A 106,680-nucleotide genomic window follows, 5' to 3' on the forward strand; every position below is an offset into this window, starting at 1 on the left:
GCTCTCGGAGAAGGGAGTTATCCTCAGATTCTCAATCTGGACAATTCATCTAAAACATAATTCTAGAAATTTTAAAATATAGATAAAGTTACGTAATGACATTGGCAGTAATATTTCATTTCTGGGTTCCTTCATGTTGGAGAAGAAGGTAATGAAGTAGTAGATACGCATATAAAGATTTCAGTGAAATGTAACAATTTAGAGAACTTCAAATTAGCAGAGAAAAATTAAAAACAGTTACTAGGAAAGCAGTAATATTGCAAAACAAGTGAGACAAGGAGGGGAGGAAGCAGCAGCAGATCACGTGATCTTGGCATCACTCTGAGTGAGTGAGTTAGCGGTGTGCTCGACTGGACTCACTCACATCTGCTTCGGGAAGTGTGAAAAGTTGTTTGGGCTTCGCTCTATAGAGCGTTTAATGCATATTTTGCGTTTATCGGTTAATGCTTCTCGATATTTTGAAGCTGAAGGTTCAGTTCGTGGCTTCTAGGAGTTTTAAAGACTGATATTATAAAGGATGGGTCCAAAACAGAGCAGTCCGTCAGTGGGTGTCCGGGTCAGGTCTTACTCTGGGTCCGATGTGAACAGCGGGAGCGCGCGAGCGGCAGTGTTGCGATATTACGCGGGCGGTTCGACGGGTCAGATCGGTGAACGGGTCCAGTATTCATCACACAGACCCGGGTCATTCATCCAGAGCGCGATTATACCCACCAGCGGCCGGAGAGACGAGACTGACGGACAGAGAACACTGATGATCGGCTCTTTACCTGTACACCTGACGCCTCACATGCTGGGCGGTAAGAGCCGCGATTATATCACATTTAAATGCAATAACATGGGATTTAAAAAAAAAAATTATGATGAATATCAATTATGCATTATGTATGCAAAAATATGCCAAATAGGCTATATATATATATATATATATATAAATAATGTATTGATATTCATTATAATATTTTAAATTATTTTTAATATAGGACTATATAACGTTGCGAATACTCATAAGCATTATAATATTAATATGTTTGACCTTATATGATTAAATGCTTGAGCTTATCATAATTACAAGCTCATATAGGGGTAAATTCAGATTGATTGGGACACTTTTCCCAGTAATTTCAATTGCCCAAAATTGTCCCAGTTAACCTGAATTCACCCTATGACATAGCATAATGTAGCTTATTGACCATTGATTATGATTTGGTAATGCCATCAATTGTCTCTTATTGGTCTAATATGGTTATTCTACTTGTTTATATGACCATATAATCTAAGTCATGTGCATTAATATAATGAATCTTTGTTGAAATTTCATGATGAATTAATTATATGAATTAATTAATTAATGTATGTATTGTTATGTATTACAATGTAGCTTATCAACCTTATCATTTGGTCATAGTTGATATGTGATTATGATATGGTCATTTAATGATGCCAGTAAGTTCATGTATGCATAACATTTAAAAAATATACTATATTATATTATAAAGTACCTTATTGGTATTATGTGATTGCTTATTGTATCGTATGCCAGTGTTATAATCACAAATAATATAACTTATCTTATTGACCCAATTATAGGAGCTTATTATAGGTCATTAAATATATATTTTATAATGTGGGATAGAGAGAGATTTCTAATACATGGTTTTAAAGTTTTACAAAACCACCTTTGCATGTTTCATGGCATATTTGATGGTTTTCGTTGGTGTGTGTGTGTGTGTTTCTGTAGATCATGTTTTGAACAGTCTGTGATCTAGAGCAGAACTGAATGCTGACCGTTGTTTTGTTGTGGATATGTTACGGTAACTATAAACAGAGAGACTTCCTCATTCAATAATAAGAGAACATGGAAAAGGATGAAGCATATTTCTTTATTATTGCTGATGTGTTTATGTTCGCTGAAAAACATACTATATTATAAAAATAAATGAGTGTGTGCTAAAAGGTTTGCATATTCAGATTAAGGTCAGGTCAAAAAGGTCAGACATATAATATTAAATAAAATGTTAGATTTTTGTGACCTTTGAGTGGCAATAAATATCAAACCTTTATTGTGTTAAGTAGAAGGTTACAATGGTTATTTAATATAATCTGATAATCTATATTAAATAAATCATTAATGAATTTTCCGGTCAATTTCTTGATAGTAGGTCAGATTGATAAGAATCAGAGGGAACTTTTGCTGATTGGAAACCAACACACATGAACGTAAGAGAATCTGCTTCAGTCATGTACAGTAATCCATTGTTTTTCATTATTTGACAGTTATTGTATTTGTTAACAAGACATTTACGAGCCATAGTTCCTGTTGAAATCTTCTTTATGAGTCGTGTTGGGAATAACTGTGATCAAGTGTTTGTTTGCCAGCTTTTTGATTTGTGAGGCACAGTCTGACCTATAAACTTTATAAAGTACCTATTTTTCTATAAAGTAATTTTAAAAAGTTTTTTTTTTGCTAATGTAATTGCAGCATCAAACAGAAATGAAAAAACGTCTGGTTGAAATGTCTGGTTTCCCGAAAACTGACACTTTCAGCACACTAACCTGACAAAGACAATTTTACTTTTCAGAAAATCAACCTAGAAATGGTGTATTTACTGCAAAGATTGAAGGGACATTCTTCTGCACTTTATGTGTCAAATTAGAGTGTGAAGGCCAAAGTGCAAGAGGCGTGTGTGTGTCATGTGTTCTCTGCCAATAATATGTGTTGCTGTGTGGTAAATAATATTCTCGTCAGTTCAGATCATGAGCTTAAAGTGATTTCAAAAAGAAATGAGATAATTCAGACAATAGCAAAATTACAGAACCCAAACAGAATGTGCCTAAACAAACATTTTTTAAAAAGCTTGTAGTTATTTCAGACAAAATATTATTGTTGCCGACCAGTTAACATAATAGCATTGCCTTCAAAATCTACTAGCAGGCTATAGCCTAACCAGCCTAATTTATTTGTATGCATTTTGAGTAAATACTGTGCAAAATATCTGATCTGGTGCCAGATTCACGAATATCTTGAGCAGGGAGTCTCTTAGGGTAAATTATTTGAAGTTCGTAAGAATGTTCCTTAGTGCAATTCTTGAAAAATTCTCATATTTTTAAGGTTAAGTATGTAAGATTTTTTTTACGTTAAAATGCATTCTCTTAACCCAGTTTACTGTTCATTAGTCTCAGATGTCACACTCACGGATCGTTGTCTGAATGTCTGATGCATATGGCACAGAAAATTGGAAAAAAACTTCTGAAGTTTCGAAGTTGTGATCGTATTGGTTAATTTCAACAGGATTTCCGGGAGACGTGTGTGTCACGTTCTTTAACGGTCCGCCTGAAAACAAAGATGCCGTGATGCCAAACCCCCTTATGGAAGAAGAAAACCATCGTGTTTACAACTGTTACAATGAAGCTTATCAGGATCAACTAAACACTGAATTTTCAAAAGGATGTGACGAATACAGAAAGTTTGCAGCATAGACTCTTTAAAATACGTCCAAGAGTTTAACACACCGGTCTGTTATAGGGACATCATTACATTTTACACGTTACATTTTCACGGCCTAAACATGACGCGGAACAAAACAAACTGTGATTGGTTACTTTACATGTCAGTCAGACGGCCTATATTAAATCTGCTATGGAGTCCAGACCTTCTGCCGTCAGTCTAATAGTTCATTGACTACTATAGTATACCATTCATGGTTAGTCTATTCACTTGTTTCCTCATTACACTTATCAACACAGCTAAAAGTATTACTAATATGTTGGACCTTTTATTAAAGCTTACTTTTACTTGGCATGCCTTAACAAGCACCTGCAAGAGCTGTGTTTGTGATGTTTGAGTTGTGGAAGGCTTTATTACTGTAATATGCTTTATTTTTGTTATAGGTGCCACTAGTGTTGCAGAAACTACATACTTCACCTTAAAGAGTTTTTTTTCCTTAAGAAGAACATGACAGGTTTTGATGTTATCTGATTGTATGGTGGTTCTTGCAGAAGACCAACCTAAAAAAAATGAAATCCTGTCTCTATTTGTGCTGCATGCAGATTACCCATAAAAATCATAATAACGCAAACTATTGTCGTGACTGACTTGATGGGAGTTCAGCACTTGCCATTGTTTTTTTAAGTAATTATTAACTTGATAAAAAATATATATGTTTATTTATTTTGAGTTTCTGTTTGAGATGATTTTGTAGAGTGGTTAGTTACTGAATTGAATTTAGAATTAATATTATAGTTATAATATTAATATTAAACTCACAGGATTCCCTGTATAATTACAGCATGTGTTGAGAGTTTTTTTCCTGTACTGTACCTGGTATATATCCAAATGAATCGATAATTAAATCAAATTAAATTGAGATCGGAACTGAATAAAATCGCAATCTTGTGAATCGAAATTGAATTGAATCGTGAAATCCGTGTCAATACCCAGCCCTACACTAGACAGTGTTGTTTGGACAGCAGTGATCCTTAAGCAACCTTTGCCAGCATAACTCAGGCATGTGTTTCAATTTGACCTTTAACCCCAAACATCAGCATAAAGTTCCACTATAGACCTTGATTCAACTTGGCTATCAGCTAGTATCTTATAGATTGTCTTCCTGTTGAGTGTGTTTGTGTCTGTAATCAGTCTTTAGATGCTGCCGTGTGTCTGAAGGCGCCTTCCCATGAATAAACAGGTGTGTGTGTGTGTGTGTGTGTGTGTGTGTGTGTGTGTGTGTGTGTGTGTGTGTGCTTGTACAGTTACATTTATAAGGACCATTTTGAGTTTTAGATCATTGGAATGAGGAACTTTTGGCCATTCCTCACATTCGGTCACCCCTAAAGAGCTATTTGAGGGTTAAGACTTAGTTTTAGGGTAAAGGTCAGAATTAGGTTAAGGGTCAGGCACTAGTTGCGATTAAGGTTAGGGTAAGGGGCTAGGAATTGCATTTTACCATTGAATGTCCTCGAAAAGATGTGCGTGCGTGTTGTAACCCAGCTCTCACAAGAGTTTAGACTCTCTCTCAGTAATAACATTTCCCTGCTTATCTAGTTAGTGATTTACAGGTCAATGCATAAATGATTTCTCACTTAAGCCGGAGTCTTCCAAAGAAACTGCAAACATGTTCAACACATGAGTTAAACTATCAAAACTGCTGCATATCTCTACAAAATATACTTTTGTGTAGTGCTCTCTGATTTTACTGTGCATGCGCATCAGAAATGCATTATAATTAATAATATGCTATTAGCTTAATTATCTGTATTGTGTTCTGTTGCAGAATTTATAAGCATATCTGTACATTGATGTGTAAATTGGGTCTTTCATGCACAGAATTATGCACAATAGTTTATACACATAACTAATAGAATGTTGAAAATTAGGTATAATAATGCAATAGGGGAATATATGTGTGTCCTGATAATGCCAAATGTCTTATTTTACCTGTAAAAGGGTCCTACATTATTTTAAATAAGTGCAAGCATTATGTGTCTAACATAATTCTGTATTTTCAGCTTGAGAATTAATAACACCAGCTTTATTCTGGTGTTATATTGCCCTGTACATTGAGGATCAGGAGTCCACCCCTGATGTAGCCGAATACCAAATTTAGCATTTTAATCAACAGTATGTTTTTGTTAACTTTTTACCATAGGTCTTGGAACTAATAATAACAAAAAAACAGAACTTTATTTTGCCTTAAATGTTTTGTGATAGTATTGTATCGTGACATGAGTGTATCGTTACACCCCTATATCAGACCTTTGTCTGCAGAGGTTCAGTGTAATTATGATGAACTTTACAACTTTTTAATAAACTTCATTTGAAATCCTGCTTTACAGTCATTCAGCCATGTGCAGCTCAAGCACGTGTTGTGGATTTTATGTATCAGATATTGTTTATATTGTGTTGGTAACCCAATAAAGCACATTACAGTAAATTGACTCACAGACGAGGTTACAACATTTCCAAACTGGCTTTTTATAGCCACGTAATCTTATAATTGCTGTACACTGAGAGGAAGTAAATAAATAGGTTTTGTTATATTTCAGCTGACCTATATAATGTAGAGGAAATCAGTCATACAAACATGACAATGTTTAAGAATGATTTTTGTCTGTTCTGTTTGTTTCAGTTGGATTTGACTGTCCCGTCTGCTCAAAGTTTGTCTGCTCTGATGAAATGGATGTTCATTTGCCCATGTGTTTTTCCAAACACAGACTCAATTATAATGGTGAGAAAAACCTTCACTATCTCACTATATATCATTGGCCTGTTTCTGCAATCCTGAGATCTCATTGATAAAAACATATTTCATGCTGGACTGGCTTGTTTCTGTCCTCCACAGTCCATTTTAAAGCTCATTTGTTTAGTTGTGTAACAGCGCCCTCATGTGACATCACGTCACATCATGTGACTCCTGCTGCTCTGAAGCTGATGGTGATGTTGTGATGTGTATCTTTCTGTAGATGATGTTTTATCCCAGGACTTTGGAGAGTGTGCGATATGTCTGGATGACATGGTTCAGGGCGACACCATCGCTCGACTGCCCTGTCTCTGTGTCTACCACAAAGGGTATGAGAAACATTCACTAACACACAGTGTGTGAGTTGTACATTGACTTTCAGATTTTTTTCAGTTTACCTAGTTTATGTAATGCATGCGTGAAACAAGTTCATCTAATTTAATTCAATTAGATCTAATTTATTCAACAAAAATATGCAGTGAATCACCAAGGAAAAACATTATGCACTGTACATAATAGCTCTTAAAACTGCAGAACAGTTTCACCTATACTTCGTCTAAACATTGTACATAGGAAACTATGCATTGGCCAAAACAGCAGGCAGTTTACCGTAGTAAAACACTGCCTTATGTCTGTTGCTTTTCTTACTCATGACATCAACAGTGTTAAATGAAAAATGAGTGCAAAATGGTCTCTTAAATATGAAAATGGCTATGCGTTTGTTTTAAATTTATTACTAACATAAACTGTACATGGATAAATCAGATCATGGACCTGTATTTGTGAGTAGTGACCATTTGCATCTTACACAGTAATATTGGTATGAAAAACTTTTACAAAATCATCTCATCTTCTGCTCCTCCAGGTGTATTGATGAATGGTTCGAGGTCAACAGATCATGTCCAGAACATCCCACAGATTAACATTAAAACAGGTCAGATGTTATACACTTTACAGAGTGATTTCAGATTACATACAAATCCAATGTTTTTGTTGTCATAACTATCAGATATAGGTATGCTATTTTCTAATTAACAAAAAATTGCATTGTTTCATGCCCAGTACTATGTTCATACATATTCCACAAAACAATTTGTTTTTACTCCTGCAGATATCTCCAACACAGAAGAGCAGCAGAAAAGAGCTCAGATGAAATTTTTTTCAGGATTCACCATCTGAGACCTTTAATATGGACCTAAAACCTGCTGTGCCAAATCTGAAATAAGTAATGCATAATGTAGCCTACTTTGCACAGTTCTATTATCGGACCTGAGGGCTGTTTAACAGTAATCGAGCTGCCATCTTTACCCATGAAGCTCTTCAGAGATCAGATGGTGGACTACAGTATTACTGCTTCATGTCCAGAAGGATCAATAACCATATAATAGGACTCTTTTTTTTTACGACAGATCTCTCTGGGAAACTGTTGTTACCCAAAGGAAGAGTTTTGTTTTTATAGAAAAGACACAACTATAGAGGAAGATGAATGAAAGAATGTCAGGAAAACCAACAACATGAAAGAATAATTAATTTGTTGTACACTTTTAATTTTTTTAATTACTTTTACAAGAAATTGACCTTTTAATGGTTATTTGTGTGTTTAATGATATGTTTTGTGATAAGTGCTGTTTTTTTTTTCAATGTGTTGTACATAACATACTTGTGATGAACAAAATAATCTATAAAAACCTAATCTATAATATTCCCATGAGTTATCTCTTCAAACATAATTCATCATTATAAATTAAAAGGGCCCTGGGATGTACAGACGTCTGTCCTGTTCTGCTTTGTGTTTGAGTGAATATTATTTCATCCATTTCTGTATCGCCCTTTCACATAATTTCACAGGTCTCAACAAAATTATGCAGGGTGGTCGGAATTAGCAGTAGCCTACAATATAAAAAAATTCCAACATCAAATAAGAAGACCATCTCGCTTCCCTACTGTTTATATTAGGCTACTGTTATAGGCTACTTTTCCCACACAGGAATGTAATGTTTTGAATTTCGCGCTCAATTTCCAACCCAAAAACTCTCCCAAACCCACCAACTCCAAAGAAAACCCCAACCAAAACATTAACTGTTAAAAGAATGTGATGTTATAAAAAAAGTTATGAAATGTGAAAAATCGTATTAGTGTTGTTGATCGATGCTTTTAACCACTACCCGGCAAAATCTCGGTACCAACAGTGTCAGCATTCTGAAAGGTAGCCTATTGCCATACAGGTGAAACTCGAAAAATTTGAATATCATGCAAAAGTTATAATTTTGATGATTATGGCTTACAGCTTATGAAAACCCCAAATTCAAAATCTCAAAAAATTAGAATATTACATGAAATCAGTAAAAAAAAAAAAAAAAAAACGATTTTAAATACAGAAATGTTGGCCCTCTGAAAATTATAATCATGCATAGGTATATAGTTATATATACTAAATATATTAGTTTCACCTTTTGACCTGAATTACTGAAATACATGAAGTTTTGCGTGATAATCTAATTTTTCTAGTTTCACCTGTATTAATTATGCCCAGTAGGCCTACATGTGAGATTGAGAACTTGAATTATTGCTCCCTCAAATCACTGGGCAGCGAGAACTTAGTTTTGGAAAGATTACAAATATGATACTGTGATAAAACATGACTTTATGAGTTTCTGATTAATTTTATCTATGATCTTAAAAAGCTCGTAACATTTGTCACACTAGTAATCCCCTAAACTTGTCTTTATTATCCCCATTCTTTGCCAACATATGTTGAATATAATTATTGATTGCTTATCAAAACCGGTCTAGTCTCTCATAACCGCTTTTTGTGTGATCTGGATTGAGCTGGAATGTCAAAACGCGAAAGTGAAAGTAGTAGATTCATTGTAGCCTATTTGGACTGCACCCACTGGAGCTTTATATTCTTTAAATCGGGAAAACTAAGGGGGAAAGGGGCTAACAGTATTTAGTTGTTTATGCAGGAATTTACGTGCAGCTGGACGGAAACCTTGAGCATGTTGTCTGGTACCTAATATTTCGATGAAGGTGAGTCTTGGTGTTGTAAGATAACTTCGAAGTCAAGTTAAACATGAAGTTGGCTACTTAACGAAACTTGAACATCTTGATATTATTTTCCTATCTTCATTTTCTTTTTGTTAGACAGATATACCTTATAGGCTACTTAAAATATACGTTTTTGGTTTAATTTTCGGATTTTCGGTAGTTTGTTGATACTAAACCCTCAACGTAGACCCGGAAAGAAAATAAGTAGGTTATAGTTAAGTTTAGATAGACCTGTTTGGAGAACCAAAAATCGACAAGTAGCCTATGTGTTCACTTCTGTAAAGTTGTGTAAAAGTCTGTAAGGTCTCACGCTTTGATGTAATTGATGTAATTAAGCTGATGTTACAATCTAGGCTATGCAAAACATGCATCGTTTTTAAAGCATTTTTTACAGGGTTGCAGAAATTTACGTTTTATCGAATGCCCTTGTGAGAAGTTTTAAAACTTATTAACATTAATATCACGTCATACCTACATGCCCTAACCATATTTCTGTCTCAATCACTTTAAAGTAATGTGTTCACCAGTAACATACTTAGAGGAACAAAAGAGGGATAGCAAGACAATTTGAGACTTTATTTTTATATTTCTTCATAATACATTTTTTTCCATCTACAAAATTAAGAAATAAAAAATAACTTGTCTTGAAGTTGAAGTTTGGTATGATGTTTTTTGTAATCCAAAACTGTTTGTCACGTTTTGTTTAGATAAATGTTTGGTATGGTTTCTATAATGTTCAAGTTCACTGTTCCGTAAAATATTTTAAATTGTTTTTGTATGTCAGTGTGACTTATCAGATTTACCTGCAACTCCATGAAAGTTTAACGAATCATGGAGGAAAAAGAATCATTCAGCAATGGAGATTCTTCTTCAGGATGCAGGTAGGCTACATTAAAGTCTTCATATATGATCATTATGTTATAGAAAATGTTGCATTGTATGTTACATAACGGAGTAGTTCTGGGTGTTTGCAATGGTTAAGGTGTTCTGAGTGGCCTTCTCATATTCTTATGCTGAGATATAATTAGGAACCAGAGTGTCTCTGTACACTGGGTAACATCATCCTTGTGCAATCTTCAACCTTTCTCCGTGTGAGGTTTATGTGCATGTAATCAACTACATGAATTCTTGTCTCTATTCTATTATCTTAAAAATACCCCTAGAGTATGCGAGAGCAGGGGCGGAAGATGACTCAATGTTGGACAACATGGTTAACGACTTAGGAATGGAAACGGATATGAGTATGGAGAGTAAGACTAGTCCAAGATCTGCAGTTAGTAAAGTCATTGAACTCCAAGTTTGTGTCTGTGGCTGGAGCAAGGTGACAACGGTCAGGGGTTTGAAGGTTCATCAAGGGAAAATGAAATGCTTGAGGGAGAAAGGACAAGGGCCTCGCATTGATCAGTACCTCTTACGAAGTCAGTCAAGTCAGTCGAATGAAATCCAGCGACAGGAAGCAAACCACAGCTCGCAGGATATCAGCACCCCTTTCATAGGGGAGAGGAGGGCTTGCACAGTTAGTGATGAACATATTAATACTTGTGAACCCGGTCAGACTAAACAGCATAAGAGAGAGAAGAACCTCAACGGGCATAGGCCTCGAGTTAGATGGCCAAGAGCTAGTGAGAAAACTGCATGGGACACGGTAAACACAGATCTATGCTTTGCATTGGAAAGATTAACTGGTACAGTTGAAAAGAAGCTGGATAAATTTGGGGACATCATTTACGCATATTGAAGTGAGAGGTTTGGTGTGGAAAAAATGAAGGAAAAAGTACAGACTACTCCTGGAATGTCTAGACGGCAGCAGAAAATTGAAGGGTTAGTTAGAGAAAGGAGACAGCTGAGGAAGCAATGGAAAAGAGCAGAACAAAGTCAGAAGGAGGGACTCAATCTCTTACAAAGGGCCATAAAAGATAAGCTGGCAACATTACGCAGAGCTGAGCGTCTACGGAAACGCTACAAAAAGAAGGAACGTGCAAGGGCTTATTTCTATAAAGACCCATTCAAATTCGTAAAGAAGTTATTCACCAGGGAGAAGAATGGCACTTTAAAAGCATCTAGGGTTGAGCTAGAGAGATATTTGGAGGAAACGCATACAGATGCAAAAAGGCATGAGCCTATGTCAATTCCATCAGACATCCCACCTGTCAATCCACCAGAATACCAAATGGAGGTCTGTGCACCTAAGTGGAAAGAGGTAGAACAGGCTGTGAGAAAGGCAAGGGCTTCATCATCTCCAGGGCCTAACGGAGTTCCGTACAGAGTGTTCAAGAGTGCTTCAGGAGTTCTGCGAATTCTGTGGAAATTGATAAAAGTGGCATGGGAAAAACAGGTTGTACCTAGAGCATGGCGCAGAGCAGGTGGAGTCTTTATACCTAAAGAAAAAGATGCTAAAAGCATCAGTCAGTTTCGTCCTATTTCACTATTAAATGTTGAAGGTAAGATTTTCTTCAGCATTATTGCCCAGAGATTGTCCACCTACCTATTAAAGAATGAATTCATTGACACTTCAGTTCAAAAAGCGGGCATTCTAGGGTTCTCAGGATGCTTAGAACACAACAATGTTATCTGGCAACGAATTCAGTCAGCAAAAAAGGAGAGGAAGGAGCTCCACGTGACATTCCTGGATTTGGCTAATGCATATGGTTCAGTGCCACATGAGTGAAAGGTTTCTTTGACAACAGTGGATAAGCTGGAAGCGTTAATAAGTTCATGCATCAGGAAATGGTTGGGAGATTTACGCTGCCTCAGCAGAGTGGGACTTTATAGTAAAGGAGTATTGCAGCTGCCAGTCTCTGCTTTAACCGAGGAGTTTAAGTGTGCCAAGGTCAGACTGGAAATGACTTTAGCAGAGTCACGCGACAAATGTGCAGCCCCTGTGGTAAAAACTGGTAGAAAGTGGTCAGCAAAGAAATCTGTAGTAGAGGCAAAGGCTGACCTTCAAATTGGGGATATCGTGGGACAGGTACAGCATGGAAGAGGGGGTTTTGGGCTCAGTTTAGCTCCTCCTAAATGGCAGAAGGAAGGCCCAGCTCAAAGGAGGAAGCTGGTAGTCAACGAGGTGCGAAAGCAGGAGGAGAGGATGAGATGTATAAAGGCCATTTCCCAGGCCAAGCAGGGAGAGTGGATGAGATGGGAGAGTGTGGAACAACGCAAAATGGGCTGGCAAGACCTTTGGTCAATGGAAGAGAGTAGGATCAGTTTCCTTATTAGGTCAACATATGATGTTCTCCCATCATCGCAGAACCTAAACCTCTGGGTAGGAGAGGATCCCTCTTGTCCTTTGTGTTCATCACCTGCCACATTAAGGCACATTTTGACAGGATGTAAGGTGGCTCTTAGCCAAGGTCGGTTTACTTGGCGCCATGACCAAGTATTGCGATCTTTGGCTTAAGCATTGGAAGGCAAGCGTAGTATGACCAATAAGTTGCCGCCTGTTCTAGCAAAACATTACACGCAGAAGACAATATTCCTCCGCCCATGCGAGCAACCACCAAGAAAAGGTGCTAACACCAATTCTCGCCCAGGACAACTGGATGCTGCTAGGGACTGGAAGATGCTGGCTGATCTTGATCAACGGCTTATTTTTCCACCTGAGATTGCCACCACTAACCCACGACCAGATATTGTTTTGTGGTCTGGATCAGCACGCATTGTTCAACTGATAAGAGTTAACAGTGCCATGGGAGGATGCGGTAGATGAGGCATATGAGAGGAAGAAACTGGGGTTTGCTCATCTAGCCACTGAAGCAGAACAGCGAGGATGGAGAGTCGGGGTTTATCCAGTGGAAGTGGGTTGTCGAGGTTTTGTGGCACACTCTACAACCCGGTTCCTCAGAGACGTCGGATTCAGTGGCCAAGAGTTGCGTTGCACAGTAAAGAACTTATCTGAAGCAGCAGAAAGGAGCAGCAACTGGCTGTGGTTGAGACGGAAAGATTCTAGCTGGCTGTGTACAGGCCGCCATGCTACGGTTTCGTAGAATTCTTGAAAACTTGAAGAGTCTGTTGGTTTATTTGTATAGGTTGTATAGTATTTACAGTCATTACGTTCCTGTGTATATTGCATGAATGACGGGTGGTTGGGCAGATATTGGGTTTTGCGGTAGGTGGTATGCCATACGGAACCGTTGCGACTGAAACTGCATATTAACGCACCAGTGGGGCTCGACAGCCTTAGTCAAACGGGTTGGCGCGTATGGTTGGGTTGCGGAGAGATTGTGAGATTGTGGTTAGGTCTCAGCAGCAGGAAGGATGTAGAGGTCAGTAAGCTGGGCTGAGTTGAGTGGGGGACGGAGGGGGGTGACTCTGGGACGCCAGAGTCACTGTCGAGCCCTCTTGAGGTGTCGTGGGCTAGTCGACGAAACACTGAGGATGGAAGGTGCCCAGTTGAAGACCCTAGAGATGTGCCCTACTTGGCTCAATCCAGACGGTTGTCGCGCTGGTCCACTAGGGAGACCACACTGTAGTTGCAGCCGTCGTGTGTGCTGACGCGCCAAGTACACTGTAGTCGTTAACGCAGGACAGAAGGGGAGTCACACCACCATATGGAAAGAAGCGTAAATGGGTGAAGCATAGTTTACTGTAAAGCTACGTCTTATTGTTGCTTATCTTGGCGAAAGCCGAGTACAAATCAGCATGAAGTTTTAACATCTACTCTCGTGTAATGGAAATCTTAGTTCTATTAAATTTCATTTCACAGTGAGAGATCAAACTCACCAGAGTCCAGTTGTGTTTCCCTGAAGAGTGACCAGCCTATTGGCAAGCCAGCAACATTTAAGGAAAAACACACATCAACTGATCTGAGGTACAACATTTATTTCTAGATAGATATTTCTAGATTTCTTGTCTCTGTTCTATTAATGTCATTTCTATAGGCAAAGATCAAAACCACCAGAGCCCAGCTGTGTGTCCATGAAGAGTGACCAGTCTATCGACAACATAATAACATTTAAAGAAAGACGCACATCAACTGATCTAAGGTACAACATTTATAGATAGATAGATTCTCTATGTAAGGATGACCTACATGTAAAATCAACAATTCAAATTGTCGTTTCTGTTCTATTAATGTCGTTTCCATAGGCAAAGATCAAACTCACCAATGTCCAGATCTGCTTCCATGAAGATTGGCTCGTCTATGGGCAGCATAATACAATTAAATGGAAGACACACATCAACTGATCTCAGGTACAACATTTCTATATAGATATAAAGAAACTATCTAGATACTCCGCTTTGCATCGTGGCCGTATTACCACCGCAGATGTGCATTATTTTTCTAATAATTCAACGGCCCGTCGTCAATTATTAGTTACTCAAAACATGGAAAGATGTCAGCTTACAATGTAATGTTACATTGACATCAAGAAAGATATCCAATGATCATAGTTTATTAGTAAGCTAGAGAAAAGAACACTAGTGAGGATCATTTTGCTAAAATATTTGCACTATATAGTTGTATTTTAACCTGACCTAATATGTTATCTGTCCTGTGGTCACTTTTTCAGGAAGTTTAATTTATATGTGTGGGTTCCTGCTTTATGTGCAATTTAAATATTTGCATACAATTAAAAAATATTGATTATTATTATGTTGGAATCTGTAAAGGTGGATTTCTTACAGGGGTTCAGGGTGCAGGACTGCCTAATGACTAAATAAACATTATCTGCAAGATGGTCGAAAACTGTACATTTCTTGTACTGTACATTACCACCCACTCAGGGCCGTGCACAGACATGTTGAGGGGAAGTGGCCCAAACCAAACTCACCAGAGCCCAGCTGTGTCTCCATGAAGAGTGACCAGTCTATGGACAACATAATAACATTTAAGGGAAGACACACATCAACTGATTTGAGGTACAACATTTATAGATAGATACATAGATAGATAGATAGATAGATAGATAGATAGATAGATAGATAGATAGATAGATAGATAGATAGATAGATAGATTCTCTATGTAAGGATGATCTACATGTAAAATCAACCATTTAAATAGTCGTTTCTGTTCTATTAATGTCGTTTCCATAGGCAAAGATCAAACTCACCAATGTCCAGATCTGTTTCCATGAAGATTGGCTCGTCTATGGGCAGCATAATACAATTAAAGGGAAGACAAACATCAACTGATCTCAGGTACAACATTTCTATATAGATATAAAGAAACTATCTAGATACTCAGCTTTGCGTCGTGGCCGTATTACCACCGCAGGTGTGCATTATTTTTCTAATAATTCAACGGCCCGTCGTCAATTATTAGTTACTCAAAACATGGAAAGATGTCAGCTTACAATGTAATGTTACATTGACATCAAGAAAGATATCCAATGATCATAGTTTATTAGTAAGCTACAGAAAAGAACACTAGAGAGGGTAATTTTGCTAAAATATTTGCACTATATTATATATAGTTGTATTTTAACCTGACCTAATATGTTATCTGTCCTGTGGTCACTTTTTCAGGAAGTTTAATTTGTGTGTGGGTTCATTAATGTGTGGGTTCATTAAACCTGCTTTATGTGCAATTCAAATGTTTGTATACAATTAAAAAATATTGATTATTATGATGTTGGAATCTGTGTAACGAATTAACTATGAAATACAGGTGAAACTCGAAAAATTTGAATATCGTGCCAATATTATAATTTTGATGATTATGGCTTACAGCTTATGAAAAACCCAAATTCAAAATCTCAGAAAATTAGAACATTACATGAAATCAATAAATAAATAAAAATTAAATACAGAAATGTCGGCCCTCTGAAAAGTATGAATATGCATATGTATATAGTTATATATACTAAATGTATTAGTTTCACCTTATAATTTGAATTACTGAAATACATGAACTTTTGCACGATATTCTAATTTTTCGAGTTTCACCTGTATTAATAATCAATAATAACTGGTTATAATTGATTATGAATATTTCAGTTAATATAATTAACTCAATGTAATAAAATTAATATTACAATCAACCCACCTGTTCGTCCTGTGAACACTCAGCGTTAATTGTTTATTAATTCTAAGAAATATTCATTTCCGGGGAAGGGAAATGTCTTTCTTACTGTACAGTACTAAGAGCCTGTATTCAAAATCTAAATCGTAAAGTAAACTTTGTTTCAAGCAGAGAATCAGAACCAAATACGTATTGTGCACAAGCTTTATTAACTAAATCACAAACATAACTACTCTAAACACATACATACATACACGGGTAAAAGGGCGAGTGACAGAATGGAACCGGAAGCAGGAAATGGAACTATGGAAAAGATCCATCTAACTATGAAAAGAACCATCAGCTTATCATTTTCAGAGCACCTCATTAAATTGATACTTGTATGGTCTGTGCAGTCGACACAATTCTTGAAGTTGTTGAAAATTAAAGTTGGATGAAGAAGATATAATGAACTTGCATGGTTAGTTTGACTCTGTTCTGGTTGAAGGTTTTCTCTCTCTCTATGAGCACATGGCTGGGCACATGCAGATTGTGACCTGCCGGCCCTGGGCCGGAGAGGCCATGCAGGCAACCAAGGAGTGAGGAAGTTGGAAGAGTTGATGGTTGTCCATTCAGCAATGGTAAAGTTGCAGTTTTCCTCTGAGTTGGATTGAAGAAAAGTCTGACTCTTTTGGGAGAGTGAAAGCATAGCAGGCTGGGGTCCCCACAGTCATCAACCAGTAGTGAAGAAGCATAAGCAAGAGAGGGAGTCACTGTGAATTGGTCTCTAATAAAGCCTGAGAAAGGCCCCACCTCTCCGGGTTTGCTTGACCAATGAGGAGGGTGAAGTTTCCAAGCGGGAAAATTCCTTTGTGGTTGATTTATGAATCTTTGTTTTAAGCATGCTCATTTGCATGTGCAGCTGGATTTGTTTTTGATGAAGAAACTAAGAAAGATTCTTGTAATACTAATATGTTGCACAGCTATTGACATATCATGTACACAATCATTTCGATCTGCAAAGTACCAATTTATAGAGACCAAGCATGGTATAGGTGACCATTGATTCTATTGTAAAATACACAGCATCAACAAAATAATAATATTAAAAGACTTACAAAATACAGTAAATCATTCACAAAATGTGTATGTTCATTTATAGATCAGTTCGTCTATAATTAATGCAGCAAAGTCTGTATTAAATGCTGTTTCTGTCTTCCCCATCGTCTCTGTCTTGAACATGTTACCACATTTTTAACAGCAATAAAACCAACTTATCTGATCATGGTCATGGTAACTAAGACCTTGCCCTTTTGAGGGGATGGGACCACAGATCCCAGAGTGAGTTTAAAATATTATTTGTTAACTATAACAAATACTTGTGTCTGATTTGTCTCAGTCGTTACATCTGTAAGGGTGGATTTCCTACAGGGGTTCAGGCTGCAGGACTGCCGTGCATAGACATTTTGAGGGGGAGTGGCCAAAACCAAAAAAGGGGGCTTTTTGGAACTTTGTATCAATGAATGCCATGTTAACCTCTCTTTGCTCTTTCTCACTCTGTCTTCTTTTTTTTTGAAGGCATTGTTTTTTGTCTACAAAGTGTGCCAACAACAGACAATGTTATTAATGTATTAGTGTTTTATTTATTTATTAGTGTTATTTATATTAGATTAGATCAGGTACAATAATTTGATTGAACAACAATTCTAATTATCTTCCAAGAACATGGATATTTTGCACAAGTTTTTAGCACTATTTGAAGACCAGGAGCAAAACATTACTGACAGAAATACAACAACGAATTACTAAATTACTAATTTCGTGAATCAACCACTGTCTGTAATTTTGATTGTAATTTGTAATCTACCTGTCAATGGGACGACATTCTGTTCTGAAACTGCCGTCTCCACGTGGGCACAGACTTGTCTGTGAGGGATGCTGCGGAGCGAGCAGGAAAACACGGTGCGGATTAGCGGAATCAGTGGATCTTTAGCGGAGCAATGACAGAACACCTTTATGGGAATCCTCTGGAGGGGGGCGAGAGGGACACCTCAGCTGATGAGGGCAGAAGGGCAGTGGCTCTAGCCACCGGGCCACCCCCCTGTGCATGGCCCTGCACCCACTGATACTTATACCAGCCATGGAAATAAGAACAGTTACAATAGCTAAATATGTGGGAGAGAGTTGCTATAGTGTGCCGATATTGCATTGCAATGGGTATCACTTCAAAATCAATATCAAATCAAAACTAGTTACAACATTATTTGTAATTGAAAGTAGAACACTTTAAACAGTTACAAAATAGATGTATGAGCTGATAAAAACTTAATTTACCATTACGTAATTGTACCCAGCATATATGTAAAACGTGGGAGAGGGAGAGAGAGTGCAGATAGTAAGAGACAATGAAAAGAGGAGTCAAAGAAAAGAGTGCCCCAAGAAAGAGAGCCAGTGAAAAAAAAGAGACAGAGCAACAGTTACAATCTTCTTTTATCCCTTTCTTGACCTTGTGACTGAAACACAAATTTGAGACGTTCAAACTGACCAATCAGATAATTACAACTTCCACCACCATACTTGAGGTGTGACGTTAGTGACCCCTGATCTACACACATCTTGGCCTACAGGCCTTGATCACTATCAGCCCCTCTATGCCTTTAGGAATTGAAAATGGTCCTTGGGGTAAGAAAGAGGGAGGTTGAAACTGGTAAAGCAAATGTCTTTGAAAATAATCAAAAGATAATTGAAAATGAACAATCTTACAGAAAATAAATATAATTTAAATTTAAAACTTTTGTTAATACCTTTTAAATTCTGGTAATTTACTGTAGGAGCACTGTAATGTGAAAGTCATGTGACCAATGCTAGAAGCGGAGTGTCATTAATTTAGTGGGGTTAAGACACCTGGTGTGTGTGTGTGTGTGTGTGTGTGTGTGTGTGCGTGTTAGTATGGAAGAATGGGGGTGAGTGCTCACAGAAGTTATTCCTGCACTCAGTTCCTTAGCAGTTTTGGATTGTTTTTGTTGTGCCGCTATACATGTACCAAAAGATAGTTTCCTTTTTTTTCAACATTTGTTCTTAAAAATAAATGAGTCAATGCTGAAATTAACTAAAATAAACGTTGTAGAAGTATTTTTTATAGCTTGTTCATTATTAATAGTTAACTAATGTTAACAAATGAAACAAGTGTTACTATGTACCTAAAATATTTCCAAAATGAATTCATAGTCAAATTGAAAACAGATTTGATTCATGAAATCGATATCAATGCTCATGGATGCAGCTCTAATGGCTTGTGCAAATGACCAAATTACAGCCATGCTGATATTACGAATACACCACTGTTGCTTGTGTAATATTGTGTGATTATTTGATTGACCAGTGTTCATTTATTTTACAACCACATTTTCTTTATTTTGTTGTAATTTTTCTCTATTATTTTATTCTTTCAGTCATGGCTCTCAAGTGGTCCAAAGCAGATTCAAATCAAGTCTGATGAAGAAGTTTCAGTGTCTGTATGAAGGAACAGCAAAACAGGGAAACCCAACACTCCTGAATGAGATCTACACAGAGCTCTATATCACAGATAGTGGAAGTGGAGAGATCAATAAAGAGCATGAGGTGAGACAGATTGAGACTCAATCCAGGAGAGCAGCAACAGAGGACACACCAATCAAATGCAGTGACATCTTTAGACCTTTACCTGGACAAGACAACCCCATCAGCACTGTGCTGACAAAGGGAGTCGCTGGCATTGGAAAAACGGTCTCTGTGCAGAAGTTCATCCTGGACTGGGCTGAAGGGAAAGAGAATCAGGACATCCAGCTCATATTTCCACTTCCTTTCAGAGACCTCAACTTGCTGAAGGACAAAACACTCAGTCTTTCAGATCTTCTTCATATATTTTTTCCTGAAACAAAAGAAATGGAAATATCCAGTGATAAATATAAAGTGTTGTTCATCTTTGATGGTCTGGATGAGTGTCGTCTGTCTCTGAACTTTAATGTGAAACTGTGTAATACATCTGAATCAGCCTCAGTTGACGGGCTGCTGACGAACCTGATTGCGGGGAATCTGCTTCCCTCTGCTCTCATCTGGATCACCTCCAGACCAGCAGCAGCCGATCTCGTCCCCTCTGAGTGTGTCCATCGATTGACAGAGGTACGAGGCTTCAATGAGCCACAGAAGGAGGAATACTTCAGGAAGAGAATAAGTGATCAGAGTTTGGCCCACAGGATCATCACACACCTGAAGTCCTCAAGGAGCCTCCACATCATGTGCCACATCCCAGTCTTCTGCTGGATCTCAGCCACTGTCCTGGAGGAGATGTTGACTCAAGCTGAGAGAGGAGAGATTCCCAAGACTCTCACTCAAATGTACACACACTTCCTGATCCTTCAGACCAACATCAAACATGAGAAGGACTATGACAAGAAAATAAAGGATGAAGACTTGATTGTCAAACTGGGGAAACTGGCTTTTCAGCAGCTTATGAAAGGCAACTTGATCTTCTATGAGGAAGACCTGAGAGAGTCTGGCATCGATGTGACAGAAGCATCAGTTTACTCAGGATTGTGCACTCAGATCTTCAGAGAGGAGTTGGGCTTGAATCAGGGGAAAGTCTTCTGCTTTGTTCATCTGAGCATTCAGGAACATCTAGCAGCTCTACATGCACACCTCTTCTGTACAAACAACTGCATAAATGCACACTGGAAGACATTTAATCCACTATCTGGCCTGCATCACACAGCTGTGGGTGAGGCTTTACAGAGTAAGAATGGACATCTGGACCTTTTCCTGCGGTTCCTTCTGGGTCTCTCATTGGAGTCCAATCAGACTCTCTTAGGAGAACTACTGACACAGGCAGGAAGCTGCTCCTACAACAAAGAGGAAACAGTTCAGTACATCAAACAGAAGATCAAGGAGAATCACTCTCCAGAGAGATCCATCAATCTGTTCCACTGTCTGAATGAACTGGGGGATGATTCACTGATGCTGGAGATCCAACATTATCTGAAATCTGGAGAAATAAGAGAAACCAAATTCTCCTCTTCACAGTGGTCAGCTCTGGTTTATGTGTTGCTGACATCAGAGCAGGAGATGGATGTGTTTGATCTAAAACGGTTTATTGGAGCCCAAAATACAACGGATGAAGTTCTTCAGAAGCTGCTGCCTGTGGTTAAAGAATACAGATCAGTTCAGTAAGTCACTCTGACAACGATCACTACACTAATAAAACATGAACACATTTATGATTTTAGCATGTGCTTTCTTACCAATACAACACAAATGGAAATTTTCACCAAATCCCATTATTAGCAGCAGGAGTGGATAATCACCTGCAAAGGCCAATTATCTCCACAGCGACCCACCCCCAATTTGTTTCATTTTTATTTATTTTTACATTAACGGTAATAGAAAGTAGAAGTTACAGTGATTGTGAATATTCAAACCATTCTCTGGAGTTTATTCTCTGGAGTTTTTTGCTTTGTGAACTTTGACATTGTGGAATGTTTTTTTAGACAGCACTTTAGTATTTTTTTTCTAGGAAATATATTTTGCTGTCAAATACCCATACAAAATCATTAGGTAAAGAAAGCACTTTGTTCAGGATTTAGCTATATATATATTTAGCTATATATATATATTTAGCTATATATATATATATATATATATATCACGCTATGGGCGTGGTCAGCAGCTCATGATTCGCCCAGTCTCCATGTGTGCGTTAAAGTTGCTTGACGTCACCCATAGGAATAAAGTGTAGTGTGGCGCGACAGAAGTGTCGCACGGACAAGTGGATTAGTACAGTCAGCCTCAAATACTGCTCTGAAGCCATATTACGGTACAGATTCACTTGTCTGTGCGACACTTCTGTCGCGCCGCACTCCACTTTATTCCTATGGATGACGTCAAGCATCCCGGGAAGGCGGCGCTGCATTTGGAAAAATGCTGCGCGTCAAAAATCTGGACGATGCCCATCTTTATGCAAATGAATCCGTTGAACGTGACACGACTATCCAATAGAAGTAGAGCACATGGAGACTGGGCGAATCATGAGCCCCTGGCTCAAAACCACTCCCATAGCGGTAAACTTGAGGAATGCTTATGAGGGGAGGCGTCGTAACACCACGCTTCAGTCGTGTCGCAAAAGTGGATCCGTACCGTTAGAGTCAGTGTGGATTTAGTGTGCATTAAGCGCACTGAGCTTTGACATTTATCAGTCTTTGACACTTACTTCCTGCTGGATGCAAGTGTGGGTATTGGGACAGGGCCCTTAAATTTTGTTGTGCCTATGGAATATTAACTCATGGGAACAGGATATGATGAGATTGCAATTCAGTTAAATTGCAGTTAAAATGCCAATTCTGGATATCAGATATTGAATTTTTTACTAGTAACAATGGCTAGTTTTGATATCAGGAATTAGATTTCCCCCAGTAAAAATGTGAATCATTGATATCAACAATGGTGCCATCGCTTGCAGAAATACAAATTCTTGATATCTTGACATCTGTAATTGTATTTATTTTTACACCAATGATATCATTCAAACATGTGTGAGATTTTATGTAAGATAAAAAAAATGAAATTGATACTTTTATTCATTAAGGTTCCATTAAAAAGATCAAAAGTGACAGTTAAGACATTTATAATTTTATAAAAGATTTCTATTTAACAACGGGTTAGGTAAGCCTACAACCTTCTTTAAATAAATTGTTTAATACATTTAATAAATGCAAATAAATGCTGTTCATTGAACTTTCTGTTCATCACAGAATCCTGAAAAAAGTGCCACCATTTCTAAACAAATATGAAGCAGCACAACTGTTTTGAACATTGATAATAATCAGAAATGTTTCTTGAACATCAAATCATCATATTAGAATGATTTCTGAAGGATCATGTGACACTGAAGACTTGAGTAATGATGCTGAAAATTCAGCTTTAATCACAGGAAAATTATTTTAAATGGTAATTTTTCACAGTATTACTGTTTTTACTATATTTTTGATCAAGTAATGCAGCTTTGATGAGCAGAAGAGGCTTCTTTTAAAAACATAAACATTTTTTTAATGTTTCCAAACTTTAAACGGGTACTGTACACTAAAAAAACAAACATAATTCGTCTTTTCCCAAAGTGTTTTAAACTCATTGACTCATCTGTATTGGTTTTTCTAGTTAATATTTTTATATTTTTATATAAGTTCCTGCTTCATTTCATTAATCTCTTTACACAATTAACATTCTGTATTATCCATTTTAATAGGCCTACTTGAAGTACCATATATATGTTTTAAATATTCTAAATGCCTGACAATCATGCCGGTAAAGCTTTAATTAAATATGACTGTTTCTGTAGGCCTATACGCCAGTAGTTGACAATAAATGAATTAACTTCACTTTAAGAATGTAACGTATTAGGCTACAATATTTAATTTCAGTTAGTCATTCATAAACTTTTAATAAGATTACAAATTATTTACATTTGTATTTTTCACATTTTTTTAATTTATTTTAAACTAGTGTTAGTTCATCATGTTCATTTTTTTTTTTATCTCTACAGGTTGAGTAATTGTGGCGTGACAGATGAAGGTTGTGCTGCTCTGGCTTCAGCTCTGAGATCAAACCCCTCACACCTGAGAGAACTCAATCTGTCATTAAATAATCTAGGAACATCAGGAGTGAATCTGCTCTCTGATGGACTGAAAGATCCTCACTGTAAACTGGAGACACTGAGGTAAATCATCTCTCTGAGAGTCACACACTCACTGATACTCACAATGAAATATTCTCAAATAGTTTATAGTTGTATCAGTTCTGACAGGGATGTAGGATCATCTGTAGAGTTTTATCCATATGTATCGAGTGTTAAAAGGAAAGACAAATAACTTTTACAAAAATGCCTGACACACACAATTTCTTAGAGATGTTGTGAAGCTTGTAAGGTGTTTTGCAAAGACATGTAGTTTGTGAGTTTTCTGTTGAACATGGTTCCTCAGTTCCAGATGGTTATTGGCCTTCAGAGACGAGGAGTCTAGATATGGCTGAATAGCATTTCCCTTTCAGTCGATAACGTCAGACGTAGTCGACGGTCGACTGATTGGGGATCACGCCTGGGAGCCTGTCATCTTCGAGTACTATTGAACAAGCCAATGGAATTGGCGTGCGTGATTTGCATCACACACTCCGCCCCCGCGGCGCGGGTATAAATAGCGAAGTGGATGCACGCACTAGTTGCCTTTCGCTTTGGAGCCGATCGTTTCTGATGTCTCTGAAGAGTGCTGTTGTATTCAACGAGCGAGTGTGTCCAGTAACGTGCGGTGAAATCTTGTCATGGGTAGGCTGTGACCTATCAATGTGGCATATTTATTCATTCAGTTAATGTAGCAACCCAAGTTAATCATCACATCGCTGCCTGCATACAGCAAAGTCAGCCATATGTGAGGCTAATGCACAATCAAATCAAATTAATGGACACATCTATCTTATGACTTATACAACAAACAAATGTTTTGTGCAGGACACAGTAAGAGAGGGAGGCGGCGCGTGGTCAGCGAACCGACAAGCAGCCTAGTCACTCCTTCAAAATGCGCAAACGCGCACAGACAGCCACACACACACTATTGGTCTGGTCACTCTGGTGACGGCGCACCAGGATTTGAATAGGCTACAGTCAGAAAACATTGTGTGAACAGTACAGCTTTAAAGTACAAAAACAGCTTATTCGCTCCTACAAACTGCGCTAGGCGCACACACCGACACACAATGAGCGTCTGGCGACGGCGCACCAGGATTAAAAAAGAGAACTACAAAACAGCATTTTAACCCTTACGAAATGCACCATAATCGCACAGATAGACCTACCGTACAAATGTGGCAGAGGTGACGGCGCACCAGGGTATAGAAGAGAGAGCATTTTGGTGTCAGCGCACAGCACATCTATAGCCCACCATCAGACAACACACATTATAGCCAATATAGCCAATACAAGGGTTTTAAAAATAATAAATAAATCAATAATTTACGTTTTAAAGGGGGTGCTTACTTTTATTTGTAGACGAAACTCCTTTTCCTCGATTTACTGAAGCCTATATGTAAAACGCATTTGCAGCTGCACAGCTAACGTTAGCACAGTGAGCGTATGGCTCGCTCATAGGCTGTGCTGCGGCAACTGCACATCCAATGGCGCGGGCGCCTCTGACGTGAATGGAGCAGAACAGACTTTTCTCCTTGGCTCTTATTTCCATTGAAAAGGAGAGACTCATGAAATTGAGAAATACACCCAACAAAGAGGACTTTTACAACAAAGTAATTGACATCTTCCAGAGGGATAGACGCATGGACTTTCCCGTTAGCGACCACAGCTCTTTTTCTTCATAGGACGCTTCCAACGCTAGGCGCCGCTAGATGCTAAGTAGCGGGAAGCGCGGAGTGTGTGAGAGCGAGTGGATCACGTGACATGAAGTAAGCTCGGTCTCTGCCTCAATGTTGATAATTCAAGACAGCATGAGAACTGACTGCGCATGCGCAAATCTACGTAAACTACGTTCTATGGACCAAAGAGGCAGTGCTAACCTCTGCCTCAATGGCCATGGCCTTGAATTTTCTTCATGAAACAATGATTTTTAGGAGAAAACAATGACAAAAGGAGTATATTATATGTGTTTTCCTGAAAATTTTTGTGACAAAAATTTATATTTGGAATAAAATAAATGCAATTAATAATGTGGTGAATTAATAAAGTTCTTGGAATTAATAAATGTAATGTCAACATTTCCTTCGGTGAGGCACTGCCTACCCTGCCTACCCTGACCGCACGTCCCTGAGTGTGTCGGTGTTCTTGCGGGAAGACCTCACAGTGTTGGTGTTCTACAGCGTGGTGCAGTGGTGATCCCAAGCTTCTCAGCTCTCGCTGTTTTAACAGCATCAAATTTCTCTGTTTTTTTGTGTGTTGACGGTTGGTTAGAGGGCGAGAAGTGAGTGCTTCACTGTTTTAGTTGAAAGACTATTTCAGTGTTTGCCCCGGTCATTCCCTGTGTGCTCCGGCACTGGTGAGGGTCCCATTTCCTAAAAGAGCAATACGGTGTGAGTATGTCTTTTTCAAGATGCCATTCCATCCGTGGGTTTCTGGGTGCGGTATGGCGCTGTCCCCTTCTGACGGTCACGAAAGCTGTGTCATATATGTTTGGGCTTACAGCATGCTGAGGCAGCTTTTGTGGATGACTCATGTTCCCATTGCGGGAACATGGCCATCTCGGTGTTGAGATCTAGACTCGCCTTTGCCAAAAGTGTTGGTGCAGTCCCCGCCTCTGGGCCCCGCCCTTGTTCTTCTTCTGGGTTACCTTCCCATAGAAAGACTGGGGTGCCGTCCAAGCTGGGTGATCTGAGGATCACAGTGAGGGGTAATCCGCCCAGCCACGCCCCGTGGATACCTCACTCCTCTTTCGCAACGCAACCGGTGGAGCTCCCCAGTGAACCTGCTGGTCCCTCTGTAGTGGACTGACCAGTCGTTTCATTTGGGGCCCCTCCAGGGGACAGTATGTCTATCGCAGCATCGGAAGGGGAGCGGAACTCTGGAGATGACGACTCGGCTGCGCTACCTCCTCCTGGGAGACCAGTGTTGTCCGAGCCAGATCCAGAGATGTCAGCTATGCTGAAAAAGGCCTTCGAGGCGGTAGGGCTCGTGTGGAACCCTCCACCGTGTCCCGAGCCGTCTCGGTTGGATGATTGGTTTATCGGGGCGGGCCGTGCTGGTTGTCCGCCCGCCGCCCTGGTGCCTTTCTTTCCTGAAGTGCATGAGGATCTTACGAGGGCATGGATGGCACCTTTCTCTGCCAGAAACCGCCTAAGTAGCCTAAGTCCCCCCTCACTACCCTTAACAGGGGAGCGGTGAAGGGTTATGAGGCTATCCCTCCAATGGAGCGCTCTGTCGCGATGCAGCTGTGTCCGGCTGCCTCTGCATCCTGGAGGCCTTTCTAAAGCCTGTAAGTCCTCGTCTGCTCTTACGGGCAAGGCTTACAAAGCTTGTGGGCAAGCCGCTTCCTCTCTGTATGCCATGGCGTTGCTCCAGGTCCACCAGGCCCAGGCACTCATGAACATGCACGAGGGTAGCCCGGACCGTGAGCTCATGGGTGAGCTCCGCACCGCAACTGACCTCGCCCTCCGGGCCACGAAGGTTGCAGCTCGCGCAGTCGGTTCGGCGATGTCCACACTTGTGGTCCAGGAGTGCCATCTCTGGCTCAACCTGGCCGATATGAAAGAAGTGGACAAGGTTCGGTTCCTGGACTCTCCCATTTCCCAGGTTGGGTTATTCGGCGACGCTGTGGAGAATTTTGCCCAGCAGTTCTCTACAGCCCAGAAGCAGACGGAGGCTATCCGACACATCCTGCCCTGGCGGGATGCTGCTGCCTTCACCCGCCCGCCGAGGTCAGATCCTCCGCCTGCTCGTCGCCGAGGGCGTCTGCCCGCGGCCGCCTCAGCTCCCGCTGGTCCATCGCAGAAGCCTACACCCAGGTCCCGGCGTGGAGCCGGCCGCTGAAGGGGCGCCCAGCTCGCTCCAGGCGCTGCCAAGCCAGGTGGTAAGCGACAGCAAAAACGCTGAACTTGGACGGGCCCCCCAGGGATGGAGATCTTGCTCTTGGAGTGGTAACCGATCCACTCCCTCTGACCGGTTGGAGGGCCGGCTGGAGTTTTTCGTGGTGTGTGTTTGTTCCGCCGCTGACTCCTGTAAAAACGGAGTCAGCGGTACCCACATTTTCAGAAAAAGAGCAATTTCTCTATTCCTGGGTCCCAAGAGGACCAGTTGGCGAGCGTGATAGCCTTACACCCCTCAGCTTTCCCTTGGTCGCCAGCAGGCAGCATGGCGCGTTCGAGGACCCGGTCTCCGCCTTCTCACGTGCCCACTGCAGACCCAGCCCTGGCTTCTCTGTCCGTCTGCTTCTTACCGGTTAGACGTGTACAGAACGCAGCCTTAGACCTCAGACCAGCTTTTATCTGTTAGGAATCAGCAGAGAGGGAAGGCTGTTCCAGGCAAAGTGGCCCACGGGTGAGTTCCCTTAAGGCGAACCCTGTTGAGTTCCTCCATACCCCTCCGACGCCGGACGTGCGGAACGTCTGGTGTCAGGCCTATCACTCGTAACTTGTGTGAAACCTGTGTTAGGCTGGGTCCATATTTTGCGGTCCCTACGGTGATCCCATATGTGTATTCTTCCACGATACGGCTCCCCACGGTGAGCCCGTTTCTTCCCTCGGCAGAGTTCCTCTGCCGTCACTGTCCAGTAAGTCTCCCCCCGTTTTAGGCTGGAGCCACCCCAGTGACATTCCGTATGTTATACTGCCTGGTCATCTGCCCAGTTCATATGTGTATTCTCCACATTACCTCCCTCTGGGTAGGATGTGGCTTCCGCAGCGTCCCTTCCTTCCATTGTACGGGGAACGCTTTCCCAGTGGTCCTGTAGGAACAGCAGTGACCTCCCTGGCCTATGCCCTGTCCTTCCCCACCTTAAAATTGCGGGGGCATCAGGAGGCTTTTGTCTAGGCACTGGAAGGTGGCAGCTTTAGTGGCGTTTTCAAAGGTTATCCCCATTCAGTCGACCGTCGACTACGTCTGACGTTATCGACTGAAAGGGAACGTCCTGGTTGCGCATGCAACCCATCGTTCCCTGAAGGAGGGAATGGAGAACGTAGTCCCCTTGCCACTACCGCTGGACCACCACTGACCCGGGTTACGCTCGGCTCCTCAGCGAAAAGCAACTAGTGCGTGCATCCACTTCCGTATTTATACCCGCGCCGTGGGGGCGGAGTGTGTGATGCAAATCACGCACGCCAATTCCATTGGCTCGTTCAATAGTACTCGAAGATGACAGGCTCCCTGGCATGATCCCCATTCAGTCGACCGTCGACTACGTCTTCCGTTCCCTCCTTCAGGGAACGGTGGGTTGCATACGCAACCAGGACGTTCTCTGTCCATCATCACTGTCTCATCTGAAAAATAGAGTTGTGTATCATTTGCAAACTAATGTGGAAAAGTATTTTAATTATATATTTGTTCAGTTGTATTTAATTTTGTGATTGCTAATTTTGTATGTTCTTTTTAAATTACTTGTCTTTTTAAATCACTCGAGAGTTTACTTGTCTTTAATAATGCTTGACATTTATCTTAGTTAGGCTAGTTGTTTTAATGGTATTTTTAAACCATACGTTTAGGATTTTAAACCAAAGTGTTCTTTAGCCTGTTTTTTGGAATGAATGTGAATTATTTCTTAGTTGTTTTTTTTTACCTTATATATTAATTGAAATTAGCAATCAATAAGCAGAATCAAATCGGAATCATTAAAATTCAAACGACACCCAACCCTAGTGTAGACCAACTGTACATTATCCTTGTTACATAGTTTCTGCAGGCCCAGATCAGAGCTGTACCCTTAAAAAAGCTCATTAATATTCAGAAAGGAAATCACTAATTGGTGGCGTTTCGTTCACCTGTCTTCACCTCTACATTTAGGACATTAACTCACAGGATACACAAAATGAGGTGGAAATATGACAGAATCAAACTCACAGTGTAATTAAATCATCTCATAGGAATTTATTTTAAAGGTGCTCTTAAGTTATGTCGGGTGACGTGAAAGTGAAAGTGAAAGTGACGGTGACGGCCAGGTTTGGTAACCCATACTTGGAATTTGACCTCTGCATTTAACCCATCCAAGTAAGTGCATACACATTAGGAGCAGAGTAGTGAGCAGTGAACACACACACACACACTGCAAACGTGGATACACACACCCGGAGCAGCGGGCAGCCTTGAGTGGCACCCGGGGAGCGATTGGGGGTTAGGTGCCTTGCTCAAGGACACCTCAGTCATATTCCTGCCGGTACTGGAAACGAACCAGCAACCTTTGGGTCACCAGTCCAACTCTGTTACCTTTAGGCCATGACTGCCCCAATAGGACGTCACTTCTTGTGGAAGTTTAAAGTATTGTCAAACAAAACGGAGGCTAGCTAGACCCTCCCTCCTCCTCATCCGTACACTAACCCCCCAAACCCCTCCCCCAAATCCTTCTTGTCGGTTATTGGCTGAAACAGTTTGTTATGTTTCGTGGTGTGGGTTAGCCCAGTTTGCCGTTTTTTACAGTGTGTTCAGGGGACAGGCAGCTAGTGGATAAATAGTTTTAATAATTGAGGATTAATAATTGAGAAGTAATATAAGATAACCCTAGCACAGCTATTCGCCGTTTCCTACTGTTAGATTTTGCTGTATTTGGACGAGCAGTGGTTTGGGTGGCTCGCCAATGTATTAGATTCCTCCAATACATAAAATAAGTAAGCTTGACCAGAGTTCTTGTGGGGAGAAGAATTTATTGAAGGTAGTAGTGTAGCACAGTTCTTCAGCAGCGATGTTAGCATGTCACCCTTCAACAATCTTAACCCAAAGTTCTGTTTGTGAGACAGAACTTTATACATGAAGACATATGGGCTACAAACAATAGAAACTGGTTAGGACCCACCACAGGAGATTGATCTAACCTGCTAATCTACTCTGAGCAATGCTGTTTCTTTGTCATTCACACCAATCAGTTTCTGTGGGCCATACACCTTAATGGGCCATTCAGTTTCTATAGGCCGTACATCTGTATGGGCCATTTGGTTCGCACCTTTACAGACACCGATAGAGTTGATTACATCTGAGGCACAGTAACAATGTAAATGCATCTGACTATAGTTAACTGAAAATACATATAAACTTTCACTACGCCCCATGACCCTTCGCTCAAATTATGGGAGTAACTTCCTTTAAACTGTAAACAATCAGCAAAAGGTTCGCTCTATGAACGCAATATAAATATTAAGCATTTTCAAAAACTGGGCACAATGAGATGACATTATTCTCCTCACCCTTCAACCATCGAACATTACAAGGACATTAAAAAGTGTAAAAGCATTAACAAATTACTACAACAAACTGTGAATAACCCAAAAGCTTGATTATTTCCGCAGCAATAATACGGATGTTAAATATCACCGTAGTTACAGTATGTGTCTGTATTATGTAACACGTTGCCTTAATCAAAAATGTTCAGTAACTGTAACTGAAACTGTAACGTGGCAGAATAAATTGCACAATGAAACAAAGGAGTATCCAAAATGAACAGTCTTTATTAAAAAATCAAAATAAACACACAAGAGAGCATAAGCAAAAACGATAACTGATAGATCTGTTATTGACAAATAAAGCTTCCAAATAAAAATATTTTATAAACTGATGTAATACATATTTTTGAGTCAAAGTTTGAGTTGTTAAATAACATTTCAAAGTGTTTAAATACATTTTTTTTAACTTTTTTTATATGTCAGACGGTACAACTAATTAGTTTGTGTGTGTATATATATATATAATGCTGTTGTTGTACAACCTGACATGGAAAGTGTACCAATCTACCCATACTTGAAACTAGAAAATTAGATTTTACCAGTATTTGAGAGAGATCTACAAATATTTTCACTCTGCCACAAGGATCAGGCGCGCTCCTCTGGATGATGTATTATCATCTTTACTGTTATTATCTTGTCAATTCATAATAAAAAGAGCCATCCTTACAGTTGTGTCACCCTGACATTTGAGAATATACAAATTGTTGGACAAATGTTTTAAAACTACTGATATTTATCAAATTTGTTTACATAAAAGGTTTCAAATAAAAAATTATAACATAGTATTTTGTTTTACATTTTTTATTATTAAGACACAATTTTAAATAGTTTTCTTAAGTCTGTTCGTTAGTTCGGATAGTTGCACAACCTGACATTCTGGAGGTTTAAGATAACAAAACGTAAAATAATATTTATTATTTAAATGTACTAAATTTAATTGAAACTAAATAGGTTTTATAGAATGATGTGATTTATGTCATGAATTTATCAAATTAAATTAAAACGAAAAAATGTACTTGGACAAAAAAATATGCACATTATATCATCGACCCAAATACAGGGTTAAAACAAAGAAAGCTGTAACGCGATGCGGTGAAGGCAGATATGAGGCTGGATCCAAACGCAGTGTACACGCTTTATTTAAACAAACTAACAGAGACTCAGAACGTGGAACAAGAAAACTTTACACTGGGAACGACCCACACTCACGTTAATCCTGAAACATATAACAACTCACAAAGACAGGGCAGAAACACAGGGCTTAAATCAGGAACTCAATAACCAATAATGAAACACAGCTGAACATAATAAAACATAATGAGTCCATAATGAAACATAACAGAAAGAGAGAGTGTCCTCCAGAGGCTCTCGAGGGCACTACAGCTGCCGATTGTCACATAACCCCCCCTCTAAGGAGCGGCTTCCAGACGCTCCTAAGAGCTCCGGGGGGAGGTCAACGGGGGCTGGGATGGAGGGCCAGGCCCATGGAGAGGCAGGAGGTCAGGCCCATGGAGAGACCTGGGGCCTGGAGACCATAGCAGGGCAAGAGACCATGGGGAAGCACACTTGGAAGGCAACCAGGGTGGAACACACTTGGAAGGGTACCAGGACGGAGCAGACTCAGACGGAGACCAGGGCGGAGCAGGACGAGGCGAAGGCCAGGGCGGAGCAGGACGAGGCGAAGGCCAGGGCGGAGCAGGACGAGGCGAAGGCCAGGGCGGAGCAGGACGAGGCGAAGGCCAGGGCGGAGCAGGACGAGGCGAAGGCCAGGGCGGAGCAGGACGAGGCGAAGGCCAGGGCGGAGCAGGACGAGGCGAAGGCCAGGGCGGAGCAGGACGAGGCGAAGGCCAGGGCGGAGCAGGACGAGGCGAAGGCCAGGGCGGAGCAGGACGAGGCGAAGGCCAGGGCGGAGCAGGACGAGGCGAAGACCAGGGCGGAGCAGGATGAGACGAAGGCCAGGGCGGAGCAGGATGAGACGAAGGCCAGGTTGGTGAGGTCCCTGCAGGCGACCATGGCGGCGCAGCCTTCATGGTCACTTCACCGGACCCTTGGCCCCCCCCAAAAAAATACTTGGGGAAATCCACGGGTTCAGGAAAGGCCTCCCGGAGCTTGAAGGGCGCAGGCAGGGCGAGGCGCAGAGGCGGGGCCGGCAGGGCGAGGCGCCTGGGAACGCCCACTGGAGCCTGATGAGCCGAGCAAGTCCTCCTTCTGCGACAGCGCTTCACTGGACTTGACTCAGTAAACTCACTTGACTCAGTAGACTCACTTGACTCAGTAGACTCACTTGACTCGCTCGACTCGGGATTCGGTTTGCTCGACTCGGGATTCGGTTCACTTGATTCACTGGACGATGCACTTGAGTCACTGGACGATGCACTTGACTCACATGAGGCGCGGGCTCGTCGGGGCTCACTTGAAATGCATGCTCGTCGGGGCTCACGTGAAATGCATGCTCGTCGGGGCTCACGTGAAATGCATGCTCGTCGGGGCTCACGTGAAGCGCGGCCTCGGTTGGGCTAACGAGAGGCGACGAGAGCCCAGGAGGTGTCGAGTAGAACAAGCCCGTAATCGAGAAGAGATCATCCAAGGAGCAAGCCTGAGCAATATACCGGTCAAGAGTCCATTCAGTAAGATCCCTAGGCATCCATCGAGCGATCTTATAATCCAGCCCGTTCCAAAACAGGTCCATGAGCTGGATCTCATCTAGCGCTCCCAGATGGCAAATGGACAGAAAATCCTTCGCGTACCTTTGGACGGACTGGCCCTCTTGCAATAACGTCGACAGGTATTCTCCCAGAGCCCGGTTGCTGACAACTGCTGGATCCATTTCATGGTGAGTTGTTCTGTAACGCGATGCGGTGAAGGCAGATATGAGGCTGGATCCAAACGCAGTGTACACGCTTTATTTAAACAAACTATAAACTCAAACAGAGACTCAGAACGTGGAACAAGAAAACTTTACACAGGGAACGACCCACACTCACGTTAATCCTGAAACATATAACAACTCACAAAGACAGGGCAGAAACACAGGGCTTAAATCAGGAACTCAATAACCAATAATGAAACACAGCTGAACATAATAAAACATAATGAGTCCATAATGAAACATAACATAAAGAGAGAGTGTCCTCCAGAGGCTCTCGAGGGCACTACAGCTCCCGATCGTCACAAAAGCCAAATTAGACTAAGCTGAAACTGATGGGTAACTATGGAAACAAATGAAGGCATAATCGTTAACCATAAAAGTCAACAAGGATAGGATGGGGAACATAGGCGAACAGAACAGAACCTAACCAAAACACAGTGAAACTAATGCTCATGACATTAACAATGAGTGATACTATTTCAAAGTGGTTTCTGTCATTTGACATAAGAATATTGTATTTACCTGCTTAAAAAAATACTAGATAATACTGCTAATACAGATTAGAAGTGAAAAGGGCGAGACAATAAAATTTTAAAGCATCCGTGTGAAAACAAACCTGGAAAGAGACGCAAGGATTTGGAGAGAAAAACAATAGATTCTTAATGCATTTTTGCAAAAAATATATTTTTGGGATATATCTTAAAGTAATTCAGGAGAGCAGATCACAAATGCGCAATATATATTGTCTTTTTCAGACTGTTAATACAACCCCCCCCCCCCCCAACAACCCAACCCCCAACCCCCCCAACCCCCAACCCCAACATTAATAAGACGGAGGAAAAGAATGCAGAGACTGAAAAGAGCCGTTGCCACAGATTTTCTTGTCATACCACGTCACATTTTTCTCTTGACATCTGAAAATAGATCATTATTGAAATTTCACAGCTCGTTCAGTCAAACTGATGGATAAGGATTATTTACTCTTTATTATTTACACTTTATTGTTCTCTACAGGTTGAGTAATTGTGGTGTGACAGATGAAGGTTGTGCTGCTCTGGCTTCAGCTCTGAGATCAAACCCCTCACACCTGAGAGAACTGAGACTGTCTGGAAATAATCTAGAAGCATCAGGAGTGAATCTGCTCTCTGATGTACTGAAAGATCCTCACTGTAAACTGGAGACACTGAGGTAAATCATCTCTCTGAGAGTCACACACTCACTGATACTCACAATGAAATATTCTCAAATAGTTTATAGTTGTATCAGTTCTGACAGGGATGTAGGATTATCTGTAGAGTTTTATCCACATGTACCGAGTGTAAAAAGGAAAGACAAATACCTTTTACAAAAATATTTTTCACACAATACAGGTGAGTCTCTTTATTTCTTAGAGATGTTGTGAAGCTTGTAAGGTGTTTTGCAAACACGTGTGGTTTGTGAGTGTCGTAGATTTTTGCCCTACGCTTCTGACTTAGGTTGAACCGGTTTTCCTTGACACCTGAAAATATCATACTCAGTTGAGTTACCTCTGAAAGCGCGGGTTGACGCGCAGCGCCATGTCTTTAAAATTCGAACATATTATTCTCTATGAGTGTACACACACCGGCGGCGCCATTTGGCGTCTGTCCGCGGCGCCCAGCTACGGCTCAGGACCTTGTTCAAAATCCTGCTGCGCCACACAGCGCCATTTACATAGTTTTATATTAAATTTACATTTATTTCTCTCATATCGTCGTTAATGTATATACTGACTTCACCCTGTGCTGCAATATACATTTAGTTTTACATTCATTTACAGAAATCAGCTGCTTGAATGAAAATTGCTGATGTTATCGGATTTTCAGATGAGATTCTCAATTCATTCAGTTAACGGACGCTCTGAGGTAAAGTGTGTTCAGACTGCAGACTTAGCAACGATTGTATTTAATTGTACAGTACAATCATTACATAGTACAGGGGCGGCAGTGGCTCAGTGGTTCATGTAGGTTGTCTACAAACCGAAAGGTTGGTGGTTCAATACCCGGTTCCACCTGACCAAGTGTCGAGGTGTCCATGAGCAAGACACCTAACCCCAACTGCTCCCGACGAGCTGGGTGGCGCCTTGCATAGCTGACACCGCCGTCGGTGTATGAATGTGTGTATGAATGGGTGAATGTGATGGGTGAATGTGAGGCAAATATGTAAAGCGCTTTGGTGGCCATTCGGTCTGTGAAAGCGCTATATAAATGCAGTCCATTTACCATTTACAGACATTATCTTAATTCCGTAATGTCCTTAAACATAACAATATTGCTGGCTGTAAACTGATGAAGTGCGCGTCCGGTGTGCGATACCTCGAGTTGTCCTAGACGCTCCGCTTCTCGTCCGGGGTGCGACCCCCTTAAGAGTCTCACAAAGAGTCGAACGGCGTCTCGCCCCTTATTGAACACTATCACTTGGGAATAAGGTCTCTAGTGTTCCTAACTCGCTCCACTCTATCACTTGGTAGTAAGGTCTCTAGTGTTTTGTTAAATAACTTGTCCGTAACTAACTAACTTGCTGCAGAAATAATCAACAGACAGACTTCAGCAAATGTCTTTAAATGCTTTAAAGGGGTGGTAAAACACGATTTCACTTTTCTAACTTTAGCTAGTGTGAGATGTTGCTGTTTGAGCATAAAAGACATCTGCAAAGTTATAGAGCTCAAAGTTCAAAGCAAAGGGAGATATTTGCTTTTAAAAAATTCAATTTCTAAGGACTACAGCAAACAGTCGGTTTTGGACTACACGACATTCCTCCAGGGTTGCTGACGTCAGTAAACCCCATTATTTACATAAACCCCTCCGAGAATACTTAATAAGTGGGGCGAGGCCATTTTATATTGCTGTTTTGGAGATGAGTTGTTGCAATGCCGTCGAAACGCTGCTGTTATTTTCATCCCGGTGGCAGGTCCACTTTGTTCAGCCTTCCTAGGGACGAGGGAGTTAAGGATCAATGGTTAAAATTTATTTTTAACTCGGTCCCTCATAATTATGACCCAAATCTCGCTCTCTGTGCTGAAAATTTTACGGAGGAAAGCTTCCACAATCGTGGCGAGTTCAATGCAGGATTCGCACATCGGCTTGTTCTGAAAGATGGAGCAGTTACAACTTTAAAAACAGAAGCTTTTGTATACGGGCCACAACCTGTAAGTATGATTTATTTTTCGTCGATGTGTTTTCCTGTAGTTTGTATTGTTAATTGTACGTTGTAGCGAGGAAGTAAACAAATGACAACGCTGTTTGGCTCTGCTGGTTTGTTAAATTCTCTTTAATACTTAACGTTATCTGACAAACACCTAACGTTACAAACTTTTTTTTAATCTCAACAGCGAACTTGGAATTAGTGTAAATTATTCTTTGATTAGAGCTTTTATGTTTATCTACAGGCTTGTTTATCTACAGGCATGCTAAACATGGTTCTGTGTTTGATTTGGCTACTGTAGTAAAGCCAATGTTTAGTGTTCGTTTTGGGTTAATAGTTCTGTCGACAGATATTTGTCTACAATCGTTCTAAAAATACAAAAGTAACGGTGGCATACAGTCAGAAACGATCACTATAGATCCGCAGTCTTTACTCAAAAAAATCCCTTTGAGGACTGTAGTATAAATTGTTAGAACGATTACATGAAATTCTTGTTTATGAAGCTTATTTTTTTGTAATTCTATAATAATTAGTACAGTTAAATAACAGCGTATCCAAAGTAATGAGAGAACAAAAAAAAAAAAACCTTTCTGAAACGTCGTTTAACAGCCGTTCTTGAACAGGTTCTGCTCGATCATCTTCACTAACGTTTCCCCGGGTCCGATTGGTTTTATTGACGCCATTGTTTATAATACACCAAAGCACAAACTATCGTTAAAGGTAAGGGGTGTGACGTTTCCGGAAAATGTGCACTAGACGGTTAGCGAATCACAACACACTGGGCCAGCTAACCAATCTGAGCCCATTGCGTAGTTTTGAGGGACTGGCTTCATAGAACCAGGAAACCATCGGACCGTTTTTACAAGGAGGGGCAGACTAGTGTAGAATAAAGGTAAAATATATGAAAAATAATGCAATTTTTAAAAAACGAAGCATGAACACATGTTACAGTGCACCCCACAAACACAATCAAGCCTTCGAAAAAATGCGTTTTACCACCCCTTTAATCACGGCCAGGAGATCCCAGAGCAGTTCTCCAGAGCATCTCCCAAGTAGAAGCAAGGCCGGAGGATCTCAGACAAATTCCATTGAGAATCCCACCATCAAACACGGAGACACAAACACACATCATGTGTGTTTGTGATACAAACACACACCATCAAACACACATAACCGGAGACATTCTTTTAAAAAAGTAATCACATTTACTGAATGTGTCAACAACTTTAGACGTGGTGCATGAAAAGAACAGCACCAGCAGAACAGAGACGCTCACGGTTAACAGACGCATCTTCACCCGTGTTCAGGAAGAACTGAACTGTGAAAGTAAAGCTGAGTTGGTTGTAGAAAGGAGAATGCACAAAGGTCCCGCAACACAATCTACTTTAATGCCCTTCCTCTAAGACACGTAAATAATTTTACTCTGAATCTACACACACACACACACACACACACACACACACACACACACACACACACACACACACACACACACACACACACACACACACTCAAAGTCACAAGTTTTCGTTAAAGGGCACACATACATTTAAGCCAACAGAATGTCTTAGTACATCGTGTTTCAGAGTGTTAGAATGTTAGATGTTACAGTCATGATTAGTTTGATATACAGTTTACAATTTTATTCATTAAAAAATCCATCACATGAGTTTTCTGTTGAACATGGTTCCTCAGTTCCAGATGGTTAATGGCTTTCAGAGACGAGGAAAAGCCCCTGTCCATCATCACTGTCTTATCTGAAAAAATGGATTTGTGTATCATTTGCAAACTAATGTGGAAAATTGTAGACCAACTGTACATTATCCTGTTACATGGCTGCTGATCAAATAAATCAGGAGTGTTTAACCTAGTTACTGCAGGCCTAGATCAGTGCTGTGTTTACCCTTAAAAAAGCTCATTAATACAGGGCTCGACATTAAGGCTTGTCCGCTTGTCCGGGACAAGTGGATTTTTTGTAGGACAAGTAGAAGAGAAAATTAGTTGTCCGACCGGACAAGTTAAATTTCAAACAAAATAAAATGCCATGTTACTTCACGTTATGTGCCACTCGTTACGTCTATTTTACAGATTTAATTTTACAGATTTGAAACGAAGACATGTCCTGAATGTGAATGGCCTGTGAATGTCCTGAATGTGACTCGCAGAAAGACGCGCACCAGTATGATGCGCATGCACAGACCGCGCGCCAGAATACAGTTCTCTTTCGCGCTTGAACGAACATCAACACACACAATTAAGCCAAAATGTCATTTGTCGAGTATCTTCATAACACAAGAGCAGTCTTATGATGGACATAAAGAGTTGTGACTCGTGAGAGAATGAGGCGCGTGTGAGATCCGCGTCTCTGTCCACAGCGGCTGCTCTTAAAGGGCCAGCTACCAATAAAGTGTTCTGTCAGTAAAGTTAATGAAAGAACAAAGGGAACAGAGAAAATTACTCACTGCTCTTGACTAAATAACTTGTGTAGCTTTAATAAGGAGTAGTCTATATATAATTTATAATTTATGCTGCGCAGACTGTTTGATAACTTTATTCAATTTCTGTATATGTCCTACCTGTTAGACAGTTCATTTTTATCCAAACATCAATGGCTTATTGATCATTATAGGTGTTATCAATCATTTAGTTGTTATTGCTAATTTCAGAATTATCACTAATCTGTGTGTGCATTTGGTTTAGAACCAAACAAGTTGACTCATGAAACCATTTGTTTATTATATCGCAATTGCATATCACAACCGCAATATTGATCTCAATAATAGGAATATTACATTGTCCCCAAATCGTGCAGCCCTAGATAAAATTATAAATCTTTACCCGGACAAGTGACTTTTGTGCATGGACAAGTGAAACATAAATTTACTTGTCCGAAGGACAAGTGCCTCAAAAAGTTAATGTCAAGCCCTGTTAATATTCAGAAAGGAAATCACTAACTAAACGTTGACGTTTCGTTCGCCTGTCTTCACCTCTACATTTAGGACATTAACTCACAGGATACACAAAATGAGGTGGAAATATGACAGAATCAAACTCACGGTGCAATGAAATGATCTCACAGGAATTTATCTTAATAATTGAGAAGTAATATAAGATAACACGGCTATCCACCTTTTCCTACGCCCCATGATCATTTGCTCGATTTATGGAGTAACTTCCTTTAAACTGTAAAGTAAACAATCAGCAAAAGGTTTGCTAAATGAACGTAATATAAATAATAAGCTTTTCAAAAACTGGGCACAATGAGATGACATTATTCTCCTCACCCTTCAAACATTAAAAGGACACTTAAAAGCATTAAAGCATTAAATTAGACATTTAAAAGTGTAAAAGCATGAAATGGTTGATTCATGAATAACATTTTCTAACTTTAGTTAGTGTGTAATGTTGCTGTTTGAGCATAAACAACATCTGCAAAGTTACAACTCTCAAAGTTCAAAGTAAAGGGAGATATTTGCTTTAAAAGAAGTAGTTTTTTAAGGACTTCAACAAACAACTGATAGGGACATAAACCCCGCCCCCGAGAACATGCAACAAAGGGGGTGAGTCCATGAGAAGAGGAAGAGTAGTTGTAGTAGAGCACATTTGGGAGTCTGCTCAAGTTGTCGTATTTTCAAATGTATTGCAAAACAGCATGCAACACAAATTCAATAGCATGTCACTCTGCAGGCATCTTACAACTGTTCCCAAAAGAGCAATTTATAGATTATCATGACAGATTATGCTAATCAAATATTTGAAGATAGTTAACTCCATATCAGCTGCATAAATTCTTCAACTACAGTGGAATTCAACCGGAGGCACTTCCAAAAACTGGAAGTGCCTCCAATATCTAAAACACAGTAGGCTCGTTAGGAAAAGGGTGGATATAGGAAATCTGCAGTTAAGTCAGTAAAAAATATAAATATACAAAGAATAATTAACATGTACAATATTACCCTATTAATATCTTACGGAAGTTTTTCAGTACTTTTTTTCTGGAACGTTATTCATATTCAGATGTGTTGAGGATTTTGCAGTACTCAATCCTGCTTATCTGATCTGTAGATCCTGAACTGAGAGACTAAAGAGTGTCATTGTTTTCTACAGGTTGAGGTATTGTGGAGTGACAGATGAAGGTTGTGCTGCTCTGGCTTCAGCTCTGAAACCAAACCCCTCACACCTGAGAGAACTGGATCTGTCATTAAATAATCTAGAAGCATCAGGAGTGAATCTGCTCTCTGATGTACTGAAAGATCCTCACTGTAAACTGGAGACACTGAGGTAAATCATCTCTCTGAGGGTCACACACTCACTGATACTCACAATGAAATATTCTCAAATAGTTTATAGTTGTATCAGTTCTGACAGGGATGTAGGATCATCTGTAGAGTTTTATCCACATGTATCGAGGGTTAAAAGGAAAGACAAACACCTTTTACAAAAATCTTTTCACACAATACAGGTGATTATCGGCCTTCAGAGACGAGGAGTCTAGATATGGCTGAATAGCATCTCTCTGTCCATCCTGATATTAAGTAATAATAGTTGTATATATCATTTGCATACCGATGAAAAGTGGGAATTACTCCGCTTATTACACCACTGCTTACCAAACAAAAAATAATTGGACATAAACCATTGATTTGAATGTATGTAATGGTTTGTTTTGAGGATTTTGTCATAATCGCATAAAACAAATGAAAAGATTCTAAAATGTTAATGATATTGAAATTAACCTCTTCAAGCACCATGTAGAAGTGGGTTTCTAGACTGGATCTGTTAATTGTGTCATGGATTAAGTCCTTCTTTCTGATTTTGAAGCTCCTGCTTATCTGAGTTGTAGATCCTGAAATTAAGATTGTCTTTGTTCTCTACAGGTTGAGTAATTGTGGAGTGACAGATGAAGGTTGTGCTGCTCTGGCTTCAGCTCTGAGATCAAACCCCTCACACCTGAGAGAACTGGATCTGTCTGGAAATAATCTAGGAACATCAGGAGTGAATCTGCTCTCTGATGTACTGAAAGATCCTCACTGTAAACTGGAGATATTGAGGTAAATCATCACTCTGAGAGTCACACAGTCACTGATACTCACAATGAAATATTCTCAAATAGTTTATAGTTGAATCAGTTCTGACAGGGATGTATGATTATCTGTAGAGCTTTATCCACATGTATCGAGTGTAAAAAGGAAAGACAAATACCTGGTACAAAAAAGTTTTTCAAACAACACAGGTGAGGTGAGGTTTCTTTATTTCTTAGAGATGTTGTGAAGCTGATCAGCTGTATTGCAAACACTTGTTGTTTGTGAGTTTGCTGATGAACATGGTTCCTCAGTTCCAGATGGTAATTGGCCTTCAAGAATTTTTAATTTTTTTTAATTTTGGCAGACGCTTTTATCCAGAGCGACTTACATTGCATTTCAAGGTACACATTTTACATTCTTATCAGGTCTTGCTTTCCCTGGGAATCGAACCCATGCAAGCGCCAACGCCCAACTGTTTGAGCTACAGGAAAGCACAGAGACGAGGAGTCTAGATATGGCTGAATAGCATTTCGCTGTCCATCATCACTGTCTTATCTGAAAAATAGAGTTGTGGAAAACTAATGTGGAAAAGTATTTTAATCATATCTTTGTTCAGTTGTATTTATTTTTGCTATTGCTAATTTTTTATTTGTTCTTTTTACATTTCTGAGAGTTCACTTGTCTTTAATAATGCTTGAAATTTATATTAGTTAGGCTTGTTTTTATTGTATTTTTAAACCATATATTTAGGATTTTAAACTTAAGTGATCTTTAGCCTGTAATTTTTTGTTCATGGTATTCAGCCACAATTAAATGTTTTGCAATAGGACTTGGAATAAATGTAAATTATATCTACGTTTTTTTTTATTTGATTTTTTTACCTTATATATGAATTGAAATTAGCAATCAATAAGCAGAATCAAATCGGAATCGTTAAAATTCATGCGATACCCAACCCTAGTGTAGACCAAGTGTAACAGTAATGAAGCAGGATGCAAAAGCAAGTTAACTCATTTATTAGAGAGGCAAGATAACAGGTGCAGGTCAGACGGACACAAACTCGCTGGAATGTGACGCAGGGACTCAGGTAGGCAACAAGGTGGTGGTGCTCGGTGATCCCATGAATCCTCAGTGCTTGGTGAAACAGATGGTAGTGCAGGTAGAGAGAGACAGTGAATCTATGAACCGTGACAGTACCCCCTTCCATAGGAACGCCTCCTGGCGTTCCCCAACGGACTTACCTGCCGATTGTAATCATCGATCAGGGAGTGATCCAATATGTCCCTAGCAGGTACCCAACTTCTCTCCTCCGGACCGTAACCTTCCCAGTCCACCAAGTACTGGAATCCGCGTCCCCTCCTTCTCAAGTCCAGAATACGATTTACCGAATAAGTTGGTTCCCCGTCTACGAGTCGCGGCGGGGGTGGGGAACCTGGACAGGCGGATTAATGCGTGCATGAAACACGGGCTTTATTTTAGAAACATGGAAGGCGGGATGTATTCTCCTGTACGCAGGAGGAAGTTTGAGTCGGACTGCTACCGGACTTATAATCTTGGTGACAGTAAACGGGCCAATAAATTTAGGCGCAAGCTTATTAGATACGGATCGGAGAGGAATGTTCTTAGTTGAAAGCCACACTTTTTGACCAACGACGTATACGGGAGGCTTCGACCTGTGGCGATCGGCCTTAGCCTTGGTGCGCGCCCCCACTTGGAGAAGAGTCTCGCGGGCTCTGTTCCAAGTGTGGCGGCACCTCTGGACGAAAGCGTGAGTGGAGGGGACCGCGACTTCGGATTCCATACTGGGAAAAACTGGTGGCTGGTAACCTAAACTACATTTAAACGGAGAGAGGCCCGTGGATGAGACTGGTAACGAATTGTGGGGGTACTCCACCATTGAGAGTTGTTGACTCCAGGAGGAAGGATTCTTGGAGACCCAACATCGTAACACTCTCTCCAAATCCTGGTTGGCTATTTCGGTTTGACCGTTGCTCTGGGGATGAAACCCTGAGGACAGACTGACACTCGCCCCCAGTATTAACGGCGGAGGGCGTTAATAAAATCTAGCGCGATGTGGGACCAGGGTCTCGAAGGGACTGACAGCGGTTGGAGTAACCCATCAGGGGGACGATTGGAAGTCTTACCAGTGGCACAAATCGAACAAGCCAAAACAAAACTGCGGATGTCACGAGCCATTAATGGCCACCAGAATCGTTGTCTTACCAAAAAGCTGGTACGGTTAACACCTGGATGACGCTATGATGGAACAATGTCCCGACTGAATAATGTCGGACCGACACTCCTCTGGTACAAACAAATGATTCGGTGGGTTAATCGGGCGGAGGCTTTACCCCTTCTAAGGCCGACAAGGCCTTCGATTCGACCTCCCATCTGAGTGTGGAGACAAATACGGTCTCGGGTAAAATGCACTCGGGAGTGGACGGGCGTTCGGATTGGTCAAAAATACGAGATAATGAGTCGGGTTTGATGTTCTTGGAACCCGGGCGGTACAAAAAGGAAAAATCAAAACGTCCGAAAAAAAGTGCCCACCGAGCCTGCCTAGAGTTGAGTCTTTTGGCAGTTCTGATATATTCAAGGTTCTTGTGATCGGCCCACACGATAAAAGGTACCCCTGACCCTTCTAACCATTGACGCCATTCTTCCAACGCTAACTTGACTGCCAACAACTCTCTGTTACCAATGTCATAGTTACGTTCAGCAGGTGATAGACGATGGGACAAAAACGCGCAAGGATGCATCTTGTCATCTGTGGAAGAACGTTGGGAAAGAACTGCTCCTACCCCCACCTCTGATGGTCGACCTCCACCACGAACTGACGTGAAGTATCAGGGGCAACGAGGATGAGAGCCGAAACAAAGCGACTTTTCATTTTAGCGAATACAGCCTCGGCTGTATCGGACCACCTGAACGTCGTTCTGGGGGAGGTCAAGGCAGTCAGGGGTGCGGCTAGTTGGCTGAAATTGCGAATAAAACGCCGATAAAAATTGGCAAACCCCAGAAACCTCTGTAGGGCCTTACGGGAATCTGGACTTGGCTAATCTATCACAGCCTTGTCAGGATCCATACTTACTCCCTCAGACGAAACGATGTAGGCCTACCCTAGGAAAGGAACAGACTGTGCATGAAAAACGCATTTCTCCGCCTTGACAAAAAGCCCATTCTCTAGCAACCTTTGCTCGTCTGACGTGCTGCACGTGTTCCGGGAGAGAAGATGAAAAAATCAATATGTCATCCGGGTAAACATATATGAACTCATCAACCATATCTCTCAGCACGTCATTGACGAGTGCCTGGAAAACCGATGGCGAGTTGGACAGCCCGAAAGGCATGACAAAGTATTCAAAGTGACCCCTGGGGGTGTTAAACGCAGTTTTCCATTCATCACCCTTCCTTATGCGGACCAAATGATAAGCGTTACGTAAATCCAATTTTGTGAAGACGGATGCTCCCTGCAACCGCTCGAAGGCCGAAGACATCAGCGGCAAAAGATAAGTATTCTTTACCGTGATGTTGTTCAGCCCTCGGTAATCAATACACGGTCGCAGAGACCCATCCTTCTTCCCCACAAAAAAGAACCCCGCCCCCGCAGGAGATGAGGAAGGACGAGTGAACCTGGAAGCTAGAGAATCAGAAATATATTTCTCCATAGCCTCCCTCTCTGGAACAGAAAGTGAATATAACTTGCCTTTAGGCGGAGACTTACCCGGTACTAAGTCTATAGCACAGTCATACGGACGATGCAGAGGAAGAGTAGCAGCACCGGACTTACTGAACACTTCCCTCAGGTCCTGGTACTCCTCGGGCACATTAGACAGATTCATTGTCTCCTCCTGGAACATAGAAACAGGTACCGACAAGCACGCAGACAAAAGACATGACTCATGACACCAATTACTCCAAGCGGACACCGAACTGTGACCCCAATCGACTCTCGGGTTGTGTCGGGTGAGCCAGGGGTGACCCAGAACTATGGGTGCCAGTGGTGAGTCCATGAGGAAAAAAGTTATAGCCTCTGTGTGATTGCCAGACGTGATGAGTGTAATGGGTTTAGTGGCATGAGAAATTATAGGAAGTTCCTGGCCATTAAGGGCAGTGACGGATATCTTGTGGGTGAGAGGGGAGATGGGAATCTGAAGTTGGTTAGCCAGTTTAGAGTCCATAAAATTACCTTCAGCACCCGAATCCAGTAAAGCCCTAGTGTCGTGGGTGTTGGTTGCCCACCTAAGTCTTACCGGGAGGAGTGTCGATGATGATGAGGTCTTCTCGGCGGAGATCCCACCCGATAGTAGCCTCATAGTTACTACTGGGCTTGGTCTTTTACCGGGCAGGAGTGGATGAAGTGGCCCGCCTTGCCACAGTAGAGGCAAAGACCCTGGGATCTCCGCCTCTGTCCCACTGCGCCTCCTCGTTCCAATGGCACTCTGGTTCCAGGGTGCGGAACTGGATGGAATATTCCGACACCGAGCAGTCTCCCTGGCGGAGATCGGCGAGTAGTCTGGCCGCCTCCCTACCCGCCACCGCACGATCGAAGACCCTCCTCATCTCCTCGGAGAGTGCCTGGAACGAGGTGCAGCATGGGTCTTGGTTTTCCCACACCGCCGTTCCCCAGAGAGCCGCCTTACCCGAAAGCAACGTGAGCACGAACGCCACCTTAGCCTGTTCCTGGCAGAAAGTCCGTGGCTGTAGTGAAAAGTGCATGGAACACCTGGTAAGGAAAGCTCTGCAATATTCAGGCTCACCTGAATAGCCCTCTGGTACGGGTAGGCGTGGCTCATGCTGTAGTGGCGGCTCTGGTGGAATGGGTTGAACTGGCGGTGTGGGTGGCGCAGTGGGACCCCTCAGATGTAGTACCTGTTGGGTGAGCTCGGTCTCCTGCGCCACTAGAGCTTTGGACCGCCCGACCTGTATTAGCGATACTCTCCTCCTGGTGATCCATGCGTGCGATGCTGCGGGAAGCGAACTCGTCCCAGCTGGTTGAACTGGCTGCATCTATGATGATGGTCAGATCGTTCCGTAACAGTAATGAAGCAGGATGCAAAAGCAAGTTAACTCATTTATTAGAGAGGCAAGATAACAGGTGCAGGTCAGACGGACACAAACTCGCTGGAATGTGACGCAGGGACTCAGGTAGGCAACAAGGTGGTGGTGCTCGGTGATCCCGTGAATCCTCAGTGCGTGGTGAAACAGATGGTAGTGCAGGTATCCACAACGGAGAACAAACGACGATGAACGAAACCAATCCACAGTCCAGGAAAGGCAGGCACGGCACAGGAAAACACACGGGGAGAACCACAACGATCTGACAACAGAGATACTGATTACTGCACAATATATAGGGACAAACAAGTAGTGACAGCTGGTGCTGTAATCAGCGGTGATCAGAGACCACGCCCACAGACAACAATTAACAACAGCACGTGGATGAGAGAGAGACAGTGAATCTATGAACCGTGACACCAAGTGTACATTATCCTTGTTAAATAATTTCTGCAGGCCCAGATCAGAGCTGTACCCTTTAAAAAGCTCATTTATATTCAGAAAGGAAATCACTAACTGATCGGCGACGTTTCGTTCACCTGTCCTCACCTCTACATTAGGACATCACATTAATTTACAGGATACACAAAAATTGGTGTAAATATGACAAAATCAAACTCAAATGATCTCACAGGAATTTATTTTAATAATTGGGAATTAATATAAGATAACACTATCCTCCTTTTCCTACGCCCCATGACCCTCTACTCAAATTATGGGAGTAACTTCCTTTAAACTGTAAACAATCAGCAAAAGGTTCGCTCTATGAACGTAATATAAATAATAATCATTTTCAAAAACTGGGCACAATGAGATGACATTATTGTAATGATAAACAGGACGGAAGCAATAGCAAGTGCAAAGGTGTTTATTAACAATGTTTCACTCAGGAAACTCAGAACAGTCAGATGCATAAATACAGGACTCAGTGCAAGCAGGCAGTCACTCAGGGAGAGAGAGAGAGTCAGACCAGGAACACAGACAGCAGGAGAGTGTGACGCAGGGACTGAGACCGGCAATCCTGAGGTGGCTGAAGGTGATGACGGTGAACCAGAGGTGAGAACGGGAGTGAAGCAATCCGTATCCAGAGAACAGGAAACACGAGGAACAAGCATGAACACAGGAAGCATCAGACAACGATCTGACAAACAATAGACGAATGACAGGGCATTAAATAAGCTGGTAGATGATCTGCAGCCGACGCTGATAATGACAATCAGCGGTAACGCCCACATGAAACAATCAGTGTAACAAGACCCACACACATTAAATTACATTTATTCATTCATTTAGCTGACGCTTTTATCCAAAGCGACTAACAATTGCTATATATGTCAGAGGTCGCACGCCTCTGGAGCAACCAGGGGTTAAGTGTCTTGCTCAGGGACACATTGGTGTCTCACAGTGGATTTGAACCCGGGTCTCTCACACCAAAGGCATGTGACTTATCCACTGCGCCATCACCACCCACACACACACACAAACACAAACACACCAGACCAGAATGAGACAGCGGATCTACCAACTGTGACAATTCTCCTCACCCTTCAACCATCTAACATTAAAAGGACATTAAAAAGTGTAAAAACCTTAACAAATTACTACAACAATCCATGAATAACCCAAAAGCTTGATTATTTCCACAGCAATAATACGGATGTTAAATATCACTGTAGTTACAGTATGTGTCTGTATTATTTAACATGTTGCCTTAATTAAAAATGTTTATTAACTGTAACTGAAACTGTAACTGTAATGTGGCAGTATAAATTGCACAATGAATCAGAGTATCCAAAATGAACAGTCTTTATTAACAAATCAAAATAACGAGAACTGATAAATGTGTCATTGACAAATAAAGCTTTCAAATAAAAATCTTTTAAAGGGTAACTAAACCCCTGGTCAGAGCCTGACTCCACCCACTGGCAATATTTGAAAAATGCTGGAAAAGTGGGCAGAGCCAAGCGGAGGGGGACGGCACCTGAGACGCATCTGTCTGTATGGAACTTGCCCACCTCACCAACAACCCCTTGCGTCACGAACCACCCCAAACATTCAATAGGAAAATTCAACTGCAGTAGCCACCGTTCAACCTGAAGAGGGCAGCACTCAGATGTTTTTACACCATATATTGTAGAATTAAAACACTTTATACACAAATGTCAAAAAAGTTACTCGAATCAATGAACAGTACTAATAAAGCCCCATTCTTACAGATCATTAACTAAAAAAAGTTGGTTTAGGGTTTATTTTCTCTTTAAAAACAGATTTTTGAGTCATGAACAATGAGTTTAAACAAGTTTGAGTTGTTAAATAACATTTCAAAGTGTTTAAATTCGTTTTTTGACTTTTTTTTGTCAGACAACCAATTAGTTGGTTAATTGGTACAACCAATACTAATTAGTACAACCAATTTGTATGTATGTATGTATGTGTGTGTGTGTGTGTATATATATATATATATATATATATATATATATATATATATATGTGTGTATATATATATATATATATATATATATACACAATGTGGCGAGCAGGACGAGGCAGAGGGACGTGAGAGAACGGCGCGAGGCCACATTGGTGCCGACACCCGGGAAGAAGGAGGAACGCGCTGTCAGAGATTCCGCTGTGGGGAATCCACGTTGCCATCGAGCAGCGCGGTGCGCTGGAGTGAGTTGCCGGGAGGGAGCGGAGGAGTCGCCACCGCTCGCCGCGGGCCGGAGCCTGCTACCGTCCCCCATGAAGAGGAGGAGCAGGGAGCGGGGGACTCCTGCCGGCTGCCTGAAACCGAGGAGCCGTTGCTGTCCACCAGGCGGAGGAATGTCAAGCCGTCCACCGAGCGCTATCCAGCGCCACCGCCAGGCACCGCGGAGAAGATCGCCCAGCTGGTGGGGGACCAGATGACAGCGCATTGTGGGAACCGGACCAAGATTTATTTTTACATTTTTTTAAAATAAATAAAAATATTTTTTTCGGATCTTTTGCTCCTCATGCTTCCGTCTCCGTTTCCCTCGGCTCGTCGGTCCATACCCCCTAGGGATCGCAGCCGCTGCCGGGGGGGGGGGGTGTAGAGTGCAGTCTCGGGTGTACCCCCCGGGCGATGGGGGTATGTGGCAAGCAGGACGAGGCCAAGGGACGTGAGAGAACGGCGCGATAATGTGATAATGAATGACACCTGTAGCGTATGAACACTGTAGCGTATGAACAAGAATCATGATTCTTTCATTCTGAACGCAATGAACACATTTGTGCTGAGATTCCTAAAGCTCGCAACCTGTGACTCAGCCAATCTAAATCTCCAGCTTAGCACCAGAAAGTCTGGGGTGAGATGGCTTTCGGACATCATTTACGACTCTGCGATACTCTCCAGAGACCATCGCACCCTCCTCCCTACTCACTCTGTCCGCATCAAAGGAATTCCAAACCCCCCGCATGTGCGTGTTCTACGCAACGACACACACATATACCACACACACACACATGAACCTTTTTATTAACTTCCTCATATAAAGACATTACTAAGATATATTCTATATCTCTTTATGCTTGCCTGCGTACCCACGTCATATTGGGATGACTATGATTTTATCATAGCATTAAATGAACTATAAGTGCTTGTAATTATGCATTAAGATGTAGCTTTGTAATTCCTATTCTTTTACATGTCTTTCTTGGTATCATTGTAATCCTCTCGGTCTAACTGAGTTGGTCACGTACAGGAGATTACAGTAAAATGTATGATTCTCTGTGCACAGCTTTCTGGAGTCGAAATGACGAATTCTGACACCCTTCATAAACTATGCAAATGAGCCTTCGACAAGACAAAGGAACAATTTTCCCGCTCACAGAACTCCAAGTCGATTGGTCAGTTCACCCCTGGAGGTGTGAACTCGGACCCTCTTTAAAGCAATCGACCAGCGGTTTCTCGCTCTCTTCAACCCTCTTCAGCTCCTCTTGAACCCTCTTCAGTCTCTTCAGTCTTCGTCTTCTGTTTTCTTTTGTTTCTTTCTTTCTTTAAGTTTTTGTTTTCCCTTTTCATATTCTCCTTTGTTCATTTCCACCGACGAATGAAATGAACTTAGCCTGAATTATCTGGCAAACTTTACCTTCAACGGACATTTAAATTTCCTGTGGCGACGCGCGCTCCGAAGAACCAAGAGAACGCTATTATAATTTTAGTCACCAGTATATTTAGTTTTCCTTTATTAAATCCATTGCATTCATTTATTGACTCTGTCGCTTGCTCATATTACGAAGTCCCTTTAATGTTCGGTCAAAGCTACAGCTTTACAATTGTTGATACTTTAAATAGTATTTTCTTTTATAAAACGAGAAAGCTGTTTTTCATGGCCAGAAAAACAGTCTTTCTTGAAAGTCTATAAGAAGGATAACTCCTCTTCAGATTTGATTAAAGATCCTACGGTCAGTCTGCTGGACAAACAGATTATTCGATAACAAATTAATTCCATTAAGAGTTATCCTGAGACTCGATTTATTGTAGACAATTGATGTATTAATATTAAATTATAACACGTTGTGATTGATTATTGATATAGAAAATGTATCTATTTTTGCCTCCCTGTATGGATAATTGATTATAATCAGTTGTATTTAGTTGTCCATACAGATATGTTGGCAAAACATTCCCTTTAAGGGTAAATTATAATTTGTAGGCGATTCATGATCATATCTATGATCAGTTATTAAAATTATATTCCCTTTATTTGAGCTAAGAATCGCTACACACCTCTGAGATGCACCGGTCTCGCATCTCTCACAGAGGAGCGGAAGCATAAAAGGAGGAGCGACGACGCTGAAGATAGAGAGAGGAACAGGCCTGATTTTATGTTGTGTTTTCTTTCTGTTTTGTGTGGCCAGCAGTCGTCCGTGAGGGGCTGCTGTCTTATACTTTTGTTTTCTATTTGTTTATTTTATGATTAAATTGTATGAATGTTCGCCGGTTCCCGCCTCCTTCTTCCCTAAATCTTAAACCCTGTTACAATATATATATATATATATATATATATATATATATATATATATATATAGAAAGTGTACCAATCTACCCATACTTGAAACTAGAAAATTAGTTTTTACCAGTATTTGAGAGAGATCTACAAACATTTTCACTCTGCTACAAGGATCAGTCGCGCTCCTCTGAATGATGTATCATCATCTTTACTGTTATTATCTTGTCAATTCATAATAAAAGATCCATGTTTGCCGTTATGCCAACATTTGAGAATATACAAATGTATTTCAAATATCTCAACAGCTTTAAAACTACTGATATTTATAAAACTAGTTTACATAAAAGGTTTCATAAAAGTATTTTGTTTTACATTTTTTATTTTTAAGACACAATTTTAAATCGTTTTCTTAAGTCTGTTCATTAGTTCGGACAGTTGCAGTACCTGATATTCTGGGGGTTTAAGATAACAAAACATAAAATAATATTTATTATTTAAATGTACTAAAAGTAATCGAAACTAAATAGGTTTTATAGAACGATGTGATATATGTCATGAATTTATCAAATTAATTTAAAAGGAAAAAATGCACTTGGACAAAAAAATACACATATGATGTGCATATTCTTTTTTGTCCAAGTGCATTTTTGACCCAAATACTAACCCTGTATTTTTGAACCAAATACAGGGTTAGAACAAAGTATGCCAAACTAGACACACCTGAAACTGATGGGTCACTATGGAAACAAACGAGGGCATAATCTGTAACCATAAAAGTCAACAAGGATAGGATCGGGAAAACAGGCAAACAGGAACAGAACAAAACCAAACCAAAACACAGTGAAACTAATGCTCATGACTGTAACAATGAGTGATACTATTTCAAAGTGGTTTCTGTCATTTGACATTTGAATATTGTATTTACCTGTTTAAAAAATACTAGATAATACTGCTAATAGAGATTAGAAGTGAAAAGAGGCGAGACAATTACATTTTAAAGCATCCGTGTGAAAAAAAACCTGGAAAGAGACGCAAGGATTTAGAGAGAAAAACGACTCGGTTACTAACGTAACCTCGGTTCCCTGAGAGGAGGGAACGAGTATTGCGTAAGTAGCTTACGCTATGGGAAAACTCCTTTTCTCGAGAATATTGAAGTCTTTATGTAAAACGCATTGCAGCTGCACAGCTGACAGCAATGAACGAAGGCAGCTCGGTCATTGGCTGTGCTGCGGCAACTTGCTCGAACCAATGACGGGGCGACTCTGAATGCGCGACCAATGAGCCCGCTTCGCGCCCGCGCGCGTCAGAGCCCGCCAAGATGGGCGTGGCCAAGAGCTATATATTGGGCGCCCCGTCATGAGAGTTCTTTAGGTTAAAACGACTGAAGCGATCTAACCAAGCACAAGCACGGCAGCTTACGCAATACTCGTTCCCTCCTCTCAGGGAACCGAGGTTACGTTAGTAACCGAGTCGTTCCCTTTCGAGAGGTCTCTCCTATTGCGTAAGTAGCTTACGCTATGGGAACACCATGCAAAACGCCGTGCGTGCTGAACTTCGCCTTATGATAGCCAGAGGCAGGTGCCTGAGCTAAAAAAGCAAAGTTATCATCCAACTAGCCGGCAGAGGCGAGCTTTATATGTGGGAAAGAATACAGAGCGGCTAGAAGGCGCTCAGTGTGACACAAGCACATACATAATCTAGATACGAACTCGTAGTTCAACTAGCATCATGCTGATAGTACATTGGAATGCAGTGTCGGGACCTGTAGGTTGTAGAACCTGATAAATGTGGACGGTGAGGCCCAGCCTGCCGCCGCACAAATATCCTCGATCGGTATCCCGCTCGACCATGCCCAGGAAGAAGCCACACTCCTGGTGGAGTGTGCTTTGACTCCCCAGGGGCATTGAAGTCCCTTAGCTTCATAAGCCAGCGCTATAGCTTCAACTATCCAGTGAGAGATTCTCTGCTTTGAAACGGCGGAACCTTTCGTACGGCCGCCAAAGCATACAAACAGTTGTTCTGTTTGTCTGAATAGGGCAGAACGCTCCAAATACACTCTGAGAGCCCTAACGGGGCAGAGTAGATTAGCGTCGTGTTCGTCTGCTGGGGACGATAGCGCAGTTAGGGAGATAACCTGTGCTCTGAAGGGAGTGGTGAGCACTTTAGGAATATACCCATGTTTCGGTCTAAGGACGACCCTGCAGTCGTTAGGTCCGAATTCTAGGCAGGCAGCGCTTGTCGAAAGCGCGTGCAGGTCGCCCACTCTCTTGACCGAGGCGAGTGCCAGCAAGAGCGCAGTCTTGAGCGAGAGCTGTTTAAGGTGCACGGTTCGGAGTGGTTCGAACGGAGGCCCTTTAAGAGCGTCTAGGACAGTAGCTAGGTCCCAGATCGGCACTGAGGGGGGGCGTGAAGGGTTCATCCTCCTAGCGCCCCTTAGGAAACGAATAATTAGGTCGTTTCTTCCCAATAGACGTTCCATTACGGGGTCGTGTGATGCTGTGATGGCCGCCACATATACTTTGAGCGTGGAGGGGGCGCGGCCCGCCTCCAGAAGCCCTTGTAGAAAAGCGAGTACGTTCGTAATCTCGCATGTTTCAGGGTTCAGGCCCTTGGCATTACACCAGACACTGAACACTTTCCATTTCTGGGCATATAAGCATCTCGTGGAGGGCGCCCGCGCCTCAGCGATGGTTTTTAGTGCTCCGCTCGTGAGGTTCCTGGGAACCCGTTGAGGGGCCATGCATGAAGGGCCCACAGATCGGGGCGGGGATGAAATATCATCCCGTTGGCCTGACTGAGGAGGTCTGGCCTCAGTGGAATCGGCCGTGGTGCAGATTGCATTTGCATCAGATCTGGAAACCATGTTTGGTTCTTCCAGAGTGGGGCTATCAGCAGCACTGCGTTTTTCTCCTCTCTGACCCGACTGATGACCTGCGGTAGCATCGCGATCGGGGGAAAGGCATATAAGGGACGGCTCGGCCAGCTCTGGGCGAGCGCATCCATGCTTTTCGTGAAGAAAAGAGGGCAGTGCGCGTTCTCCTTGGAGGCGAAGAGGTTGATCTCCGCTTTGCCAAAGGTTTTCCATAACCAGTGAATTGTCAGCGGGTTGAGAGCCCATTCTCCTGGGAGAATTTTGTCTCTGGATAGCATGTCCGCCCCCTGGTTCAGGGCACCTGGCACATGCGCTGCTCTCAGCGAGCGCAAGTTGGGCTGGGACCATAAAATGAGTCTCCTGGCCATTGAATGCATGGAGCTCGACCTGAGTCCACCCTGGCGATTTATGTACGATACTACCGTCATGTTGTCCGTTCGGACCAAGACGTGTTCGTTTCTCAGCTGTGGGAGCAGGGCTCTGAGAGCCAAAGCGACCGCTTTCATTTCCAGACAGTTTATGTGTAGGCGCTTCTCCGGGTTTGCCAAAAGCCGGAGACAGGCCTGCCCTCGTAAAGGGCCCCCCAACCTATTTTGGAGGCATCTGTCGTTATCATCTTTCTCCTTGTGTTCACACCCAGACTCACGCCTGACTGGTACCAGTCGGCGGCTTTCCAGTGCGTCAGGGCTTTTATACAGCCGTGGTTCGCTCTGATTAAAAGGTGGCCCGAACGCCACGCGTGAGTAGGGACGCGGCTCTTGAGCCAGCGTTGGAGAGGGCGCATATGCAACAATCCTAGCTGGAGTACGGCCGATGCTGAGGCCATGAGACCGAGCATCCTCTGAAACCGCTTGACGGGGGCGAGCGCGCCCGCCCTGAATGATGTTGCAAGGCGCCGGATGGTGAGCGCGCGCTCTGATGAGAGACGCGCTGTCATTTGCATCGAGTCTAGAACTATTCCCAGGAAAGAAATCCTCTGGCTGGGAGATAGTATGCTTTTTGCAAAATTGATTCTTAGACCCAGGCATTCTAAATGGCTGATAATCCAAGATCTGTGTGTTATTAACTGACTCTCTGATTGTGCTAGAATCAGCCAATCGTCGAGATAATTCAGTATTCGCACTCCCCTTCGCCTTAGGGGGGAAAGTGCTGCATCCATACATTTCGTGAATGTACGGGGAGCCAGGGACAGGCCGAACGGAAGTACTGTGTACTGGTACGACTGTCCCTCGAAAGCGAATCTCAGAAACGGCCTGTGATGAGGCGCTATTGGAATGTGAAAGTAAGCATCTTTCAGATCCACTGAGAGAAACCAATCTCCTGGGCGTACTTGCGCGAGGATATGCTTGGTTGTTAACATTCTGAACGAGCGAATCATTAGTGCTTTGTTCAGGTGTCTGAGATCTAGGATGGGGCGGAGACCGCCATCCTTTTTCGGGACGAGAAAATAGCGGCTGTAAAAACCTGCCTCGCTCAGAGAGGGGGGAACAGTTTCCACAGCGCCCTTTTCTATTAGTTTGCGCACCTCGGTGCGTTGAACATGTGAGCACTCTTTTCTCACTTTCGTCTCGACCATAGTCGTAAAACGTGGTGGTCTGCGAGCGAACTGGAGCGAGTATCCGTGCTTTACTATATTCAATACCCATTTCGGCATATCTGGAATATTTTCCCATGCCGCTGCGTGTACAGATATGGGCTGAATACAGGCTAGGGGCGGGCCGCTGTGACGCAGGGACCCGGCCAGCGAATCGCCTGAGCTCATAGCTCTCAGAGGCGCGGGCGCGCGCTGAGCAGCTGAGTGAATGGGCGCGTGTGTGATTACAGCAGCGCGCGCTGTGTCTGTAAAACTCGCGGCCTGGGCTGGGGTTGTGTTTGACACTGTAAGGACAGTGTTTATAAGTGGGGGTGCATAAACAGTGGTAGGCACACGCGTCACTTTTATAATGTTTCCCGCTTTTACTGGGGATGAATTTATAACTGTGTGAACAGTGCTTGTGTGTAGTGGTGCGTACATGACCGTAGGCACGTGATCTACATTCATGGGGTGCGCAGCTTGAGCTGGGAATGAATTTGGCACTGTTTTGACAGTATCTGGGAATGCACACTTTGTGGACATGTGAACCCTTAGTGACACAGGCAGAAAAAGACTCTTTTTGTGTTTTCTGTGCGTCGCCGTAAAAACGGCGTTTGTTTGCAGGTGAGCGAGCTCTGTGACTGGCCCATTGACTGCTGTATGAACATATCCAGCCGCCTGTAAGGGGACTGGGTATTGCTTGAGCTTTTGCAGAGAGAGTGGTCCGGCTTTTGCGAGACACGCACTCTCTCTTTTTATTCTTGTGGCTAGGACGGCTTTCGAGGCTCGGGGTTCAGCACAATCTTGGGCCGAGGACCCCGTCGCTCAGAAGGCGGCTTGCGGTTGTGAGAGCGCGAGCGGCGTCGAGCGTCAGCCTGAGGCGCGGGCTGAGAGGCGGTGGGGGCTGTTCTAGCCCGCTGCGGCTGCGGCGGCCTCTGTCTGCTCTGCGATGAGCTGGAGCGCTTGGGCAGGAAATGCCGCATAGCTTGTGAAGCATTCTGGGCCTCAGTGAAGCGTTCGGCGAAACCCTTAACCGCCGGTCCAAACAGCCCGCTGGTGGAGATAGGCGCGTCGAGAAATGGCGCCTTATCCGCGTCCTTCATCTCAGTCAGAGTCAACCACAGATGGCGCTCGAGAACAGTCAAATTAGCCATGGCACGGCCGATAGACTGGGCGGTGGCCTTCGTGGCTCGCAGGGCTATGTCAGTCGCGCTGCGTAGGTCCTTAAAGGCTTCGGGTTCGGGGCCAGACTCGTCCATAGAGCGGAGAAGCTTGGCTTGGAACACTTGAAGTACCGCCATAGAGTGAAGCGCTGATGCAGCTTGGCCGACGGCGGCGTAGGCGCGACCGGCGAGAGCTGAAGTAGTGCGGCAGGGCTTCGAGGGGTGGGAAGCTTTGGCTTTCCATCCGGTGGTGGAGGGCGGGCAGAGATGATTGGCCACGGCCTCCTCGAGGGGCGGTGTTCCCTCGTAGCCTCTTTCCTTCGCGCCGTCCACAGAGGAGAGCGAGGAAGAAAAAGAAGGCTTTAGGCGCGCAGAGTGGGGGGCTTTCCACGACTTGGTGAGTTCGTCGTGAACTTCCGGGAAGAAGGGAGAAGGCCTTTGCCGAGGGGCCTGCTGGCGCCCCTGCAGAAACCACTCATCCAGTCGGCTCCGGGTTGGTTCTTCGGGAGAAGACCAATCGAGCCCGAGGACTTCCACGGCCTTAGAGAGAACGCGGATAATCTCGCTATCCATGGTGGAGCCCCCGCTCGCGCTAGCTAGCGTCGACGGGGCGGGGTCGAGAGTGGAGCCCGGCCAGTCGTCCGATGCAGCGTCGATTGACAAGCTGTCATCCATTCCCCCGTCGTCCTCGGACGCGCCGAAAGTCACAAGGCCCACCGCTCTGCTAGAGGGGTGTGGGTCCGGCTGGGTGAACTGAACCGGCGGTGGGGAAGGCAAGAGCGGCGGTGAAGCACGCGGAGACTGGCTCGGCGTGACGTCACTGAGCTCAGGTTCAGGAAGCCTCTGTGAGCGGCGCTTTTTCTTAGTGCGCGGCTCGAACAGAGGGATGGCGGCGATGGGCTCGCTCACGGCGAAAGCGGCGAGGCGAGCCCGCAGTGCGGAGAGACCCAGGTCGTCACATTCGGGGCATCCGCCCTTGGTCAAAGCAGCTTCTGCGTGGTCCCGGCCCAGGCAGCGAGCGCAGATGATGTGACGATCCCCGTCCGGGAGAAGGTCTCTGCACGACGCGCAGGAAGGCAATTGAAACAACGCCTTGGAAAATTTGCTCTTTTACAAGTGTCGCAGAGCGAACAGATGTAAATACTTGCGTGAGCAGTACGCCGGATGGCTCAGTAGGATCGCGTTAGAAGGCGGCTGAAGGTGCCGACGTCCTCGTAGCAAATCCCGCTGGTATGCTTTTCGACGGCGAAGCTTCAATAATCCGGAGGATCCAGCGAAGAAGGTGTTCGCTGAAGGAGATTAAATCTAAAGAACTCTCATGACGGGGCGCCCAATATATAGCTCTTGGCCACGGCCATCTTGGCGGGCTCTGACGCGCGCGGGCGCGAAGCGCGCTCATTGGTCGCGCATTCAGAGTCGCCCCGTCATTGGTTCGAGCAAGTTGCCGCAGCACAGCCAATGACCGAGCTGCCTTCGTTCATTGCTGTCAGCTGTGCAGCTGCAATGCGTTTTACATAAAGACTTCAATATTCTCGAGAAAAGGAGTTTTCCCATAGCGTAAGCTACTTACGCAATAGGAGAGACCTCTCGAAAGGTAACAAGAGATTCTTAATGCATTCTAGTGAATTATTTTTGGGATATATCTTAAAGTAATTCAGGAGAGCAGAGCACAAATGCGCAATTTATATTGTCTTTTTCAGACTGTTAATACAACCCCCCCAACCCCCACAAAAATAATCAGGAGGAAAAGAATGCAGTGACTGAAAAGAGCCATTGCCACAGATTTTATTGTCTTTCCGAGTCACATTTTTCTCTTGACATCTGAAAATAGATCATTTAAGAAAATGAGAGACTAAAGAGTGCCATTGTTCTCTACAGGTTGAGTAATTGTGGTGTGACAGATGAAGGTTGTGCTGCTCTGGCTTCAGCTCTGGGATCAAACCCCTCACACCTGAGAGAACTGGATCTGACTGGAAATGAACTAGGCACATCAGGAGTGAATCTGCTCTCTGATGTACTGAAAGATCCTCACTGTAAACTGAAGACACTGAGGTAAATCATCTCTCTGAGAGTCACACACTCACGGATACTCACAATGAAATATTCTCAAATAGTTTATAGTTGTATCAGTTCTGACAGGGATGTATGATCATCTGTAGAGTTTTATCGACATGTATCGAGGGTTAAAAGGAAAGACAAATACCTTTTACAAAAAATATCATATACACAATACAGGTGAGTTTTTTTATTTCCTTGAGATGTGAAGCTGATCATGTGTTTTGCAAACACATGTGGTTTGTGGGTTCGCAGTTGAACATGGTTCCTCAGTTCCAGATGGTTATTGGCCTTTAGAGAAGAGGAGTCTAGATATGGCTGAATAGCATTTCTCTGTCCATCCTGATATTAAGTAATAATAGTTGTATATATCATTTGCATACCGATGAAAAGTTGGAATTGCCCCGCTTATTACACCACTACTTACCAAACAAAAAATAATTGGACATGAAACATTGTTTTGAATGTATGTAATGTCTTGTAATTTTGTCATACTCCCATAAAACAAATGAAAAGATTCTAAAATGTTAATGATATTGAAATGAACCTCTTCAAGCACCATGTAGAAGTGGGTTTCTAGACTGGATCTGTTAATTGTGTCATGGATTAGGTCTCTTTCTGATTGTGAAGCTCCTGCTTATCTGAGTTGTAGATCCTGAATTTAAGATTGCCATTGTTCTCTACAGGTTGAGTAATTGTGGTGTGACAGATGAAGGTTGTGCTGCTCTGGCTTCAGCTCTGAGATCAAACTCCTCACACCTGAGAGAACTGGATCTGTCATTAAATAATCTAGAAGCATCAGATGTGAGTCTGCTCTCTGCTCTAAAGGATGATCCCCATTATGAATTGAAGATGCTTTTGTGAGTAATGTTGTTACTTTTGTTATATATTGTTAATTGGTTGCTAATTATGTTTGATATTAAGCAGTGTTTAACTCTCTGATGGTTTTCAAAAAAAAGTCACACTCGTGGTCTTCGGGGTCTATTGGACCCCAGACAACAACATTTAATTGTGTAACCGAAAAATATTTTTTTTTTAACAAATATAATTTTACTCGCTTCATTAATGTTTTTACTCAACATTTGTGCAGTTTTTGTAGAATTTATGATTTTTAAAACATTTCTATAAATAAATAAATAAATATTTAATTAAATAGGATTTTTACAAAAAAACAGCATTTTATGTTAAATAAACTTTATAAAAGACCCAGATTTCTAACTTTCATTCCTGGGGATACCATGGATAATTTTACAAGGTTTAATGTAAGATTTTTGCCCATTTTGTGGAAAATACAGGTTAAAATTTGTAATAAATCACTTTAACCACTAGATGGCTATAGAGCTCCATTATATGCTATTTGCTATTTGAATTACTGAAAGATATAGTTTCTAAAGTTGGATTCAGTTGGATTCATATCTAAATATTATAAAATCACAATTATAACTAAAAATAAAATAATTTTTGTCAAAATTTTTTGTACTGAAAAAACACAGCACACACAAAAACAACTACAACAGTGAAGTGCCAAACCAGCAGACAGGGTTGGACATTTACATTTTATTTTTATTTTTATGTGTACAGTGTCACCAATTTATTTTTCTGGTGGTTCTGCATTTTAGATTATTTTATTTTACAAATGATAAGAGAACAGTTTTTATAGTCTGTATGTATTCCTGTATAAATGTATTCATCTTTATGTGTGTGTTTGTGTGTGTGTGTGCGCCTGTGGTGAGCATGATAATTTTGGATTGTGGATGTTTTTTGCATTGTTGGAAGTGTGCCACTTTATTTCTGTCATTTCTGTCTATGTGTTCTACGTTGTTTCTGATTTTGATGATGTTATTTTGTCTATTTTGATTGCGGGGTCCAATAGACCCCGAAGACCACAAGTGTGACTATTTTTGTCACGCCAACATAAAAACAGATATCATAAAAAAAATAAAAAATTTGTTGTAGATCTAGAAAGTGTTGAGAGCCGTAGAAAGTTTCAAACCATTTGGACAAAGAGAACATTTTTTTTTATTTGAGCAAAAGTCATTTGGGGTCCAATAGACCCCGAAGACCATCATGATCATGTTTGAGTTTTAAACCATAAATGCATTAATTTTTGATATGCCAAAAAAAAGAATGATTAATTTTATTTCAAAACAAGAATATAATATTTTCCAATATTGTTTTTACCACAGTGGTGTATTTTAAAATAATTCTGCTTTTGTCCTTTTTAATGGAATATAAAGCTAAATATGTAGCACCATTTGGAACTTTTGTTATCATAAAAAAAATCTGACAAAAAGTATTATTATGGATAAGAGTCAAAGATCCAGTGCTGTATAGTTAAAATGGCTTTTGTAGATCTATCAACTGTAGTTGACACCATGTATCACAGGGTTATTATCTTTCACTAATATTGATATATAGTTTGTTATAATTGTTGTAAATTGGATGATGCAATAATGTCGCACATTTGACTGTTTTACCTACAGGTTTTAGAACAGCTTCTCTGGATCAGCAGATTGTGAATAAAGAGCCACAAGAGACACATCACATTCAACAGCATCAACAGACACAAACCCATAATGATCATCACAGAGATGTGTTTGTGTAACTACAGAATGATAAAATTCTTAATCCAAAATTAAACAAAATAATTTTGTTTCTTTTGACATTTGTACTGGTACTTCAGTTTACATAATGTAGATTGTAACAATCTGTGTATCTTCTGTTCAAAACCATATTACAAAAGATTTCCACCTAACACAAAGGTTATGTAAGGTTGGATTTCCTGCAGGGGCTCAAGATGCAAGACTACCGAATGACTAAAGAAACGTTGTCAGCAAGATGGTAGAAAACTTTACGTTTCTTGTCTATTATCACCCACTGCTACTTATACTAACGCCGGAAATAAGCACAGTTACAATAGCCTAATATGTGGGAAAGCGTTGCTTTAGAGTGACAATATTATAATAGGTAGCAATTCAAAGTGAATACCAAATCAAAACTAGTTAGCACATCCTTTGCAATTGAAAAGGTTTAATGACAAAATATTGTTATGGTTACACTTAAAATAGTTACAAAATACATGTATGAGATGATGATAATTTATACCATTAATTGTACCCAGCATATATGTAAAATGTTACCTGAGGGATAGAGATAGAGAGAGAGAGATTTGATTTTTAACCAAACAATTGTATTCCATACAATCAATTCCAAAAATATCCTACACTATCCACCTTTTTCCTGGTTAGCGAATTTACCCATGATTCATTGCGGGTTTGAACCGGAAGCCGGTTGTCCTTTCCGGTTCGAAGCTTTATGAAGATTAAGCGCCGCTCGCTCAGAACCTATTTTTTACAGTCTATGTTCAGAACGCCCGCAATGATGTGCTGGTTAGAAAATATGTGAAATAAGTAGGGCTGCCCCTGTCCGTGCACGACTGAAGTTGGATTGGAAGATATGTATACTATATGGGAGAGAATGCTAAACCATAATGAGCGTTTTCGTAATATATTGCCTATTCTGCATCTCAACGCACGCATAAGCTTGCCACAAAAAACTCGGCAAAAGTAATGATTATGCATTAAACATTTGAATTGTTTATTAATAACTAGGGTTTTCTGTAAGTGTCGACTGCAAAAATAAATTTGATGATACTGACTCGCCATCTTCGCAGTAGTGAACGCGCCTATAGAGAGAAATGCACACTTCATACGAATTAACCTATAGCCTACATAAGCAGAGAGCAGCCCATTTCTGCTCGTTTTTAATTATTTTGTTTAAAAGTACACATTTCAAGCTTTCTATAGATATACTTATCATGTAAGTGAGGCAAGTAACTTATACGCTGAGTTTCGTTGATTAATAAGACGCGCTGCAGTTCACGCGCCCGCGCCCCCGTGTCCTGTATATCTACTATTTGTGCTTCTTATTTAATATTCCAGGCAATTTGTTGATATAACATTGATAAAAATGAAGATACAATTTATACTAAACGAAATTCACTTTAAAGAAAGGCTTTCTACAAAACAAAATTTGATAAGTGGTCAAAATCATGTCTGAGCCATTCCAAATGTTTTCCGATATATTGGGCATCTTATGATCATATCTGACTCATCTTATGCGGTTCCCTTTTCATATAATCAACATAGATGAAATAAATTAAAAAAAACATTATATTGTGAAACTTAAATATAAAACGTATGTTTAGTTATTTTTTGTTTAACTTATATTTAAGCGTCACACTGCTCCGCTTTGCTCACGCGTGCTCTGGTTTGTAGCCTATAGCTTTTACATGCATGTGTGCGTGATGTGATGGAGGGTGCGATTCTCGAATATTAATTGCATAATACCCAGCGATCTTCGAATATTATTTTTGCTTGAAATGCCCATCCCTACTGGTAACGTATTACACATTTTTCGTTGGATGATTCAGTTTAGCGCAGCTAACGTTAACCAAAAACGTCTACTCTCTGGTATTGAATGTAACTTAGCTGATACGAACCGGACATAGGCATTCTCTCCTTTTTATCTTATGCTCAAAGCACCAAGTTTCTAAAAAGTTTATTCTCTTTTTTGAATTGTTAAGAAAACCAACAACAGCACATGTAGAGCCTGAACTCGTTCTCTCACTGCTAATACAGTACGAACCGGAAGTAGGCAACCGGAGTCGTCGCCATGGCGGCGCCCATTGTTTAGAGCAGAATAAGGTGGATACACCTCGAATAAAAAAAAGAGAAAAAGATAAATCCACTTCCATCACATCACAGAAAATATTTTTGTAGCACCACTGCATTTTAAAAGATGCAATATCATTCATTAATGTATAATACTTAGTCAACAACAATTTGAAACTTAACATAGGCTTTAAATAATCTCTTGGCCAAGTCTATTCTCTATTCTGTTTTTCCTCCTTATATAGATTGCAAGTTTCGCTTGACCAATCACAAAGTTGATCATCTGACATTTTACTCTTTAAGCATTATGCCTGAACTTTTCTCCAAATTTTGAAAACACTTGACTCAATAAAACAAAAAGTGATTTAAAAAAAATTCTGAAAAACTGTTTCCCTTCAACCACAAAACACACACTTATCATTAACACTTGGATTAATAACAGAAATGAATGCATTAACTGCCACAGAACCGTGTAAACTAAGTTACAATGGTGTAAAAATGTCCATTGTAAGTCTCCAGACTTCTTAATCAACGGTGGTTTATAAAACACTCTCCAAAATGGTTTAGTTTTCTCACCCATCCCAAGCTTCTCTTTCCAGACAGTATAAACTCTCCCATTTAAAGCAACTCTATTAAAAACTTTCACACAACACTGATATAGAACTTTCCCCTCTACTATATCCAAGGCCAAGTCTTGCAGTTCGTGAAGGTCTAGCAAAGGACCTTACATATCCTTACAGTCCGGATTAATTCTAATTTTCGGAACAGGTTTTTTTTTATTTTTATCAGGAACCTCCAAACCCTTTCCAAAACCCTTAAGTAGTGTGATTTCCTCATCTGTGAGCTTCTTCCTCCACTTTTCTACAGAAGGGGGTGGATTGGAATCCACTGCTGCTTCAATGTATATGTAATGAGTGATTATAATCAAGGTATTAATCAACATGTTTCCTTCTAAATATCGAATGAGTTGAATGACTACTCTGGAGATTTTACTTTGTTATAGAAGTAACCAGTGTGATTACTGAAATGTTCTTTTCATGTATTCTTTAATGTCTGTATTTGATATTTGAATGCAGTAGCAGTGATTAAATGCTTATTTAGCCAAGCTTCCAGAAATGAAAATGGACTTGATTTGTGTTTGAGAAAGGTCTTCAATGTGTTAAAACATATAGGGGTCATTGAAGCCAATAGTTTAAGGGACCATTTCTTTGTTCAAGTCTTACTTTCCAGTTAGACTTAAGTTTAGTTCTCCTTGAGAGAAAGAACGTATTATCTTGATGTTTTGAGAGGACTCTCCTGTTTATAGTTAGAGCCTGGCCAAATCCAACGTTGGAAAAGCTGTGTGTCGTGTGTGTGTTAGTCTTCTTGGTACAGGATAAGGAACCACTGGCATTATTGGAGATTGACTGAGTTGTTGTTCTGGGCATTCTGGCGCCCAGCAACCCAAATCTGAGACCTGGAAGGTCATGACGTGCTTAACTTTAGGGTCTGAGTGTCAGCTGCATAATCCATGAAGATATGCTTCCATCTATCTTTATACGCCTGGAAAATTACTGTTTATCTATTTCTTAGCCAATGAGAATCATTCAACTTGTAAGCAATGACGTATCTTAGACTTTGGGAATGGTAACTGTAAGTGGTGGCCTATGAACTCCTGTGTGAGTTTTGAAGCTGACTCTACTGATGAAACTGCAAACTATCTTCAGTAACACTTTTCTTTAATTTATTATAATTCTGACTCTGGGTCTTCATTCTTCATATCTGGTTCTGGGTCTTTGACTGTAAATCCCCTTCCACTACTATTGTTCCTGTGTGGCTGAATTGACCTTTGCCCCAGCATCAGAGCTACTGCTGCAACATCGCTTAAATCAGGGCCACCCACACTGACAATTTGCCTCAGCTTTACAGTTCCAGAGGCACACAACTTCTGAGTGAGGCCTGGTACCTCATCTGTTACATCTAGACGAACCCCTTTGACTAGGGGCTCCCCTAAAAGCCAAAATAAAGAGTCTGAATTGTCCATTCTCTTGAGAGTGAAGAGTCCCCACATTTTAAAAAGTCCACAATAAAAAGGAGATACATCATTCAGGTTCAACTTCCTGTAATCCATAAACAGGAGGCCACCATCAAGTCCAAGTCCCTCCAGCCTTTGTAGAATGACCTTGGTCAAGTTCCTCCACACCAGATCATCAGGGCCTGTGTTAGCAATCGCCCTCGCGATCTAAGACCAATGCGACAGGAAATCCCAGTTGAGGTGAATTTATTGTGCAGACAGCGCAGTTCCAACAGCAAAAACAAAAACAAAGAAAAATAAAATAATAAAAATATATAAATGTTGAAATAGAAAATAATATAAATATTTACTAGTTCTTTGTGGAAACCTAGCCACAACAGCAGTTGTATCGTTTGCTTAACAAACTTTCTGGAACCCAAACTTCTATAGGTTTGCTTCCGCTTCCACTTCACATAACCAACCTGACCTCTATTCCATTGCACCAACTCTGGCAGCCATTTATAGTCTAGGCCAAACCCCTGGAGTGTACCATTCTACAGGTAAGTTTTACTTTCTTACATATGCACTTCTTATCACCTTATGCATATAAAACAACATCTATCCATGGTTAAGTTACACAACAACACAATAGAACAATTCAACTGATGAATTAATACATATTAACCTTGTTTTACAGGAATATTGGAAACGCCCAGTTACATCATACCCCACATGGTTTCTTCCAATCAGTCAGCGCGTCCACCATGTTTAAATACTCTGCTTTTAAAACAATGCATGTTTGGTCCCTGGTGTTTCCCAAGCAGGTAAGTTATATATGTTATAATGTGTAACCCAAGCTTCAACAAAGATCTCAAATCAAACATGTGTATTGTGGTTATTGATAACAATGAATGAACAATGTTAGCGGCTAATGATACCCAAACACATTGTACATATCCACTACACATAACAAGCAAATACACATCGTACCCTTACATATCTAAAACACACTATACACAATACCTACAAACATTTACAAACATTGCACAAGTCGGAGTATACATGATATCGATGTCAGTAAACATACTGTGCTAATGCTGCGACAATATATGTGTGTGTGTTTGATATGGTGTATGTGCATACAGTCCATTGATGATCATGGGGTTGCTTCATGACAGCCTGTTAAAAATCTCTGAATGAATTGTAAACGAAATGTTGCCATTCTGCTTGGCAAATGGATCAAACCCTGTCCAACTTCGACCTTAGAAACAATGGATAGATTCCACTTTGTGGAATCCAGTGCAATCGATACCCAAAAAAAGTCCACAAAAATTCTTTGCAGATGAGATAATAACCCTATGGGTGGATCCACACAGAACAGTTTATGCCAGAGTATCAAAGCTACCAAATTGTTCACTATCAACACTGAAAGACAACACTTACCCTAAAAGATAATTGTGAATGAATCCACTTCCATTTAGCCAGTCTATCTACCATCTTCTCTACTACCCCATCCCAATTTTTTGTTGTGTAATTGTATGTCCAAGATAAACTCCAAAATATTTGAGACCTCCCTTTTTCCAGGTTATTCTATCAGGTAGAACTGGTAGGCCTTACTCCCATTTTCCTAAAGCCAGTGCCCCGCTCTTTTCCCAATGTACTTTAGCAACTGAGATAACTCCAAAGTCTTTCATAATACCCGCCATTTGGTTAATATCTCGCTGCCCATTAACCGTGATTATAACGTCATCAGCATAAGCTGAAACTTTAAATATATCACCATGGTGCAAAGAAAAACAAAGGCTCAATAGCCAAAGAATATAACATTCCTGATATTGCACAACCCTTTCTAATGCCCCTAAAAACCTTAAAAGGGGCACTCAAACCACCATTGATTTTCAAAACACTTTCAATGTCCTGGTAAATAACTTTGATCATATTAATAAACTCCAATCCAAGATCAAAAGCATTTAAAGTTTTCCAAAGATATCTGTGCTCAACTCTGTCAAACGCCTTTTCTTGATCGATAGAAACAAGACCCAAATCAACACTAGAAAGATTGCAAATATTTAAAATATCCTGTATAAGGCAACCATTAATAGATCTTCTGGGAACACAATAAGTCTTCCCCCATCACCTTTTTCAGCCTATTAGCCAGAGCTTTAGAGAATATTTTCAGGTCAGAGCATAGCAAGCTCACTGGTCTCCAGTTCTTTCTTGTAAATTGCCTTTTTTAGGTAACAAGGTAATCACCGCTCTACTGCAGCTTAAAGGCAACAGCCCCTCTAAGCTCTCAGCCAGCAGGTCATTGACTAGAACTGCCCAAAACTCCCTGTAAAACTCAACAAGGATTCCATCCATGCCAGGGGCTTTACCCCCCTCCATCTCTTTCAGAGCAATGAACAGCTCCTGCTCACACAAGTGGCCGCTTCAGCTCCGCTTTTTCAGCTCATTATTTCAGAGGGTTCTGTTAACTCACGCCCATCTTCAGAGCACAAACAGTGAATGCAACGACTCTGACCATTCTCTCTCAAGACTGAAAAAGAACTTGTGAAAGGTTTAAAAAGCGAGATCGAACCAATGCTCCTTGTGCCCTAACTCCTAAAAGGTCTATAAGAAAAGATTTTTTGGATTTGAAGGTATTGTAGGTAGAAAGCCACAAAAATACTTTTTGTCCAAATTTGTTTAAACTGTCTTTATATATCAATGCATAATTAAAATGTAAGTACTCTGGAAAAGAAATTATAAAAAAAGAGTGTCTGAAGTCCTCTCAGGACTGCAATAAACACAGCTCATTATTCCATTAACTCCCACCCCCTCGCTTCTCGGCTCCTTCCAAAGCCACGCCCCCAAAACAAATGAACGCGCGATCCCGGCCGTTCGCATGAGGTCTATGGTTCGCTCAGTTTGAGGAGTCGGACGCGTTTACCAGCTTTACCAGATGTAGTGACATCATGTCAGAATCACAAATAATAAAATAACTAACTTTATCAGTATGAATATAAACAATTAACATGACAGTTAGTACTCACTATCAAGCTCGCATTTCGATACTGGTAAAGTTTAAAATATTTTACTAGCTCGTAACGGAATCAAACTCAATATAAGGCAAAGCTATAAATAGCTTCATCGATACACGTTTGCCGTTACTATCAGTCACACTTTGATGAAGGTGAATTTGTAAGATTCATAACATAATGATGAAGATAAACTGAGTAACATAGCCTACACTCAAACACCTTCTCACAACTGCATTGCAGACTCAAGATAATATAACACACACACCAGGGACGTGCACAGGAATTATGAGGGGCAGTTGCTCTGACCTGAAAAAAGGGCTTCCCCTACATTCAGTTGTGCTTCTTGCTCGTATTCAGTTCTGATGGTAGGCTACGGGCAACTACGCATGATTTGAGGTATGATTGCGTAAAGGGAACAGGAATTCCGGTAGGCAACAGAATCGACTGCTAAACCCAGGGCCGATCCTGAACTCCCCCTGGGACCCTAAGCAAAAGGGGCCCTTTACCTGACCTGTGACGCCGTGAGCTATGTAAACCATTTGCCATTGCCACACAATCACACCTGACACTTCAGTGCTCCCAATACAATCCTCCCTCCTTGAAACAAAACAGTAAAAGAATAAGTACAACAATATAGAACAGAATGAGGTTCAAACAAACAATATTTATTGAATAGAGTATTTTCTATAGAATGTTAACATAACAAGTGAATATTAACGTAAACATAAATAAGAAGAAAATAATAAATTATAACCCTGAGCTTTGGCTTTTGGGATTAACTTTGGTTCTCTCTACAGCCTGGGTATTTTCGGCATCAGTATGATTTTTTTTATTTATTATTATGCATGTTGAAGCAATTCTTGATTTATGGTTATTATTTACTGAGGGATGTGCATCCATATTGACCAGTATGTCCAGCTAATCAACATTTTAAATTCAATATAGCCTATAAATCAATAGTCAATCAATGTCAAATTGTCAATACATTGCTTTCTATCTTGCATAATTAGTGCAGTTGTTTAGAGTTTTTAACTACACTGAAACTAGATCATCAGTTTCTTGTTTTATAAATGTGACTTTGATTGGGAGTGCCATCATTCACGTGCATGTATTGTACAGTATGTCTGGTCTCCACATATTTCTGCTTGAAAAATGCGAGTTTCATTTCGTGCACGCGCATATGAACGCACGATAACACACGCGACGCGGTTATGTTTTCCGAGCTGCAGTAAACAAACACCGTTGCACTTTGTCGTTTATCAAAAACAAACGTAATATTTTTTTTTATTTTACTCTCACTTTTGTCAGGCACAAAGTGATGCAAGAGATGCACTGCCTGCCCAGCTAGGTTAGCAAGACCGAAAAACATCAAACTTTGCTGACATCAAACTTAGAGAGGAGAGAACACAAGTTTACCTGATTGTTGTTCCCGCAATTCACTCTCATGGGTTTTTTCTTCTTCCTCTTTTCGTGACCAGAAGGATAGTTTCGCTTCATTTTGTCACAGGCCCGGCTCCACGGGGGGGCCAGGGTGGGCCTGGCCCACCCAATCAGAAGCTTGGCCCACCCTGGCCCAACACCACATAACAGCCTATCACAAAATTGGTGCGATATTCAATTCAGCTCGAGATAGGCTACGTTATTGTCTATTTTCTACCCAACCCCTCCTTTTTCCCTCCGAGACCAGTGTTGCCAACTTAGCTATATTAGCTATATTAGGTAGCTACGTGTGCTAGTGATACATGCTTCATGAAAAAATAAATACCATCAAAATGAAAACAGCAAGATTACCTGTCCAGCAGAAATAAAGCCATCATGGAGTCACTTTTCAGCCCCTTGAGAATGAGATCCCTCAGTAGTCGCCACCGCTGGAAAGCCACGCCGATATTGACTCTCGTATGATTTCTTTATTTATCCAAAGACTTTTTGTTCATAGCCTTTTCAAATACTGTCTTCCTTTTTTTAACTTGTTTGACTTCGCTGCCTCTATATGTAGGTAACGTTACTGAGAATTTTGACTGTTCTTTCTCTGCCATAATTGTTATTACTGGCTTCCGTGCCTCTTCAAACGGGTGCGCGCATTTGGGCTGCTCCTGTATCAGCAGAGGTGGTATCCATGGTAGCGAGGGAGAGTGACAGTTGCCCCAGCCAATCATTTCTTTCGCCCGAATGGAATAATGAGCTGTGTTTATTACAGTCCTGACAGAACTACAGACACTCTATTTTTATAATTTCTTTTCCAGAGTACTTACATTTTAATTATGCATTGATATATAAAGGCCGTTTGAAAATGTGTTGAAAAAAGTATTTTTGGGGATTTCTACCTACAATACCTTTAAGAGTCTCCAAATATCTTTGGTAGCATCAGCCAAATCCTGGATTTCAACTATTTCAGTTTCTAACTTTTTCATAGATCGTGTTATGTCCCTGGTAACATTAATAGTCTATTGTTGACAAAGCATCATTATTTTAACCTTCTCAACATCCCACCACTAACTCAGATCTTCAAACTCGTCTTTTCTCATCTTACAATTGTCCTAAAAAATAAATAAAATAAAAAACATTTCCAAAATTCTTATAATTCAGCAAAGACATGTTGAAATGCCAATATGCACTTCTGGCCTTTATATTTGCTATAAATACTTGACATGTAACTAGACAGTGATCCGAAAAACCTACTGGAGCAATTACACTTTTTAATTTTTTTTTACAATATTAAGATGATGCTTATAACAATAAAACCTATCAATTCTGGCTAGGGATATAACATTTCCCCTTGCATGTGCCCATGCATATTGTCTGACATCATTATTAAGCCCCCGCAATATGTCACATAAACAACTCAACTCAACCAGCTTCCATATCACACGAGCTGAAGCAGCATGTGGTTCTACATGATTTCGATCCAACATTTTCTGTGCAATTAAAATCTCCCCCAAAAAACAAATAATCATCAGAATTATAATACTGCAAAATACTATTAGCATTGTTAAAAAAATAAACACTTTCAGCCCCACTCGTTGGAGCATATATATATATATATATATATATATATATATATATATATATATATATATATATATATATATATATATATAAACAAAATTGAATCTTTAAAATTTTGCTTTTAACAACATGAGTCTACCTGGTATTACATGTTTCAACTCATATAAAATAGGAAGGGAATTTTGACCCCTCCTCTGACTGAAATCATGAGAAAGCACTACTTCCCCATCACACTCCTTTTTCCAATTGGTTTCATTTAGACTATCACTGTGCATTTCTTGAACCATCATAACATCCAAGCTCTTTTGTCTGATTAACTCAAAAAATAATGCTCTTTTCTGTATATCCCTTGCACCATTAAAATTCTGAGTGCCTATCCTTATCGTACTCATTAAATAGTGTAGGCTATTATCAAAAGATATATAGCAAACAGTAACTTAAAATAACAAAATGACTTATGTCGTTTCAAAACCATCCTCAGTTTTTTGTTGTAGTTTCAATTTAGACACAAATTTCTTCAACCTGAACGTTTCTTGAACAGTGAAATGCTCCTCATTGTCACCCCTCATCGTCGTTGTAACTGAATCTATTAATAATTTACGATCAGCGAAAAAAGTTTTAATAAAAACGTTTCCTAAACTTGGACTATTGTTGTTTGGCTAAAATATTTTGTACATTTAAAATGTATTTTACTTTTTTAATTATTATCGTTAAAAAAAATATCTGCCGACATTCGGGCTGACAAACAATCCGTAAACAGCCGCTGACTGGTAGTACGGTTGTGCAGGGCCGGATTAAGAGTTCAGAGGCCCCTGGGCACAATATTTTGTAGCCCCCCCCCCTTAGGCAGGCCAAATGTAGCCTATATTTTGTCCAAGGACATTTTAATATGGCATTTACAGTTTTACTGACTTAAAAGGAACCTTGTTGTACTATGCTGGAGTAAAGTTCATATATGGTCATTATTTCCCATAGGAATTTGTAAAACTATGTTGGGTGGACCTCTGTGCCTCTAGGGGGGTTCGGGGGCATGCTCCCCCGCAAGAAAAATGTGTACATTTTAAGGTTAAATGCATCAATCTCGTGCTCTTTGAGAGAGCACAAGTACGCATGGCGAACTTGCAATGAATACATTTTATCAGACCGGCCCTCGCGGCCTCAAAACGCTACTGGCCCACCGGGGAAACTCCCGACTCTCCCGATTGCCACTCCGCCCCTGGTGCCCAGGGCCCCTTAGATGTCGTGGGCCCCAGGGCAAGTGCCCAGTTGCCCTAATGGTTAATCCAGCCTTGCGGTGCTGTTGAGGGATCGTGCAGCCTCATGAGGAGAAATGGAAACAAATGAGCGCAGATCACACAAAGAAACTTAATGAACATAGAGCGGTTACAAAATTAATGTGGAGTTTTTATATTTATAACATATGATATGATACAGTTAAGCAACATCACAGTGACCAAGAGTGCTGAATACCACCACGGTTGAAAATGTGACACTTATTTTAATATGACAGTTCAATAAACAAGTAATTAATATCAAGTCACTCACATTTTAGACACAATATTGACTGTTTTTGTTCTATTTGAGCAGCGAAAATAGTTCCAAACAAACATCCCAAGAACCACAGCGCAGCTCACCGGAACACATAACTGCTGCATTAATGAATGATTCAGCGCTTTGAATGAATCGATTGAGTCAAAGATTCAATGACCCATTGAACTGCCTGAACGATTCAGCCGTTTGAACGAATCATTTGAATAAATGACTCAATAACTCACTCATTAAGACGGTCACCTGCCGCCCCCTACTGGTGGTTTAGTTCCGTGTTTAAAAGTAGGCTATAATTTTTTTTTCCAATATGTCATATTAGCTTCAAAAAATATTTAAAACAATCTCATAACATTATTTAATGCAGTTGTAATTTTTCAGTGTAAATTAATTAATTTGATTGGCAACAGCATAGTGTCTTATTATTTCAATTGAATTTATTGATCAAATCTAAGAATTTAAAATTGAAAGATGAAGCATACATTTAAACAGATTTCTGGATTTTTACTTGCCCGAGAGAATGGCCGATTTATTTGTTCGAAGGACAAGCACATGTAAAGCCTTAATGTTGAGCCCTGAGTTATATTTTATATACTGTAGGCCTAGTATTGTGTTTATGTGGCAAGCCAGTTTTACACATCAGCCCAGTCTTTTCTGTGAAGTTATGCCGAGTTCAGACTGCACGATTTTAGCCCCGATTTTGGCTCGCCGACAGGTTTTGAGAAATCGCAGACAAATGCCCGAAATAGAGGCAAATCGGTGCTCGTTCACGCGAGTGACAATCACGCAGTGTGAATGAGCAAAGACGCGATCTGAGAGAATCGCCGACGAGTCACCGACGCCCGTGAGATATTTGGCATGCTAAATATCTGGACATGTCGGCGATTCACAATCCTGCTGTGTGAAAAGTGTTCTGACTGAAAACTACATCGGCGATGACCGGTGACCCAATTGACTATTTGATGACCCAATTTGGATCGCAATCTTCTTGTAGGCTATCATTTTTAATAACAAATTCAGTGTCGCGCGAGAACTCCGGTCTCACGCACGCGTGATCTTCCGTTATTTCCTTATCACTTCTCGCGTTTGTTTGGTTGTGAAACGTAGTTTGCGGACCAGGGACAAGTTGTCGGCGATTCTTTCTTTTGTAAAGTCATGCAGTGTGAAACCTCCTGTCGCCGATCCATCGTGCAGTGTGAACACACCAGCAGCTCAGATAGTCACGCAGTGTGAAAACATCAGTGACACGATTATTTTTAAAATCGTGCAGTCTGAACAGGCATTAGTGTTAAGCCGGGTCCGAGTTTTTTTGCACATTAATTTAACAGTAAATGTGTCACACCCAATTTTTCTTATGCACACCCAGAGACGCTTTTCTGTCTACGCTAGTGATCTTGTGGTTTTAATGTGAACAATTATCATGCAGTTTTATACATGTTTGGTATTTTAAACGTCTCAGTGCTTTACATTGTGGTGAGGTAAAATCAGGGGCGGATCTATTAGATGCGCGGGCGCGATCGAACTGTGTGTGTGTGTGTGAGAGAGAGAGAAAGAGAGAGAGGGAGGTGCGGGCGCGATCGTACGTGTGGTGTGTGTGTGTGTGTGAGAGAGAGAGAGAGAGAGAGAGAGAGAGAGAGAGAGGTGCGGGCGCGATCGAACTGTGTGTGTGTGTGTGAGAGAGAGAGAAAGAGAGAGAGGGAGGTGCGGGCGCGATCGTACGTGTGGTGTGTGTGTGTGTGTGTGTGAGAGAGAGAGAGAGAGAGAGAGAGAGAGAGAGAGAGAGAGAGGTGCGGGCGCGATCGAACTGTGTGTGTGTGTCGTATGACTAAATCTGTCCATATTTCCTCAAAACTCACTAAAAGACATCATTTGAGGGGTCTTTTTTTTTAAATCTCCTGGGGAGCATACCCCCAAACCCCCCCAGAATTGCTTTTTCACAAAGTACAATTTAAGTATAGACTACACAGACTGTTGATAGTGATTGCACAGAGAAAGAGTCCACAATAAACAAATTAGACCCACACCATCCAAAAACCCAGCTACATCTCTGCTTTGACTCCCAGACCGTGTAATGTAGTGTAGAGAACAAAACACATTCAATGAAAACCGTAGCATTTTAAATTATGAATAATGTCCATGACCGCCCTCCTGAAACCTCATGCCACCCCAGGTCGTAGTATGGTATTTTTCATAGTATGCTCCTTAATCACATTAAAGATTGCTCAGGTTTCACATATCTCCAAAGTAATTGTGTTGATTTGACACTGACTACCCATAGATGGACTATAATGGGAAATTGGTTTCTGTTTATACAGTATATGAGAGGGTTGGGTCTTACCTCCAGGTCTTATGAAATCTAAAAATAAACCAAATCAATATTTCATGAAATAGGCAATAGGCTTCTTGAAAAGGTATTACTTTTACTAGTAATTAGAATGGTATTTCAGTGCACTTAACTTCTAACTTTTGGGAGTTGATTAAAACATTTCTCTTTTGGATATATAATAACAATGAGATATTCTGTAGCCAACTGATTATCAGTTTGTCGCATGTTTAGACCTTGTATATGTGTTGCACAACACATGTTGCACTTGGCGATCACGGTGGGGATTGATATGGTAGTGGACCATGATGGTCATAGAAGAAGTGAAGGACCAGTACCCCCCAATTATGGTGGGGTAATTCGCACTCTGACTTTAACCCAGATGTGAGACGTTCAAACTGACCAATCAGATAATCACAACTTCCCCCATTGTACTAATGCTGCGTTCCAGGCAGGTTTTTGAGCACCTAAATCACGACTTCAAACCACGACTCACGACTTTGTAGCGTTCCAGGCCAGTCACGCCAAACTACCTGAGCGCAATATGAATACTAATTGTTTCGGAGACACATAACATTGTAATACATAATCGTGTGTGTATTATTATCATTATTATATTATTATTAATTTGACTGAAACGTTATATTGTCCTAAAGTGTATTCTCACCGTGTACCGCCTGCAGAAACACTGCATCCGTAGGGGCTGCCATGGTTGTTTTGTATGGTTTCGTTTCGCGGGCTATGTGACGCCCGAGCTCGTAACTGGGAGTACATCGATCTAGTACAAGTTCACGTTGGGAAGTCATGGGTTTGACTGCCGTTCTAGTGCACTTTCATGGGTATAAGGTTGGAAAACCATGGGTTACAGATTGCATGGAACGCGGCATAAAGGTGTGACAATTCGTAGACCCCTGAAGTACACACATCTTGGCCCACAGGCCTTGATCACTTTCTGTGCCTTTGGGAACTCCAGATGGTCATTGGGGAAAGAGGGGGTGGAAAACAGTAAAGCAAATGTGTTTGTTCATTTCAAATATCTTGGATTATTTTCAATCCTACAGTTAAAACCGGTGTATTTATTATTATGGAACTTGATAGGAAAGGTAAAAATACATATAATTTCCTGCAGGTCATTTCTGAATGTCTGTAATCTGGTCCAGTATGGAAGTGCCGCTGTAGTTGTTTGTCTCCAGTGAAAGAAGCTTCTGTGTGTAGTTTTGAGGCAAGCCGTTCTGTTGAGCCCCTAAACACACAACCTATATAGAGAATGAGACGAGATAAACTGTCAATATGAATAAGAGACTCTTCATTGACACTTATCATTATAGTTACAATATGCAACTAGACATATTACCATTTACAGTTATGTTACACTTTAAAACACTTGTTAATATTTGATCAGAGGGGTGGGTTGTTCACTTTGTTCTCTGTAATTAAACGTTATTCCTTAGTTTGGTCAGTCAGGCTTATGGTGGGCAGTAATATGTACCTTTTTATACTGTGGTGAAGGTGGACAGGATCTGAAATTGTTCATCTTGTACGTCCGGCAGAGAAGCGGACCATCTTTTGTTTCTACTTTGACCTCTAATGGGCTGTACACTCCTTCATGAACCCCTTCCTGTCTGAAACATGTGCAAGATTCGTAATACATGCGTAAATGCAGACATTTTAGTTCCTGTGTAAAACATATCCAACATATATAGATGCTTCGTAGAGTAGGGATGCACAATATTTTGGTTACTATATCTGCATCTGCCTGTATGTGTTCATCATAATAAGCAGATAATATCATGGCTTTTTTAAACCAGTATACGATTTTATCTTAACAAAAGTACTAAACAGTTATCTTTTCCACTATATTTATATGGGAGATAATGTGCAGTAACAGCTACACACGAAATAAATAATTGGACATGAAATACTGATTTGAGTTTGTTTTTTTCTGTGGAAAAGGTGCAATACACAATACAATACTGATAATATAAGATGAAAAAATGGTTTTGGGAAACATCACAATGCCAGGTGATCTCACCGGTCTAAACTGGGCAGGTTTTGGTCGCCTATCCTCCACACGACCCCCCACACCTCGTCTCCTTCACTCTCCTGTATCGATGCGACTCCACCGTGCCATGAGCTGTTAGTGCAGTCGGCCCCGAGACCGAAATCCAGCCTGTAGTCCTGCGATACAGTACATGCAACACAATGATATATACCAGAGTGACAGTACTATATGATTAACATATTTGTGTAGCATTTTTGTGTGTACAACTACAATGTATTTCAAGGTACTTCAAACAGTACCACAGTGGATGAGGATGTATTATGATTTTTGTATTATTGTGATATTTTTGTTTTGTTATTTATACATTATTTACAGTATGTTTAAAGAGCCATTTGTTTTAAAGACAAAACTACTTATATATATATATATATATATATATATATATATATATATACATATATACACACACACACAATATATATAATTAAAAATTATATTTAATTAAATTATTATTTTAATTAAAATAAAAACTAGATGTAAATAAATAATAAATCTAACAGTACAGTGCTATGACAGATAGAAAATGTGATTAACAAAATAGAAACTAAATAATTTCCAAATAATATTTATAGATTATAATATAATATTATAACTATGTCTAAATATTCTTTACATTTTCACAGTAAAAATGTGGTCTTTGTACAACAATATATATATATATATATATATATATATATATATATATATATATAATGGTAATTAACCATGGGACAGATTGTTTCAAAATGCCATTTTCTTACAAAATTATTTTTAAATGACTTATTTTTATGACAGTGGTGGCAAATGCAGTTTCTCCACAATTTGATCGCAGTTTACTCATTAACCTCGTACCATGGTACATTTGAGGTAGACTAGACTTCTATTGCTATAAGTGTGTCGTACTATGTGCTTATGTCCTTTCATTAACCGAATACTATGGTAATTATTCATCAAATAATGTTTGTTTACCTGTATCCTGCCGACGGAGTGAAACACAGCTGATGGGTTTTTCAGTTGCAGTCTCTCTTTCAGTAAATTACTGCCATAAGCAAAATACATGAAACAACCGCTGGATGACATATTTACTAACGCAGTGCTTAAAGAAACGTGATGGGTAGAAAAACAAGCGCTTCGAAAACAAACCCTGAGGACTTTCATGACCTTCGTTTTTGAATCGTTCTTGTGAGTCGATTCTTTAGAATGAATGACTCGGCATCTTTCAGACTTTCACAAGGAGAAAATTATACCGAGGTGGGAACAGGAAACAATTTTGTTCACTGTATTGGTAAAAATGCAATTAATGATAATTAATTAGCAAACAATTAGCATTTTGAACAACAAAACGCAAAAAGGTTTGAATCGACTCATTGAAACGAACCAGATATGCTAAACAGAAGAACTAACCCCTGACCATACATTTTCAGAATAAAAGCCTTTCGTGCTAAAACTGCTAAGCTGTATAAACGACGTTTAGGAAATGTTAGGATACGTTCATTTTAAGCCAAAGAAATGTTATACAAATGTAAAGACATTTTACTTACACAGTTCCCAGAAATATGAACATAAGAAAAGTGTTTTAGTTATAGAAAGTATGTTATTAAAATTCCCTTGTATTTCGATTTCCCATGTATTCAGGATACTTGATGGTGAATGGAGGTTTTCAGAAGCAACTTCAACAAATACACTGAAAAAACTGAACAGGAATAAATTTAATTAAGGTAATGTTTAAACACACTTTTTGAAAAAATATTATCAGACCCCAACACTTGCCATTATATTTTAATAAAAAAATGAACATTCTTCAGTACACAACTTGACAAGATCAATCAAGCAGTTTATGGATAAGAATGTAGAAAAATAACCATCACTGCCTTATATTAGCACAAACAGCTCAGCACTTAAACAAAAGACTCAAAAACAGCTTTCAAAAGAAATGAATTTAATGTACAAAATGCAAACAAGTCAGAATCAAAATATTCTCCAAATAAAGAACAAAAAAATGCTGTACAAAGCGCACTAATGTACAGTGGCTTGAGATGTTCATCTCCTCGGCCCACCGCGACCACGTCCTCTTCCTCTGCCACGACCCCGTCCTCTTCCTCGACCGCGGCCAGCAACTGCAAGAAAGGGAAGAAAAACAACAATTATACATTTTCATAGACAATCAATCAATGCCTGATTTTCAAGTCAGTCAGTTTAGATGATATGTTCCTCAACTCACCAGCCTCTCTCTTCTTTGACTTGACCTTCGGCTCGATGTCGACCAGCAGCGTGTCCAGAGGAAGACTGTCCGGCAGGATGAAATAGCGGATGTTGTTTCCGCGGATACTGAGGGACTCCAGCTGAGTGGGTTCTCTGTTTTTAAGGGTCATCTTTACAGCTTTGAGGTGAGTGTTCATACTGACATCCACACCTGTTCATAGGATTCAAAGATAGTGTATAAAGACATCATTCAACTTTAAAGGAATTGTTCACTCAAATCTCCCATAATTTACCCTCTCGCCATCCTAGGTATATAATATTCGTCTTTCAGATGAACACAATCAGAGTTATATTAAAAATACCCTGGCTCTTCCCAGCTTTATAATGGCATTGCATAGTTAAGCTTTTAAAGCTCCAAAAAGCACATCCATCCATCAAAAAAGTAATCCATACGACTCCAGTGGGTTAATAAAGGCCTTCTGAGGCAAAGCGATGTGTTTTGTGAGAAAAATATCCATATTTAAAACTATATAAGCTATAATCACTGGCTCACGCAACGGCTGTACACGTGTTCAGAGTTCGAGACCCGGCGGAAGAGTGACCTTTGACCCCACGTATGATGTAGCTCCTCTTCTCTTACATCAAAATTTTCCAACATTTTTCTTTAAAACTTCTTGATTTACACTTTGAATTCGTGACCGGTGTTTTGTCATGCTCCATCCTCTGCGCTTCTGCGTTTGTCAATTCTCACCCGAGCTTTACGCTACACCTATATTATACGTGGGGTCAGAGGTCACCCTTCCACCAGAACTTGACTCCCTCGTGAATGTGTGTACAGCCGTTGCGTAAGACAGGGATTATAGCTTATAAAGTTTTAAATATGGATATTTGTCTTACAATGGCTTTGCTTCAGAAGGCCTTTATTAACCCACTGGAGTCGTATGGATTACTTTTATGATGGATGGATGTGCTTTTTGGAGCTTCAAAAACTCAGGCTCTATTCACTCCCATTACAAAGCTGGGAAGAGCCAGGATATTATTTAAAATAACCATGTCGGCTGAAAGAAGAAAGTCATATACACCTAGGATGACTTGAGGATGAGTAAAGCATGGGTTAATTTTCATTTTTGGGTGAACTATCTCTTTAAAAATTCTTCTTAAACACAAACTTGAAGCAGATACCTTGAGACCAGTGTAAAAATTCATATTTTGTCCCAGTTAGCATTATCATAATTACCTGTAATGGTGCCATGAACCTGTGTGCCATTCTTCAGCTCAATTGTGACCGTTTCATGGCTCAGTTTCATCAAAAACCTGTGGGATTACAATCAAAAACAAAGACTGAAGACATATTCATCACAATAACAAACAGATCTTACAGCAGTAACGTTACAAACATCACATTCGAGGCATTTCGTCAAATCCACTAGTTATGTTACAAAGAGTCTTCATTGTTTTATTATATTTTTGTAGGAAATTTGTTTGCGAAATTGTACTTAGCTTAAACTTATACACATACTAGTATAATATTTGCCAACCTAGTAACATCAAATATATGCATTTTGCAGATTGCATCTTTAGTAAAAAAATAAATAAAACATTACTGGCATTTAAAAGTGGTTGTTTTTGTTGCTGCGTTTGTTAGAGATAAGGCCCAGCATCTACAAACGAATGTCCCAAATCATAATTTCATAAATCCAGGGATAAACCCACGAACTTTAAGTTAAACAAACAGCAGCATTTAAAACATGGGAGGAATGAGACAGAAATTCAAGCAAACACATACATTCATTCATTCATTCCCGCCTGTTGAAGCTAACAGCTAACCAACAGCTACATCAAATCTGACGCCATCCATTACATTCTATTGCATGTCGCTACAGATACTTTGTGCATATTGATTATATGAGACCTATAGAAGTTTATTACCTGACGAGTTTCATGCTGGCGGTGGACTTTAAATGAAAATCCTCCACCAAAGTGTGAAAAAATTATAGCGCAAAACGACAGAAAAGCGTCGGACGCTACCAGAGCAATGAGAGGAATCACTTCCTGTGCGAAGCGGAAGCAGAATCCTCGACGCAAGTGTTGCCACTACACTCCCAAAATCAACAGATTATTTACACATAATAGACGATACGTATAAAATCTTATTTATATGTAGATTTAATCATAAATAATATATTATGTGAATACAAATTAGGTTGAATATGATTTAATATTTAATGTTTTGTTATTATAATACATTTAAAAGTATTTTTTTATCAGCGGCTGGATTATGGACCTCCGATTACTTGTCGTAATAAATAGTTTTTAAAGGTTTTAACGAACTTCCCTTTCTTTTTGGGCGGGTCAAAACAAGCTATTTTTTTGCGATTTAAATAGTTGAGTTGGACAAATCTGGCAACCCCGCAACAGGAAATGAATCCCGGAAATGAGCGCTCATTGAAACATCACGTCAAAATTGAATCGAGGGATAAATTAGAGGAATTAAACGCGCGCGTTTCATCATGAGGACTCACCGATGACTTTACACGGGGTTTCTGAGGATGCTGGAGTGAAAAGCGGATCAAACTTCAGAATAACCGACTGCAGATGTTATAATGTGTGTGTTTAGAGTGACGTGTGTTAATGGCAGTGCACCAGGACTGATTGACAGCTGATCTAATCCTGTTCTTCATCATTATTTCCCGTCCAAACAGCATGTTGATCAGCAGTATCTGCTCAGGTCTGTCCACTGAATCTGCGTGCTGTCATTGATGCACTGATGATGTTTCCTAAAACCTCGTTCACGAGCCTGATCGTGGGGGTTTTCCTCCTGTATGTGCTGCACACATGTTGGGTCATGTATGGGATCGTTTACACTAAACCCTGCGAAAACCCCAGGACTGACAGCTGTATCTCACCTTACCTGGCCGGGAAACCTCGACTGCAGGTGAGACGCTCATGTGCTGCTGTCAGAGGTGGAAAGAGTAATAAAATATTCTACTCAAGTAAAAGTACTACTACTTCAATGAAATTTTACTTAAGTACAAGTAAAAGTACCGGTCTAAAAATCTACTCAAGTAAAAGTAAAAAGTAGCTCATTTAAAATTGACTCAGAGTAAAAGTTACTGAGTTACTTTTTTAACAGCGGGGGTGGGGTGGGACCCTCCCGTGTAGGGTTGTAATGGTATAAGATTTTCACAGTATGGTAACGTCTCAGAAAATATCACGGTTTACAGTATTAATCAATTGTTAAATAAATAAACTGTATTATTAAATTATGGGTATTATTATTATTATCATCAGTTAAAATGACAGTTAAATTAATGAAAACAGGATTTTTTTTTGGTTGAACAAATGCTTTTATTATAACAAACTTGAAATAATTTGTTTGTTTATTAAAATTTCAATAAAACATGTCTAATCAATTAAATTTGATAATTAATAATGAATTAGATTAACAACTTATTTTTAACATTAATAATTTATTAAAATGTTTAAGAATAATATTGTCCTATGAAATGTATTTTATTCAGAAAATTAATGTTTCTTTTTATTAGGGGTGTAACGATATTCGAACCAAACCGAAGAACCGCGATACAGAACCCACGATTCGAATGGCGATACTCTCATGGCGTACCGAACACGCCCCGCCCTGCAAGCTACCCCGGCCCCGCCCAGCCCGGCTAATTGATTGGACCTGGAATCAGTGTTGCCAAGTCCGCTTATTATAAGCGACTTTGGGCTTGTTTTTCTGTAAAGTCGCTTACAAATATTGGTAGTCGCGGGTCGCGTTTTTTTTTGGGCTTGTTTCTAAAGTGTAGTTGCTTATTTGGGCTTGTTCTCAGCTCGTTGTCAAGCAGATATTTTCTATATGTTATTTAAACGTAGGAGTTTGTCTTGCCTGTTCCCTCTGTCTCTCCCCTTTCCCTATACACAGAGTTTTTTCCCCACCCACATCCTGCTTCTAATTGGCTCTGACCCAGATGGCAATAAGTACTAGCCAATCAGAGTCAGAGCAGGGCAATCGGTTTTTTTTCTGGTTAGGAAAACGTCAGTGAGTGACGTTTAAATGAAAATACGTGCGAGTCGCGACTGATGGTGACTGGACTGTAGCAGAGTTTTTATATATAAATTATATTTTAGATATTATAGATATAGATATTATAGTTTAATATTGTTTAACCCTTTAACTGTCACTCCCCCTTTTATCGCATAGACATGAAAATCACTATTCAAACTTAAATGGTTGTAATTCAAGAATGCTTTCGAATATAGACCTATGGTTGGTCTTGTTTTAAAGAAGACATTTGCCAGATTAATGTTGAAATGAAGTATTATGAAGTTATGAAAGTGAAACAGAAAAAAAGTTATACAAGTTTGAGTTTATGAAAATGAACAATGTAAAAATATCATTATTTATATTTTATATAAAATATATATATTACAAAATATATTTTACTCTAAAACTGCCAGAAAATGTAAGCCAAAAATCTGAAGAAGTTGTGTTCCAAATTTTAGGTTGATATCTCAAAAAATGAGCTTTCAGTAAGATTTTATTTGGCCGCAGTACCAACATTTTTCACTAGATGGACAGCCAAGCTTCATTACAGAAGAAAAATAAACTACCGTGTGCACAGTTTTACAAAACTAGGCACAGTTTACCAATCTGTCCACATGGATGTAAATTGACAATCTGTACCCACAGTTTAAAACTATCTGTCACCACGGATTGTAACAGTAGCGGTAGCGCGGAGTAAACGCGAGTAAACGCGAGTAAACGCGATCATCTCTTCCTCAGTTACAGAATAAACATGAATGGACACCTGAAGATATGTTGAAAAATACAGTATACTTACTGAAAGGCATCATAACTCGTGTAATCGCTCAATCAGTGTTTCATCAGCGCAAAGACGTCAATAAAACTGCATAGCTTGTCACTAGCATTATATTTACCTCAGCAGGCTAGTGATTAAGTGTCCACAACTTGTTGGTTCCTAGAGAAATGAACTCTTGCACTAAATAAATGCACAATATTATCCTATATATTATATTTTACTTAACCTGTTAATTATATCTTGATTATTTAAAGTACGTTTAAAATATCTTTAATGAAAATGACAGCAACTGTGTAAATTATTATATTTCAATAACAAATTAGAGTAAAGTTAATGCAAAAACTGACAAAGACACAATTTTCTCATTAAACCACTGTTTAATTTTTTTTTTTAGCTTTCTAAACCGAACCGAACCGAGACATCAAAACCGTGGGAAAACCGAACCGTCAGTTTTGTGTATCGTTACACCCCTACTTTTTATGATTTAATCCAAATATATTATCAAAAACGGTGGTAGGCTAATCAAATGTAAATTTAAACTTGTGTCCTTTTATTTTTTGGGGAAGCGCTGCAAAAAAAAGATTTACTAAATTAAACCATGGACAAAAAAAAATATTCCTATAAATAATGTTCAAATAAAATGTATTATTATTGTTATTATTATTATTATTTTGAGAAGTAGGCTACGTTCTACTGTATGCCTACAATAGTAATATATTTCTGTCATAATTTCTCCTAGTAAAACCGAACTTTTATTTTGACGGTTTGTGAAGACCTGTAATAGTGTATTTGACAATGGATTTTCTCAAATAAAATTATGAAAATCCTCATTAGGCGTTCTCTCAGAGCAGCTCTGGTAATGTTCACGTATTCATATCCTCAAATTGTTTGTGAGACGCTGAAAACACCATGAACGTCACGAGTACTTCAGTATGTAGTAGACAAACGCAGCTCAGCAGAACAAATAGGGTTAACTTATATATTTACTTGCAGTATTTTTGTGCTTAGCTTAATTATCCACAGACCATGTCGCGATTGGGTTTATTGCACAGTTCTACTTTCCATGTATTCATCCATCCATTATTTTGTATGTTTTACGTGACATCTGCATTAAGTGAATTCCATTTTCATGACTGGATTCCGGGATTCCCTTTGCATCACGTAAATCGGGACATACCTTTATCTGCAGGAGGGATGGTGTCCTATATCCTCTTTTTGCAGCCACTTTGCGTCCACATTTTTTGCAAATTGGATATCTATCCTCGAGGACAACCACGCTTTTTTTCTACTTTTCATACTGGCCATAATTCGCTTGGCGCTTAGCTTTCAGCTTCAGCTGGGCGTCACCTTTTTTGCGCGTTTGTTCGGGTTTGTTCTCCCGCCCTTCAATCAATTCAGTAGTTTCCGGAGTGTGTGATCCCCCCCTTGTATTATTATTTTTTACTCAGTAACGGATATGATTTCAAATGTAGCGAAGTACAATACTTCAAAGAAAACGTACTTAAGTAAAAGTAAAAGTACAGATTTTAAAAACTACTTTAAAAAGTAGAAGTACACAAAAAAACTACTCAATTACGTAACGCGAGTAAATGTAATTCGTTACTTTCCACCTCTGGCTGCTGTTATATGTGTGTATTTACAACTTATCTTATAAACAATGCATGTGAAACCAGGCCTATGCAGGTCTTTATGGGTGGACATATTTATATATCAAAGGACGGGAACTATTAATTAATAATTAACATGAATTTAAATATTAAATTATGTAATATTAAATGTGAGAAAGGTGTTTTCAATCTTTTAGATGCCAGGGACCCCCGATCATCATCATACAAGGGCCCCTATTCAAAAATTTAATTTATGTAGTTTATTGTAAAAAGACCCAGGTTATACGGTGAAAACTAATATTATAAATGTCTAAAATATTAATTGGAAAACATTTAGTTTCTATTAAGTTTAATTAAATTTTTTACATTCTACTCATTATAGCTCTGTACTGTTCAGTGTTTTAATTTATTTATTTTCAATTTTGATTTATCAATAATTTATTAATCTCTTTATTTATGTAAATATGTTATTTAAATATTTATGTTTTTTATATATTTTTATTCCAATTGTTTTATCTGTTTCTTTTCATCTAAATTTATTTATTTATTTTTTATTAATTAATATATATTTTTAATCATTTTTAAATGTATTTATTTAAATATAATTGGTATCTATTTAATTTGAAATTATTTATATATTTATGTATTTTATTCAAGTTTATTTTATTATAATCAAATTTCTATGTATCTATTTCCTTCTTTTTCTTTAATCTGATTTTAATATATTTAAAATCTTTAATTTGATATTTAATTTATTTCAAACCTATTTATTTATTTTATTTTATTTGTATTAAAAAAAATTCACACTGTTTTTCTCCAAACACGTCCCTGGACTCCAGTTTGAGAACCCCTGCATTAGCAGACATATAATCAACATTATACAGTACAGAATATATTTCAGTAAACAATAGGAATATATGCAATAACAGTGATATATTGTATGTGTGTCATCAGCTCAGCGTCTACACTGCATTGAGACCGAATGCTGATGGAGGACACAGTCTGATCCACAGAGAGGAAGAGTTTGATGTGAACACCAGGTTTGAGAGGTACAGGAAAAGCCATGGGATCTAGTAACTCTTGTCCAGTAGGGCTTCATTTGTGCGCTTTCTAGACAACTATTGCTTACCAGATTTGCTTTCTCACAGTTATACTTCTGTCTCTTTAAGGTTAATTAATGTGTCTTTGCCGAAGAAGACACGCAAAAATGGCACGCTGTATGCGATGGTGTTCCTGCACCAGGCTGGAGTCACGCCGTGGCAGGATCCGCATCAGGTGCATTTAGTCACGCAACTGACCACATACATGATACCGAAGCCTCCCGAGATTAGCCTGATCACGGGACAGGACGACCCACAGGTGAGCTGACACCCCCAGCAAACATCCCAGCAAGCAATTTTATGTTTAAAAGACTTCTAATAGCCGTCCAAACACAGCCCAGACGTTTAATAAAGCAATAAGCGCTTTGAAGCCGTGATTTACAGTGAAATTAGCATTTTTAGCTTGGACGCGGAGCGGAGTGCCTAAAACCCCCTTACTGTGCGTTCACACCGCCGCCGGCGAGAGCGTCAAAGTGGCCGGAAGTCATTCATTTTCAACGAGAGCCGGTGGCGAGCTCCGGCGAGGGCGGCGCGGCGCGTCTTGGACGGTGAGAGCGGTACGGAGAGTTGAAATCAGGTCAACTTTATGGTAATGAGCTATGACGTGGTTCGGTGGCAACCAAACGGATTGTAGAAGTGCTCGTTTGAGAGGATTCCAGAGAACGCAGTCTGTAAACTTTGACCAGATTAGTTCCCAAGCAAAATAGAGGAGAGGTTGATCATATGAATTTGATAAGAAGGCGCGCAACACTATGTATAGGCAAGATTTTCGCACTAGAACGCTTGTTTTTCAGCGGGAATGCAAATTAGAATAGCACTTAACCATGAACACACAAGCCACTCCACACAAATGGCGTTTAATTGGTTTATTTCGTTAGCAAATGTGTCACTATAAATGTTAAGTTCTTTCCATAGATCAATTTTCTGCAAAAATAACGATAGACATGCTTGTTTGCTTTGCGACCCCTTTAAATAAAGTAAAAAAAAAAGACCAAACATTCGATTTACGTCAGAGTGTCCACGAATCTTTCCACGGCGTTGATAGAGAATTTTTCCGCTTTTGCCGGCGGCGGTGTGAACGCACGGTTAGCTGTTCTAAGTTCACTGTAAATCACGGCTTCAAGGGGCTTATTACTGTTATAAAACGGTTACTCCATAAAAATATATTAATTTTAATATTTATTTTGTTCATAAAATAAACACCAGCAACAAAAAATATAACGTTGTAACACATTATTCCTCCGCCAAGCAATGTAGTTCCAAAGAGGTTGCCAAGCAACACATGCAGCAACAAAGAATCACAGTTGCGCAGTAATACTAATGTAATGCGGTCACAGGTGTGTGTTTGTTGAGTAATTTACAACGGCTTCAAACGTGGCTCGACCAATCAGAATCAAGGACTGGAACTGTCCGTTTTATAGAACAAGGCAAAATTTGGGCTGTCAGTGAAAGTTTAATAGACGTTTAAACCATAGCCCAAGGATAGACTAGTCGTTTATTTTTATTTCTTTTTTATGTAATTGATGACTAGTCTATTCTTGGGCTATGGTTTATACGTCTATTAAACTTTCACTGACAGCCCAAATTTTGCATTGTTTTAAACGTCTGGGCTGTTTGGACGGCTATTAGACGTCTTTTAAACGCATTGTTTGCTGGGCCACTTCCTGCACCTGAACAAAGAGCTGTGTTTGCATGATATAAATAAACCCGATTGCTATCCAGAAACCGGATCAGCAAAAGCAGACCAGCGAGTCCGATCTGGACCGGCCCGTTTCCCACTGGCGTTCTCGTCTGACGCTGAACGTGGTGTCCGAAAACTTCCAGTTTGATCGAGAGGCTCTTCCTGGAGACGTGCACCGCTACATGAGAGTGTGAGTTTCTTCATATTATACACATCCTTCACTCTTTCAAGATTAAACAACGAGCCATGAGATAGTTGCCATGTACATTTAAAAAGCATATAAGTGATTATTGTCAAGTCAAATTTATTGCAATAGCCCTTTTTAAAGGAACACGCCAGCGTTTTTTGAAATAGGAGTTATTCACCGTCTCCCCTACATTTAGAAAGGTGGGAAAACGCATTTTTGTCTCAGTGTATGCATTGTCTTAGTTTGGCAGCGCCGACGCTAGCTTGGCTTAGCATAATGAATGGAATCCTTTGTTGCCAGATAGCATGTCGTGAGTAAAAGTGATAAAAAAAACAACAACTTAATTACTTCTTGTGGTCTGTGTATTCACAACGAGTACAAATAGCAATGCAGATTAAGACCAGGCGATTTCCTAGGCAGAGATTGACCTGGGACTATATTGGGGGGATGCAAAGGCGAAGCACTGCTACTTGGGCGCAGAGATATCACGGCATCTCAGCATCTATCTTACAACTGAATAAAGACACAGATTCACGTAAGGAAGAGTAATAAAAGACGACCTACATGTGCACTTTGTTCTGCCTGTGTTTTGGAAATGGATGGGACGGCCGTATCCTTCAGGCATAGTACCGTCTTTCTGGTCCCATATTTCATTTTTTTAACATAGTCCTCCGGTGCAAAATGCTCTTCGCAAACACAATACTGGTTAATTTTTTTTAGAGCGGTGTTGAAGTACAGATATCCAGAGCTAGCCATTGATTTCTCAGTTCCACATTCGATTCACATTCTGTGAAACATTACATTCGTGTATGTCCTTTGCTTGTTCTCACAACCTTTTGCTATGCAGGCAATTACCATGTTTGTTGTAACTGTGGCTGTAACTTCTCAAACTCAACACAATCCAAAAACGAAGATACTCGGTTCAGATCACTCACGCCGGTATGTTGACGGAAATTGTGGGATTTCAGGTGTTGCGTGATATCTCTGCGCCCAAGTAGCAGTGCTTCGCCTGTGCTTCCCCACAATATAGTCCCAGGTCAATCTCTGCCTAGGAAATCGCCTAGTCTTAATCTGCATTGCTATTTGTACTCGTTGTGAATACACAGGCCACAAGAAGTAATTAGGTTTTTTTTTGGATCACTTTTACTCACGACATGTTATCTGGCAACAAAGGATTCCATTTATTATGCTAAGCTAAGCTAGCGTCGGTGCTGCCAAACTAAGACAATGCATGCACTGAGACAAAAATGCGTTTGCCCACCTTTCTAAATGTAGGGGAGACGGTGAATAACCCCTATTTCAAAAAACGCTGGCGTGTTCCTTTAAAGGCAATAGCCCTTTTTATTGCAATTTCCCTTTTTAAAGCTCAGATTAAAACTTATCTGTTTAGAATATAGCTTTTAGTGATTTGATTGTTTGGTTTGTTGATTTTATGTTTGATCTGTATGTCTGTCTTTTTGCATAGCTTTGTATTTTATTGATTTACTCTTATGTTGTACGGTGTCCTTGAGTGCCTTAAAAGGTGCCTATAAATAAAAGGTATAATTATAGCGCTTTTCACAAAATACACAGTTCCAAAGCAGCTTTACAGAAAGTCATGATGTTAATGTTTATAATATATTAATATCTTTATGCCTTGTATATTCAAATTTAGCATATAAGAGCTGGATGATATTTTGCGACGGTACAAGCAATCAAGCATTTGAGATTTGCTATAGTATATATCGCTCTATGCAAGTATATTGTATGTGTGTGGATAAACTTTGACATACTTATAGTGTATCCAACTTTATATAAAGATCTGGACGATAATATATTCACATTTTGCAACGATATAAAAAAATCAGGGGAACTTTAAATTTGCTATAGTATATATATCACTTTACATGAGTACTGCATGTATGCGGATAAAGTTGGAAATAATATATATGTAACTTTATAAGTGTATATATATTTTTGTGATGATATATCTTATATCTCATCCTATACTGTGATGCAGGATTTGGTTCATGATTTTCATCTCTAATTCACCGTTACCTTTGTGTCCTGCAGGTATCAGAACGGCAAGAAGATGATTTACCTGCCGCTGCTGTTCGTAGACGAGCTCAGTAACCGAGTGAAGGATTTGATGGTACCGCGTCTTTAATTCTCTACATTATACAGCTGTTTTCTCTGAGCTCCTGTAGTGAACATGTGAATGTGTTTAATGCAGGAAATCAACATCAGCTCCACTGAACTGCCTCTGACCATCTCGTACGACTCCATCGCTCTGGGGAAACTGCGCTTCTGGATACACATGCAGGACGCCGTTTATTCACTGCAGCAGTTTGGTAAGGGTCTTATGGATAATTAAAGCAATAAGCCATGCAAGGCTGTGTTAAAGGGAATTTATCAAGGTTAAATGGATTTTTTAAAAACTATTTTTAATAGGATTATTAATATGCTTATATTTATATGTATATATACACATACTTATACATGCAAAAAAGAAGTTTTTAATAGGGTTGTTATTAAAATACATATATATATGCATTTAAGTATTTTTAAACAAGATTATTTTATACCATATTTATTCAAAAATTTAATATGCAAAAATTCAATGCATAAAAAAACCCTGATTAATTGCATGTCCGTAAGTGGTTTATTACTTTATAAAAGATCTAAAATAGCAATATCAAATGTAATGAATCAAATGTACTAATAATATTATTATTATTAGAATAAATGATATGTCTATCACTTCATATAATTTATTTATCTTTCTGATTATTTTAAAATCACATTAATATTGAAAATAAATATTTCAGGGATATTTTTCTTTGTATTTTAGGCTTTACTGAAAAGGATGCGGATGAAATCAAGGGAATATTTGTGGACACCAACCTGTATTTCCTCGCCCTCACCTTCTTTGTGGCCGCTTTCCACGTAAGCTCATGTGTTTTAGACTGATCATATTGTCTTAATCATGTTCATATTGCTGAGTCTGAGCGGGTTTATATTTCACCGCATTCAAACATTACTGTTTTTGTCCAGCTTTTGTTTGACTTCCTGGCGTTCAAAAATGACATCAGTTTCTGGAAGCACAAGAAGAGCATGGTGGGAATGTCGAGCAAAGCAGGTTTGTGAACATTAACCCTCCTTTCACACGAATACATGCAAAGTGTTGTTGAGGAAGTGAAAGACTGTTTTCTGTTATTACAAATATGTTCAAATGAGCGACCGTCTCATACACGAAACAAAATACAAGAAAATTATGTAATGATACTGAGTACAGTATTTGATACTGAGTTTTTCTGTTATCTGTTATAAAAATTTAATTTAAGTTATTTACTTTTACTTTAATTTACTTTTAATAATAATTTTTAATAATTTAAATTTAAAAAAAAAATTATATTATTTATATATAAAGTTTATATTTATTAGTTTATAGTTGTTTATAATTTTTTTTAAATATTTATTAATGTTTTATAGTTTTTTTTAAATAATTGTTACATTTTATTTTTACTCAAATGTCAAAAATAATCATATACAGCATAATGTAATATATATATATATATATATATATATATATATAAATAAAATATATAATACATATTTAAAATATGAATAATACTATTATAATTAAGATAAATATAAATATTAATTAATTTAATATTAATATTAATATGTATTAAATTGTCCTCGAGGTATATACGGTTTCATTTGTTTTTGATAAATGTTCCATTTTATTTATTCATTATAGTTATTCATAACTGTGTATAATAATCCGCCATGGTTTGCATCGGTTATCACAACATGACCGCGATCTCTCAGTGAGTTAGTTCGCATATATCAGACTGTTGGATGTGCGAGTCTGTGCTGATGTGAGGTGTGTGTGTGTGTGTGTGTCAGTGCTGTGGAGGTGTTTCAGCACTATCGTGATCTTCCTGTATCTGCTGGATGAACAGACGAGTCTCCTGGTCCTGATTCCCGCTGGGATCGGATCTCTGATAGAGGTACAGTCAGGTCTCACTGAGTTCATGTGCTTTTTACTGCAGTCAGCTGGACATCATGAACTTACACCTTCAGCTCTTATGTTTGTATATTTATTTCAGGTGTGGAAAGTGAAAAAGGCTTTTAAAATCCACGTCATATGGAGGGGCTTGACTCCCACATTCCTGGTAAACTGTTATGGTTTCTCTTCTTTATTGCTCTGAATCGTCTTGTTACTAAAAACATTGATGATTCTCTAACTGTGAATTGTTCCGGTCTGTCCTTCAGTTTGGGAAACAGGATGAATCTGAGAAACGAACAGGGGAATATGACACACTGGTGAGCACAAGCTTCATCCAGAACGCAGTCTTATGGTTATGTGTTGATATATCTCAATATCGCACTTTTGAATATTGTTTGTCCTTCAGGCGATGAAGTACCTGTCCTATCTGCTGTATCCCCTGTGCCTCGGCGGGGCGGGTTACGCGCTCGTGTTCGTCAAGTACAAAAGGTGAAGAGTTTATTTCGTTTATTTGCTGAAAAAGTTATTTGAGGTGCACAAATGATTAATATTTGATGTGTTTGCACAGCTGGTACTCCTGGATTATTAACAGTTTAGTCAACGGTAAGTGTCATTTTGTAGCTGTATTTGACTGATTGAATGATTTAGAAACATTAAAGATGGAAATGTAATTGCTTTTTTCATTCAGGAGTGTACGCCTTCGGATTCCTCTTTATGCTGCCTCAACTCTTTGTAAATTACAAGGTTTGTTGAGTTTAAATGACCTCTTCCATTCAGAGTCATGAAATTATGCTCGATTCATGTTTGGGTTTGTAATCAATGCATTTGTTTTCACAGATGAAATCAGTCGCTCATCTGCCCTGGAAAGCCTTTATGTACAAGGTGCGAGACGATCGTTCACAGTGAACCTCTCTCATGCTGTTTGCATTAATAATGCATGATATATAAGAGACAATATTTGTTTTGGCAGATATTAGTGCTTTTTAAGTTTTAAACCCCTTTAAACTATAAAAACTGCCAGTATGAAAACTAAACACCTGATGTTTTCTATGTAACAATTTTCAATATTTTATATGATTGTATATTATTTTATATATATATATATATATATATATATATATATATACAGGTCCTTCTCAAAAAATTAGCATATTGTGATAAAGTTCATTATTTTCCATAATGTAATGATAAAAATTAAACTTTCATATATTTTAGATTCATTGCACACCAACTGAAATATTTCAGGTCTTTTATTGTTTTAATACTGATGATTTTGGCACACAGCTCATGAAAACCAAAAATTCCTGTCTCAAAAAATTAGCATATCATGAAAAGGGTCTCTAAACGAGCTATTAACCTAATCATCTGAATCAACAAATTAACTCTAAACACCTGCAAAAGATTCCTGAGGCTTTTAAAAACTCCCAGCCTGTTTCATTACTCAAAACCGCAATCATGGGTAAGACTGCCGACCTGACTGCTGACCAGAAGGCCATCATTGACACCCACAAGCAAGAGGGTAAGACACAGAAAGACATTTCTGAACAAATAGGCTGTTCCCAGAGTGCTGTATCAAGGCACCTCAGTGGGAAGTCTGTGGGAAGGAAAAAGTGTGGCAAAAAACGCTGCACAACGAGAAGAGGTGACCGGACCCTGAGGAAGATTGTGGAGAAGGACCGATTCCAGACCTTGGGGACCTGCGGAAGCAGTGGACTGAGTCTGGAGTAGAAACATCCAGAGCCACCGTGCACAGGCGTGTGCAGGAAATGGGCTACAGGTGCCGCATTCCCCAGTTCAAGCCACTTTTGTACCAGAAACAGCGGCAGAAGCGCCTGACCTAGGCTACAGAGAAGCAGCACTGGACTGTTGCTCAGTGCTCCAAAGTACTGTTTTCGGATGAAAGCAAATTTTGCACGTCATTCGGAAATCAAGGTGCCAGAGTCTGGAGGAAGACTGGGGAGAAGGAAATGCCAAAATGCCTGAAGTCCAGTGTCAAGTACACACAGTCAGTGATGGTCTGGGGTGCCATGTCAACTGCTGGTGTTGGTCCACTGTGTTTTATCAAGGGCAGGGTCAATGCAGCTAGCTATCAGGAGATTTTGGAGCACTTCATGCTTCCATCTGCTGAAAAGCTTTATGGAGATGAAGATTTCATTTTTCAGCACGACCCGGCACCTGCTCACAGTGCCAAAACCACTGGTAAATGGTTTACTGACCATGGTATTACTGTGCTCAATTGGCCTGCCAACTCTCCTGACCTGAACCCCATAGAGAATCTGTGGGATATTGAGAAGAGAAAGTTGAGAGACGCAAGACCCAACACTCTGGATGAGCTTAAGGCCGCTATCGAAGCATCCTGGGCCTCCATAACACCTCAGCAGTGCCACAGGCTGATTGCCTCCATGCCACACCGCATTGAAGCAGTCATTTCTGCAAAAGGATTCCCGACCAAGTATTGAGTGCATAACTGAACATAATTATTTGAAGGTTGACTTTTTTTTTTGTATTAAAAACACTTCTTTTATTGGTCGGATGAAATATGCTAATTTTTTGAGACAGGTATTTTGGGTTTTCATGAGCTGTATGCCAAAATCATCAGTATTAAAACAATAAAAGACCTGAAATATTTCAGTTGGTGTGCAATGAATCTAAAATATATGAAAGTTTAATTTTTATCATTACATTATGGAAAATAATGAACTTTATCACAATATGCTAATTTTTTGAGAAGGACCTGTATATAAAACACTAAACAAAATGCAATACATTTTATAATTTATCATAATTTATAAAAAATCATATTACTGAGCACACATTACTTTCATTGTTTTTCTGTTATTTTGTGAAATTTACATTTAAGTGGTTAAATTGTCCTCATTTTGTATATAATCATAAATGTATTGTATAAATTATTTTATATATAATTATATATATATATAATAGTGTCTCTGATATATATAATATATGATATTTATAACAAATATTATATATAAAACCATTATATAAATATAATGTATTAAATTATCCTCAAAGTGTATGCAGTTTCAGATCAAATCTATCAATTTAATAAAACAATTTATCATATAATTTTTTAAGATTAATAAATTAATAATTGCCTGATATTTACTGAAAACTAAAGATCATTGTCTATCTGGAGGTTTTAGTTTCATTAACTGAGTTTTCTTATAATTCTGACACTTGTTTTTCTGACCAGGCTTTTAACACGTTTATCGATGACGTGTTTGCGTTCGTCATCACCATGCCCACGTCACACCGGCTGGCGTGTTTCAGGGATGACGTGGTGTTCCTCGTGTACCTGTATCAGAGATGGTGAGGATCCTCACAGTCTGACGTTGATGTTGATCTGACTTTCCGGTCGTACGGATGATGCATGAGATGTTGATGTGTTTCAGGCTCTATCCAGTGGACAAAACCAGAGTGAACGAGTACGGCGTGTCTTACGATGAAGAGCCCAAAGGAAAATCCCATAAAGATTGACACCGGCACAACAGGACAGCTCAGCATTATCATGAGACAAGACATCGGATTCAAAAATGAAGGACAACACTGCATTTGTCTATTTGAGCTCAGTTTTGTCTCCAGTAAACAGGATTTTGAGCAGCTACTCTCTGTCGGAGCGTCTTTCACAGTTCAAACGGTTGCTATATATTGAGTTATAGGTTAAGAAGTAAAACTATGAAAAGCTTGTGTAAATTTACAGAATGTATTTTGATGGGACCTTTAATTCAGTCTCAAAAAGTGTTTTGTAATTAAGACCACATCACAAGGGTGCCAAAAGACCAGAGTTTCAGATTAATTATCTGTTTTGTTTCCGAATACGAATTAATTTAGTAACATGACTGTTGTTTGCGTGTTGGGAGAGAATGATGTATGTTTGTCTCTGCGTTTCATTCCAATAAAAGTGTTTCTGTGATTCAACTGCTTAATTACAGAGACTTTATTGAACAAACCATGCCTTCCACTGCCTTTATTCTTGCGTGTAGTTTTTTATGTTACTTGTCCATGATGACAGTGCAGCAGTAACTGACCTAATATTACCTACTGAACTAACTGTGTGTTAATAAATATAAACAAATACATTTTAAAAAGTCGAACAAAAAAGTATTACCATGTTTCTAGAATCTAGATGGAATACTTTGAAGTACAATGTAAATACCATGTACATTTTATTTACTATGTAAATAAATAAAAATATTATGCAATTATGTTTAACTTTTTATATTTTTCCAGATATATTTAAATTTCATATCTAATAAATAGAACGCTCTCATGACCACGCGGATGTCAAAAATAACTGACAGAACAAACGGACCAATCACATCCTCTCCTCACTCCTCACCCGCCCACTGAAGTGACGCATGATGCTATATAAAATATCGCCCCGCCCCCCTTCGACCCTTTCCGTTCACTGACATCGCTGTGTTTGAGGTGCTCGGTTCTTCGCTCGAAGCTAAGGCCTTTGAATCCGGCGACTAGCACCGTCAAATTAAGGCATCCACGTCTGAAACCTTAACCTGCTGAAAGAACAATGGCATCTGTATCCGAGCTGGCCTGTATTTACTCCGCTCTCATCCTCCATGATGATGAAGTGACCGTAACGGTGAGTGTGGGGTTTGATCGCGCGCTGACGGCGCGACATGAACATCCGGGACTCTGACACTCTGTGTACATATGACGCTCATACATTACTTTGATTTTAATAGATTTACATTTGTATACAGGTTAGTTTGTTACTGCACATGTTCAGTGTGTTATTAGAACCTAAATAGTGTGTGAAAACAGTTTGAACGCGTTGTGGGAAACTAGTAACTTAGACATGAAGCGCGCGCTTTTTCTGTTTTACAATTTACCGCTTTTTTAAACACTATTATTCAGGATAACTTAAGTATTTACTCAAGTCTTAAAATTTGCGATTGTGACGGTAATCATACAGTACAGAGTTACCACTTGATAACCTATCCTGTAAGTTATAACATGCTAACGTTAACGTTACTCACAACACTACTAACGTTATAGTAAGTGGCATAATGACCATGTGTTGAGCATATACTTAGATTCAAAAAATGTATATTATGCCATTTACATCTTACTCTAGGAAGAAAACGGTTGTATCATACTGTACCGTGGTACTACCATGTGTTTGTCGTTTTGACAGTAGCATGTTAGCATCTGATACCATTACTGTACCATTGTGTTGCATCCAAATCAAACCATGAAGTGATGTGTTGATGTGTGTTTTCCAGGAGGACAAGCTCAATGCCCTGATCAAGGCCGCCGGTGTGAACATTGAGCCCTTCTGGCCCGGTCTCTTCGCCAAGGTGGGTTTATTTCTCAGCCATTGCATCTATAAGATCCTTTGAGGATATTGGAAATGGTTAAATGTGAATGTTTGGGAAACATTGTATCTACAATCATGAAGTCAAATCAAGTCAGCTCTACAGAGGACCTTAGCGTTGTTATTTAATGAGTGCATATTCAAAGTGTTGATGTTTTAGTAGTGCACCTGTTGGAGTGCAAGTGTGATGCCATTTCCTAAGTGTTGATTTTAAAAGCCACAGTTCACCCAAAAATGAAAATTAGTCCAGGAGTTACTCGCCCTGACGCCATCATAGGTGTGTATGACATTATTCTTTCAGATGGAGTTATTAAAAATGTCCGAGGCTTATAATGGGTGTCAATGGGTATATTTTTTGGGAAGTCCATCAAAGTCTATCCATCCGTGATAAAAGTGCTCCACACTGTTCTGGGGGATAATAAAGGCCTTCTGAAGTGTAGCGATGCGTTCAAGAAAAATATCCATATTTAAAACTTTACAGATTAAAATAACGCTTCCGACAGACGGCTGTACGCCAAAAGAGTCACACTTGAACTTGACGCACAATGTAATGACGAACGCGGTTGCACAGCCCAGTTTTGATAGAACCGCGAGAGTCGTCAAAGCTCACGCTACTCCTACATCTACGTCATACATCGTCAAGGGTTACTCTTGTGGCGCAAGTCGACTTGCGTACAGCCATTTAACTCAAATTGTATTCTTCTTAAAGAACATTTATTCATTTAGCTGACGCTTTTATCCAAAGCTGCTATATGTCAGAGGTCGCACGCCTCTGGAGCAACTAGGGGTTAAGTGTCTTGCTCAGGGACACATTGGTGTCTCACAGTGGATTCGAACCCGGGTCTCTGACACCAAAGTAGGGCTGCAACTAACGATTATTTTGATAATCGATTAATCGGACGATTATTTTTTCGATTAATCGGATAGAAATTAAATTAGATTTTTTTTTTATTATAACTAAATAAAACCGTAAATCAGGGTATTTATGTGTAAAAGTGTACTTTAAAAAGTGCAAAAGCCACACATTGAGTTTTACTAATATCAATATTTGCATTGTTTTTAATGATAATTGCTGATGGCAAGTTGACAAACATGATTATTGTTAAAAAAAATGATATCCAACATATTATGTTTCAACACAATTTTTGTTAAAACAAATTTACACAGACATGTTGTTCAGATGTGAATATCTGAACTAAAAAACAAACTAAAAACATCTAAAATATATAATTCATTTAATTTTTATTTAAAATTAATTATATATAAGGAATATAAGGATAAAGAATATAATATATATTATATAGAAAATAATATAATATAAGGATAAATTGATTAAATAAATATAGAAAGACTGAAAACAATTGTGTGAATGTAGAGCCGCAGTAGATCGCGTTTGAAAAACAATTAAAACTTAGTAGACAAATGCTATAAAAAGAGAACGGAATGGAGGTAACGTTACCCAGCAAGCTAACAGGCTTGAGTAAAGGACAGGAGAAATTATGCATTAGTGCACAAGCATTCGCTGAAAACCACTGAGTACAGTGACTAAAAAACAATATTTTACTGCTGCTGTTATTAACTGCCTTTATATTTAGTGCTTCGCTTTGTAAAGACCGTTTTAATTTAACCTATTTCTGCGGTAGCGCTATTTTAATCCATCACTTACGTTGCGAGCGAACTGATTACGCAACCTGATGCTCGAGACAAAATACAGACATCCCGGAAGTCCCGGGAGTCTCCCGCATATTGATTGCGGCTCCCTGATGCCCGCGAATTAGTTCAAACTCCCGAAATCTAGAGCGCGCAAGCGAGACAGAAGAGACTGCTCCAAACCGTGTAGCGCGCGCACTCGGCAGAGCGCCTGAGGGAGAGAGACCTTGCGTGTGTGTGCGTACCAGTAAACGCTCCCCGTGACGCAAGCAGACCAACTAATCGATAATGACATTCGTTGACAACGATTTTCATAATCGATTTTATCGATTAGTTGTTGCAGCCCTACACCAAAGGAATGTGTATTATCCACTGCGCCATCACCACCCCCAGAAGAATGTCATATACACCTAAGCGAGTAAAGCATGGGCTAATTTTAATTTTTGTGTGAACTATCCCTTGAAGTAGTGCACCTGTTGTAGTGTGAGTGTAAGTGTGATGTCCTTTGTTCAGGCTCTGGCCAGTGTTGACATCGGGAGTCTGATCTGTAATGTTGGAGCCGGTGGAGGAGCCGCTCCTGCCGCTGCCGTTGCTGCCGCTCCTGCAGACGCTCCAGGTAACACACACACACTCATTCAGACGCTTCACACCTGCATCTCATCTTATTCACACACTCAACCCGTCTTCTTGTTTGCATTACAGCCAAGGTGGAAGAGAAGAAAGAGGAGAAGAAAGACGAGTCTGAGGAGTCTGATGACGACATGGGCTTCGGTCTTTTCGACTAAAGCAGTTTTTAATAAAAAAAATTGAAACTGTAAATGCTGTTTGTGTCACTGTTGGTTTGGGGTTTAGTTCTAGTTTATTGAAGTGTTCTACAGTCCGAAATATAAGTAATTTAGATTCACTTTATTTCCGATAGTTCTTTAAACGGTGAAATGAGAAACACTAATATAAGTAGTGTTTTTAAAATAAAGTTAAGGCACTTATTGGGTAATGCTTCAATAAGGCTTCATTTAACTACATAAGATAATATGAACATAATAATGAAAAGTTCTTCTAAAAGCATTTACTAATCTTGGTTAATGTCAACATTTAGTAGTGCATTATTAACATAGTATCTTGATATTTAATTTTCCTGAGCTGACATGAACAATGAACAGTTGTTTTTATAAATGTTAAAGATTAGTAAAGGCTGTAACAAATACACTATTAATTTTTAATATTCATCCATTGATTAATGGAGTCTTATTGTAAAGTCTTGCTGTGCTGCAGCTGTTGCATCACTATTCCTGTCGCCTTTTCTTTTGAAATGATAGCACTTTATAGGGAACAAACGCTTATATTAACCAAAAATCATTGTGCAGTGCTTTTTAGCAAGTCATTTTGGGGTCTTAGATATGCGAGTAATGCCACCTAAAATTTGTTACTCCAACCAAATTTAAAGTTATTGTTCAAAGGCTTCAGCTCAGTGCCTAAAGGTTACTCTACATTTCTGTCCTACTTTTTTTTTTTAAAGACTGCTCAGAAATCAAGACACTAATATTTAGTGTTAAACATGTCCCTATGTTATAATGCTTAGTTTTTTCGTACACAATGCAAATAGGTTTTTGTTGTTAAATACTCACCTAAAGGATTATTAGGAACACCTGTTCAATTTCTCATTAATGCAATTATCTAATCTACCAATCACATGGCAGTTGCTTCAATGCATTTAGGGGTGTGGTCCTGGTCAAGACAATCTCCTGAACTCCTAACTGAATGTCAGAATGGGAAAGAAAGGTGATTTAAGCAATTTTAAACGTGGCATGGTTGTTGGTGCCAGACGGGCCGGTCTGAGTATTTCACAATCTGCTCAGTTACTGGAATTTTCACGCACAACCATTTCTAGGGTTTACAAAGAATGGTGTGAAAAGGGAAAAACACCCAGTATGCGGCAGTCCTGTGGGCGAAAATGCCTTGTTGATGCTAGAGGTCAGAGGAGAATGGGCCGACTGATTCAAGCTGATAGAAGAGCAACTTTGACTGAAATAAACACTCGTTACAACCGAGGTATGCAGCAAAGCATTTGTGAAGCCACAACACGCACAACCTTGAGGCGGATGGGCTACAACAGCAGAAGACCCCACCGGGTACCACTCATCTCCACTACAAATAGGAAAAAGAGGCTACAATTTGCAAGAGCTCACCAAAATTGGACAGTTGAAGACTGGAAAAATGTTGCCTGGTCTATTGAGCCTGATTTCTGTTGAGACATTCAGATGGTAGAGTCAGAATTTGGCGTAAACAGAATGAGAACATGGATCCATCATGCCTTGTTACCACTGTGCAGGCTGGTGGTGGTGGTGTAATGGTGTGTGGGATGTTTTCTTGGCACACTTTAGGCCCCTTAGTGTCAATTGGGGATCGTTTAAATGCCACGGCCTACCTGAGCATTGTGTCTGACCATGTCCATCCCTTTATGGCCACCATGTACCCATCCTCTGATGGCTACTTCCAGCAGGATGATGCACCATGTCACAAAGCTCGAATCATTTCAAATTGGTTTCTTGAACATGACAATGAGTTCACTGTACTAAAATGGCCCCCACAGTCACCAGATCTCAACCCAATAGAGCATCTTCGGGATGTGGTGGAACGGGAGCTTCGTGCCCTGGATGTGCATCCCACAAATCTCCATCAAATGCAAGATGCTATCCTATCAATATGTGCCAACATTTCTAAAGAATGCTTTCAGCACCTTGTTGAATCAATGCCACGTAGAATTAAGGCAGTTCTGAAGGCGAAGAGGGGGTCAAATACAGTATTAGTATGGTGCTCCTAATAATCCTTTAGGTGAGTGTATATATTTAAATTCTTTAATAAGCCCGTATTTCCTTTGTGTCAAATAATTTATCAGATGCTTTTATCCAAAGCATGTTCAGGAGTTTTGGTTTCAGACAATAATTTTCCTTTCCAAACATGGCTAAAATTGTTCATTTTCAGAGTAAATTCAACAGCTGAACTATAATGGAATCATTATAAAACCCAATCATTACCAGTTCAGCCTTTAATTACGAACCCAAAAAAGTGAACTCAAAAATAATAACAGTCGAGCAGAGATGAGACCAAGATACATACAGCTAAAGATAATGATAACATTTTATTAGTTAAAAGATCTGTACAGTTGCTTCTTCCTGAGAATAATTTATATCAATGACAACATGGATTTCACGATTGTTCTGTACACAAAAGTCCAAACTCAAAGGTGTCTCTCAACCCTAGTGTGGTAAAAAATAACATGATTTTACAGAATAAAAGTCTTGAAATGAAATCAGAAGGCAGCTTCGATTATATCAATTTACCATTATGTGCTTCAAGTGACTGATATGTGACTAATATATTCGCTTCTGTCCCAGACGTAATATTAATCTGACGTCAGGGCGGCTTGATTTTCCCTCTCTGTCGAGCAGTTTCACACAACAGCTGTGATTCCTTTAAAAAAATATGACTGTGGTTCGGCTTTAGAGTCACGGTGAGTTTTGCGGACGAGGAAGCCCTGAGTTTCTCAGAGGAAGTTGTTGAGCACGAGCACCTCGATCGACGTCTGACATCAGCAATAGAAAATAATGTGTTGATAAGCCTTTGGATTATTGGAGAGCCCTCGAGCGCGACTCAGTTCCAGTTGCAGGTTTGAGTAAGACCAACTTCATTTCTGGATACAAAATAAAACAAACATGACGCTTCTAACGGTTATAAAACAAAAATATGTTCTGCAATATCCTCTCCTGGTGAAAATCTCTATTAAAAATGTTTCTGTAGCTTCTGTTTCGTAACGTTTAAAGCAGTTTTGTTCCTCTGCGATGATCCAGTCATCTGAGGAACTAGAGCGGCCTGTTGATCGCCAGCATCTTCAGCCTCGCCTGGTCGATGACGTCCAGCAGATTCTTGGCGTCGACGGCTAGCGCGTGAGCCGCGGTTAGCATCTGCTTCTTGTAGTCCTGTTGTAAGCTGGTCAACACGTACTGTTGCGCCAGACGCATCTTACTGATCAGCTCAGCCAGGTCAGAGTTCAGCAGCTTCTGGGCCATCTCGATCTGAGACAACACACACACAGAGTCAAGTCACCTTCATTTAATAGCGCTTTTACCAATATAGATTGTTTCAAAGCAGCTTTAAGGCCATTGCACACTGAGTCCGAAATTTTCATATGCGTTTTTTCGTATCCGTCATTCGGTGGCTCTGAATTGTCAAAACACCATTCAAATGCTTGCTACGGATGCGAAAAACGCTGAAAATCGAACCCGATCCGAATTTTTTTTTATGACGGACAAAGTTTCGGAGGCAGTGTGCAAGTGTGATTGACATAACGTGAGGTAGATTTTTTTTTTTTACGTGCGAAAATTTCGGATGCGAATTTCGGACTCGGTGTGCAATCTGTAAACAAATTAAGACCAAATATTAGTCCTTTTACAGCTGTAAAATTGGAAACACTTTACAATAAGGTTCATTAGGAAACAACATTAGTTAGCCGCACTTTTACAGCATTTATTAATCTTTGTTGATTTTAATTTTGACATTTACTAATACTTTATTAAAATCTTGTTAACATTAGTTAATGCATTAACATGAACAAACAATTAACAGCTTTATTTTTATTAACTTAGAATTAACTAATGAACCTTATTGTAAAGTGTAACAGTAAAATTAAACCATTATTATTACTATTATATGTTTTGGTCACACTTTAGATTAGGGTCCGAATCTCACTATTAACTATGACTTTTCCCTCAATAAACTCCTAATTACTGCTTATTAATAGTTAGTAAGTTAGTTGTTAAGTTTAGGTATTGGGTGATTAAGGATGTAGAATATGATCATGCAGAAAAAGGCATTAATAAACAGCTAATATCCTTGTAATATACATGCTAATAAGCAACTAGTTAATAGTGAGAAATGGACCCTAAACTAAAGTGTTACCGTATTTTTCTATATACAGTAACTATTATCACTTATATTATACTATATATTATTCCTAAATAATCGATTTTACAGTGCCATTACAGCTATTACAGTAGTAATATTTCTTATTTTTCTTAATATTTGTATTTAGTAATACGTATAATAATAATTAGTATTATTAAATAATTATTTGATAATAATTATTTGATAATTAAATAATAATAATTACTATTAAACAGTTTTTGGCTGAATTTTGCACTTATAAATCACAAAATAAATATTATTTATAAGTGTTATATAAATAAAATGATCAGAATCAAATTTTAATCATTATTAACAATAATTCACAATAAATATATACTGGAAAAACAGTATGAATAGTGTGTAATACTGCAAACAATTAATATTTTTATAACAGAACAATCTTATTATTGATTAACACCATCTAACATGATTTTCAGCGGATTAATGCAAAGCAAAAATTCAATGTTTATTTTAAAATCTATTACTTTTGGCCCCAGTAGTATAGTAAAACTCTATTCTGTAAAAATATTTGTTAAATAAATGATTAATATAAATAAAAAGACTTTATGTTTAAAATCAGTGTGTTGCTCTGACCTCTCTGTGTGT

At 39.9% G+C, this 106,680-nt stretch overlaps 7 protein-coding genes across 41 annotated transcripts in view; 4 read left to right on the plus strand and 3 right to left on the minus strand.

The window, feature by feature from the left end:
* Window positions 1-312: 312 nt before the first annotated feature.
* znrf2a (zinc and ring finger 2a) lies at window positions 313-8,018 on the plus strand. Its single transcript, XM_077230134.1, has 5 exons — window positions 313-797; window positions 6,126-6,224; window positions 6,460-6,565; window positions 7,102-7,170; window positions 7,348-8,018. Exons 1-4 carry the CDS (start codon window positions 518-520, stop codon window positions 7,157-7,159), a joined length of 543 nt encoding a protein of 180 aa, XP_077086249.1. The 5' UTR covers window positions 313-517; the 3' UTR covers window positions 7,160-7,170; window positions 7,348-8,018.
* Window positions 8,019-9,041: 1,023 nt separating this feature from the next.
* Window positions 9,042-65,700, plus strand: LOC143738142 (NACHT, LRR and PYD domains-containing protein 3). 2 transcript variants are annotated; one of them, XM_077230110.1, is made up of 15 exons: window positions 9,042-9,266; window positions 10,069-10,165; window positions 13,987-14,091; window positions 14,162-14,266; window positions 14,370-14,474; window positions 15,009-15,143; window positions 15,319-15,423; window positions 19,678-21,426; window positions 23,796-23,969; window positions 35,046-35,219; window positions 41,301-41,474; window positions 42,071-42,244; window positions 59,735-59,908; window positions 60,598-60,771; window positions 62,395-65,700. In XM_077230110.1, the coding sequence occupies exons 2-15, from the start codon at window positions 10,116-10,118 to the stop codon at window positions 62,399-62,401; spliced, it is 3,405 nt and encodes a 1,134-aa protein (XP_077086225.1). In that variant the 5' UTR covers window positions 9,042-9,266; window positions 10,069-10,115; the 3' UTR covers window positions 62,402-65,700. The 2 variants fall into 2 exon arrangements, with proteins under 2 accessions (XP_077086225.1, XP_077086226.1); XM_077230111.1 differs by having other exon boundaries at window positions 9,063-9,266; window positions 60,598-60,715.
* Window positions 65,701-73,986: 8,286 nt separating this feature from the next.
* On the minus strand, window positions 73,987-79,696 carry ggcta (gamma-glutamylcyclotransferase a). Of its 2 annotated transcripts, XR_013203841.1 has the most exons (5): window positions 79,482-79,696; window positions 78,504-78,649; window positions 77,961-78,093; window positions 75,954-77,727; window positions 73,987-75,806 (listed from the first exon to the last, which is right to left on the minus strand). XR_013203841.1 is itself a non-coding variant. In XM_077230132.1 (4 exons), exons 1-4 carry the CDS (start codon window positions 79,668-79,670, stop codon window positions 77,602-77,604), a joined length of 594 nt encoding a protein of 197 aa, XP_077086247.1. In that variant the 5' UTR covers window positions 79,671-79,695; the 3' UTR covers window positions 73,987-77,601. The 2 variants fall into 2 exon arrangements, 1 of the variants encoding a protein (XP_077086247.1); XM_077230132.1 differs by having other exon boundaries at window positions 73,987-77,727; window positions 79,482-79,695.
* A 738-nt stretch (window positions 79,697-80,434) lies between these two features.
* On the minus strand, window positions 80,435-82,783 carry snrpd1 (small nuclear ribonucleoprotein D1 polypeptide). Its single transcript, XM_077230136.1, has 4 exons — window positions 82,644-82,783; window positions 81,952-82,028; window positions 80,734-80,925; window positions 80,435-80,629 (listed from the first exon to the last, which is right to left on the minus strand). Exons 1-4 carry the CDS (start codon window positions 82,655-82,657, stop codon window positions 80,553-80,555), a joined length of 360 nt encoding a protein of 119 aa, XP_077086251.1. The 5' UTR covers window positions 82,658-82,783; the 3' UTR covers window positions 80,435-80,552.
* Window positions 82,784-83,120: 337 nt separating this feature from the next.
* clptm1l (CLPTM1 like) lies at window positions 83,121-98,076 on the plus strand. 2 transcript variants are annotated; one of them, XM_077230120.1, is made up of 18 exons: window positions 83,131-83,319; window positions 83,417-83,649; window positions 88,099-88,193; window positions 88,314-88,503; window positions 89,967-90,115; window positions 92,165-92,243; window positions 92,325-92,442; window positions 92,943-93,037; window positions 93,146-93,230; window positions 94,004-94,107; window positions 94,207-94,272; window positions 94,373-94,423; window positions 94,513-94,595; window positions 94,675-94,709; window positions 94,795-94,850; window positions 94,944-94,988; window positions 97,321-97,436; window positions 97,520-98,076. In XM_077230120.1, the coding sequence occupies exons 2-18, from the start codon at window positions 83,482-83,484 to the stop codon at window positions 97,602-97,604; spliced, it is 1,620 nt and encodes a 539-aa protein (XP_077086235.1). In that variant the 5' UTR covers window positions 83,131-83,319; window positions 83,417-83,481; the 3' UTR covers window positions 97,605-98,076. The 2 variants fall into 2 exon arrangements, with proteins under 2 accessions (XP_077086234.1, XP_077086235.1); XM_077230119.1 differs by having other exon boundaries at window positions 83,121-83,649.
* Window positions 98,077-98,525: 449 nt separating this feature from the next.
* Window positions 98,526-101,931, plus strand: rplp1 (ribosomal protein lateral stalk subunit P1). Its single transcript, XM_077230064.1, has 4 exons — window positions 98,526-98,727; window positions 99,371-99,445; window positions 101,626-101,728; window positions 101,815-101,931. The coding sequence occupies exons 1-4, from the start codon at window positions 98,656-98,658 to the stop codon at window positions 101,895-101,897; spliced, it is 333 nt and encodes a 110-aa protein (XP_077086179.1). The 5' UTR covers window positions 98,526-98,655; the 3' UTR covers window positions 101,898-101,931.
* A 2,301-nt stretch (window positions 101,932-104,232) lies between these two features.
* ptk2aa (protein tyrosine kinase 2aa) overlaps window positions 104,233-106,680 on the minus strand; it is a 119,089-nt gene continuing 116,641 nt past the window's right edge. For all 32 annotated transcript variants that reach the window (XM_077230091.1, XM_077230077.1, XM_077230076.1 and 29 more), the window contains 2 exons: window positions 106,669-106,680; window positions 104,233-105,185 (listed from right to left, as the gene is read on the minus strand). The exon at window positions 106,669-106,680 is cut by the window's right edge and continues 69 nt beyond it. In XM_077230091.1, coding sequence (XP_077086206.1) covers window positions 104,973-105,185; window positions 106,669-106,680 — 225 coding nt within the window. In that variant the 3' untranslated portion in view covers window positions 104,233-104,972. The remainder of the gene's footprint in view (window positions 105,186-106,668) is intronic.

This window comes from Siphateles boraxobius, unplaced genomic scaffold (assembly GCF_051911475.1).
Source record: "Siphateles boraxobius isolate OS27281-9 unplaced genomic scaffold, OSU_SipBor_1 139, whole genome shotgun sequence".
NCBI lineage: Eukaryota > Metazoa > Chordata > Actinopteri > Cypriniformes > Leuciscidae > Siphateles > Siphateles boraxobius.

Bases quoted from the DNA above. Each gene is read 5' to 3' on its own strand.
- znrf2a (XM_077230134.1), top strand. From the start codon at position 518: ATGGGTCCAAAACAGAGCAGTCCGTCAGTGGGTGTCCGGGTCAGGTCT. The intron at 6,225-6,459 runs GTGAGAAAAACC...ATCTTTCTGTAG, and splicing joins ACACAGACTCAATTATAATG to ATGATGTTTTATCCCAGGAC. The intron at 6,566-7,101 runs GTATGAGAAACA...CTGCTCCTCCAG, and splicing joins CTCTGTGTCTACCACAAAGG to GTGTATTGATGAATGGTTCG.
- LOC143738142 (XM_077230110.1), top strand. From the start codon at position 10,116: ATGGAGGAAAAAGAATCATTCAGCAATGGAGATTCTTCTTCAGGATGC. The intron at 21,427-23,795 runs GTAAGTCACTCT...TTATCTCTACAG, and splicing joins AAAGAATACAGATCAGTTCA to GTTGAGTAATTGTGGCGTGA. The intron at 59,909-60,597 runs GTAAATCATCTC...TGTTCTCTACAG, and splicing joins TGTAAACTGAAGACACTGAG to GTTGAGTAATTGTGGTGTGA.
- ggcta (XM_077230132.1), bottom strand. From the start codon at position 79,670: ATGAAAGTCCTCAGGGTTTGTTTTCGAAGCGCTTGTTTTTCTACCCAT. The intron at 78,094-78,503 runs GTGAGATCACCT...CACATGTTTCAG, and splicing joins AACCTGCCCAGTTTAGACCG to ACAGGAAGGGGTTCATGAAG. The intron at 77,728-77,960 runs GTACATATTACT...TTCTCTATATAG, and splicing joins CTTCACCACAGTATAAAAAG to GTTGTGTGTTTAGGGGCTCA.
- snrpd1 (XM_077230136.1), bottom strand. The intron at 80,926-81,951 runs GTAATTATGATA...TCCTATGAACAG, and splicing joins GGTTCATGGCACCATTACAG to GTGTGGATGTCAGTATGAAC. The intron at 80,630-80,733 runs GTGAGTTGAGGA...CCTTTCTTGCAG, and splicing joins GTCAAAGAAGAGAGAGGCTG to TTGCTGGCCGCGGTCGAGGA.
- clptm1l (XM_077230119.1), top strand. From the start codon at position 83,482: ATGATGTTTCCTAAAACCTCGTTCACGAGCCTGATCGTGGGGGTTTTC. The intron at 94,108-94,206 runs GTACAGTCAGGT...TATTTATTTCAG, and splicing joins GGATCGGATCTCTGATAGAG to GTGTGGAAAGTGAAAAAGGC. The intron at 97,437-97,519 runs GTGAGGATCCTC...GATGTGTTTCAG, and splicing joins GTGTACCTGTATCAGAGATG to GCTCTATCCAGTGGACAAAA.
- rplp1 (XM_077230064.1), top strand. From the start codon at position 98,656: ATGGCATCTGTATCCGAGCTGGCCTGTATTTACTCCGCTCTCATCCTC. The intron at 98,728-99,370 runs GTGAGTGTGGGG...TGTGTTTTCCAG, and splicing joins ATGATGAAGTGACCGTAACG to GAGGACAAGCTCAATGCCCT. The intron at 101,729-101,814 runs GTAACACACACA...TTTGCATTACAG, and splicing joins CGCTCCTGCAGACGCTCCAG to CCAAGGTGGAAGAGAAGAAA.